Source organism: Notechis scutatus, chromosome 1 (assembly GCF_049901735.1).
Source record: "Notechis scutatus isolate UNSWTSFEM ecotype Mainland chromosome 1, rNotScu1.2, whole genome shotgun sequence".
NCBI classification, from domain to species: domain Eukaryota; kingdom Metazoa; phylum Chordata; class Lepidosauria; order Squamata; family Elapidae; genus Notechis; species Notechis scutatus.
In genome coordinates, this window is record NC_142009.1 from 171,286,294 (window position 1) to 171,430,472 (window position 144,179).

The 144,179-nt window shown below is 37.5% G+C and overlaps 4 protein-coding genes and 1 long non-coding RNA gene across 22 annotated transcripts in view; 2 read left to right on the forward strand and 3 right to left on the reverse strand.

The window, feature by feature from the left end:
• Nucleotides 1-4,234: 4,234 nt before the first annotated feature.
• Nucleotides 4,235-23,891, forward strand: STRADB (STE20 related adaptor beta). Of its 5 annotated transcripts, none has more exons than XM_087949504.1 (12): nt 4,235-4,809; nt 7,043-7,098; nt 8,158-8,238; nt 11,594-11,693; nt 12,986-13,107; nt 13,583-13,691; nt 14,084-14,207; nt 15,765-15,936; nt 17,492-17,596; nt 18,599-18,825; nt 19,681-19,723; nt 21,794-23,891. In XM_087949504.1, exons 2-12 carry the CDS (start codon nt 7,087-7,089, stop codon nt 21,944-21,946), a joined length of 1,248 nt encoding a protein of 415 aa, XP_087805630.1. In that variant the 5' UTR covers nt 4,235-4,809; nt 7,043-7,086; the 3' UTR covers nt 21,947-23,891. The 5 variants fall into 5 exon arrangements, with proteins under 5 accessions (XP_087805630.1, XP_087805631.1, XP_087805632.1 ...); XM_087949505.1 differs by having other exon boundaries at nt 4,235-4,794; XM_087949506.1 differs by having other exon boundaries at nt 4,240-4,930.
• A 3,044-nt stretch (nt 23,892-26,935) lies between these two features.
• On the reverse strand, nt 26,936-67,996 carry CATSPERT (catsper channel auxiliary subunit tau). 2 transcript variants are annotated; one of them, XM_087949486.1, is made up of 11 exons: nt 67,946-67,974; nt 65,977-66,045; nt 58,999-59,151; nt 56,482-56,593; nt 43,815-43,908; nt 42,015-42,055; nt 40,137-40,535; nt 38,495-38,555; nt 34,199-34,245; nt 28,369-31,035; nt 26,936-27,585 (listed from the first exon to the last, which is right to left on the reverse strand). In XM_087949486.1, exons 2-11 carry the CDS (start codon nt 66,006-66,008, stop codon nt 27,250-27,252), a joined length of 3,942 nt encoding a protein of 1,313 aa, XP_087805612.1. In that variant the 5' UTR covers nt 66,009-66,045; nt 67,946-67,974; the 3' UTR covers nt 26,936-27,249. The 2 variants fall into 2 exon arrangements, with proteins under 2 accessions (XP_087805612.1, XP_087805613.1); XM_087949487.1 differs by lacking the exon at nt 65,977-66,045 and having other exon boundaries at nt 67,946-67,996.
• Nucleotides 37,468-41,008, forward strand: LOC148133097 (uncharacterized). The gene is made up of 2 exons (XR_015746453.1): nt 37,468-37,832; nt 40,214-41,008. It is a non-coding gene; the product is annotated as an uncharacterized LOC148133097 (long non-coding RNA).
• Nucleotides 67,997-84,609: 16,613 nt separating the features above from the next.
• On the reverse strand, nt 84,610-109,567 carry TMEM237 (transmembrane protein 237). 5 transcript variants are annotated; one of them, XM_026681290.2, is made up of 13 exons: nt 109,466-109,567; nt 106,743-106,774; nt 106,507-106,517; nt 103,508-103,561; nt 102,482-102,586; nt 100,069-100,162; nt 99,051-99,205; nt 90,724-90,847; nt 89,346-89,537; nt 88,783-88,856; nt 87,624-87,717; nt 87,377-87,498; nt 84,610-84,811 (listed from the first exon to the last, which is right to left on the reverse strand). In XM_026681290.2, exons 1-13 carry the CDS (start codon nt 109,481-109,483, stop codon nt 84,744-84,746), a joined length of 1,143 nt encoding a protein of 380 aa, XP_026537075.1. In that variant the 5' UTR covers nt 109,484-109,567; the 3' UTR covers nt 84,610-84,743. The 5 variants fall into 5 exon arrangements, with proteins under 5 accessions (XP_026537075.1, XP_087805636.1, XP_087805637.1 ...); XM_087949510.1 differs by lacking the exon at nt 109,466-109,567 and adding an exon at nt 107,421-107,522; XM_087949511.1 differs by lacking the exon at nt 106,507-106,517.
• Nucleotides 109,568-110,572: 1,005 nt separating this feature from the next.
• MPP4 (MAGUK p55 scaffold protein 4) overlaps nt 110,573-144,179 on the reverse strand; it is a 50,624-nt gene continuing 17,017 nt past the window's right edge. For 4 of the 9 annotated variants that reach the window (XM_087949501.1, XM_087949496.1, XM_087949498.1 and 1 more), the window contains 9 exons: nt 143,492-143,512; nt 132,729-132,743; nt 131,436-131,474; nt 120,342-120,512; nt 119,959-120,039; nt 119,040-119,133; nt 117,791-117,899; nt 114,831-114,965; nt 110,573-112,495 (listed from right to left, as the gene is read on the reverse strand). In XM_087949501.1, coding sequence (XP_087805627.1) covers nt 112,304-112,495; nt 114,831-114,965; nt 117,791-117,899; nt 119,040-119,133; nt 119,959-120,039; nt 120,342-120,512; nt 131,436-131,474; nt 132,729-132,743; nt 143,492-143,512 — 857 coding nt within the window. In that variant the 3' untranslated portion in view covers nt 110,573-112,303. Of the gene's footprint in view, nt 112,496-114,395; nt 114,483-114,830; nt 114,966-117,790; nt 117,953-119,039; nt 119,134-119,958; nt 120,040-120,341; nt 120,513-131,435; nt 131,475-132,728; nt 132,744-143,491; nt 143,513-144,179 lie in introns of those variants that run through there. The other 5 variants (XM_087949500.1, XM_087949502.1, XR_015746446.1 and 2 more) reach the window with 4 other exon arrangements.

The window sequence follows — 144,179 nt, forward strand, 5'->3', positions numbered from 1 at the left end:
TCTCAAACTGGAGGAAAACCTGAATTTAGCATGAATACATAACTTTTGAATCTGACCTCGGATTTCAAAATTAAGCTCATTTTCAAGTTCTTTGGGGTGGAATACATTTTAAAAACCACATGATTTTCGTGTGCGAGCTTTTCCTGTGGAGTTATCCCAAGGCATATCTCAAAAAGGGAAAGAACTCAATTTATAGGAAAGAACTCAATTGATAGGAATACATAACTTTTGAATCTGACCTCGGATTTCAAAATTAAGCTCATTTTCAAGTTCTTCGGGTTGGAATACATTCAAAAAGCACATGATTTTCATGGGCGAGCTTTTCCTGTGGAATTATCCCAAGGCATATCTCAACATGGCGAAAGAACTGAATGTATAGGAAAGAACTCAATTTATAGGAATACATAACTTTTGAATCTGACCTCGGATTTCAAAATTAAGCTCATTTTCATGTTCTTCGGGGTGGAATACATTCAAAAAACGACATGGTTTTCGAGACTTGAAATTTAGTGTGTGTGTAGAGATAGAGAGGAAGAGAGAACAACTGACACTATCAGTATTCAGAATTTTTTTTTAGAATTAGAATTCTTTATTGGCCAAGTGTGATTGGATACACAAGGAATTTGTCTTGGTGCAAATGCTCTCAGTATACATAAAAGAAAAGATACATTCATCTTTTTTTTAAAGACTGGACTTGAACAGCCAAGGTTAAACAGCAGAATTTGGTATATAAGCAGTATAATATACATGTTAGAATATGAAACGAACACTTTCTACCAAAAGTTTCAAGAAAACCAGTGACACTTTTTCAGCAGTGGTGAGCCTGACACACACCACTCAGGATAGTGCCACTAAATTGCAATAAAGAGTTAAGGACTATTTATACCTCCCTGCTGCTGTTTAGTGGTCATCCAGAATTTTGTAGCCCTAATTCCACAGGCAGGATGTCCTAAAGATGCTTTTTCAAGAGACAACTGGAATTTCTTGTCCACAGACATCTACATGCTGGCATTTCAGAAAGGCAATACAAGTAGTCCTTGACTTACAGCAGTTCATTTAGTAACTGTTTGAAGTTACAATATCACTTAAAAAGTGACTTATGACTGTTTTCACCCTTACAACTGTTGCAGCATCCCCATGATCATGTGATCAAAATTCAGACACTTGGCAACTTATATTTATGATTATTTCAATGTCCTGGGGTCATGTGACTACCTTTGTGACCTCCTTACAAGCAAAGTCAATGGGGAAGCCAAATTCACTTAACAATCATTATCAGCTTAACAACTGCAGTGATTCACTTAACAACTATGGCAAGAAATATCATAAAATGAGGCAAAATTCACTTAACTGTCTTGCTTAACAACAGAAATTTTGGACTCAAATGTGGTTGCAAATTAAATACCTGTAAATCCTTGCCAGTCTTACTCTTCTTACAGATATTACCCATATTTGCTTTCTTATACCAATTTTACAATGGAAGAAGTTTGCTCCACCTGAATGACATTGAGTAACATCTGCTTTAACTCAGAGGTCGCCAACCATGGTCTGTGAGAAAATTTTGGTGGTTTGCAGTACATCCGTGTCTGAAATAGGTGTGATACTGGCGGTGGATAGACTGATGTGTGTGGAAAGGGAGGTAGGTGCGCAGGAGATTGTGGCATCGGAGCCCTTCCCGGGTGTTCCCTGGCCTGCAAAGGGAGGCCGTGATCTCCTGTCCCCCTTCCCTCAGGAGCTGCAAAGCACTTGCTGCCCTTCTGGCAGCTCCCAAGCCTCCTCCCACCGTGCTTCTCTTCCTCCTCGCCAGAAGCACGCACATGCCCAGTGGGAAGGAGGCTTGGCGGGTGCCAGAGGGGCGGTGAGCACTTTGCGGCTCCTGAGGGGAGGGGTCGAGCCTCCCACTCGCAACATCTTCACCTGAGGGCATTGTTGGCAGCCACTTCCTGTGGCTCGGAGGTCTGTGCTCTTCCCGCTGCTGCTCCGCCTCCTCAATGTACAGAGGCAGGAGGCACGGATTTGCTAGGGAGCCTGCAGGATTGCCCCATCTGGTCTTCAGCACGTGGCTCGTTGGCCTCCGAGCATCAGATTCTCATCATCCAGCACCAGTTCAGAGATTCCTTTCTCCCCACCCCTGGGGACAGAGGGAAGGGGGAAGAGAGAGAGAGAGACAGAAAGAGAGAGACAAGACACAGAGAGAGACAGTGAAGAGAGAGGGAAAGAGAGAGAGAGACAAGACACAGAGAGAGAAAGAGAGAGAGAAGGAGGGAGGGAGGGAGAGAGAGAGGGAGGGAGGAGAGATCCCGGTGTTTTGTTTTCTGTGGGAGACAGGTCCAAATGACTCTGAGTATTGAAGGTTGCAGAAACAGGCAGCTAAGCTAAGTGCCTGAAGGACCCCATCCCATCAATGGGAGTCCAGGCACTTCAGCAAGCAGGATGCTGGATTCATATTTATGGTCCGCGGGATCTAAAATTATGAATTTGGTGGTCCCTGAGGTTCAAAAGGTTGGAGACCCCTGCTTTAACTGACTTTTCAGAAAGTCCATCTTTAGTCTAATCTAATGCTAATTTTCAAATGAAAAATTTAGCGCTTTGTTATAATTGTTTGATTCACATATAATATTAAGTCATAAAGTAGTTGGTTTTGGTGTTGTGTAGTATATGAATTAACTTCTATGGATTATTTCTTGGGATGGATTTGCATGTCATACTATCTCAAAAACAAATAAACCACATTGTAAAGTCGCCTTACGCAAAACCAGGCACAAACTATCATTGAAGACTGTCATTAGAAACATAGAAAACTGACAACAGAAAAAGACCTAGTGGTCCATCAACATTTTTGTTTTCTTATTTACTTATGTATTTTTAAAAATACTATTATTATTATTATTGTTAGTAGATTGACTCCCACTAGAATTCAGATTGGCCCGTTTTAGCTTTCATTTTTGTAGTCTTTGAAAGATGAATTAACATCACTCACTTAATCTTTACTTTTATTTTATACTTCTAAGTTTATATTATGGTAACTATATGTATTTGTATTGTAATTCATTGAATTGTTGATCAAAATATGTCTACTATTAAATGCCAAGAGACTGCAGTGAGGAGTGGTTATAAAACTAAACACTCAGTATATATGTTTTAATAAGTGCCTTGCTGATACTTAAAATCAATCTGATTATAGTAATCCACAGACATGGCTACCCTCTTTGATTGCCCATCCCAATAGGCAACGGTACCAGCTTCTGAGCTCATAATGATTTCTCTTTATTTCTTGACTACTGATTCAAGCGAGCTAATCCCGAAAAAGAGAAAGAGCCGATTGTTATAATTTCCTTAAAGAACGGTGGGAGGGAGAAACAGGCACGGAGTAATCTCGACTGTCCTAGGCAAGACGTCAATGACAAAAAATATCAACATCAGCAGCTGCTTCGTGCTTGGGATGGATTTATATGAGGCACTCATACAAAATGTGCAAACCGCAGTTGCGCACGGAACAGCCACCTCTTTTTCCAACTTCGCTTTTGATTCTTTAAAAAAAACATTCCTCTTCCCCCTTCGCCTTTGAACATTTTTTGTTACGGCTACAAGAAGAAAGAGAAGAGCCTGTTCAAGAGATGGAATAGCCTGCAGGTGAAATAGGAGAGGCGCGCGGGGGGAATCAGGAGACCTTTTGCAAAAAGGAGGCGAGGATCTGGCAATACTGGAGGAAGGGAAGGAGGGAAGAGTGTGAGAATGCAATCGTTGTCATGCTCGACACTCTCCAGCCCTAATAATGGACACAGGTCAGATTTTCTAATCCCTTGGAAGGAAAACATCTCGCGGTCGTTTTTGGAGTCCAGATCAAATGCTGAAAGACCCATCACAGTACTAAATTCTTGGTCCAGTCAGTGCTTCTTCTTAAGGTATATCCATCTAACATGGAATTGGGGGAAAGGGACGAGGGAACCGACTGTACAGATGGAAGAAAAAGAGAAGGACAGAAGACAGCAATGGGCGGGTGCATAAAACCAGGGAAAACGCGGAGCCATGATCTCGGCTCCCGTCCCTTGCTCCTTACCGCTTCCCGGGTTTGACTTTTTTCGACCTGGGCGCTTCCACCTCACTTCATTCAAGCTACGCGCTGCAGCAGCCGCTCTTACCGCAAGAGCCTCCCCGGCTCCTCTCTCGGAGCACCGGACGGAGTGAGGCAACATGGGAGGAGTAGGGATAGAGGAGGCGGTCACGCTGGACTACAAGATGGCGGCCCCCGAAAGGAGGTCGAGTTGCCCCGCCTCCTCCCGCTTTGCGAGATAACTATCCCGTAAGGAGCTCGCCAAACTGCTTCTGCCACCCGTTGGCTTTGGAACTACGATTCCCATCGTGCAACAGTGGGGCGGGAACAGCTCCTTTCATTCCTCCTCCCCGCTTTGGACCACCCCCCATGCAAATATGAATCGCAGAGCACTATGGAGCTCGTAGTCCCTTAGGTGAGAGGCGCTTTTTCTCCGCCGGTTTGGACTTCTTCGCAGTTGTTCTAGAGGGCGGGACCTGAAGTTTGAGGGGCCTGAGGACCATCGTCGGTCGCTGTGTCTTTAAAAAAGAGCTGGCGGAGGGAGGGCGGCTCTCGGTCTTCCTCACGGTACTGGGGGGCCTTTGCCCCCCCCCCACCTGTGTCTCCGACGGTTCCCGCCGTTGCTCAGTGAGAAGCGGACAAGCAAGGCACACGCGACCCGGATCAACCTAATCCCCTCGGGGGTGATTCTGCTCTGGACTGGAGGAAGCCCAGCGAGGCGCGATGGGGCAGAGTTCCTGGTAACTTTGGGGAAGGTAACACACACGCAAGTTAAAGTCGGGTGTGAAAGAAAAAAGTTGGTGTAAAGTGGGAAGAAACGAGAAAATGTGGAATATAAAGGTGGGACGCCCAAAGTCACCTTCCTGCACAGTTCCTGTAAGAGGGAAAAGATGAAAACTTTCCTAGTTACTTATTCCGGCTGAATTAGTTTTGACTCAGTTGGATGATTAAAGTTGTTGCGACAGAACTTTGGAGATGGAGTCTCGCAATGTTTATGTTGCTTCTTCTCCAGGAGAAAGAAAGGGCTGCCTACGCAAGCAAGCATCAAATATTTAAGGGCTTTGAGTGGATTTTGAAGGTTCTACGTTCATAGTCCTTACTGGAAGGTTAGCGCTTGTATTTGTTAACGTTAAGATGCCTAGCATGACATATCCCTGATCCTATATGCAGCTTGATTGCAAGTATTTTTATCATACAGTAATTCACCTGGCTGCATTTAGCCCAACATATAGTTCAAACGTTTAAGCAGGACTGATAGTTTATCTCTGTGTTATGGAATCCTGCATCTTCCTAATCAGTTTCCACTGATTTGAATATTGATCTTAAGTATCTAGCTTACTTCTGCTGCGTTCCTTCGTCCCTATTTTCTGGTAGGTTGTATTTGTAATGAATTTTTATTTCTGGGGATGGTCAATTGTTCATGATTAATTTTCCCATGGTCTTCTTTTGTTGTACTTGTGTTTTGGTCTGTGACCACAAATAAAGTATTATTTTGGGGGGGATATCTATCAGTGTTTGTTAAAGTTAGAATCTTTTGATGGCTATAATTCCTGACTATTGCTTTTGTTAGCTAAGATGGATGATGTAGTACAGATTGGGAAAAACTTGTAAAATTAACATTTTCATCTTTAAGGCATAAATATTTCTTTTTTTCTGTTCAGTCATGTCTGATTCTCAGACTAGTCCCTGCAATTTTGTTTGCAAGATTTTTTGGAAGTAGTTTACCATTGCCTTTTTCCTAGGTTTGAGTGAATATGATAGCCCAAAGTCAGCTAAGGCGGATCTCCTGATTTCTAGCCTGATGCCTTAACCATTTCACCAAGCTGGCTCTCAAGGCATATGTACACAACTCTTTTTTAATGGAAGAATCTGTGATCTTACAAAGGGGACAATATGGATAAGTTGTAGTCAAAAAGCATGTCAAGATTAAAAACCATGCTTTCTAATACCCTCTCAATTTTTTATACATTGATGGTTTCCAACTACCAGTATTCATTTACTCCCATCTTAGCTAATATTAAAACAATAACTTACAAAAAATCTTTGGCATTTGAGATGATGACTTTGGCATATGTGTGCAAACTGAAGTTTAAAATCTTTCATAATTTTAAAGTCTTAGCATACTCTTATCGTTGTTTAAAGGGAAACCCATTAAAAGAATTGCAGGTCTCTTTGAGAAGAATATTACTGTGTTGTTTGTGATGAAAACAAGTCAATTGATGTAAAAAAAATACAAAATGATTTTCCTAGAATTCATTTCTAGACATGTTTTATAAAATATGTGTCTAGAAAGAAATAATACATTTTTTTAAAAAAATGGTTACTCAATATGTTTGCATGACATGTTAATTTGATGTGCAATCATGAATATACAGTAATTATTCATTCAGTATGTCAAATCACAACCAATTGTACTTCATTTGTTAAGGTTGACAGAGCGTTACATTTTAATAAAAAGAAATGTAATACCAGATCATTATCAGCACTAGAATTAGAAGGGGTGGTGACCAGCTCTCTTGGTGGTGTTAATTTCCCTATTCCCAAAATGTACTTATTTCCAGTTTCTGTCTCATATTCAAAAGTAGCAGAAGAAAGAAACCTTTCTCAATTTAGTTCAGACAAGTGGTGCTATGGTTAAGTTTTGTAAACATTATAAATTATGGGTACCAATTGTGGTTAAGTCACATGGACTGATTTCAGAAATGTGATAGATCAATCTTAATACAGATCATGTAAAGAAATCAAAACCCAATATTCTTCGTTTATGTCAATGTCCTGAAAAGTTTTCTGATATAGCTCTAATAATGCTTGAATATAATTTCAAATATTTTTGATGAATTGTGCTAGGGACCATTAATTTTATTCAGAGCACTATATGTTAGAGGGTTTCTGTGGAGGTTTATAGTCGAAGAGGTAAAGAGACATCTTTGGTTGATACCTGGATGTTGAATGTACTGTAATATTTAATATCTTAATGTTCTATTTCAGAGTAAATGGATTAGCATGATATTTTCCATGAACTAAACAGTTCCATGTCTTGTTTGGTAAGCACATATTTGTTTTAATTTTTGAAATCTACCAGGTGTTAATACACACACATATTGTATTGTATTGTGTTTATTATATTATATTATATTATAATATATTATTGTATTGTATTATATTATATTATATTATATTATATTATATTATATTATATTATATTATTATATTATATTATATTATATTATATTATATTATATTTATTATATTATATTTATTATATTATATTATATTATATTATATTATATTATATTTATTATATTATATTATATTATTATATTATATTTATTATATTATATTTATTTATTATATTATATTATATTATATTATATTATATTATATTATATTATATTTATTATATTATATTATATTATATTATATTATTATATTATATTATATTATATTATATTATATTATATTATATTATATTATATTATATTATATTATTATATATTATTATATTATATGCATGTTGAAAATAGAATAAAATTATTTTGTCCATTTATGGAGCTTTGCAGAAAGAGAGTTATAATTCTGATTCATTTTCCAGAGTGAAAGCTTTTAAATAGAATGTTCTTTGAACTGTAAAATATAGCCCAAAATCGTGGTTTAATGCCTCTTCTTACATCTTAATATACATTAAAATTTATAATATATCTTAATATAATGTTCAGGTTCAGGCTCCACAAGCAAGTTGATATCCCCAACTAAAGATTATAGGGATAAAATTAAGAATTGGAAGAGCCAATTTTTACAGGGTCATAAAAAGGGGTTACTTGGATGACTAAGTCTAGCATCTGTCTTATTTATGTAGCTTTGATTTCAGAGAACTATACTGTACTTAAGTTTTGAAAAAGTGAATTTAATCATGATTTTTCAGAACGGACTCTTAGATGTCCCTAAACCCACCGAGATGATCACATTTCTTACTGTGTACAGTATCGGCATTAATTAAGTATTACTATGAACTGAGGTTGCAGTTTCATATCATAACAGATGAGTATAGATTAGTGAGTTACATTTTAAAGGCTTTATTTCTCTACTTTCAAATATTTTTGTAGGACTGTTCCTGTATTCTACGGACACGAGTTGAATCCATTAGAGTAGAAAAGCAATTGGAAAGCATCAGTAGTCAAGACTTGGTAAGAGAAAAGTCACCTTCCCTTAGCAGAACCAGTATTATGTTTCCTATCACAATCAAGTTTTATACCAGTGGTTCCCAAAGTGGGCAGTACCGTCCCCTGGGGGGGGGTGCTTTAGGGGGTTGCTAAGAGGCAAGGGGGGGGTGCTAAGAGGTGGCAGGGGGCGCTCGAGGTGGACCCCTCTTGGCGCAATTCAGGGGTGGTATTTTGCAGGTAGCTTGGCCGAACTCCTGCCCCTGGGAGTCAAAGCACTGAAGCGCGAGTGGCACGGGAAACTTTGGCCGGGCTCTCAAGAGATGAGAGTGACTCTGGCTGCTTCTCTCCACTAACAGATGGCCACGATATCTGCAAACTGTCAAGCGCTCCTCAAGAGAAATGATTTTGCAGATAGCTTGGCCGAACTCCTGTGCAAAGGGGAGCACAACGTTGTTGCACCTCGCTAACACAGGGGGTGGAGGGAGGTGGCTCATCCCCGAAGCGCCAGAATTGCTCCAGCAGCACAGCCCCGAGGACGCTACTTTGCCTGTACCTGTCACCAAAGAGCGGCAGCCAGAGAAGCACTCCATCCACAGGCTGGAGGCAGCGCTGGAAGGAAAGAGGCGGCACCCAAAGGGGCTTCCACAAAGGGGGAAGAAAACTCTCCCTCTGCTGCTGCCGCTGCTTTTGTCCCTCTCATAAACCCTGCCAGCTCCAGGGTATCCTGTTTGCAGTCCCGCCCAAGGATGCGTCCCCTGCCCCCCATTACGTGTCTATCGGGATCAACCAAGCCCAGCTTCTGGAGTCCTTTGGGGCACCGGGTGTAAAACCGCATCCAGCTGGCCGGCCACTCTTTTGTCTGAAGGGGAGATTCCTGGTTCCTTGTGTTGCCATGTTTTTTTTCTCCCATGGACAGTGGAGGAATCAAGAGTTTCATGTATTTGTGGTGTGGGTCCCTGTCACAAAATCGGAGCCTTTTGGCAAGGCTCTTGTATTTTATGTTACTGGCCCATTGCAGGCTGATAAATATAATAGTTGTGGTAGAGAGAGGTTGTTGAGAGAAAGAGAAATTGTAATATAATGGTAAAATAGTCCATTTTATTATATTGGTTGGAGAGGGGCTTCTGATAATCAAGAAATGCAAAACAGTAAGTGTTTTCCCCTCCTAATCAAGGTGACAGTATTTAATACCTGGGGCAATAAGCAGTAGAAATTCAACAATACAGAATGAACCATTTTATGTGACACCTCACTGTTGATACTTAGAGACAATTTTGCCTGTTAGCGGAGAGAAGCAGCCGGAGTCACTCTCATCTCTTGAGAGCCCGGCCAAAGTTTCCTGCGTCACCGTCAGTCAAAATTCATATTAGTGGTCCACGGGATTTAAAATTATGAGTTTGGTGGTCCCTGAGGTCCAAAAGGTTGGCAACCCTTGGATTAGGCCACACCTTCCTGGGCAGAAAGTAGGTAGATAGGTTAAGGAAGGGATAGAGAGAGAAAAAGAGAGAGAGGGAAAGAGAGAAAGAGGGAATAAGAGAAAGAAAGAAAGGGAGGGAGGGAGAGAGAGAAAGAGGGAAAGAAAGAAGGAAGAGACAAAGAAAAGAAACAGAAAAGGAAAAGAGAAAGAGAAAGAGAAAGGAAGAAAAAGGATAGACAAAGAAAGGGCCGGATGGAAGGAAGGGACAGAAAGAAAGAGAAAGAAAGAAAGAAAAAAGAAAGAGAGGGAGGGAGGAGAAAGTGAGTGAGATATCTATTCCAACCACCTGCTCCAGCAGGGTTAGAAGGGAGAGAGAGAGAGAGTGTGTGTGCGTGTGCGTGCGTGCACATGTGTGCGTGCGCGTGTAAATGGCTGTCAAAACTCCCAAAACAGGGCAAGTAGCTCTGGGGAGGTCAGTCATAAATTAGAACATCTACTAAGCAACCGGCCATTAAACGAGGACCACTTATATTTGGTTTGCCAGTCACATGGCCACCTGGCCACACCCATCCAGTCACATGACCACTAAGCCATGCCCACAAATTAGGCCATACCCACAGAACCAGTTGGTAAGAAATTTGAATCCCACCCCTGGTGGCGGGGCACCGACGGTGAGTTTGTAGCACCAAGGGGCAGTGGACTGACAAAGTTTGGGAACCACAGTTTTATACTGTAATAAAATGTATACTGCCTATTTTCTGTTCATTTTCAGCGATATATGACAAAATATTACTTTCTCCATTTTTGCAAGGAATTGCCTATTTTATTGTAAAAAAAGGAGCAGATCCTTTAAGAATGTGTGAAGCCATTAAACATCTATCCAGTGCAGCTGTATAAATTAATTCAGAGGCTCTCATTCTCATCCCTTTTGCTGAATTAGTTGGTCCTTGCTTAACAATAGTAATCAGGACCGGAATTTCCATTGCTAAGCAATTTTATAACATGACATCATGTGACCACATCACTTGGCAATCCTGACGGTCCCCATTGCTGTTCTTAAGTGAGAATTGCAGGCCATTATGAAAAGACCTCCTCGCAACTTGCTGCTGGCTTCCAAAAACCTAAATCACTGGGGAACCCAGCAGGAAGATGCAAGTCCAAGGCGATTCGCAAGCAGACTGTCAGGCAGGTAAGTCGCTGTTGCCAGGCAGAAGAGGATATGTGGGTGATAGCAGCAGCATACTCAAATAATTTGGGGCCTGGGATTGGTTGTTACAGGATGGGTAAGACTTACTCGAGTGACTTGTGACCTTTTCTCCTGACTTCCCCATTGATTTTGCTTGTGGGAAGCCAGCAGGGAAGGTCATAAATAGTGATCTCATGACTGCTGGGCACTGCAACAACACTGCAAGTGCAAGCAGGTTGCTAGATTTCAATCCTATGACTGTGTGGATGGTATGGCCGCTATAACTTTGAGAACCAGTTGTAAATGCCGCGTATTTAGCACCGTTGCAACTTCAAACAATCACTGAATGAGTGGTCAGTATGTGAGAACTATCTGTATATATTAGAGAATTGGAATTAATACATTTTTTGTCTTCTAGAGTATATAGTAGCACTTTAGATAGGATATATTTGTTAGTATTTTGGTTTTAATGCACTTACATTATATAATATTTTGAGTGAAAATGAATGCCTGGCTTTTTCATGGATTAATTGATGGAGAGAAAGGTGTACCTTAATCTGATCTAGGGTTCTTTAGAAATTAAATACATTGAACTCAATAAAAAAAAATCACACCCCAATTAAAGAAGTTCTTGCCATCAAAAACCAGGCAAAATTAAAAACTAGTTGGTGCTTTTGGAATGATAACTTAGACAGGAATGTTGGGAGATTTTCAAAATTTATGTGAAATGACACCATTTTAAACAATAAAACTTAATAGATATTTTTGCTATTCAGACAGATGAACTTGCTGTATGTTGGGGACAATCAACTCAAAGAGATGAACAGATACCATTGTCCTCTGATGTATCACACTATGATCTCCAGGTGGAGATAGGTAATTGTTTTGTGATGGAAAGACGTTCCTATTTTGTCTTAAGTGAGAGATCTTTAGTCTTTACTTGAACCGAAGATATGGACTAGAAATTTTATCCTTTGCCATATCCTGCCTGAAATATATATTAGTTCTATCTTTATTAATATTTGCTTGTATTTTACAACCTATTTCCATTTAACTTGTCTTGCCTTTGATTTAGTAAGTCTTTATATTGGTCTTTTTTTAAATTTATGGTAGCTTCGTAGTATAAGGATATTATCAAATTGTGCACGAATAATTGTTTTTCATTTGCAATATCTATCACTTCTTTTTTAACCAGAAGAAAATACATGTTTGCATTCTTCTCTGTTGCCTCAGATCCTACATCAGTGAATAAGATGGGAATACTGTCTGTTCATGATGGTATTACACAAGCATCTTTGTATGTAACTAGCACATGGTGCTGGTAATTGGTGTGAAGATATTTATTATGCAAATGAGCTGCTTAAGATTTATTTTAAATGAACTTCAACTGGTAATCCCTATTAAAATACCAGTTTCAATTCTTATTTCATTTTTTGTACACTATTGACTTAAACATTTAGCATGCTATACCAATATTCATTGATCTGTTCTGAATATTTTGTAAATTTGTAAATTGATAGTCTATCATTTGATAGTCACCAGAGCATAATACAGGTTGTCCTTGGTTAAGAACAGCTTTGTTCAGTGACCATTGAAACTTATAAAGGTGCTGGAAAAAGTGGATTTTTGATTGGCCCTCAAACTTATGCCCATCATAGTATCTCCACAGTCACATGATCACAGTTTGGGTGCTTCACAATTGGCTTGCATTTATAACATCCCATGAGCTTCAAAGCTGGTTTCTGGGAAGCAGACTCAATGGGAAAGCCAGCAGTAAGTTGCAATTTGCATTCACATGACACTGTGTTTAATTACTGGGGATGATTCACTTAACAATTGCAGTGGAATTAACATAGTAACTCTTATGTGGCCATGTGAAGTTTCACTTAATGACTTGCTTAGCAACAGTTGCCAGTCCCAATTATGATAATTAAATGAGGACTACCTGTAATCCTCTTTTTAAAACAAAAAAAATGTTTCAACTAGGAAATAGCTTTCAGAATCAGATTGTTGTCTTCTAGTTCAAGTCAGATATTTATGCTTGTTTTGAAAGGTGTCCTTTTTCACAATTGTCCTAAGAATATTTTATTTATTTATATATCATCCATTATTGTATTATTTTATAAATTAATTTGAATGTTAAGTGGTATATGCCTGTTTCTTTGTAGGAAAAGGATGCAACAGCTTAACCTCAATCTACCTCGCCCGTCATATCCCAACAGGAACACTAGTGGCTGTAAGAATTACAGATCTGGAAAGATGTTCTGAAGAACTCTTAAAAGCTTTACAAGTAAACATAATTTTAAATTTGATATATAATGCTTGCAAGGTTATATAAGCTCTATGTAAGGTGATATATAATATCCCCATATTTGTAGTAATTCTAGATATGCAAAGAAATTCGGAAATATGCTCACGCAGAATTAGTTATAGCTTTCTCAAGTAATTTCAGTTTTATATTTCTGACATTATAATGAGCCATCTATTTTTTTTTCCTGATTCAGGGATTGTTTTCAGAACATGAGTGCCTTATGATGAGCTAGGCTAAGAAGAAAGCTAACTGGGTGACCTTGGGCCAGTCACTCTCAGCCCTAGGAAACAGGCAAGATTAAACCACTTTCAAAAAACCTTGCCAAGTAACGTCAGGGACTAGTCCAGGCAGTCATCAGGAGTCAACTGACTTGAAGGCACACACACCTATGGCTAAAACAGTATGGAATATTTCCCGTCTTTTAGATTATTAAAACATTTATTTATTTCTCTAGAATGAGGTGATATTATCCCACTTTTTCCGACATCCACATATCTTGACTTTTTGGGCAGTGTTTACTGCTGGAAGATGGCTTTGGGTTATTTCTCCTTTTATGGCTTACAGTAAGTAACTCTGTTTACAAAAATATATCCTTATTTATTAAATTCCTTCTGCCCATACAGAGCAATTCAGCTTATTGGTACCTAGTTTGTGGAATAGTTATACTTCCAAGTGAGATAATTACTTAAAGAGGACTATTGGGAGTATTTTTTAAAAACAGGGAATTGCTTCAGTTGTGGGCTTTAGAGGCCAGTGCTAATATGATCATGTACATCTGTAATTTTTGTCCAGGAGCTCCTGAGCTTTTTTTGAAACATTGCAAAAGATCAATTAATTTGATCATTCTGATTATGGTAGAAAATATCTGGGCCAGCCCTGACCTTCCTATATTTATAAGGATATTATGAGGAGTTACTACTAAACCTTGGACTCTTTTTTTTTTTTTTTTTTTTAGATTCAGCCAGTTGTCTCTTGAGGACTTACTTCCCTGAAGGCATGAGTGAAGCTTTGATAGGAAATATCCTCTTTGGTGCAATTAGTGGATTGAACTATATGCATCAACATGGTTATATTCACAGGTAATATGAAAGAACTTCATTGGAATCCATCCAATAATTTCAGCTGAAGCTTAAAAAGTTATGTGATTATTTTATTTTATTTATTTTCTTTTAGTAGCATTCTCTGATTAAGATGTATATTGTTACCAAGTATAACAATATATATTTTCATTTCTCATTCTCAGATGGAATTCCAAAATGCTTTAATATATATTAAACTTCCACAAATATTCCAATTATTTTAATATATTGTGTTGAGTATATTAAAATATGAATCTTGAATTGCTAGTCCATGGAATTTTCTGATGAGATGCATGAGTTCCTTCCCTTGGCCTCTAATTGTTAACTCTTAAATTTTAAAAAATATTTGAAGTTTCTAAATATATTTTGAAGAAATGGTACAACAAAAGATAGGACAAAAGGAAAACTTGAGCCATCTGTAAGAGCAATAGCCATAGCACGTAGACTTATGTACTGTTTCACAGTCCTTTACAGCCCTCTCTAAGCTACTTACAGAGTTGGAGTATAGCTAAATGATCTCTTTGAATTGTACAGTTGTTTACAGTGAAGTAATTTGGACGTGTTAAAATATGTAACTTCTGCTTTATAAGGTCTTACATTACCTTACATTATAGAGTTCTAGTAGGTACCCTCAGATGTAAAATGAATATGTTGAGAAGCGAGATCCCTATATGTGGAAAACAAATGTACAAATAAAAAGCATATAATACAATTCTTATAGCCTTATTAAAATTAGAACTCATGCAATACTGTTTAAACTTGCATTTTTTTTAAAAAGGGAGGATCACCAAACTCATTTTGCTATCAAATATTTAGACTCAAAATCTGATTTGCGGGGGGAGAGAAGAGAAGTAGGAAAAAATGTGAAAAAATGGATCACATTAAATTGGAACAATTCCCTTATGTTGCACTGACCAAGGGATAACTCATACACATTTCACATTGTGGGCTTTTTAAAAATCTTCCTCAGTCCTAGAAACATTGAGGGCTATAAGCTGGCTACCATACAGTAACTCACGAACCTTTTCTATTTCACTCTAGCCTAGCCCATCTAGTCTCTCTCCATTTTCTCTCTATGCATGTAACTGTAAGTTGAATCTTTGGGTGTTTAGTTAGGAAGGCTTTGTGGGATGAATTCAGCCCCCAAGCCACTTCATAACCCCAGGCTTGCGGAGAAGTAGAATGAGAAAGAGTTGGTACCTTCTTGGGCTGAGGCCTATTTCATGGATCATTTGAAATTGTCACTTCAAATCAAGGCATCTTTTATATTGTCAGCATTTTTTTCTAGATATATCTTCACAGACTGAAATCTGCTATTTATTAATCAAGAGTAATTCTTAACTAAATTCAAGAATAACAAGAACATAAGCAGTATGCCTCAATTCTCTTTCTGATGCAATAAAGAACAGTATAACCTTTAAGCTATCAAAAATATTATAGCTATTGAAAAGAAACAAACCAACGTATGTGATATATCGGAATCTTAATATGTATTTAATAGGATAGTCTTTCTAGCAAGACAATTGGGTTTTATTAATTTGTTTGTTTGCATTTCAGAAGTATTAAAGCTAGCCACATATTGATTTCAGGGGATGGCCTAGTTTATTTGTCGGGCTTAAATCACCTCTATAGTTTAGTCAACAGTGGACAACAGTTAAAAGCTGTGTATGACTTCCCCCAGTTCAGTACATCTATGCTTCCTTGGCTGAGTCCTGAACTACTAAGGCAGGTCAGTATATATTAGATTGCATTGTCAATGTGCTTTCCTGCTATATATACTGCCTCAGAAATTCATTAAGTATTCTGCACCCTAAAAATAATCTTAATTACGTTGTTTACATTCTTTATAATTTTTTAAACATTAGCATTTAATGTTTTATCTAAAACTATGTATGCACTACAGATATATTGTGATTCCAAGATGTATATTCCATATTGTTTAGAATGGTATCTCTGAATCCGTATATTCCCATGTATCGCTGAAAATTAGGAAGCCTATTGTTATATGTACATAGTAAAATAGTTGTTTTTAATTCCTCTATTTCTGTTGACAAATATATTTTTAGCATTTATTTCCAGCAGAATTTAATTTCCAGTATTCTGGAAAACAAATAAATTTATTGTAGTAATTGAGATGGTCATAAAACCCTTAACACTATCATTATCATATTAAGATTCTTCTATCCAAAGACTTAAAATCTATTTCCTTTATTTCTTTTTCCTTTTCATCATATATATGGAAGAAATTTCCATTTAAAATAGGTGCTTTCCATAGGATCTGTCTATATTCATTTATACATTTTAAATACCTAATATAAGATCCATATATATTGTATGGGCACAATCATGTACACACACATCTAAATGTAAAATACTCTGTCTGAATCAATTCACTTCTGGATGAAGTCCTCTTCACTGAAAGTTTTACATTGCAATATAGTATATCAGTCCAGTTATGGATCAATATTTTTACTTCTCAATCTATATATAATTGTATTATTAAGAGATATTTTAAAATATTTTCCTATTTATGGAAATACTTCATTTTCATTTTCCTAATTGTAGCCCAACACACATTGTCAACATTTGTTCCAGATTTGGGAGAAAGACTATTATTTGGAAAGACCAAATAAAACCAAAAAATATTAAAAAGTTATGATATTTATGTAGTTACTTACCAAGCACATCTAAATTAAAGTAACCGAAATATCTTTACAGTCCCCAAGGCACGTCACAATTTTGGAGCATTGCTAATGATTGGAACTGAATGTTGAAAAATTTGACACTCCCTTTCTGTGTTAAGAATTCTTTTTTAAAAAATTAATGTTCAATTGTTTTATTTGATTCATCTTGAGAAAGCAGTATAAAACTAATTTTATTTTTTTATATCTAGAATGTAAAGTATTCAAAAACACAGTTTTTCCATCTGTATTGATATCAAATATTTTGATGGAAATACAAGAACAAATACATGAATATTTTTTAATTAAAATGGCTTTAATGATAATTTGATTTATTGTGGTATTGATATAGTTTACATCTGAAATCATGAATTCCTTGAACACGAAGATAACTTTTGTGAAATTGTATGTCATTGATATTTAAAATAGTTGAATAGTGTACAGCCTAATTGTATACTGTTTTATTTAAGTTAGACTAACTTATTCTATATGTACAAATAATAGAATTGTACAGGACATGTTTAAATATTTCTCATCCATTTCCTATATGCATTGACAACCTTTGAACAATTGAATTTGCCTGATAAGTGTTTTCTTCTATAGGATACGCATGGATATAATGTGAAATCTGACATCTATAGTGTGGGCATTACAGCTTGTGAACTAGCTAATGGGCATGTACCTTTTCAGGAAATGCCTCGCACACAGGTAAAGCACAAAATCCCTAGATTAGGTTCTTAAGAACCAATTGAATAACTGTTACTGTCAAGAGCATAAGACAGTGATGGCTAACTTTTTTAGCACTGAGTGCCCAAAGCATGTGAGCACAAACCTCCAAAATGCAATGTGCGTGCGTCCCCCCCACATGCGCCCCCCCACATGTGCACGCATCCCCATGTATTCCCCCTGCTCCCATGTATGCGCCCCTGCACATGCGTGCTCCCCCACTTGCACCCCCTGCATGCGCAGTAGAGACCCGAAGACCAGCTGGCCAATGGGAGGCACATGCGCATGCCCGGCAGAGCTGAGCTGGGGCAACAGTTCGCATGCCCGCAGAGAGGGCTCTGTGTGCCACTTCTGGCATGCGTGCCATAGGTTCACCATTACAGGCATAAGGCATCTCTTAATTTTGAAATTTTATGTCCCTAAAGTTTAAATTCTCTCTTAAGAAGTTTAATTCTGAGTAAATTTGGTTTGGTTGTAATGATTTCTCATTTAAGTTGACTGTTTACTTGGTTCGTGCAAAGACGAGTCCATTAAGCATTGGTCTTGAGCATTTGTTAAACTGCCCTTCCTTGGCAGCAAAGTAGTAGGTCATCTACCAATGGAATACCAGTGGAACAGTCTGCCTTCAGAAGTTGTGGGTGCTTCATGACTGGAGGTCTAAGAAGAGACTGGGCATCCACTTGTCTGAAATGGTATAGGGTCTGCTGCTTGAGCAGGGGGTTCGACTAGAAGACCTCCAAGGTCCCTTCTATTCTGACTGACTGGAGTTTAATTCCCAATGAATGCTAAATTGTAGGAAAGGATAAAGTGGCATGTTTTATAACTTTCTGATAAATACTTTTGCAAAACCTTATTATTTAATGCAGCCACAATGTACTATTTTTATGTAAACTAAGACATTGGACATTTTGCATTCATTTAGTCATGGTATTTCTCTGCCACTGTTGCAAAATGACTCCAGTATTTTCTATCTCTTTCTATCAGATGCTGCTGCAAAAACTTAAAGGTCCATCTTACTGTCCTTGGGCTATAAACACTTTTTCATGTGGAGAATCTAGGATAAAAAATTCTCAGTCGGGAATTGATTCTGGAATTGGGGAAAGCATGACACGCACGATGACAAGTGAGAGACTACAGACTCCATCTAAAACTTTCTCTCCTGCTTTCCATAATTTGATAGAATTGTGTTTGCATCAGGACCCAGAACAAAGGTAATGCTTTAAAATAATGTGCAAATTTGAGTTTAATTATTTTAAACTGAAATTAGAGCTGTTTTGAAAGCCTAATTTATATATGAATATCATACAGTATTACCAAATTATAATTGTCAACAGGACATCCATGATTATCCATAATTATCAGATGACCCATAGTATCTCCAGATGGCAACCAAATAATAATAATTATAATAATTATAATTATAATAATAATATTTAAAACAAGAATTTAAAATGTCTGAAATTTCATGAAATTATCAATTTTTGAAATATTTTACTATTCTCATGTAAGTGTTCAGACATTTTAAAAGTCATTTTTACATATGTAGTCTCAGGTTGTTTTTTATGCTAAGATTGCTGAGCCCTTAAGGAGTAATATATGAAAAAATATATGAGTAGATGATTTAACCTACATCTTTCATTCTCCATGCTGAGAGGAATTAATGAGAGCTGGAAAAAATAGATGAACATTTAGAGAGGAACATTTTTTTCTACCCATGACATATGTAGCACCTTAAGTATTTTAAACTATCTTTTATTGAGACAGTAATATTTATGTTTTAGTATGTACTGCTGTGTCAGTTAAAAGGTGTTGATAAAACTATTCATTTTTAATTAGTGTTACAAATTTGAAACTTCATATTTAAAGACCTTGAAAAATATATTTGTAGTATTTTATTTTTAAACTATTAATCATTGTAACAAAGATATGTGGGTGGAATAATTAAAATGGGGAAAATACTGATTCTTCTTTCAATCAACTGATTTTGTAAAAATTGCAAGAGAGTGGAAGTAATTACCAGCTGTTTTGCAAAAGTTAAAAATCTGTTTTTTCCTTCTGGGATATAGGCCATCAGCAAGAGGCCTTCTGTCACATGCTTTTTTCAAGCAGGTGAGTTTTGTTAGATATGCTAGCTGCATAAAATCACTAAGGCTTTGGGTCTAGAAAACAGGTCGGGTGCTGGAAGCTGCAACATCTTTGACTTGAACAGGAGATATTGGTGTGGAGCAGTTTGAGTTTAATATAAAAATTTATACACTGGTGAAACAACGTATTATGCCAAGTGTGATTTGTGTAATAGGCGGTGTCCACTTGTAAGTCCTGTTTAAAATTAAGGTGTTGGCTTTCTGATTTTGATTGGTGAGTTTGATTGGTTATAGAATTGCAATTTAGAGTCTGCAACTTATTTGTTCCAGCTCTTAGTTTTATTTTAAAGAATCATATCCGTGGTAGTTATACTTATATTTGCTTGCCTTGCCCCATCCGCAGAACTGAGAAAGCTGTTGGCATAAACACAGCTATTCTATAGAAACCAGCAATGCTTCTTTCTTTTGAAACACATACCGTAGTTAGGTACAGAGGTGGGTTTGGACCAGGTTGGGCCAACCAGATGTTAAATTTATATCTGGTTCGCCGAACCGGTAGTTAAACCGTCTGGCCCTGCCTACCTCACCCCTCTCCTCCCATGAGTCTCCATATACCTCGTTTTGGATGCAGGTAAGTGCAGGATCTGTGAGGAGGCTCTGGGAGAGCAAAAAACTAGCCTTCTGGAAGTCCAGAAACAGGCCTCTTTTTTTGGCTTCTGGAGGGTCTCTGGACCCAGGGGGAGGCCATTTTCGCCCTCCCAGAGGCCCGAGGGAAGCTTCCGGACCCTGGGGAAGGTGAAAAACAGCCTTCCCAGGTCCGGAAACGGGTCTGTTTCTGGCTTCTGAGCCTCTGGACCCTGGGGGAGATCGTTTTCCCCCTCCCAGAGGCCCGAGGGAAGCCTCCAGATCCTGGGGGAAGGTAATAAAAAACAGCTGTCCCAGACGTTTCAGTAGGCCATGCCCACCATGGCCATGCCCACTCAACAACCAGGCAGCGAACCGGTTGCTGGGATTTTTGAATCCCACCCCTTGTTGGGATTATACAGAATGTTAATGACAAGTATGCCTATTTTATAAAATGTGTTTACGTTGGAATTCCACTACCATAAAATGATTCTTCATTACAAATATGCAATTATTCTGGGAAAGGGGAAAGGAGAGGGCTTATAGCCTAATTCTGGACATACACAATATTACTATATTGCTAATTATAAAAACGCAAGCACCATGGATAATATTCAGTATCACAAGAGCTCAACTGTGATTGTGCAACATAGTATTTAAATTCCTTTTTCTTGCCTAGTCCTCACCCCATCCCCATTATGTAAGGGGTCATTCACATATCTACTGTTAGGATGTTACTCCATACATTTTGTTCAACATAAGAGTTTCCTTTTCACCTCAACCTTTGTTAGCAATTAAGGACAATATAGTTTGCATATATTCTGCAGTATGGATTTTTTGTATCTTTTTGCATAAATGAATTATAATTAATATTCTGTCTTTCACTCCAGGGATCAAGGTAGCCTATGTAACACTCTTACCTCTATTTTTCATTAAATGCAATTATTTACATTCAGGGGAAGGGAGGTAAGCATAAACGTTGGCTAAAGCAGTGGTTCTTAAATTATTTGATCCAATTACTGATTTTTCTTGTCTTAAATGTCATTATCTCCACAAAAAATGCCATACCCCATGGTTTTACACAAGAATCTTGGCAGTGGCAGCCCAAGATTCATCCTTGATTCAAAAAAAGTAATTACAAATTTCCTTATTGAGGATATATACAAATTATCCCCCAGTTTAAGAACCACTGAATTAAAGAATGGCCATTCTTTAATTGAATTTATTTGAATTTATAATGAAATTGCCATCTTTAATAGGGCCTATTGAATGACCTATCTGTAAGAAGCCCTTGATTTTCATAGTCTTTATTAGGAATCACTGTTTCTATGAGCTTAGTTATTAGCAATAACATTTGGGCAACAAGAACTTGAATTATATTTCCATAAACCTCTGAGAAGGTATTCATAATTGTTTTAATAGATGTGTAATGTAAAGTCATTATTCTAATGACTGCCTTCTCAATTTTCAGGTGAAAGAAGAAACAAAGGGTTCATTACTTTCACTCTTGCCTCCTACCATCCAACATAGTCAGTCACAAATACCAATGGTGCATTCAGCTGCTATCTGGAATAAATCTGAATGTAGGTTGCCAAATGAGAAAAAGATATACTGGGAATTTTAGGAATACTAAGACCACATACAGGTGGTCCTTAATTTAAAACCATTCATTCAATGACCATTCAAAATTACAACAGAACTGAAAAAAATGACTTATGGTCCTTGCACTTGCAATTGTTGCATCCGCCTCCTGGTCATGTGATTGCCATTTGTGACCTTCCCAATGAGCTTCTGACAAACAAAGTCAGTGGGGGAAGCCAGATAACTATAGTTGTTCATTTAACAACCATAGCAAAAAAAAAAAAAAAAGTCATTAAATTGGGCATTTGACTTAACAACTGCCTTGCTTAGCAGTGAAAATTCTGGTCCTAATTGTGGTCAAGGATTCCTATACTTCTTTGGAAGATAATGTGATTTACCTGCTGCTTTTGTTCAAAGTTTTTGTTTTGGTATACTTGAAAATGCTAAAGGTTTATACAGATGATGTTATACAGAGGTTTTTTTTCAAAGTGGTATGAGAATCTACTAACTGAATTGCAAAAATATCTATACAATTCTTTATATCTTTTTTATATCTGAACTGTAATAGTAAAACTTTGCTTGCAGTGGCATATGCTATTACAGTACTTACATGCTATTACTACCTTTCCAATATTAATCTGAAATATTGTTTCCATTCTTTATTTAATACATTGTGTTAATCATCTCTTTATCATCAAGTTTATATCAACTATATAGCTTCTTTAAAATATAGTGTCTTTTCCTAGTTGCAAAAGTATCAATGTGGAAATCTCTGAGACTGCTGGATATCTACTACATAATTTTCGGTGGTTGTTGAAGTAGCCAACACTGTAACTTGAAAAAAAAAAGCTGTTTTTAACAGAACATATGTCTTTGAGAGATCAAATTAAGGAAAAAATAATTTGCCAAATAAAAGCTTGAAATTACTTGACTATATACTTAAGAATATTGTTTAATTTTCATAGCTTTAATTGTGGTCTGCTGTTCAGGAAATATATTCATCCTTTGAATAGAAGTAGCCAAAATTTGAACCAAAATTTGTAGGACTGATATAAAAGAGATCTCTATTATTTAGGCAAAGTGACTATTAGCACACTATGACAACCTATATTGTGGAAGGCTTTGAGTTGTGTTCAGTGGTGTCATTCCACTGAAATACAAGTATCTATCAATGGATTGTGATTCATAGCCCATTTCCTTTCCAGTTCTTAGCTCCAGGGTCAGTGAAAGAAAGAGAGGCCTGGTTAATATTACTTATAGCTGTGATGGCGAACCTATGGCACATGTGCCAGAGGTGGCACACAGAGCCCTCTCTGCAGGCATGCAAGCTGTCTCCCCAGCTCAGCTCCGCTACGCATGTGCGTGTGCCTCCCGCCGGCCAGCTGGTCTTTGGGTCTCTGCTGTGCATGCGGGGGGGGGCAGAGTGCAAGTGGCACGGGGCACATGTGTGGTGGGCACGGGGGTAGGGTGCATGTGTGGGGAATGCGTGCACATTCGTGGGGTGGGGAGCGTGCGTGGGAGACGCACGTGCATTGCACTTTGGGGGTTTGTGCACGCTTTGGGCACTCAGTACTGAAAAGCTTAGCCGTCACTGGCTCAGACATTTGGTGGGGGAAAGGTGACTTCTAACTCATCATTTTGTCTTCGTAGCTTTTCTCTTCTGGAGAAGTTCAGTCCTAATTACAATATAAATGAACGGGGAAAAAGGCTGCTTTCTGTGAATAGTACTGTGAATAATTGAATAAAGTAAAACTAAATTCTTATTACCTGTACAGCATACTTTTGGAGATTAATATTATTTTATTAATGATTTTTCAATCATGTACATTCTATTTACTCGTGTAAAAATAGAAATTAGTTTTAAGTATACAACCTTATTTAGCATCGCAGTTGACCTTTTAACTAGGAAACTACTGAAGGAAAATTATGTATTGTCAACCTAATTCTGACAAATTTAATTGTAATAAAATATTATTTAACAAAGATAATTTGAGTGAATGGCACCTTATTTCATGCTCATCAATAGGAGAATATACAATACCTAGCACTGTAATTTGGAAGCCCTATTGTGCTTCTGGAGAAAACTGTGTTGTATTTGTCAGGGAGTTCTAAAACAAAGAATACATATAGAATTTAGTGAAAAAAATTACCAATGTTTTGCTCTATCAAGAAATGTTTATCTTTGTGAGGAATAATCATGATAATTTGTACCATAAGGATACTTTGAAACTTTGAACTTTATGCTAAATCATGTATTTTGTATGGGTGGTCCTTGATTTATGACTAGTCACTTAGCAATTGTTTGCAGTTACAAGAATGCCTGCAAAGCTGCTTACAATCCAATTTTGAGGTTATGATGGTACAACTCACACACACTCATATATCCACAGAGTCATGTGATAGCATTTTGGGTGCTTAGCAATTGGTTCATCTTTACTGCCATTACTGACAGTATCTTGCTGTCACACGACTAGGATTTTTGATGGTTTTTGCCAATTTCCAGTGTTTATTTCAAATTCCAGCAAAAAAGCCCACTAGGGAAAAAACAAGGCTTCAAAAGCAGGGTTTACAGTTGTAGTATTTGCTTAACAATTGCCAAAGAAAATGCTGAAAAATCAGGTTCAATGCTTCAATTTACAACTACCATTTTACAATTCTGCACTCAGTTATGCTTGTAAATTGAGTAGATATTTTTGTCTTAAATGGTTACATTTAATTAATTAAATGAGCTTACAGCAAAAAATTTAAATCTGTTTCCAACTTCAAAATTGGAATTAGTACATTATTTCTTATTTCTTCATTCATGATCAATCTGGATCGATCAGCATTCTTAACAATTTTCCCCCTACGTTCAATACTTTGTATTAAAATACTTTTTTGTGAAAAACAGGTTTGCTCCTAAAAGTACACTATCTTGTCAATTTGTAAATACATCATAAAAGTCACCGTTTTCATTTATCACTTCAACATGATACACAAATTCCTCCTTGAAGTCATAAATAACTGAAAACTAGTTTTGTTCTAAATCTAACCATATATTTCAGTCACAAGCAACTATTTTAGGAGTAACTAAATTGATTTTTTTGATGACCCCTTTGCAGAATAGGAAACAAATTTGGTGTTCACTTTTGGGACATAAAGAGTGTCTAAAACCTTTCCTGGTAGTTTCTTTTCTTGTGACATTTAGTTTGACTTATAGGTCATTTTAATTCTTTTATGTAGTTTAAAGTCTTTTTAATGGTGTGAATTGTTATGGATTAACTTCCATTTCATTATAGATCTTTAAAGAATATGCATACAATTTAATCAAGATGAGGGAAGAGGAAAGGGGAGTCAGCGAGAAATTACATGCAATAAAGAAACTGCCAATTATATAGAACCACACAGGAAAAGTCATTTCAGTGAACATTAACAACTTGTTAATCTTAACTGAGTAGTCATTCAAACATTCAGCACATAGGCTTTGAGTCTATAGATTAACCTTCAAAAACTTTGGTGAGCTCCCCACCACCACCTTTCTATTCAGGCATAGCAATAGCACTTATATAGTTTCTTGGTGCTGTACAGCCCCTAAGCAGTTTACAATGTCAGTATACTGACAATCTGGGTTCTCATTTTAATCTCGGAAGAATGGAAGGCTGCGTCAACCTCATGCCTCATCAAGATTAAACTCCTGGCTGAGTTAGCTCGCAACATTACATTCTAACCACTGCGTAACCACAGCATGTTCCTACTGAACACAACTGTCAATCCTTGATTCTCAGGCCACATTGTGACTTATTAAGAGTAGTGAGAAGGTGTTGTGGCAGAGAGAAAGAAGTAATGCACAACAAAAACCATCTGAAGAATCAGATGATACATGTGCTGTCCTGTGTGATTGGGGATGGCATATATTATATGATGCTTTCCCATCAGTCTTGATTACTGGTGAATACAAGTACATACATTTTTCTGGGCAATATTTTGCACAACTGGTTTGCCTTACCTTCTTTCCAGGGCTGAGAGTGACTGGCCCCAAGTCATCCACTTGGTTTTTTATTTAAGCCAGGAGTAGAACAGTCTTCTACTGGTAGTGTCTATCCCAATGCTTTTAACCATTATATGAAATAAACTCTCGAATGACAAATACGCTCCAGCAAATAAGTAAATAAGCAGCTTCTGTTTTTTTATTATAGTTTCTGTCCATCGGACTTAAGAGGACAACAGCAAATTTAGCTGCTGGAGATAAAATTTAAGAATTGCCACTCTTAGGAAGGTATCTCCTTTAGTTCACATATTTTTATTTATTAGATTTTTACCCTGCTTTCATTATTTTATAAATAACTCAAGGAAACAAATATACCTAATACTCCTCCCTCCTCTTTTCCCCCCACAACAATTCCTCACAGGATTCTTCTGGAGAAAAAGGAGGAAGGAATATTGGGTATGCTCACCACTTTGATTATAAAAGCAGGGGAGAGGGGAGCATTCATTACCATGGAGTCAGATATAATCAGTATTTTAATATTAAACATTTTACAACTTGGGCTGAATAGGTGATGTGAAAGTCCTAGAAGTTTTTAGAATCTGAATGAGGAGGAATAAGTTTAGATGGTAATCCTAGTCAGATGGTTTTGAACTAATTTTGTTTTGGAAGACATCCAATTCTAAGAATATTCCATCTTTGCTTCTGGCCATCAGGAGGTTATGCTTTCGCATACTAAGCTACCTCATAGTGCAAACTTGCAGTTTCTACTCAGACAGTAGGTGTGGATGTGGCCAAGGGGGGGGGGGGGTGATGTATACATCCATCTGATATGCCATATAGACACATTTATAGACGGTGCTTATGTAATTTCCTTAGTGCCAGCAACAATTGGAATGGCATGTTATAAGGCAAATATTGCAGAATTAAAAACCTATTATCTTGATTCAAACAATAACTGAGCAAATAAAATTTGATTAAAGACCATAATATAGGAGTTCCATGTTGGAATCTTAAAACAATAATGTCTTAGCATCCTGAATCAATGAAAAGATTCATAAAAGTTACTCTTTCACTAAATTCTGGACTGTTTAATTCAACTGCATTCAGCAGAGCAAGAAATCATGTTTCAGTCCAGTCATTGATTAGTATGAGTATTGTAGTCCAATAAGTTTCAAAGGCATCAGGCTGGGACAAAAAGGAGAATGGCCTTTTTATTTAAAAAAAGAATAAAAACATGGTTGCTTTAGTAATAATTCAAATAAGTTTTCAAGCTTTCTGAACTAAAATGTACTAAGAGCGTTTTATTTTTTATTATGACCAGGGGAAAATAATAACCCAAAAGCACACTCATAGCTGGTTGAGGATCAGAAGGCTAAGATTCATCCATTATTTGGGGGTCTGGAGTTCTGTCTCAATATTTTGTGGAGAATCTTAAGAACAACTTCCAACTGCTCAGGTGTCATTTTTAAGATTTGATCCTGGTTGTTGAGCATGTCAAATATCATGCCTGCTTGATTTCTTGGAGTCTCCAGTGCAGAAGGAAACGGTCGAGGTGCATCTTTAGACACGAGACCAGCAACATTTGGAGCAGAATTTGATCTTGCTTGGCTGCAGCTCCCTTCTTCAACACCTTGTAAATCAACAAGTGCTCTTTCAATTGCTTTTTCCAGATGCTTATAAGCTTCCAAATCTAAATCTTCAATGGCAATGGAATTCTAAACATTGAAATAAAAATATATATGCATGTATCATCATGATGATAAATCATACAAAGCCCTTTACATAAACTAGGAAGTATCCTTATTGTATCACCAAATTGTGCTATTTTTGCCTTTTCATGTACCATTATCTATCAAACTCATCATATACTAAATATTTGCCTTAGATTAGCTAGGAAAAGCATAATCTTGCATCCTATCTGTGGCAGTACAGTTTCTAGTCTGACAATTTCTAATTCTGAAAGTTTGTCTCCGTGGCATTCTTTCAAAAGTCTGCTACAGAGAGATTTAGATTTTGCAGTTCTTCAGATTATAAATTTAATAAACAGAATTGTTTTGACTAGAACAATTATAAAAAGCACCCATTCTGTAAGAAAACATACTGTCAATTTGCTTGAGAAAACCTTATACAAGTTTTCCTTGTACAAGGAAGTGCTTCCCAACTTGTATTGGAAGAATTTCCAGAATTCCTATCAAGGATCCTTAAATTATAGTAGTTCTAACACAACTAGCAGGACCAAGTGTGTTTTTAAAAGTTAAAACTCCAATATTATGGAGATATTCTAGAACACTAGAAATGATCAGTTGTTATTTTTTGAGAACAAGAATTCTGATCTCACAAGCCAAAAGTTCTGTTCAAATTTTGTTTTTAAATAGTGGCCTGCAGGCCTCACTTACTCTGATACAATGTCTTACACAATGTATAATCTTATAATCTTATACAATGCATTAAAGAATATAATTAATCATCTTCAAGAACAAAATTGATTATGTTCTTACCAATGAATTTGCTTTTGTATGTCCAGTAGTAGGAAATTTAATTGTAGATTTTTCTTGAACAGTTTTTGCTAGTTGTGAATCAGATAAGGCAGCTGTCTTGCTAAATGATTTTTTTTGCTTGATGTCATTATCACGTTTCTTCTCAGGCTTCGGTTTCATGCTTTCCTTTTTTACACCACCCCCAGATAATAGAGTTTTTGAATCCTTCCTGGTTTCTGTCGTGCTCGATTTTTTAGAAGACAACTCACCATGTTTTTTTCCATGTTTTTCTTTTAAAACATCCTTAGATGATCGGCGATGTGCTTTTTCCTTTTTGGCTGAAGGGTTCATCCCTCCTTGCTGTGAGTGATGTAATGCAGCATCCTTCTTTCTGTCAGTCTTCTTGGTTTTGGTTTTGTGATGATACTTGCAAGTTGGCTTTGCTTCTTCCTCAGACTCTGGGTGTAAAAAGAGAAACGTCTGAGGGTTCACTGGAAAGGGAGGCTTGGAAGGATAATTAGGAGATTTGGAAAGATAATTTTTAATTTCAGTTTGGGCTCCAATGTCATGTGCACTCAAAAAAGAGGAAAAGGCAAATGGTTCAGATATTTTCCTCAAGGATTCTTTCTGAGGCTTATTTTGTGATATTTCTTCATAGGACCGTCTCTTCAAATCTGATATCTCTAGATTATCAGGGTAACCTGGCAATCTGTAACGTTCTTTTTTACAAGTGTGTTTCACTTTTTTGCAACCAGATGTTTGGGTTTCTTGGTTTTTTGTTTGTACTTCAAAAATACTGTTTATAAGACCACCTAGATTTTCCTTTTTAAATTTTTCACTTGCAGTTGATGTATGAGGAAGGTTTTCATATGAAGAATGTTTTGCTTTGTCGGATAAATCGACATCACTAACTTTTGAAATGCTTTCAATACTTGAAACAGATGCATCATGATCCATATCCTTATCTATTTCTTTGCTAGTTTTGGGATTGATTGGTACAGGAAGCTCTTCAAAGCTTTTTTGCAAAACAGATGCTAAACCTTTTACTTCTAGTTCCGAAAGTTGTTCTCTTTGGCCTTCTTTCAAGAGTCTGCTGCAGAGAGACTTTAAATTTTGCAATTCTTCTTCAGAAAACCGATCTTGTAGAGCATGAGTTATATGAGATACTTGCTGTACACTTTGTTCTTCTTTAGCTAAATCTGGTCCTTTCTCTGCCCTGAGTGCTGTTTCTTTGGCTACAACTGGAAATACCATTTCGAGTATTTTTTTTAACTCTTCCTGTGTGATCAGTCCAATTTCTGAAATTCTTTCCAAGAGATGGTTTTGGATTTTCCTGTTCAATGCAGACTTTAAATTGGAAATTTCATTCTCTGAAAGGGCCTCAAAAAGATTTTGAATACTTTTGCTTAACACACTGTCATCAAAGCCCTCATTAGATTTCTCCTTCAAGTTCAAGGACAACTTCTGACACACAGTTTCCAGGTCTTCTTTGCTTAATCCAGTTTCTGAAAGTTTATCCTTAAGGTGGTCCTGAATACTTTTGCTTAAAAATGATTTTAAACTTTTTATTTCTGCTTTTAAAATATTTTGAAGGAGAGTATCATGGAGGGAAACATGTTTTTTTATATTAGCTGTTTCGATGCTGAACGGTAACTTTACTCTAATGATTTCTAATGATGTATTTGAGGGTAAGTTTTTTAAATCAAATTTTGGTTCGTTCTCTGGACTAGTTTGGCTTTCAAGAGGAAATAAAATAGGCTCGTGATCATCTTTTCTGCTTTCATATAAATCTGCTTCTGTAGATACTGGCTTGCTTTTGTGACTTTCTTTATTATCTAAGGATTCAGATTTGGAAAGTTCTCTTATATCACTCTCACTTAATGGTTTTATGGTTATTATTTCAGTTTGTGAAGTTACTTCTTTTGATAAAGCTTTCCTGAGCAAATCACTAGAACTCTGGAGAGATACCTGGGTCTCTGCTATCACCATATCTGGAATTATCCCTTTTTCAGACAATTTTCCAATAAGTTGAGCCTGCAAATGTTGACTTACAACATCTTTCAGTTCACTAATGTCTGGTTCTGAAAATGCATCTGTAGTACTAGTTGTTATTTCCTTCAGAGAACATTTCTCTCTGTCATCTAATGGGCTGCTGTCTTCTAATTCTTGGGGTAACTCTGGTCCTGAAAATCTCTCTGCAACTAGGTCTTCAATGTTTTTGCTCAAAAGTGATTTAAGTGCTACCACTTTTACAACTTTATCAACAAGAAAAGTTTCGAGAGAGTTTTTGAAGTAAACATTAACCTGTTTTATTTCTGCTTCTGATAGTTTATCTCCTTGTGGCTTTGATTCAGAAGTTATAATTGATGGATTTGTTTCTCTTTCAGTTTCCACCGCAATTTTTTTATCTTCCTGTTGCAAATCAATTTTTTTTTCAAGGAGTCTTAATATTGACAATTGCTCACCACTTCTGATTAATTTGGGATCTAAGCCATTATCTAATTTTGTCAAAGGCAGACCTGGAGGTGGATCCTGGTCTTCTTGTTCTTTGAAATCAACAGTTGTGTATGCTTTTTCTAAAAGAACAGAATAGTCTATTGTGCCTTTACGAAGCTCCGGTGGTTGTACTTTACAAACACGTCTCAAGAAGGGTTCAAACTTGTTTCTACTAAAAAATGCATCTTGGAACTGCAATTTAAAGACAGAATGGTAGAACTAAGATGCTTTGAAATGTTGATTATAAATAATGGGATATATAAAATATTCTTCTATGCCATAATTTAAAATACATTTACAAATAACTTTGTACCATATGGTATCAACCTTGTTAACTCTCAATACCCTTTTTTCTGCTATGTTCAAGATGGACTGTGATTAACATATGTGTGATATCTCAGTGTATAGTATATGTGATATCTCAGTGTACTGAACTAGAAAATGAGAGTGGGTTCTGTATTCATAGACCACCATTTGAAGAACCACAGGTCCAGGTAAGTCTTGTCTTCATCAAGATTTTTGTGATCCGTACACTGATGGAGGAAAGAACCGATTTCTCAAATACTACATCCCTCTGGACATGAAGGTCCAACAAATAGTATTGAATGAAAGAGGAGGATGTGACCATGGAGCTTCTCTACCAAGTTGTGGCAATTGGATGTGCTGAAAGAAAACAGTGGTGGTTGGATATCATGATGGTAGGATATTATTTAGATGGGAAGCAGAAGTATTGCTTTAAAAATCAAAGCAATCTTATAGTGGCCACAGTCCACTTTGAAAAGTATTATAAAAATACTCCAAGCCTGCTTTCTTGCTCTTGGAATCAGAAAAACAGATGTGAATCTCTGAAGAAGACCATGAATGATGTTAGGTAAATCAACTGAGCAAATCAAGCCCTTTGTGCAACAACAATTGAACAGTAGCATTTTGCTATATGAAACTGAGAAAGATTTTACACACACACACAGAGAGAGAGAGAGAGAGAGAGAGAGAGAGAAACTTCCTGAAGTGGAATAGGCCCTGTTTCTTCTTTATCAAGCTACATACATATCCTCCACCGAATAGTTGTTCCATAATTTGTTCAGTGATGATTAGTTCAAAATTTAATGTAGGTTGCCCTTCCTGATAAGTGAAAATAGCCATGTATCTGTAATCATGGAGAAATAAGTACACTGAAAATGGACCAAATAGCATAAGTGGGAGAAAGAGAATGGCACTGAAGTAAAAGTGGGCAGCTGGATCTCTGGAATTATTCTCTGCAGTGATATGTTAGTTTGAAATCCGAGAATACATTTCCTATTCTCAAGATTGTCAGGCTCTTTGCCAGCTGCCTGAAGATGGCAGTGAATCTTTCCAAGCATAATTTTCATAGAACTCAAAATGGTTGAAAGAACTGATATTACATCATGAGTTATTAAATTAAAGCAAATATTTTGAAAAATTGCTCATCTTCTGTAGGATAAGACTAGTGAGCTTCAAGGCCTAAGACACCAGTCATGTGTAAGAGCTGCTCATCATACAGTCTATTTTCTCTGACAGGGCGGTGAACTGGTTATCCCTGCTGGGTCTAGAGAAAGAGGAATTCCTCAACAATCAAAATTTCATTTATGGTCATGGATCACAATTCTGCACTAAATGTTAAATGAATTTTTTAAAATTTAATACATAAAGGAGGAATGCATACTAGTTGCTTTTTATGGAAACAGGAAAACTTAATTATACCCAGTTTCCTTGCAAGAACCATGGTTGAACAATATTTTGCTTTTTTTGAGGATATATTCAGTGACACAGAACAGTGATTTACAGGAACTGATTTACAGAAACGGATGATATTCAAAGCATCAGGAATGGTAAAAATTGAGTGCTGAGGAAAGAGGTTGATGTTTACAATGTAATGATGCCGAAGTCAAGTAAAAATCCTCATTGTCTTAGAGACCAGAACTACAGCAAGGAACTAATGCCAGACTATATTTCAAAGTAGTCTTGCCAGGAGTGGCATCCCAGGACATTAAGACTTCCACAGAAATTAAGAAAACCACAGGAAATGAAGCAAATGTAAATCCTGTTGTAGTCAAGATAGCAGTTAATGGTGCTGCATGAGGACATGTTGATATGGAAGGCATCATGCATGGGGTATTTAGAGGGATGGCATCCGGTGGAAAGCAGCAGCAGTAAAAGAGGATGTATTGATCGGCTCAATGAACATGTGTGATGGGTCCTGCCTACAGTCAGGGCACAATAGGTAACACAAAGACTTTGATATTGAATAAGTGCTGAAGAAAAATTCCCAGTACCAAGGTAGATGTCAAGGAGGGCAACAATAGCAAGAAACTTTATTGAAAGAGAAATTGTAAAGATTCTGCTAACGTCCTGGCAGAGACAAGATGTGAGCTTACTGGGTGCTAAGCAGCTAGCCTAAGGAATGTCAGAAAGGTGTACTATCTAATTCCTTCTCCCTCTCTGTTATACTCCCACCCATCCACACACTCACGCTTATAACTGCTAAATGCCAGGTGGACCGGCGTCAAGCCTATTTCTCGGGCTGGCATAGGAAATTGGTAGGATATCACTAACTGGCTGTAGTTCATGAGAAGAAGGGTGAACAGAGGAAATGGAAGGCAGATGGATGATGCGAGTTCCAACTTGCACTAAAAGTTCTGGTCCTTCTAGGGAAATAATTGGAAGAAGAACGGTGTTTGAACTCTTCTTCCACTTCTTTTTTGAGCAATGGAACCTTTTCAAATAATGCTACTTGTCCGCTTGGTTTAGTGTCCAAAGCAGTGACTATATGCCTATTTTGTTAACTTTTGACAATGAAGGCAGATTCGAAAGCAAGACATATGAAATAAAGGCAGTGACCATATGTTGGCAATAGCTCGCTCTTATAATCCAAATATGTGTGAAATAAAGCCTGCCAGTTTATAGGCATAAAATCCTACTAGGATTGCTAGTCCAGATTTAGCAACCAAACTACTCTCCTCTAGAAAGAATAAATATTTTTTATGCAAACTTATTTTGAGATTTCTATAAAGTGTGAAGTATCATTATAAGAATCATAAGAACAGGGTAGAAATGAAGCCAAAGACTACTGTACTGTCCACCTAAAAACTTCCTTCACATACAAGTACCCAGAGATCCATGAAGGCCTCTATAAAGGTGCCTTAATCCTATGTAGGATGACCAGAAAAACTGAAAAGTTTTGTAGTTCTATGGTTTCTTTAATGGTATGTATTAATAATAATGCAGTGACAAGGTACCTTCTAAGTGAACTTTATTTATCCTTTAGTATGTAATTTTAGACTTTTATTTTACTTTATTACTCAGTTTTAATACTGCAAAACTAATTATTTCTTACCGTAACCTCTTTCCATGGCCATTGCTGTTCTGGTTCAACAACTGAATCTGGAAATGATTAATTAGAATATTTAAAATATAAGCGCAATTAAATATGCATTTTATAGCTACAGTATAAGGTTCTATTCAATGTCTGTGAAATTAACTCACATAGAAAAGGAAGTGGCTTATCAGAAAACTATATCCCTAAGAAATGGAATCAATTTTGAGACTGGCTTCCTCAAATTTAAGCCACAAAGACTGGCTTAATGTGGAAGTATTAGTTAAAGTTCTGAAGGTGTCTTGAATTAGCTGCTCCACTAATTGAGTTTGGAGATGGCATGCATGCATGAGTGTATTTGTGAATAACATTTGTGTGATAGGGGAAATGAATATAGTAGTATATGTACTCCAGAATTATTCAGAGTAATATAGTCTTGGGCAACCCCTTGCCCCCCAAACCTACAGAAGGCACATAGCAAACTGTTTTGGGTTAGAGGAAATATTTGGAATTTTGGGAGTATGTTGTGGATGCTCCTTCAAAAAGGAAACTAAAGTCACCCTCTCAGTTGCTCTCTGTTTGACCCTTTACATCCTACTCTTAGGAAACAGGAACTTCAGCCTTGTAATGGCAGTGAAGTTCCTTAAGGGATGGCAGAGTTGCATATTCAGGGCGTTTCTTCCATTGCTTGTACAGAATATATACATACCCACTGAACTTTGAGCTTTCAGATTCCTCAAACAAACAAAGCACTCCAGCTGTTGGCAGGACAGAAGCACACACGGAGAGAGAGATACGCTGCAAAAGGGCCTCTTCTTATTACAGGCTCTAAAACACCTCGCTGACTTATTCCCAGCATTACATCATTGTAGCAGCAGGTCAGCTGTTAAATCATTACCCTGACACTCCTCCCATTTAAAGCTGAACAGCTGTTAATCAAAATGCTTTAACATATTCCGAATGTCTACATTTACAGGCTTCGTTAATATATCAGCTATATTATGGTCAGTGGAACATTGCTGTTATCTTCTCAATATATCCTCTACAGCCTCCCTAACATTATAATATTTGATGTCTATATGTTTGCTCCTGCTTCCGATGCATTCTCCTGTTGCCATCTTTATACATGCAACATTGTCTTCAAATACTGGTACTGCTTCCTTTACATTTGTCCTGTTCTGCCTTAGGCAATGATAACATCTCTTGGTAATTATGGGGTTCATACTGAACACTATGTACTCTAATCCTACTTGCAGTGAACTGATCATGATGTATATCTTTATTACTTCTTTCAGATCTCCTTGGTATCATCTGTTCCTGAGTTTCTCTGCCTTCTCTTTTTATCTCAGATCTATCCTCTTCTATGTCTACTTCTAACCTGCTTCCTGTCTCTCCCTCATCGGACTTTGCATAGCTTCTCCTTCCGGAAAACTCATGCTATGCGTTGGATGAACACCTCAGAATTATTGTGAAACCTGTTCCAATTATTTTGTTCTGCAAAACTAGCAGAGCATGAAATCACCACCTTTCTGATTCCATCTGTGAACCTGGCTCATAACCAACAAACCTAAGCTTCCTGGCCTTTTTCTGTCCTTTTCTCCTGGTGGACATAACTACCAAATGTTATTAGGTAAGCCAATGAAGGTTTTCTTCCATATAATAGAAAATATGGAGTTTCATTTATAGCAACACTCCATATTCTGTTTCATTACTATATTCGCTTATGTTCATGTCTTTCCCCCCTGCATGTGCTAGCATTGAGTCTTTCATTGTTTGCAATACATAGCCATTCCATCTTTCAGCCACTCAATTTTCAGCTGGCGAGTACAGATTCGTACGTCTATGCTTTATGCCTAAACTCCTTAACCATCTTTGGAAATTATCAAACATGAACTCTGTTCTCTTTACAGCCATACCTGCACTCTACAAGTCTTACCCATTGCTTGAACTGTTGCAATATCTCTGTCCTGCTTTTCAGCAGATAACAAAACCCATATCTCATGTAGTCATCCACTATGACTAGGGTATACTTAGCTCCTCCTAGAGAGGGTGCTATAAGGCCAATCAAGTTAGCGTTAACTGCATGACTCTGTTTGCCTTGAACTTTTCTTACTTACAGGATGCACCCTGGATTTTGACTCTTTACAAATAATGCAATCTAAGTATAACTTGCATTGGTTTAGTTTAAGTCCCTCAGCTAGATCTGGTATCTTCTGCAGTACTCTAAAACTTTGCAATCTCCTGTGCAATAAATGTACACAATTGTCATATGTGGAGTGTTTGTAAGTGTTCATACACAACCATTCTCTTGCTTTCCTAATATGTATAGATTATCCTGCTTAACACCTCGTGCACGAATTCTTCCACCTTTCCTTATGGTGTATTGTCCTTTAGCAAACAGTATTTCATACCCATGGCTATCTAAACTGGAAATACTCAACAGATTATGATCTAATTCAGGTACATACAATACATTGTCTAATGTTTCCCCTATCTCAGGTACATAGACTTTACCTTCCCCTTTAACAGCAGACTATTGTCCATTAGCCAAACTAACTAATCTTTGCTTAGCTGGTCTAAAGCAAGAAAACATTTGTCGATCATTTGCAATATGCTGACTCGCCCCACTGTCCAACAACCAGGTGTTTCTAGTGTTTTCAGATGCTGTTGCTGCCAGGGAAAAAGATGACGATGAAGAACCACTCCTCATGTGTTGAGTAGCTAAGTAGCCCTACGCCCTTGTCTTGTTGATCCTGTTTCTCCTCTCAGGGCAGTCTGGAGATGCTCTGTAGAACCACATGTGAAGCAATGTTTCACTGTATAAATAGTCTCAGCTGCTCTACTTGCATCTTGGGATTTTGCACATGTTGGCCTATGCAGAGCATTGTTTCCTTCCTTTTCTAGTTGCCTTTCAAGCTGTTTCTGTACTTCCTCCAACAATTGGCCAGTCAAACATACCATAGTTAAGTCCCTCTCTTGCATAGACTCTAGAAGCTAGTCACGAGGAGAAGTGTCCCATGAGAGTGTCTAATGAGACTGAGCACCACATATACCTTGTGTGCCTCAGTAAGAATGTAATTCCTCTTTCCTCTAACTCCAGGAATGTCTTTCTCATAGCCTGCAGATGTTTAGACATGCTCTCCTCCGGCTTCAGTTGTGCTTTACTGCCTGCAGTCTCTCTAACATACACACTGTGCAACGCCTCCCAGCACTCTTTCATAGACTGGAGACCCCTAATGTGTATCCGCTGACTACTCTCTAAAGCCAGAATTATGTTGGCTAATGCCTTTTCATTTCTTCTCTGGTCCCCATCATGCAGGACTGCTGGTAACTATTAGTAACTATTGTCCACAACTCCTCCCTTCGCAGGTACATCTCCATCTTTACACTCCACAAGAGGTAGTTTGTCTTATTTAGCCGAGACACCACGAAACCTCCTCCTATTACGCTGATGGAAGCCATGTTGCTTGTTTCAGTTACAAGCACTTATCACTAACAAACCACGATGCACGACTCCTCTGGCTCTGGTGCAAGCTCTTACTGAGTTTCTCTTCTCTCTGGTCTCTCTAGTTACTCTGGCCTTCTCTCTGGTCTGGAGTGCACACAATGTGACTGTGTGAGACAACCCAGGACAGAGCAAATACAATAAACAGAGGTTTGTATTTAAATAGTGGTTTTATCTACAAAATATACATGTACATACTTTTAGTCAGACCTCAAACAAACAGCACTCAGCTATTACAGCATGGAAGCACACACACAGAGGGAGAAATACGCCCCAACAGGGCCTCTTCTTATTACAGTGTCTTAAAGTGATATCAGACCAAAAATTTTGCTGACTCATTCCCAGCATTACATCATTGTAGCAGCTGGTCAGATGTTAAATCATTATCCTGACACCTATACCAAGAGATTCATTGCCTCCTCTATTCTCCTTCCCACATTATGGTTTCTGGATTAAAATTGCTGCCCCAGTAAAACGTCTGAGCAACTTTTTTTGGCCTGGAGCTCCACCTTGTTCATTCCTTGTCTGGAAGCCACATTTCATAATACTTTGATATAACCCAAAGGGCGGATTAAAATTTGGGTCTATTTTTTAACTCTACCCAGATAATCTGGTAGGGAAAAAATAACAGCATCATACCGATTACATCTTTACCATTTTTTTAAATTCCAAGCACCATTGCTCTGAGTTAAAAAAAAAAAAAAGTTCTACGTAAATTCTTCTGGAATACTGAACATATTGTGATCTGCTTGGAAAGACATGATTGTTATACATATATTTCTTTCATTAAGAATTTAGGTACATAGCCTTACCTGAGATTCTCACAGGAATTTCAGAAACAGAAAATGATTCCTTTGAAGTCTTAGAAAGCAACTTATCAAGAAGAAAGGAATAGTTATTTTCATTTTTTAATAATATACTACATAAATGTATACAAGAAGAAAATCAGTATGCAAAATATACCAAAGGGAGAAATATATTTAGTGAAGTTTTTCTTTTCATAGATCCAACTTGCAAGTGATTTGTCTACATAACACTAGAGTTGTCACATACAAGGATGTGTCTTTTCACTTTCTGCAAAGAGAAAACTACATTTTCTCAGCTATTGCATTAAACCTCTATCCATCCTGAGGATTACTCAGGATGAGGTCTGACCCCACTGACCCATTCTGGAGAACTGCATTTCTGGCACTACATTTGCTATACCTTGCTTTAACCAGTTTCTACTACTACTTTCGTGTTGGAAGCACAAAAGTGCTTCCATGGTGAAAGGATTTGCCGGTGATATCACCGTTGCTTGGCGAGAATGTTCAGTTATGAACTCCAGTGAAACTCACCAAAGTCAACCCAGGTCTTGCCTGAGCTTTTCCTCACAATATGAGATAATAGGTGCCAGTAACAGACACAGCCAATAGTGAGCAGTGTTTGGGATAATGCTACATGAAGTTTGATTTTCCTAACCTTCACATCTAGAATAAAGTCCTGTGGTCTGATCCCACTGTAGGATGCTTTGTTGCCTACAGGTCCCCTATAGAAACCAAAGGTGCAAATGAATGTTCTTCTTAGCAGCCTGTTTTAATTTCTCTAACATGTCTACATTTAGCTATGAAACCCAACAAACTGGGAGCAGAGGGAGACAAAGTTGTTTTTACCAGTCCTGGTTGATACACTAAAAATGGAACAAGTATTGTTTTAAGCTCATCCATTTGGTAATCCAGAAGTAACAGAAGAGGACAAACTTCTTAGTTTTGTTGAAAGAGGAGATAAAATGTCCTATATAATTTTTCTTCCTTGCTCTTTAAAAGTGTAATGGGTTAACCAGCAGAAAAGCCTCTTATAGGCAGCAAACCTATTTGTCTGGATGAAATTCCAGTGATCAGATGATGTCAATGCTGATCAAAAACTGGTTAATAGGAGCACGGTGGCTCACAGGATTAGAACGCTGGCTAACAATTGGCAGGCTTGTGTTTGAGATCTATTGCTGCTGAAGGGCAGGTTGAGCTCTTGTCACAGGCTCCAGCTCCTGCTGACCCAGCAGTTTGAAAATGGGTGACCACGAGTAGATAAATGGGTATTACTTCAGTGGGCAACTTCATGGGAACACGAAAGTAGTCCATAACTGAACATTCCCCCCAAGCAATGGTGATATCACCGGCAAATCCTTTCCCCATGGAAGCACTTTTGTGCTTCCAACACGATAATAGTAGTAGAAACTGGTTAAAGCAATGCTGGTACAGCTGTTTTAAAAATATATCTGCTCTTGCTTTTTAATTCCTTATGGAAGGACACTTTGCATGTTCCCAGTGAGGTGACTGGGAACTAGTTTAAGTTCATAATGTAGACATGTTGTTTGAATAATGCATGAATTTCAAAACAGAAAGGACAGGAATATAAAACTCCTATGTACAGAAAGAGAGAGAATGTACATCATAATTACATGTTAGCAACAACTACCTCTATTGGTTTTGGTAAATAGTCTAAGGCAGGTGCTTCTGCTACAGATCTTTCTTTAAGCAGTATTTTGCTTCTAGGACCAAGAAAAGGAGGGGGTTCAGAATCACCGCTCTCTGAAAACTCGGCTACGATTCCTCCAGAACTAGATAGAGATGTTTCAGACACATGAGAAAATTGTCGTCTTGTAATCTTCTGTTCCAGATTCTCTCTGTCAGATGAAGATCCTGATGAAAGGGGCCTACTAGATACTACTGTCAGTGCTGGAAGTTCAATTTGTTCAACAGGTGTATAAATTTCACTTTTCTCCGATTCTTCTGAGTCACTTCCCACACGGGATGGTACAGGTGCAGGAATTTGTAAATGCATATTAGATAAGTCAGGTGGAATACCTGGAAATTTCTAAAATAAATAATTTCAGTAATAAATCATCATGATACTCATCAGTCTATAATCATTATCATCATGATAATCATAAGAAAAACTGCAATTTATTTAATGAAATATATGCATTGTTTGGCAAATGAATAGCCTTGCCTATGCATTCTTTCATTTCATAATAAACCCAGTAATTTTTATCATTGAAGAATTTAGAAAATCAGCCTGAAAATGGTCATAGTAATTCAGAATTCATCTACCTATCAAATATGGTAAAATTCTTCAGAAAAATTATTTTTACCTACTTGCATGTAGAAAAGCATAATATCAGGAAGTGGAATACAGAATGCCTTAATAAATTAGCATTGAGACAATTAAGATTGAAATCTCTTATTTCCCTTTGAGATAGGAAGCTTCTCTGGAATGTATCTTTGCTGTTGCATAGGTTTGTTTAGCCTCAAAAGAGGACCAAGTTAGAAAATACTACACATTATGGGGGGAAAAAACCACCACTATAGCAATAATAAAAACCTCATTGAGTTTAATGGAGATTGACTGTAATTTAGTTTTTGTATTAGAGGAGTCAGAAGAGTTAATCTGCTTTGTTCCTCACTAAAAGTTTGCCTACACAGGTGGGTTAATGCAAGTTCTTCCTTTGTGAGGAGGGGAGATCAACTGAAAACCCATTATTCTCTTAGCCTATCTTTTACCGAGTCTCAGGTTTGAGGCTGCTGTTGTAGTTGAGCTGCCCTTATAGAAAGTAATGTGGATAACTTTAAGGACAGGGACTAGTTTTTCTCTTCCAAGCCTGGGTTAGAAAAATGTAGTTCCATGAATGCACAGGTTTTCCTTATTAGCCAACCCTGAACTATAATTGCTTATTATTACCTATATACTACTAACGCTCTCATTTCTGTAGCCTTTAATTGGGCAAAACGGTACGTCTTAAGGCAACAATTTTTGAAGCAAGGTAGCTCAAATGGACTAACATACAAAATGCATCCAAAGTCCAGGACCTTTGACTCCTATGGAATTGAAAGTTGGCAAATTTTATAAAATATTTTATGACATAACCTTATCATAAAACCATTTATGACATAATACATTATGTCATAAAACATTTCCTGTGCTGTTGCTTTGACTGTATTATTCTTTGGAACATGGGCTATATTCAAGACAATTATATCCTGTATCTGGATTTATCTCAACTTTTCCAGTGACAATAGTATATTGGAAGCTCTGTCACTGTTGAAGGCATTCATGAATCTGGGAAAGAAATATCTCCAAAAGGATGGCCCAATGGGTCATGGGTTATCTAGTTGTTTATTGTTTATTGTTTATTATTATTATTATTATTATTATTATTATTATTATTATTAGTAGTAGTAGTAGTAGTAGTAGTAGTAGTATTATTTATTATTATTATTGTTGTTGTTGTTGTTGTTGTTGTTATTGTTGTTGTTGCAATCTCATTTTATCACGATTTAACTATGAACCTCATACCTGAAAATCAGATACTTGTTTTACTGCCTTAACTTCTTGTTCTACAGAAACAGGGGGGAAAAAGGGTGGTTACATTTTGACACATGAGGGGAAAAATCCTGGTCACCAAATTCACAACGCTATATAATTTTACTTCTGATTTTGATGGTACATAAGTTTAAATCACATTCCTGCTGATTGCATTGTGGATTTTTTTTTACAAAAAAACCCACATTGAAATCATGAACAATTATTCAGTTTGAAATTTTGAAACAGTCAGTTACCTTAAATGATAAAGAGTAAATAAATTAGTATTCTAAACCCTCTGCTTTAACATTTTAACATAACAGACATAGCACGTTTACAGATGTTGAAGTATAATTAAACTCCAAAACTACAGTCGATAGGACATCCACCGGTATACCTCTCCTATCCATTGAATCATAAAATGGCACTTGTGGACCCCTACTTTAAATTAAAAAAATAATTTGAGATGTTGCAATCTTGTGAATTCATAAAAATTGTTCAGGATGCCTGAATTTGAAAATTATATAACTTGTTAAATTGTAAATTTTGATTTCACAAGCGGGACACTTGCAGAAAGAACCCTTTAAAATGCTATGAACAAGGCTGGAAGACAAAGAGAGAAAGGGTGAAACACTTCCAACTCAACTAAGAAAGAGAAAATAATAAAGGAAAAGGAAAAAAATAGAGAAATGAGATAGAATAATAATGCGCTATGCAGTATCTACAGTGATTAACAACCAACAGGGAACTCAGCTTGAGTTTCATGTAGTTGTGGGTGTGATGTATGGAGAATTCTTTAGGTTTTAAGGTTCTACACAGGACTGTACCAGGGGTACCGCCATCTGTGTGAACGGACACCCAGATGAAGAACAAAATGTATCTTCAATGTCAGAATTTTCTATTGAAAAGCCGGTTTTTGATAAATACATTTACATTTTTATAGAGATGTGAATATTAATCTATTTTCAAAGACTGAACTTATACATCACACGCATTAGAACAAAGCCTCAAAGTTGCTTCTGTAAGGGCAAAGCAACATTGAGTCCAGGCACCTTGGATAACTTTCTTAAAAAGTTGTTTGTCTTGGCTTCTTTCAGCTTTCCTTCTAAAAAATAGGAATACTATTATATCCAGCAAAATACTTCCTTTGGCACTAAGGAAAAGACAGTCAATGTGTTGTATTTAAGTTGGTAAAAAAGGAATGTGTTAGAATAGGATTACATGATAGACACTTTGCAGTGAAGATTAAGACAATTATACACCAGAAAGATTGGGATAACCTCCTTTCATTTGATAAATTGTTTAAAACAAGCAGCACTGTTGTTAGAGTAGCTAACATCTTGTCAACTAACTGAAAAATTTAAGCTGTAAATTTCCATGCTGCAACTGGAAACTGCAAACAAACAAAATATATTGTCATTTTACTTAGGCCAATTTCTCTTCCTGTTTTCATTCAGAATAATATTCGATTTTAATGGTGCAAATATCAGTATATGGTATTTGCTAAGAGCCACGGTGCAATACTGCAGGCTACTTCTGCTGACCTCTGGCTGATTGCAATTGGGCAGTTCGAATCTTACCAGACTCAGTTGACTCAGGCCTACATCCTTCCGAGATCAGTAAAATGAGGACCCAGATTGTTGGGGGTACTATGCTGACTCTGTAAAACTGCTTAGAAAGGGCTGTGAAGTGGTATATAAGTCTAAGCACTATTGCTATATGCAGCTATACTATATATGTGGATTCTAATATCTACTTAAGAAATTAATACAAAAATAAAAATATTTACTAAACCTGAAGGAGGGTAAAATGCTGATTCTTGAGGGATAGGGGCTTCTTGAGGAACAGGGGTGTGAATCTTCCCAACAATTTCTTTGAAGCGAGAGAGCTTGGGAGGAAAAAGCAATTACAATTAATTTTGATTCATAGTATTTGCAAGAATAACTTGCATTAATAATAATTTGTATTGGAACTGCATACTAAATGTTTTTTTTTCTTTTTCTGGGAATTGTTATAGCTTTTAATGATTAGATAGAATGTACCATCTCATGCTAGGGTAACTCAAAAGGACTGAAAGCATTGCTCCAAGTGTGCAAAAGGAGAGTGGAGACATACTAATTTCTCATTAAATGTTTACTTTTACTTCTACAAATATAAAGTTGTTTATTCCATTATTCTGCTAACTAACAATGTGTATAGTAGCCAATGGATTTATACTATACAACTGAAACAAAATAAAAAAAGAATATGAATAGAATAGAATAGAATAGAATTCTTTATTGGCCAGGTGTGATTGGACACACAAGGAATTTGTCTTGGTGCAAATGCTCTCAGTGTACCTAAAAGAAAAGATACATTCATCAAGAGACAAGAATCATCAGGTACAACACTTAATAATAGTCACAGGGTACAATAAGCAATCAAATCATACTAGGAAACAGTCAATAAAAATTGTTAAGATACAAGCAACAAGGTTACATACAGTCATAAGTGGGAGGAGAAGGGTAAAAGAAAGGATGGGAGGATAAATATTAATACTAATAGTAATATTTATTCTTTATACATAGGCATTAGTGCAGATGTCACATTATCAAATCCCTGGTTTTGACAGTAACAAGTCTAAGTCTCATAGGCAGTTGCACAGTTGGAAAAGAATGATAAATACAAGTAAGGTCTTATTAGTGGTAGCCATTCTATGCCCCTTCATGGATTACTGCCTTGTCGCGGCAAAGGGGCTTCCATAGCTCAATGAAGCTATGAACTATGCTGTGCAGGACCACCCAAGATGGACAGGTCATAGTAGAGAATTCTGACAAAATGTGATCCACTGGAGAAGGAAATGGCAACCCACTCCAGTATCTTTGCCATGAAAACTCCATGGACAAAAGGCAAAAAGATATGATGCTGGAAGATGAACCCCTGAGATCGGAAGGTGTCCAATATGCTACTTCCCCAGACTAGTAGCGCCAGAAAGAGTGAAGCAACTGGGCCAAAGCTGAAAGGATGCTCAGCTGTGGATGCATCTGGTGGTGAAAGGAAAGTCCGATGCTGTAAAGATCTATTCTCCATAGGAACCTGGAATGTAAGATCCATGAATCAAGGCAAGCTGGATGTGCTCAAACAAGAGATGACAAGACTGAACATCGACTTCTTAGGAATCAGCGAACTAAAATGGACAGGAATGGGTGAATTTAATTCAGATGACCATCAGGTATACTACTGCAGGCAAGAATCCCTCAGAAGAAATGGAGTAGCCTTCATAGACAATAAAAGAGTAGGAAAATGAATACTGGGATACAATCCCCAAAATGACAGAATGATCTCAGTTTGAATCCAAGGCAAACCATTCAATATCACAAGTCTATGCCCCAATCACTGGTGCTGAAGAGGATGAAATTGACTGATTCTATGAAGCCCTACAGCATCTTATAGAATTAACACCAAAAAATATGATGGTCATAACACTCTTTTCCAACAAACCAAGAGACCGCTCTACACATGGACATCACCAGACGGTCAACACAGAAATCAGATTGACTATGTGGTCTGCAGCCAAATATGAAGAAGCTCTATATAGTCAGTAAAAACAAGACCAGAAACTGACTGTGATCATGAGCTTCTCATTGCATAATTTAGACTTAAATTGAAGAAAGTAGGGAAAAGCACTAGGCCACTCAGGTATGAACTAAATCATATCCCTGATGAATATACCGTAGAGGTGACAAATAGATTTAAGGAATTAGATCTGATAGACAGAGTGCCTGAACAATTATGGATAGAGGTTTGCAACATTGCACAAGAGGTAGCAATTAAAACCATCCCAAATAAAAATAAATGCAAGAAAGCAAAATGGCTGTCTGAGGAAGCTTTGCAAATACCTGAGGAAAGAAGGGAAGCGAAAGGTAAGGGAGAAAGAGAAAGACACCCAATTGAATGCAGAATTCCAGAGAATAGCTAGAAGAGATAAGAATGCCTTCTTAAATGAACAGTGCAAAGAAATAGAAGAAAACAATAGAATAGGGAGGACCAGAGATCTCTTCAAGAAAATTGGAGATATGAAGGGTAGAATGTTTCATGCAAAGATGGGCATGATAAAGGACCAAAATGACAGGGACCTAACAGAGGCAGAATCGATTCAGAAGAGGTGGCAAAATTACAAAGAAGAACTATACAAGAACGAGCTTAACATCCCTGATAACCACTATGGGGTGGTCACTGACCTTGAGCCAGACATCCTAGAATGTGAAGTGAGATGGGCCTTAGGAAATCTGAGCAACAACAAAGCTAGTGGAGGTGACAGTATTCCAGCTGAGCTATTCAAAATCTTAAAAGACGATGCAGTAAAAATGCTACACTCAATTTGCCAGCAAATTTGGAAAACTCAATAGTGGCCACAGGATTGGAAAAGGTCAGTTTACATTCCAATTCCAAAGAATGGCAATGCCAAAGAATGTTCAAACTGTTGCACCATTGCACTCATTTCACATGCTAGTAAAGTTATGCTTAAAAACCTACAAGCTAAGCTCCAGCAGTATGTGGATCAAGAACTATCAGAAGTACAGGCAGGGTTTCGAAGAGGCAGGGGAACTAGAGATCAAATTGCCAGTATACACTGGATCATGGAGAAAGCTAGGGAGTTCCAGAAAAATATCTATTTCTGCTTCATTGATTATGCTAAAGCCTTTGATTATGTGGATCACAACAAATTGTGGCAAGTTCTTAAAGACATGGGAGTACCAGACCATCTTATTTGTTTCTTAAGAAACTTATATGCGGGTCAAGAAGAAAAGTGAAAACTGAACACAGAACCATTGATTGGTTCAAAATTGGGAAAGGAATCCGGCAAAGCTGTATACTGTCGTCCTGCCGATTTAACTTATATGCAGAGCACATCATGAGAAAGACAGGGCTAGATGAATCAAAAGTTGGAATTAAGATTGCCAGGAGAAATATCAACAACCACAGATATGCAGATGATACCACTCTAATAGCAGAATGTGAAGAGGAACTAAATAGCCTCTTGGTGCGGGTGAAGGAGAGTGCAAAAGTTGGCTTGAGACTCAACATTAAGAAAACTAAGATCATGGCAGCCAGCCCTCTCAATTCCTGGCAAATAGATGAGGAAGAAATGGAGGTAGTGATAGATTTTCTTTTCCTTGGCTCCAAGATCACTGCAGATGGGGACTGCAGCCAAGAAATTAAAAGACGCTTGCTCCTGGGGAGGAAAGCTATGGCAAATATAGACAGCATACTAAAAAGCAGAGACATCATCCTGCCAACAAAAGTGTGTATAGTCAAGGTTATGGTTTTCCCAGTTGCAATGTATGGCTGTTAAAGTTGGACCATAAGGCTGAGCACCAAAGAATTGAGGCCTATGGTGCTGGAGAAGACTCTTGCACTGCACTCCCTTGAACTGCAAGGTGATCAAACCAGTCAGTCCTACATGAGATCAACCCTGACTGCTCTTTAGAAGGCCAGATTCTGAAGATGAAGCTCAAATACTTTGGCCACCTAATGAGAAGGAAGGACTCACTGGAAAAGAGCCTAATGCTGGGAAAGATTGAGGGCAATAAAAGAAGGGGACGACAGAGAATGAGGGGGCTGGATGGAGTCACTGAATCAGTAGGCGTGAGCTTAAATGATCTGCGGAGGATGGTAGAGGACAGGAAGGCCTGGAGGAACGTTGTCCATGCGGTCGCGATGGATTGGACATGACTTCGCAACTAACAACAACAACAACAATCTATGCCAGTGCTTTGCAATTTGGAAACATACAGGCAGTCCTCAAGAAATGATAGACCATTTAATAATGGTTCAAAGTTATGACCGACACCCAAAACTACATATGACTTTCTTTCAAACTCATAACAGCTGTCATTCCTCTTTACAATAAACCATGCAGTGCCCCTGCCTCTTCCCCTCCCCATCCCCTCCAGAAGGGATCACAATACACCCTCACTGTGTATTGGACATTATTTCATGAGAAGAGAACTCCACTCCTCTACTCACAATAGAATTCCCTATACCTCCAGGCTTGAAATTTTGGGCTTGAACAATTTTGAACTGTGCTGCCTGCAGTCCAATCTAAGCTTAGTACACAAAATTGTCTGCTACAATGTCTTGCCTGTCAACAACTTCTTCAGCTTCAACCAAAATAATACACAGGCAAACAACTGATACAAACTCAAGGTAAACTGCTCCAAATTCAATTGCAGAAAATCCGACTTCAGCAACAGAGTGGTCAACACCTGGAATGCTCTACCGGCTACCCGACTCCATTGTTACAGCCTCAAACCCTCAGAGTTCAACCTCAAACTGTCTAACGTGGACCTCACCCCATTTTTAAGAGGTCCTTAAAGTGAGCATGCATAAGTGCACCTGCATGCCTACCATCCCTTTCTTGCTGCCCCCATTTACCTGTATTTACTTCCTTTGTTCATATTTATGTTCATACCTACACTTGTTATCTTGTACATATTTGACAAACAAATAAAATAAATAAATAAATACTTGAGCCTGCTCCTCATGCCTCTTGGAAACAGCTATCATTTTCAAGGTCCCACAATTCCTCATACAAATGGCAGCTATTTTCACACCTTTCTGACCAATCAGTTGGCCACTAGCAGGTTGTAAAGCTCTCCTGTCTCTTGCTGGGCTTCGGCTTCAGCCTTTTCTCCTGAACTAAAGAAAATAAAAATCATTTCCAAAAGTTAGCCAACTAGAGGCTTGTACAACAGAATGGAGGACTTTGCGTCTTTGCAAGCTTTAGCTGTCTGACCAACTACCTGTAGAGCCCAGCTAGGACTTAAAAGGCACTAGACAGTAGACTGCCTCTACAGGCAGTTAGACAAACAGCTAAAGCTTGCAAAGACTCAATGTCCTCCATTTTGCTGCAGAAGTCAGCTAACTTTTTGAGGTAATTTTTTTTCTGCAAGGGGAAAAAACTGAAGAAAATTTTTCTTTCCTTCTTGCTTCCCTCCACTGACTCTTCAGCCTGGAGTCACAGTAAGTTTTTTTTTTAAAGGGACAGAGATTGAGGAGCAGACGTGAAATTTTGGCACCTAATATTTTATTTTTATTTATTTATTTATTTATTTATTTATTTTGTCAAACAATTATTAGATAACAGGTATAAGTATAAACATGGTTATAAACATGGTTATGAATACATGAAATGGATACGTATAAGAAAACAACAACAACAACAATAGGACAGGGAGGCACATTGGTGCGCTTATGCATGCCCCCTACAGACCTCTTAGGAAAGGGGTGAGGTCAATAGTAGACAGTCTAAGGTTAAAGCGTTTGGGGAAGAAACCACAAAGTCAGGTAGATTATTCCAAACATTGATCACTCTGTTGCTGAAGTTGTATTTCCTGCAATCAAGTTTGGTGCGATTAACCTTTTTTTTTTAAAATGAAGTTTTATTTGGGTTTTCACACATACAAAATACAAGTAAAACATCTTTTTTGAAAATAGCATGGTCCCGGGTTGAACTTTTTTATACAGACACAAAACTCAACTTCATGCTCCTTTTTGTGTTCTATTCCATATCTTATACTATTCTACAGTTTCTATATAGTTTTTCCCCTCTTTTAATTTTCTCAATTTTATTTTGATTATCTCATCTCAATTCAAATCATTATATTTATATTTTTGTCTGTTCTGTTTCAATTTCATATTATCTTTTCTCATTAAACAAATTTTCTCCTGTAGTTACTAATTGGAGTATGACCCCTTTATATCTTTTAATTACATCCATTCAACTCTTATTTAAACTTCAATATATACCTTAAGGTTATGACCTTCAATATAATACATAATACATAATTTCCAATTGAATTCTGCTTGGTACATTCTTATAATACACACTATATTCTTTTTTAAAAAAGATTATAAATATATGTAATTATAAACCCTCATTCCATTCCAATTCAGTTCTATCATTAACAATCATTAAAATCTTAACATCTTTAACACTTCTTTTCAATTAAATATCATACTTCCTTAAAGACACATATAATCTCCATAATTAATTTTTCCCTTATTTCTCTTCACATGTTTTGTAAATCATTAAATATTCATTTTGTTACATTTATTTATTGACCAGCATTCCAGTGAATTATGATAGGTATTTTATCAAACATTTTAATCATACATTGTTTCATATTTTCTAAAATTATTTCTGTTTCTATCTTATGTACCTTTCTTATGTACCTTTGCAGAATCCCTTTTTCCATTAAATTTTCACGCATTATCTCTAAATAGGCCCTGTTTCTCTATATTTTGTTTCTGTCCTTTATAACTTATTTTCCTTTCTTTCTTCCCTCTCATCTTCTCCCTCCCCTTTTTACCCCCTTGTCTCTCTAGTTCTAATTCTCTCTTCTGCATTTCCCTCTTCTGTTGCTTTCTGATTTTATACTTATTTTTCACTCTAATTTTTTTGGAGTTGTTTTTCCCAATCTTAAACTTTCCATTCTCTTTCCCCCCTTTCCTTTTTTTCCCCCACCTAAGATTACTTGTTCATTAAAGATGGCTTCTTCTTTGTTGCAATCTTCTTGTTCTGCAGGCACTTCTTGTTGTTTCTCATAATTTCAAATCTCCATTTCTAAAAACTGAAATATGAAGCCAAAAGAACCTCTCCCTTCTTGTGCATCTTCTTTGTACTTTTTAAGTTCCATTTTCAGTTCTTCTAAAAGTGGAGCCATTTTAAACAGTTTTAAACAACCACCCTGTTAAGCCTGGATTTCCCAACGGGTGTTAAGGAAAACAAACTAAACAGAACATGCAGCGAAGTCAGATAGGAAGACAGGTAAATGTGTGAGATAAGTTTTCTAGTTAACACGCAGTAAAAATACAGATACGCTTGTGCTATCAAAAATATTGTTTATTCCATTTAAGAATTATAGCATAGTCATAATAACGGTCCATTAGTCATATATCAATTTCAGTCAAGTCTTGTCGGGGATACTCTATTTGCAAAATCCGTGTTGAATAGCCAATGTCAGTTCACTTACAATAAATCAGTCCAATCTTCTCTCCGTTGAGAAAATAAACACTCCTTTATCTCTCCCCGTTCCAGCAAGAACGCAGTCATCAATCCATTCAGTAATTAGGGATCAGTAAGCCAGAGAGAGCGAGCTGCAATTGCCTCGCATCTGATATAGTGCTTTTACAACCACACCCTTAATTACATTCTTGCAGTTAAAGTTACACACACTTTAACTAACAAACCATGATACCTTATTTATTATTTTTACCCAAACCAGTTAGGGTAAACAATGTTATCCCTAACACACCCGATTGATTTTAGTCATTCAAATACAATAACCAAAAATCCAGAAATCATCAAGTAATCCAAATAGTCCCAAGTTATTTCTTCTTATTTCTTTTTCCACTTTCTCTTCCTGGGGTTTTTGTTGCGATATTTCAGTTAAAATGTATCTTTTTGGAAGACTTGTTGAGATTTTGTTCTTTTTAATTCCAGGCAGTCTCCTCCCTTCCAGATCCTGCCCTTTTATTCTTTTTCTCTCCTTTCCTGTTTTCAAAAGCTTTTGATTATCCAGAAATCTTTATTATCCCTTTGACTTTTTATTTTCATCATTAAATGCCTATTAATGTCAAAGTGGATTTTTTCCCCAATTTCTTGCTTAAGTCTCTTAGCTGTCAGTATAGGAAAAGGAGGAAAAAAAACCAAATCTTTTCTCTTTTCTCTCTCCTTTGCAGCTTAAAAATCTTCTTAGGGAACAATGTTATTGGTTTTTTTTTAATAGTTTCAATTCCAAGGTAGCTTATTTGTTGCTTTTGCTGTTTGACCCGGTCAACCAAAACTTTCTCTTCTTATCTTCCTCCTGCACATTCTTTTCTGGTCGAGTTCTTCTTTGTGGTGGCCATTTCTGACCACCGCTACAACCGCCTTCGGGAAAGGGAGCAATGGCCAGCTGGGAAGGAGAGGTGCGGCTCTCCTCAATCCTGCAGGCAGTTTCCCCCTTCTTCACCACCTCTACGGGGTGGCTTAGCCCTGAAACCAGCCGGCTCGGGGCACACCAGCGGCGAGCACGGATCGAAGCCTCGCAGAGATGAGGTTTCGGTCTGTCGCCGAAGAAGCTCAAACCGGAAGTCCAAGTTTGGTGCGATTAACCTTGAGTTTGTATCTATTGTGTGCTCTAGTGTTGTTATGGTTGAAGCTGAAGTATTCACTGACAGGTAGGACATTGCAATATATAATTTTATGTACTATACTTAGATTGGACTGAAGGCGGCATAGTTCTAGGTTGTCTAGGGCTAACATTTCAAGTCTGGTGGCATAAGGTATTCTGCAACAAGTAGAGGAGTGGAGAACTCTTCTTGTGAAGTATTTCTGGACTTTCTCAACTGTATTAATATCAGATATGTAATGCAGGTTTCAGACTGATGAGCTGTATTCAAGTATTGGTCTAGCAAATGTTTTGATGATCTAGTTAATAGTGTGATATTACAGGAAAAAAAGCTACACAGGATTAGGTTAAGAACTCTTAATGCCTTTTTGGCTATGTAGTTACAGTGGGCTCTTAGATCATTAGAGATCAGTACTCCAAGGTCCTTGACAGAGTTTGGATCATCAACAAGGTCTTGACTATTCAGTTTGTATTTTATTTTCTAATTTATTTTTTTTGCCAATATGTAAGACAGACCATTTATTTGTTGAGATTTGAAGTTGCCATTTGTTTGACCATTCTGATACATAGTCGAGGTCTTTTTGAAGGGTAGCAGTATTGTCTGTGGTGTTGAATAGCTTTACATAATCAGCGAAGAGAACGCAGTTGCACTTAATATGATCACAGAGGACATTTATGTATGAGTATGAAGAGAGTTGGTCCCTTGGGGGACACCACTGTTGACAGGTACAGGATTTGATAGGACACTCCCAATTTTGACCATTTGTTGTCTGTTCACCAGGAAAGCTTCTATCCAATTATGCAGGTGTCCAGAGATACCATACGATTTTAGTTTTAGTAGTAGTTTGTCGTGTACCACTGAATCAAAGGCTTTACAGAAGTCTATGTAAATTGTGTCTATTGCTTTGCCCTGATTGAGTCCATATGTTTTGCACTGTAAGAGTTGCAGATTCCAGGATAGTTTTTTTTCTGAAACCAAATTGTTTGTTAGAGAGTAGTTTGTTTGTCTCTGTGCTGTCCAGACAGTAAATAGGTAATGGAAATTGAGATAGTTAAGTTAGAATTGGGAGCTGTCCCCTTAAGGGAATGCCTCATGGTAAATGTAGTTAATGCATCCTGGGAAACGTAGTCCATGTCATGTGGTCACATCTGTAATCCTGATTGGTCACTGAATTGACCATTGGTTGGGTTAGGGGAGGTCCCTTCACTCTTGCTTTGTCCCAGCAGTGTGCCTCACCCCCTTGCTCCTTCGTTATGGGATGAAAAGATCACTATTCACCATTCAAGGGAAAATCCTACTGTGCTCTCCCAAACGCTCTCCCAAAACACCAAAGATTGGGATGAACTGCTCCCACTAGAACAGAAGCAAGAATGGGAGACATGGTGCAACTCTCTATGCTGTCTCCAAGATGTTCACCTACAGCACACATATATTCCTATCTCGCCCATGTTTTTTCAGATGCATCAACAAAGGCAGTTGTAGCCGTGGCATACCTCAGGGTCTATGGTGGGAAGAGCAACATTTATGTCAGATTTGTCATGGGAAAAGCAAAACTAGTACCACAACAAGGTCATACTATACCACAGCTGGAACTTTGCAGAGCTGCGCTGGTCGCAGAACTAGCAGACACAATAACGAAGATAGACCAGTGATGGCAAACCATTTTTGGCTTCGTGCGCTCGCGTGCCAATACCCAGAAGGCAATGCGTTCTGGGCTCCACCCCCACACCTCCTGTGCATGTGTGCACAATCCCCTTGCCATGTGCCGCATGTCTGCGCATGCGTGCACGATTCCCCCGCTGTGCGCCATGTGTCTCTGTGCATGCACCCGCGATCCCCAGTGCACTCTGTGCATCTCTGCACATGCACACGTGTTTCCTGTGCCCCCCTGCCTCTCCATGCATGCGTGCCAGATAGCCAACAATCAGCTGTCAGGCAGTGGTGGCGCATGCGCATGCGCAGTGGAGCTCTTCCAGGCGAGCTCTCGCATGCTGGGGGAAATGGCTCTGCATGCCACTTCCGGCACACGTGCCATAGGTTTGCCATCACGGTGATAGATCTTGACTAAGAACCCACCAAGGTGGTACTGGGTTACATCCACAATGAGAGCAGGTGCTTCTATGTCTACGTGAGCAACAGAGTAGAGCGGATTAGGAGATCTTCTAAATCCGAGCAGTGGTAGTGTGTACCAACAGACCAGAACCCTGCAGACAAGGTCTATTCCTGCATCCCATTTAGGAGAATCTACCTGGCTCAAAGGCCCTGAGTTCTTGTTGCATACAGATACCCTGGAGCCTGGGGTACCTGAATTTTATAATCTCTTAGATCCAGACCAGGATACTGACATTCGACCTCTACTCAAGAAGGCGAATGAACAGGCCGTTTGCATGGCAACGATGGTCAAACACAAGAAGGAAGGCCCCTTAGAACCTGCTCACTTTGAGTGCTTCTCCCAATGGAAATCTCTCATACTGGGTGTGACTGTGATCGTTCACGTGATCGTTCGCGTGATCGTCCGTTTCCAAAGTCACCAGAAAAGTTTCCAGTCAACCTTCCCAGACAGTTATATCCAGGCAGAGAAATGAATACTGAGAAGTGCACAACAAGATGCATATCCATTGGAATTCGGGAAATCCATACCACAATCTAGCCCACTTCTGAGATTGAACCCATACCTCGACAGCCTGTGTATGACCTGTGTATTTGTTTAACAAATGCACCGGGGAAGAGAAGGGATGGTTGGTCATTATTTGAAGTTATGCCATTTAATGCTGTCCCAACTTCTGATCCTAATGGGCAGGCTTCATAAGGTCATAACTCAAGGATTACCTGTATTTTCTAAACCTATATTTGTGGATAGATGAATCAGCATATATATTCCATTTTCAAATAACCTGAAGCTTGATTTATTTCCTTATATTCAATTGTGCAAATTTATTTGTATTTATTTTTTATTATAACTGCCCATATAAGTTGGTATGGTCACATTACAACTATGTCACTTAGCAGTGAAGTTCCAACTGCCATCAGTGAAGACTATCTGTATATCTCATAGTTAAATTATCTATAAAAATAATTTCTCTAATACTGAAAAAAGCTCTACCATCTCTATACAATTTTAATCTATAGAACATATTGCAAAATTGTAAACAGATCATGACTGGGACAAGATCAGACTCTCAAGATCAAGATGAATGCTTATTGGATAGAATAAAGTGATAGCAACCTAATTTTAACTCTTTATTCTCTGCGTTTATCCCATATTTTATGAGGATGGTGTCGTAGCTAGCGTATTAACTCTTGAATGGTTCTGTGTTTATTTCTCCAATTATAACCTGTAACATCTCGGCAGAGGCTTTTTCACTGAAAGACAAGCACAGGAGTCTAAACTTTAATATCTTTGGACAGAATCTAAGTCCAGAAAGCCTTGAATACTGAGAAACCTGAACCCTCACAAGATGTTGATCAGAATCTCCATGGGCCTCAGGTTCCTAGTATGAATTAAAAGACAAGGCCAAAGAAACACCCTCAAACAGTGATGGAATTCAAATTTCTTCACTACCGGTTCTGTGGGCGTGGCAGGGGAAGAATACTGTAAAATCTCCAGAGGTGGCATTTGCCAGTTCTCCGAACTACTCAAAATTTCTGTTACCAGTTCTCCAGAACTGGTCAGAACCTGCTGAATACCACCTCTGTCTCCAAGGAATACAGGTTATTAAGTTCTATATCAAGACATAAATAGAATCCCTTGGCAGTTAAGAGCTAACTCAGAAGCAGATTCTACTTAATGCAAAGATTATGTCCTACATTATTTACAGCTTTCTGGCTATGGATTTAGGGACTGTAATTTAAACACATTCCATATCCAACAAATTCTGATCTCAGTAGGGTTAGATGATTGGGCATTTCTCCTTGAATTTAGGTATGTTTATCAGATCACGAAAGCATCTTTTCCATGAACACCACTGGACATAATTAAACTGATGCATTTAAAAATCTTGCTACAAGAGGATTATATTTCATATCTTCTGAGCCATCACACAACCAGGATGTAAAGGACATGATATTTGGAAGAGAAAGATGTTATCTGGACATGATATTTGGAAGAGAAAGATGAGAAAAACTCTTGGATTCTGAGAAGACAAATAATGGGAGGGAAAGGAGTAACTGGTCTTGCATGTTCAGTTTTCAGTTGCCTTTTTTCACTTTTTGTAAATATCAGAGATCAAAGAATTGTCATTCACAGGTACTTTGGCCTTTAATCAATTGCACACTATTTGCCTATTTTATAATATAAAATTACCTTTGTGAAAGGTTTTGATTTTGGTCCTCTTTTTAAAATCAGCTGGTCCAAATACTCAGCCTTTTCACGCCATGTTCTTAAGGTCCGGTATTCTTTTTTCATTTTTTCCAATCTAAAAAGCAACATACATACATATATACAAATAGGATTAACATTTTTTGCTATCAGATAGAGAAAGACAAGGTTGAATTCTGATTCAGTCAAGGATAATATTAGGCTGCAATATCAGGGATCAACTCAAAATTATATAAGTCCAATCTGCAATTGTTATTAGCTAAATCAGTTTTTCTGAAGCAAACAGAATTAACAACCACCCAAGACCACCACATTGGGAAACTTCATATTAGAGCTGATTCCTAATTTCTATATTTTTTTTCTGTTCATTTACTGAATTGCTTAAATTACATTTAATATTAAATTAGTAAGTGGTCTTAATGGTCTTTATATGATGCGCAATAGAATATTCTTAATTGGAATCATATATTCTTTTATGTTGGTCAAGGAATTTGCTTCTGGTGCCTAAGCTGTCAGTGTACATACAAGCAACAAAGTGTATTAATAAGATACCAATAGGAATATAGGTAATAGGATCGATGAGAAGGATAACAGCAATACAGCCCTACTACATGGTTAGATAACCTTAGGCATAAGACAGTGCTGTTGGAATTGGGTGTTCAGCAGAGTTTTTGCAATTGGGGGAGGGGGAACTGTCTTTGTGTCTAGTTGTTTTGATATGCAATGCCTTATAGTGGCATCCCAAGGGGAGGAGATGAAACAATTTATGTCTATGATGTGAGTGGTCTGTAGATATTTTCTCAGCCCTCTTTCTAATCTATGCAGTATACAGATTCTCAATGGTTGTTGCAATTGTTTTTCCTGCAGTCCTATCAGTTGAAGTCTGTACCTGTCCTGTTTAGTTGCTGTGCTAAACCAGACAGTTATAGAAGTATAGATGACAGACCCAATAATTTATCTGAAGCAGCATATCAGCAGTTCCTTGGGCAGTCTGAGCGTCCTGGTTTGGCGCAAGAAGAAAAAAATTTGTTGTTACTTTTTAATGGCGGTTCTAATATTGAGTGTCTATTTCAAGCTCTAGATTATGGACACCCAGAAACCTGAAGGTCTCTACTGCTGATAATATGTATCTAATATTATAAGAGTGGTAGAACAAGAGAGCTCCTCCTAAAATCTACTGCCATCTCTTAAGTGCGTTCAGTTCTAGATTGTTCTGGCTGCACCATGGGATCAGTTGTTCAACCTCCTATCTCTATGCAGATTCATCACCATCTTGAATGAGATCAATGACTATTGTATCTACAAAGTTCCATACTTTAACAGAGAGATCTTTTGAGATACACCCATTGGTATAGAGAGAATCAGATAAAAATCAAATAAACAATCAGAAAAGTAACAATCAGATAAGAATACATAAAACCCCATGTACACTTCTAATTAGCATAGAGATATAACTTAATTGTAAAGATGCCTAACTCTTCTGGGTGCCTCTTGGAAGCTGGTATACATCTGCTGATTCTCCCCTGCTACATAGACTGTAATTAAACTGTGTGAAAAAATGAATTTTATAACATGCAATCTAAAATGAAGTAAAATGGACAGTTCATATCACGTTTCATTTTGCATGTAATTGGCATAAAGTTCTCTTTTTTCTTAATATCAAATAGTTATGGTGCTAGACTATCCTTTTGATGCCTAAAAAAAAGATGTTAAGAACAGACTTGAGAATAAATGATGTTAAAATGATATAGTCAACCATTCCTCAGCATCACAAAACACGTTAAAGCCTTGGAAAGTTTCTATGTACCCATATTGTTCTAGGTTTGTTGATGGGTAATTTATTTTAGCAAATAATACTTGGAATCCAAACTTACCACACAGGATCAAGCCTGGAATCCCTTCTGCAGGCTCTTCATCTGTCCCCAACCATAGTATCAGATGTCCTAGCAACAGTTGTTTTCTTGCCATGTTTCCATGTCATAGCTTTCATCATCGCCAGCTCATAAAAGATAGGTTTAAGTCATCCTAAGCTATACTAAAGCTATATTAAAGTAGCATTTGCTTTCTCACTGGGCTCCTAAGGGCAGCCTCAAAGTGTTAGGCTTTGTCACCCATTAATTACTGCATCCAGGAGAAAGTCAGGCAACAATCTTGATACAGAGGGAAGCTAGGGAGAAACAACGGGACAGGGAATTTAATGCCAGTACAGTTTTATGCTGATTCAAAGAAGGATGGAAAGAAAACATCAGATGGAGGTGATGTCTTTTATTCTGAGAAGGAAAAGGCACATAACCTTGACTGGATATTGCCACATACAGATTTTCAAAGCCCAAGCCACTCCCGCAAAAAAGGACACTTTCAAATTCAACCTGTTTCCTCACAGTCAGCTGATTTTTTTTTATAAACAAAAAAGGAAGTCTATATTGAATGCATGACTGAATTTAGAGAACATAAGAAGAGCTAACATATAAAAGAAAAATGTGTTTTCATCAGTTTTCTTACCTTGCTCGGGCTGGCTCTTTCAAAGCTTTCTGAAGAGTTTTGTACTGTTCTGCACTTTCTCTAGGAATTTCCAATTCAGAGCTTCCAAGTGTGACCTTCAGATCTGGGGATAAGAAAGCGGGGTAATCCATGTGTCGTGGTTTGATGACATTGCTGCAAAATAAACAAACAAAAGCAGTGCCTTCAAAGTTTGTTCCTGGTAGAAGTAATCACAAAAGAACCCTTCCCTTCTCTATTATCCTTCTCTATTGGATACCATTTTTAATCAAGGGAAAGCAGTCTATACATCTTCAATGAAAAAATACTTTCAGAAGCAAATAATGTTTAAAATAAAATTAATTTAAGCACAAGGACTCACTATACTTAAACAGATAATTTCAGTTTTAAAAAACCAACCAACATGATCATGTTTTCTCAGCTAAAGTAAGTACCTTATAAAGATTACATTTAAATGTTCAGGAAAACTAGAGACATCAGTTATAGTGAGTTTTGCAGGTATAAATATCCTGATAATCTAGCAGCCATGGCAATGGGTCAAAGTTTACAAGAGCTTGCCTAAAAATATTTGCAGCAATGTTTAGACATTCTAGATCAGTGTTATATAGATGCTGCTTGTACTTCTATCAGCCAGATACATAAAAGTTTCTCACACATTTCTATAAATTAGGTCAAAAATATTTCATGTTAAATAGTCCAGACAATGAAATTTGCTCTCCCACTGTTCATTTCCCAATGAGTTTTAACGGGAAAGAAGTGGAACTTTGTTGTGAAATTTGACATCTGAAATTTGATACTCCTTACTGTTTACTTCTTTACAAACTGAAGCTGAGCAAGAACACAGGAAGCATTCCCTTTGAGCATTAATATATCAATATGGAGAATGGCATGCACGCCAAAATTCTAGCTTAGCCATCACTAATCTGTATCTTCTAATCTTCAGCTAGTTCCAGAATTCTCCAGCCACTGTGACCATGAAATCACAATACCATAATTTTGAACCCATTTAGCCTAGAAAGAATTCTGTATATACTCAGAACTCATACGTTGGACTCCACAAGAACCATAAACAACCATTAATGAAAGCTGGAAATAATAAACAAATTCACCCTGAAGAACAGAAAATTTGCTGGTAAAAAGTTGTTGACTTAACCCAATTTAGGAGATCCAATATCCATGCAGGCTATCGTTACATTAGATATTTAAGAAATGAATCGTGTCTTCATATAGAAATGTCCAAGCAAAATTCAAGGGTAACAACTGTCTTTAATGCATTCTTTGAAAAGAAGCAACTAATAAAAGTATCTACCTTTGATCATCAAGATGGTGCCATTGATAGCAGCTGCAGTGAAATGCTTGCTAGTGTATTTGACATTCTTTTTTATTTTTTGTAACTCATTGCAGATTACATTAAGTATCTAATTTTAATTAAGTATTTATGGTCTTCTGTAATTGGCTGAATAGTTGCAACTTATCTACATGGAATAAGAGCTGAGCTGGTATTTTTGTAGCATAACTAATAAAAATATTTGAGGCATTTAATTTGTTAAATATGAGGGCATATGAGAATAATGCTTCATGTGAATGCTACATTCTAAAATCACTATGTTCTGGGAAGATAGAACAACGTTATAATATAATTCTGAGACAGGTTTTAATATTTTGAGATGCTGATATTATTCTGAATTACACAGCTACCACATGGAAAATGAAATCTGGACAACAGAAATGGATGGATTCTTTGTATCTGTCTGGTCACTAAGAAATTTGTTCTTCAACCAATGACATCTGTGGGATATAAGGAGGGTCAAACTGACAAAAGTATCATGACCTCATAACCCAAGCTCTAGCCCTTTTCTATATCCACCCATTTAAAAAGGACAGAGCTTCCAAAGATATATCAATTTCATCATTCTGATAAATGCAGCAAAATTGCACAAATTCTACTAAATAAATAAAATTAAATTAATATTAGAAAAATAAATTTATGGGCGAGTTACTCAATAGACTGAAATTTGATGTTATTTACAGCTTACTTACACACAGAGATATGTATGGACAATTATAGCAAAATATTGTCATATTTTCTTGAACTTCTTTACACTTATATACATGCATGAGATATCTTACATTGATGTACACTGATATATGTGTGCGCCCCATCTAAGTATCTGTAACTTTTCTTTTTTCTTTGTTCCATTTAATTAAATTGGAAATTGCAAAAGAAAAAAAATGATAAACTTTCATATTAAAAAGAAAATACAATTCTCCAGTATGCTGAGGAGAATCCAAGAATGGGTTAACTGCCTTTCTGCTCTGAGACTGAGTCCTATCAAACTTCTGTAGCCACGCCTCCCTTGACTGGGTCCCAGTTTTGACTCAGTCTTGGCTCAAGAGAAATGTTTGGAAGATAGCTCCTCAGAGACTCAGACCTTAGAGCAAACAGAGTGAGTTCATTTCTTGGATTCTCGCTCTTCTTTACAGTAAGGATATTTGGACTTGCATAACTGTTTACAAGGAAAGAGAACAATTTGTCTGGCTCCCCGGTCCATCCGGCATAGCGCCTCGACACAGCTGGCTCCCTGGTCCGTCTGGCATAGCTGCCATGATCCAACTCATCCAGATAGAGTCAAGGTCTCTGGCATCTATCCACAACCAGTGGAGGGGACTGGAGTCACTGCCCGGTTAACTCCAGGTGTATACTCTGTTGTGGCAAAACAGAAAAAGCTGCAGCAGCAATGTTCTGATTCGGAATGAGCCTGCCTGTCAAAAGGGCCAAGAAATTCAAAATGGAGGATTCCGTGGCATCAGGGAACCGCAACGTGACAGAAGTGAGTGGGGAAGACCACCAGCTACCCAGGTTTTACTCCAGGTTTGCAGCACTGGGGGCGGAAGGGGTCAATGCACTCCGCAGTCCGTAGCCCCGAGGGCTACAATGTATTTCCTCCTCTTCCTGATTCCAGGGGTAATCAGGAAGGTGTTGGCGGAGAGGGCAGAGGTCCTACTCCTGGCTCCCCACTGGCCCAGATGGCCATGGTTCGCAGATCTGGTCAGCCTGTTGATATCCTAGCCCTGGAGGATTCCTCAAGATAGAATCTCCCTCAGTCATGGGGCCCTAGTCCATCCAGAACCATAGTGGTTCCAACTGACCGTCTGGCATTTGAGTGGAGAGTTCTGAGACAGGGCAAATTTTCCAGCAAAGTAATAAAGACAATCCAGGCCTCTAGGAGGCCATCTACTAACAGAATTTATGACTCAACTTGGAAAGCATTTTGTGGCTGGTGCTCCAAAGGTCACATTGATTCCATCTCTGTATTGGTGGTCCAGATCCTGGAATTCCTTCAGAAAGGGCTGGACAAGTGGCAGCTCTGTCCTTAGTGTTATCATGCGGGGATCTGGAGTCCCTCGCTCAACACCCTATTGTGCACAGTTTCATTAGAGGCATAACTAACTTAAAGCCTCCGGTGGTACATAGGTATCCCACCTGGAACCTGCCCAAAGTCCTGCAAGCTTTCTCTTCTATGCTCTTCGAGCCGTTATGGTCAGAGAGCCTGCATTTCCTCACCTGCAAGGTAGCCTTCCTTGTGGCCATTACCTCAGCCAGACGAGTATCTGAACTGGCAGCCCTCTCCATAAGGGAGGACCTGTGCGTATTTCATTCAAACAGGGTAATTCTGCGCTTGGATCCCTCCTTTCTTCCCAAGTTAAATTCCTTATTCTATAGAACACAGGAGATAATCTTGCCAGACTTCTGTCTGAGTCCGACCCATGCCCTAGAAAAGAAGTGGCACACCTTGGACATTAGGAGGGCCCTCCACATCTACATCAAGAGAACAGCTTCTCTTAGGAAGACAGAGTCTCTGTATCCTTCCAGCCCTCTACACTGGGTAACAAGGTTACAGCATCAACCGTAGGCCAGTGGATACGGGCATGCATCGCCAAAGTCTATGAACTTCATGCTCTCCCGTTGCCTTGGCAAGTGACAGTCCACTCCAGCAGAAACGCAGCCACGATGGCTGCGTGGGCATCACAGGCCTCTATCGATGAAATCTGTAGGGCAGCAACATGGTTCTCTCCATCCCCATTCATAAGACGCTACAAACTGGACACCTTCGCTTTGGCTGAAGCGGCCTTCGTCAGGCGAATTCTCCAGAGAGTGCACATGGACCAGGGGATTCGGGATCAGACCACTGCCCACCCTTAGGACAAGCTGGCTTTGGTATGGCCCATTCTTGGATTCTCCTCAGCACACTGGAGAAGAGGTGTTGGTCTTACCTGATACACTTCTTCTAGTGTGCTGAGAGAGAATCCAATCCCACCCTGGCGACTGTCTGGTCCAGAGTCCAGGAGTGGACAAATCAGAACAAAAGTATGTCAAGTCAATTGCTACGCCTTCATCAAAACTGGGACACAGTCAAGAGAGGCGTGGCTATAGAAGTTTGACAGGACTCAGTCTCAGAGCAGAGTTAACCCATTACTTGGATTCTCTCTCAGCACACCGAGAAGAAGCATATCAGGTAAGACCAGCACCCCTTCTGAATTTCATTCATGCGTTGCTGACCAATAACTGAAATAAAAACAGATTTTAGGGAAGATTTTATATTGCCAAAAATTAGGATCTTCAACGAGGTAAGATTTACATGTGTTCTAACACATAATTGAAGTTTATATAAGACAATTTTTGATATAATTATGCATCTATAAATATACAATTTCACACACACACACACACACACACACACACTCAAAGTCTATGAGTGTATATATCCACAGTCCAATTGGGAGAAAAGCCTTTGTATAAATCAGGTTCTGTTGTATTTTTAGTAAAAATTATAACCTAGGTGCCTAAATAATAGTCTCAAACTTTGAATTGACAAATCCAAGATTTGCAAAACCTGTTTTAATGCCAATTTCTGATAATTTTTTTTTAAAGATTTTGAATTCTCATGACACAGTATATGTTAACACCGGGTTATCTAATACTGGAATGAGAGACAAAATCATTCTCTCCCAATTCTTCATATATCTTTTCCCAAGAATAGGAAAAGACAGAGAATATATTTGTAACTGGAATAAAAAATTTATTTCCTAGGCAAGAGGCACTCATGGATGAGAGTTCTCATTTTAATCTCTACAGTTCTAATTCATTTAAAAATAATTTATTTCTAAAACTACATGACATACTGTATGTATGCTAATAATTAAATTATCAGAACAATTTAATGTCTGGTTTAAGTGCCTTGAATAATCTTTTCTATCTTCTGGTGGTGGAACCCGTAGAAACATGGAATATGCCACAGCCTGGGCAGGATCTGCTCCTGGCAGTTTCAACTGCAAAAAAACCACCATGTTATAAAATAAATAACAATATAATTTTGGTTTATTAATATACATTTTATGAAATAGCATAAAGAATAAAGCCCCAAACTAGCTGAAGTTTTAGAGATTATGTACCACAATCTTATTAGTCTTTTACTACAGAATCCATGGGAGAGCAAACTGGTAAGGTATTACTATATTTGTTTTTCTTACTCCAAATACTATCTGTAATTCTATTTCTATTTCCAATCTGGAATTATTTGGATATGATCTGGCTACTTCTACTAAAATACTTTCCAGACCTATCATTGCCTAATTGGAAGATATGAATTGTAGCTCAAAACAACTAAATTGTTGTGGTATTATGTACTTAGCTGACTCTTCTGTTTTATGGATTGACTTATAAATCTATAGAATCTTCATGGATTATTCATTTGGATATCTATGTATGTCTTGATTAGAACAATCCATTAACATTTTTCTTGCTCTGGTTTAGAGCTTGATTTTTGGTTTTGCTAAAGCATTTTATAATATTTTCACTTTCCTATTCCTTGTCCTGTCAGTGTGACAGATCCTTCTTGTCCTCTATCATGCATATTTGCACCTGTTTTCATTTCTTCTGCTCATGACAGCAAATAATATTGATACCTGTGGTTTTCAGGTGTCCCCTTTCTGAATATTTCTTGGGATAAAGGGAGAATTGAGAAAGAGATTTTTGTTCTTTTTTGCTTTTCCTGCAAAATCATTTTAGATTTTACAAGGTTCTGAGTGGAAATTTTGATATTATTCAAGAAGCTATAAAACCAGATTCAGTTTGGTTCATTTTCATGTTCATTTTCCCTGGTCTGAATATATTGACTGGAGGACCTATCTCAGTGCAAGTTGCTTTTATTTCTTCTGTCTCTGCAGGGGAAACCACATACTATAATGCAGATAACTAAGGCCACAGAGTTAACGTCATTGCCCAGAAGATCATTGGTTGCCCTCTCCCCTCTTTGGAAGAGCTTTATAGCTCCCGCTGCCTTAAGAAAGTTCAAAACGTTTTTAAACATCCATCTCATCCTGGGCACCTTTTTTTTTGAATTATTACCATCTGGCAGATGGTACAGAATAATAAAAACAAGCACAAATAGGCTGAAAAACAGCTTCTATCCCAGAACATTAGCTCTGTTGAATTCTACTGTACAGTGCAGTGTTGGTGTGGTGTTGGGGTTTTCAATTCAATGTGTGGAGTGTGAAGGATGTGTGTTTGTGTTTATTTTCATGGTCATGATGTGCACTGAAAATGGTGTTTGATTTCGTTGTACGAGGTGCAATGACAATAAAGTAAACTAACTAACATACTGTAGGTCAGCACACGCTTCACTGGATTGCAATTTCTCCTGTTTATGTCTGCATGTTTCATCTTTATCCAAAAACCCCAGTTAGTTAGTCGGAAAAACTACTTCATTTCCTGCTTTGGGTTATGGAAGGCTGTTCTATTATATATGTGGATAAGAGATTTAGCATAAGATTAAAGCCCTGCCTTAAACTGCATATCACATAATTCATCTGGTCCATTCATCTTCCTTTAACAATTCATTACATGGTGAGTGTGAATCATCTCTCCCTTCAATATCTGATTAAAATTCAAATAATCTACTTTAAGAAGGAGATAGCAACCTGATGTGAATATCCATATCCAAGACATCCATAACAGAACATAAATTGCACCTCTGCTGTGCAGAAAATCTGAAAAGTGTAAACATACTGCTTTTAGTTTGCAATGTATATTATATATTCTAAAAATCTAATAAAATCCTTTTAATCCTTTTAAGTATGAGATGCAACAATTTTTCTGAGTATATGTATGATGTATAAATAAAAAAGGCTACCTAAGCAATAATAAAAAAAACTTCTGCATTTCATAACTGGCTTCCAAAGAAAACATTTACATGACAGAAGAAAACATACTCATGATGTTTCTTAACTGAAGGTAGGCCTGCAACCAAATCCTGATGGGAGTAATAATCCTTTGTATACAGCTATTGCTTAGAAAAGAAAAGTACTTATTGGCTAGTATCTATCTTTTTTGCAAGTTCCTAATCATGTTCTTATGATGTTGCGAGAGGTAAAGGATGGTAAAGGAGAGGTAAAGGAGAAATTTCCTGTCAGTGAGCTTAAACTATGGGATGGTTTGCCTTAGAAGTTGTAGGTGTTCCTTCACTGGACATTTAAAAGAAGAGGTTGGGTAGCCATTTGTCTGGGAAAGTATTGGGTCTCCTGTTTGAGCAGAAAGTTGAACTAGAAGGCCTTCAGGTCCCTTCCAACTCCGTTATTCTGTATTCTATAACTTGCCATGATAAGGCTGGTGAACTGTTCTCATTTCTCATTATTACATGACAGATAACTGCCCAGTGGCCCTATTTCAGATGACCAGAAGGAGCCAGGGTTTCTTCTACAGGACTGCTGTGAAAATTGTTCTCAACATCTGATCAACAAAGTTGCTTGATTTGACTCAGAACTGGACTAGCTGGGCAACTCCATTGGAAGCAACTGAGAGACATCTGAGCTCTATTATTTGGGAGGAGTTTGAGTCGATTGGTCTAAGGAACTAGATAGGGTCTTTGTGGCTGTGATTTCAGCCACCTGTGTTCTGGACTCATGCCCCTCTTGGTTAAGGATTCCTTGGAGGTGATATTTCAAGGAGGTAACAGTTTTAGAAGATGACAGTTCAAGCTGTGGTTAATGCCTTTTTGAAGGAAGGAGTATACCATATGCCTTGAAGAAGGCAGTGGTTTACCCCCTTCTCAAGAGGTCACTGGACCCAACAATTCTTGACAACTTTTGTCCAGACTCCAATCTGCCTTTCTTAGGAAAGATTGTTGGGAGGGTGGTTGGTGCTCAGCAATAGTGGCCCTTGGTATTCAATAGGCCCCTATCTGTCTATCCTTCTGGACAGCACTTAAATCTTGAGTCTTCCCCCAACATTGAGATAATGTAAGGTCAGAGTTGGGTGAGAATGTGGGTGCATTAAGCAATGTGGTTACGGAACAGGTTTTTCTATTCTTTTTCTATTATTGCTATTGATTGTTTAATTGTAAGCTGTCCAGGGTTGTTTAAATAAATAAATAAATCAGATCGATCAATCTTAGAAATGTTTTACACTAGAATCAAAAAGTTTGTGAGGTGGTCATTTGGTAGTGGAAATCACCATATGATTGAACAATTTACAAGAAAAAGCTTTCTAAATATATATGGGTGTGATATCAGTCTTTATTTATTGAAAAATCGCTTCCACTGGGTCTTTGTTACTATCTACACATCTGTACTAAAGAAAGCATAAGAATTCATTACTAACTCTGTTATTTTATACCAATTTCATTTGCAGAAAAAAGAAAGAAAAGTGAATATTTCCTTAGGATTGAAATAAACTTTCTTGACAAGAATATGATCATTTTTACCTTCTGTTGATATATTCCTGAATGTATTGGAATTTATTGTATTTATAAACTATAGTTCATAAACTATCCTTTGTTATGCCAACAACACAGATGGAGTTTACAAAATTTAGATGTATGCAATGACAATAAAAAGTACTGTTTACATATAAATTTAATATTATTTTTTAAAAATTTTTTTAAAGTCTTACCATGTTTCTAATCCTCATAGGACATGTTTCAATGAAGGACTGCTTCTAAATATGGGGGCCAAAACAAAAATTTAAGTTGCTTTTCTGTGTTTACTTCATCAAAGCAATAAAAGCTTTTCTGTTTACTTCATAAAAGCAATAAAAGCTTCAGTCCAACACAAAAATTTCAAAAACTTTAGAAAATGCATGAAATTACAACAATAAATTTGATTCATCCACCACATTAAATAAAAACCAAAGCCTCTTGCAGCTAAATGGGAATTTTTAACCCATCTGATATAAGTAAACACCAGATTTGATTTTGATCCTTAGCTTTTGTTGATTATGAATTAGTATGAGTTACAGAAAGGCTTTGAAGCCTTGAGGATGGAATGGATCCTTCCTGTAGTTAATTTGGTTTGTTATTATACCAGGACTAAGATTTTTTTGTTCTTATCAACCCTAATCCTAACTTCTTTAGCAATTAATGATTGGCCTTAAAAGGGACTTCCACTATCCATACTACAAAAGCTCAGCCAGACATCAGTGGAGGAAGATATCCAATCACGCATGGAAGAGTTGAAATTAAAACAGTTTGCTGGAGTGAACAATAAAACTGAAGCTACTAAAGCTAAATAAGGAGTAGCAGAGCTTTACAGCCTCACAAGCAGTGGTGGGATTCAAATGATTTTACTACCGGTTCTGTGGGCGTGGCTTGGTGGTCATGTGAGTGGGTGGGCACGGTCAACTCAATGTCACTCCTATCCAGTCACATGATACACACCCCCAGCCACACCTCTCCAGGTTTTGTGGCTCCCGGTGTTTTCTGTGGGAAATGGGTCATGCGATTGAGTGGGCATGGCCAACTTGATTGGTCTCACCCTTAGGAAATTTCTCCTTAATCCAACTCACAATAAAATAAGCACTGTTCCAATATTTAGAATAGAATAGAATAACAGAGTTGGAACGGACCTTGGAGGTCTTCTAGTCCAACCTCCTGCTTAGGCAGGAAACCCTACACCACTTGAGACAAATGATTATCCAATCTCTTATTAAAAACGTCCAGTGTTAGAACATTTACACCTTCTGGAGGCAAGTTGTTCCACTGATTAATTGTTCTGTCAGGAAATTTGAGGGGCTCCTACAAAATGAGGGAGTCAACCTATTTTCCAAAGCACCAAAAGGCACAACAAGAAACAATGGGTGGAAACTAACCAAAGAGAGAAGCAACTTAGGACTAAGGAGAAATTTCCTAAGGGTGAGACCAATCAACCAATGGAATAGCTTGCCTTCAGAAGTTGTGGGTGCTCCATCACTAGAGGCTTTCAAAAAGAGTGAGGGAAGTACACCCCAAACAGACAGTGCAAGGAACCACTAAACCAATGCAGAAAACTTAAAATAGCCATTCCCTTTTTTAAAAAAAAAGTCAACCCCAAAGCAAACGCAGCAGCTGAGAGGGAAACTAAGAGCAGCTGCTCAGGCTAATTGAAAGCCTGGGCATGCTGCCAAAAGTCATTAACCCTTCCAACTTTATTGTTCTATGTTCTCTATATTCAAAATTGAGTGCTTCACCGCAGAAGTAATACAGCTGGCTGGACAACACATGCATTAAATTCACGACCTGTATGATCAAGCTGCATCATTTTCCCCTCCTGTATCTTTTCCCCCCAGGAAAAAAACAAAAAGTAGCCAACACTGCAGCAGCTATAAAAGCTCTTGGGGAATTCCAGGGAGTATCAGCTGATCACAGAAGTGTTACTTAATACTCTTTATAATGAAAATGTTTGTAATCGTGTCCTTCTTCCTGAAGGGAAGAGGTTAATCCCATCCTTAGATGGGTGGTTTCCCTGCCCTAATCCTGTCAGTTTCTGTTGTTTATTGACTTGATTCGGTGTGTATCAGCTGCATCCCAGCTGCAACTGTTAAGTGGTTCTTGGCTATCTGTCTGGAGTTATTAACTGATTAACTGAAGTGCAAGAGAGGGGAAAAAACCTCTCTTGCACTTTATTTTTAACTGGTTCTCTGAACTGCATAAGCAATTAACTAATGGTTCGGGTGGACCAGTGAGATACGACTGAATCCCACCTGTGCTCACAAACCTTCCAAAAACCTGGCCAGGTCTTTAATATTTAATAACCTATCTTCCTTTATTTACAGATGGATTAAATCACCTTCATTGATATGTAGGAAATTAGTTTACTATATTATTCCTACAAGGGGATATGAGTTACAGTATAAGATAGTAATAAGAAATTACTAAAAATTTTAACAAAGAATTTTCTTGTTTTCCTTAATAGCATAAACATTCATGTAAATTTTTCTCCAAAAATCCCAACGTGAGAAATGATACATCTACTTACTTATGAAGCAGGCAAACTTTAAAAAGGCAAAGTGAGGTCTCAATTGTTTGAGACTTTCAAGGTGAACAGACTGACACAATAATTTTCTGAACACTTGTGGTAATAGAGTTACTATTGGCAATTTACCTTAAGCCTATAAAAAGCAAAAACGGAACTTTGGAATCATGAAAGACAGCTGAATTTATGGGCATATAATGGTGCACTTAAGCAAATACTGGTTAGTTCCACAATATAAGTACTGTAAAGGTGTAATTAGGAGAACTGTTAGAAAGGTTACAATAAATAGCTGGAGATAATTTTGTGGAAAATTTCTGTGGGCACATTACTCAGTTTACAGAAAGACAGAATTTGAGTGAAATTAGAAAAATAACATATTCAACCTGATACTAGATGATTGATCTTTATGCTTCACTAATAAAGCTGAACTTTGGCAGATGCTTTCTGGCTTTAACAGTCCATAAAAATGTTCAGAAAGTTTTAGGTAAGGCCAAATCCCATTTTCAAGCTCCCTTGCATGATAAATTATTGGGAAAATAATTGTCTTGAATGTGGATTTTTCTGTGTGGTAAATGAAACAATGTAATGTTTGTGAACTGGAAGAAACAGCCATGTTCCTTGGAACTGTTTACTATTAGACCTCTAACCTGTCTCTTGATTCTGCTCTATGTGTGTTCCTTTTATAGATAGTTCTCAACTGTCACAAACCATTGCACCATCACTCTAGTCATATGATCACAATTTGGGTGCTTAGTAACTGGCTCACATTGATTGGATGGAGTGTCATGCAGTCACATGATTGTGTTTTGCTATGTTTTTTTGTCAGCTTCTGGTAAAAATTGTCCATTGAAGAAGATGGATTTACTTAACAACCATGTGGTTTGTTTAATGAATATGATTTGTCTAACAACTGCAGTAACTCATGACAATCATACAAATAGTCATAAAACTGGGTCTGGTCACATGGTGACCCAACTTACCACTACACCAACTTATCATCATCAATTGCAAGTTAATTTCTCCAAAGCCACTTATTATGATATATGTTTTACAACTCTTTGTCTTGCAGCATAATTATATAGAACAGCTTTTATATTAAACCTACCTGAATAACTTCATAAAGGTGCATAGTTACATTCCCAAACAGCCTTGGAAAGTCTTTTGGACCTTCAAAGCCCACCAACTCTAAAACGATCCTGTTCCTAGGATCACTTTTCTGTTTTGGAACCTGAAAATCAAAATATGTAGCAAACATATTTACTATGAAAAAAAAGAAAACATCAATCAATATTGCCAACTGGCAGCAGTTGATTGCAACAGATATCAGTTCATTAATTTGATTGACAACCACCTGTTCTTGGAGCTCTCTTTGGGCTCTGCTTAAAATATATTAATATATTAACCCCTGGTGTTATTTCTCCAGGTAGCTGGTTTTGGATCAGGAAAGCAATGTGCTGTGACACTTCAGGGAACTGTTTTCTCCCTAACCCATTCTCCCTAAAAAGGGGTAGAAGTAAGGGTGTGCAGCATTTTGGAGAATTTCTGTTGTCCACAACTCTAGTAAGTCCTGATTTATCAGGTGTAGAGAAACTATTGCTGATTGTTCTCAAGGAGTCAGTTCAACTTTGTCCAGACAGGAGCTAAAGAATAAGATAAGGCTGTGCTTCTGAACCCCCAAATTTTAGGTTTGTCTCCAAAGAAAAGAATGAATGAAAATCTGCAAATGGAAGACTTAAATAGTAATAAATACAGTCAAAATGGCAATATTACTGCAAATTATATGCTACTCATATTTTTTTCTAGCACATTATATTACTATAGTTCAGATATTACTTCTTTACTATTAGCTAAAGGCAAATTTATTTTTTTCATATAGGCATTTAATAGAGCATTGTAGTAGCCAACAAGATCCTCCTGTAATTATTCAATAGAAATCCAATTTAGTAAACTGCCTAGCAACATTATTTCTTTCCTGCAGTTGAGGGCATTTCATTAATTCATGATAAGTATGGATTCATAGAAGAATTAGATGAACAGATTATCTAGACCAAGTGTGAACAGACTCACAGTTGCTCACCAACTCTTCTCCTTTATTTCTATAATGAAATTTCACTATAGTCTCATATCCACTAGATATTTCTGCAATAGTCCCCAATCTCTTACCATTACCCAAACTGGCCAAAACTAGTCCAAATTAAAATCCAGTGAATATAAGGGGGAGAAGATAATAAGTGACTAATAGATGTTATGATGCCACAAAGTAATATCTATGACTGATAAGCTTGTGTATGACACTGGACTGCAAATAGGAAAGAGTCAATTTGGCATCTTGTCATCACGCTGCAATTTCATTGTATTATTATTATTATTATTATTATTATTATTATTATTATTATTATTATTATTATTATTATTATTATTGTTGCAATTAGTAAAGTCCATATGCAGGGCATGAGGGTGTCTGTTCCTGTTAGCATTAAAAAGAAAGAAAACAGGAACAATAACTTCACTTACAGGAACACAAATTTGTAGTGGAGCAATTGAAAAATATCTGTTCAAATAATACTTAATGGGTTAATTCAAACGATTACATCTGCTATGAAAAAAATGCACATCACCAGATTGCTACCAAAGTAAATGTAGAAGATTTTCATATAAAGTATTTTATGGCCATGATGTAAAAGATAATTGTATAAGAAAAGAATAAACATACAAATATAAAAGAAAAGAACAAACAAACATACCTTTACAGAAAAATATCTCACATCTCCGAAATAGATTGTATTCATCTTTCTGGTCCTGAAGTGTGCTCTGTACAATTGGGGATTTGTGCATTTCATGATTTTATCAATACTAATACGAATCAATAAGTAGGTGTCACGTTTAACATTGACTGTGAGAGTTCTATGTTAAGGAAGCCTAGATCTTTCTGGTCAGAAAATTACAATAAAGCAAGTTGACTGCATAAGAGTCTTCGAAGATTTCAGAGCATGCTATAAAACATAATTAGATTTCTATACATTCAATTCTGACTTACAGGAATGTAAAATACAGTCTAAAAAGAAAACAAATAAAGAGATTTGTAGTGTTATGTGGCGCAGCATGTAAGGAGTAATCCCAAATTTGGTTGAAACAATAGCTGTATTCACTGATCATACTAAGTACTAAGCCATGATTTACTGAACAAGTGGGAAACCTAGGACTGTCATGTATCTGGGTTGTAAAAATCCACTTTGCTGCCATCTAATGGTTGTCTGCATTGATTGTCTGCTGCCTTAAACAAACTATTGTCAGTATTCTCACATAAGAAAGCTGAATGAAGTAAATTCCTGGTTTTGTTGCATTGCACATTTTGGATTAACAAGAAGTTTTGACAACATGCTAAATAATCCAGGAAACCACAGAAACCACAATCAGAATCAGCCACAGTTGTGATTAACGAGCAACAAACATCAAAACTAAACCATGGTTACTTAATGTATTTTCAGCAATTAAATTACTGATGTTTGAAAATACTGATATTTTTAAATACTGTCAGAAGAATAATTTGGGGTTCCAACTCAAGCCGGAGTTGCTCAAGAATAAATAAAAATGAGATCCAGATAGTTGTGAAGAAAAAATAAATATTTATTCCTAAAAAGCAAAAAAATTGCCTTTGGGGCAGCTGCAGAGAAATGGGGTACAGCGACATAGTTAAACAGGGAAGCTTGTCCTGGGTGTGGAAGTATCTATGTGCTGATTCTAGGGTGACTTTTATGGTGCATGGTGTGTAGGTATGTGTCATCTATGATGCTTATTCTTGTGAAAATGCAATTCCCTGGGAGTCCTAATTTAATTAACTCTATTCCTGCTTTTAGACCTTATCTTTTGATATGTGGATTAGGTCTGCATAACTTATTTTGGGATTTGAGGAAGTCTGAGTAAAAGATTTCCCCCTATTTACTTAATTTAGTTTCAGACTATCAATTATCTATTGGAAACACTGATTCTTAATCCATTGTGAATTTTGTCATGTTTCAAGGGAAGATGGAAACTGTGTAAAGTATAAAATATATTTTATATAAAATTTCTCACAGTATATTAAACAATAAGGCTATGTAGTATCTTACGAAGACAGGAAAAAGTGTGAATTGTGCAGGAAAATACAGTATGTGCATGTGTGTTTATCAAAGCTGCTTTTAAAAATGCCTCATGGATACTCTATATTCACCACAATGCTGTGAGCTTGTCAACAATGATATGTATAACTTATAGTCTAATCTTGACTGCCTTTCAAGTATCCTGCTGCTTCTATTGCACCATATTTGTCTAGAACTACAGCAACATTGATACCAAATTCATGAACTTCTTACATCATATCTTATTCTATTCTAAGAAAGTGTAGTTTGTTAATCAGCTACTATACAACCACCAGGGGTAAAAAGATACATTTGGAGGTAAAATCTTTGCACTGTTTCACATTAATTGCCAGCAAGCCTGCCTGTTGAAATAGGAAATATATTCATTTCATTATAAAATCACATACAAATCTGAAAAGTGTATTTAGCTGTCAACACTTTGAGTTAGGAAATTGCTATTGTAGTTAGTACTGTACTAATAAAATATCAGCATAGGTTTTGAACCTATTTAGCATAGATTAGAATATTTTGACTTAGAATCATAGGGTTGGACATCTCCTTGTCTAACCCTCTGTGGGGCAAGAATCCTCATAACATCCCAGACAGATAGCTGTCCAATGTTTTCTCGAAAACCTCGCAGCTTCAGCTATTCATTCCTTAATAGTTCTTATAGCCAGAAACCCCTCCTTATTTCCAGACTTGCTGTACCAGAAAGCACAGATCATAATGGAATACTAAGACTGCAGTACATACAGTAATATCTCCAGCATAGGCAAATATGCTAAGCTAGTATATGGAACAATACAACTTCGTTTGGGTTGGCTTAACACCTGGGGATTTTGAACATATCATGTAGTTTTCTTGGCAACTTTGCAGAAGTGGTTGGCCACTGCCACCTTCAGGGATCTGTTTTAGACTTCACACTCTGGCATCCAACTATGATATTTCCATATTTAGGAAACCTGACTGTGCAGAATTTTTTATAGAACTCATAGTCTCCTGGCTTCTAGCCTGGTGCCTTAACCAAACTGGCTTTTTGGAACCCAAATAACATTAGCTGAGTGCTGCTAGTTGCTGAGATCCAATGCACAGGCCACCAATGTTTGTAATCAATTCTATCACAAAATAAGTTTTAAAATTTTAAGATAAGAATAGGTTCATACAACAGATATTTGCAATCTTAAAGCATCTGATTAGCAATAAAATACAATGCATGACCAAGAATAAATATTTAATTACATACCACATCACCACAAGGAATTAAATTATGGATGTCAGTAGACATGTGAAGTGTTGAATCTTCATTTACCTTCTGATTTCTCATTAACATCTATGAAAAAGGGTAAATTAGGCTATGTAAGCTGAACAAATCATAGCTACTAGAACCTGAAAACAAAACATAAAAAGGAAAAGTGCTAAAAATCAGGCTGAAAAGCCATGACTTGTAAGGAAACTCTTTGCAGCTTGTCTGTCATTATGCATCTGAATTTTCATGCTGAATGTGATTCTCGAAAGAAAAAGACAATGCAATTTGCTTTGATGAAACGTTTTATAAATGTGCAGTGTCTTTGTCCTTCCTTCCCCCAAACTGTGAAAGCTATAGTACAGTGCTGTTGCAGGAATAGTACATTATTAACTATTAAGAGATTCCTTAATAATTCCGTCAAAGCATAAAGATTCTTCATTGCCTTCTCAGCAGAACAAAATCCAGAAGTGCTTTGAATAACATCTCTGGATTTTGTTCTGCTGGGAATAATTTGCTTCGTAGAGGCCAATCACATTTCCTATTTGCTTCCACAAAAAGAATCAGATGAGATCCATGGTGCATATCTCTTGTTTGAGGTGAATCGAAGTCATCTTACATAGGCCTGGTAGATAATTCAGTAAAAATATCAGCCAAGTATACTGCAGGAAAAAAGAAAGATCAATTTCATGTTTGGGACCACAAGGAAGTAGCCCTCCTCAAAAACTACTAATCCACAATTCTCTACAAAATATATGGAATAATCACAGTTCTAATACTGGAAACTTTTTAATTATTGCACTTTAAAAATAATTTTAAAAAGATGTGCAATCAGAACATGGAATGTAAGAAGTATGAACTAAGGAAAACTTCAACTTGTCAAAGTGCATTAGGAAAATAGGAAAAGTACATTAAATGGAATGTTTTAGGAATGAACAAATTAAGTAGATTAGGCTGGACCATATAATTACATGCTTAAATTGGAATATAGTTGACTATATGATTCAGGCATGAGACCATAAAAAGGAAGGGAATATAATGATATCTCAAAGGGCACAGCTGAATATATGCCTTGCTAAACCCAGTAAATAATAGAATCATACCTATTAGAATGAATGAATATACAGTGAATATGCATTCTCTGTATAATCTAGTTTCCCTTAGATCAGGAGTGTCAAACTTGCAGCGTCATGGCAGAGTCATGTGATGTATCAAGACTTTTTCCCCCTTCTCTAAACCAGGTGTGGCTGTGGCCAGTGTGTGATGCATCTGGCCCGTGGGCCATGAGTTTGACAGCCCTGCCTTAGATGGCTCATCTTCTAACACACACACACACACACACACACACACACACACACACACACACGGAGGAAGGGAGGGAGAGATTTTCAATATCTATTCCAATTTTAATGCTTTCTGCAATGGTGAAAAACTAGAATCAATGCTTGCCATAATTTTCAATTAGCTGAGTTTTAAATGAGAGCCATAAGGAACATGGCTTATTTCCAGATTGTAAATTGCCCAAATGCAGAAGTTGATTTTACTATTTTCATCATAATTTCTCCAAAATCCAAACTAAAGTGCATTTTAAATAGAACTGCAGCTTTATGGTCTGACATATTTGTACTTTAAGTATAGGGTATTATTAATGGAGAAAACTACTACATGAGAGAAGCAAAGATATGATTGGTAATATGTTGTGCTGAGCAATTTTCATGTTATTAAAACGTTCAACCTGTATGCTAAGCCAGATTTTATTGGCAATTTGCACTTGCAATATATTATAAAAGCTATTTAATAATGGTTTTAAAGAAATAAATTACATTGGTCAATCAGATGAATTAAATGGCCTCAGGAAGTACTCTGAGAAGGAATAAAGATTAATTTAAATGAACCAAATAAAGGACACTTTCCTCCCCACTAAATCTATCATAATAACACATAAAAAGAATAAATTCTCCTCATAAACGCTCTTAACCTTTAGGCTAAATCTATAGAAATGAGTGACTTTAATATAAATCAAATTGGAACTCCTAATTCTAGGGATGAATACATCTAAAGCAACAGATTCACACAACAAAATCACTTACAAATAAAAAAAAGCAGAAGATAATCTGACCATGAATACGCAAATGTTCATTCAGTAGCACAGAATCAGTTTTGGCATTTGTACTGAGAACAGCAGAATATTAAATGCAACCTCAGAAAAACAATTTGCCTGTACTTACAAAGTATGTAGAGTTAGATAACAACAGTTCATACCATAAACTGGCGCTCAACTGGATTTAAAATGTAATGGAAATTAGATTTATTAATCTTTTTCCAGAAATAGGGACATGATGAAGTATAGTCATCATGGTGCAGTACTAGGAAATCCAGATTCATCTCTACCTGTAGTCATGGAAACTCACAGGATGAAATTGGGGTAGATACCATCTCTTAATTTAATCTACCTCGTAGAACAGCGAGTATAATAACTGGAGTAATGGGTACTACATGTGTTGCCTTGAGCTTCTGGAAGGATACTAATTGAATAGATGGATGAATAAAAAAGGTACTTCTAGATCATCCCCTAACTTGGAACTTGGCACATTTGTAATCCAAGGTACAGTTATAATTGGAAAAGCTGGGAATTAGATATTTTGTGCCTACCAGTCAAATCCTGGAGAGGAAAGGTTACCTCATAATAGAAGCCAGCATTCTAGCTGAGGGAAAACCAAGTCTCAGCTAGTATGGAATGCTGGACTGTGGAAATTCTGCTTCCATTTAACACAGCCCTAATCTCACCTTCTTAAGCATGTTGGCTGAATGCAAGAAGGGAGCAGGTTTGTGTCCTTCAGTTAGTCCTTAATTGGAGTGTGGGAAATAACAACTGTACAATGGGAATGCTGTACATTGGCAGCCCTCCCCCCCCTTGAATAGGACAGTTTCTCTATTGATATATACATCTTGATGAAGCAATTAGAATAGGTTCATACCTGCTCATTTTTTATTTATTTTATCTTATAAAGGATGTGAGCAAGTAACCCAGAATTCATCGAACTTACCTATCAAAGGCAAAAGCATGTTGATGTACATTTAAATTGTATTAGGATCTGAGAAAGGGGATTCTCTTTGCTATCCAAGAGTATTCATCTATGCTTGTAGAGTCTACATTTCAGGTACTAGAAAAATTAATCCAGAATAGAATTACTGGAGATGGTTTTGAATGGAATGTGAAATTTTGGGAAGATCGTAATTAGAAATTCATTTTGTCATCTACTTATTGAATTGGTACTAGACTGTATTTACTCTAAAAAGGCACGAGGGAACAATGCATAGCCAAGCACCTCACAAAAAAACTATGAAACAATGCTTACTTTATTTTGATTAAGAAACCACATAGAATTGTCCTTTCATTAACCCAGGCTTCTTCACTATGGTGCCCTGAAGTTTGACAAGACTACAGCTCCCAGAATTCCAGTGTTCTCTGACCTGGAATTCTGGGAGTTGTATTCTCATCCATTCATCAGCTCTCCAGTGGGGGAAGATTCAACTACAGGTAGTCCTTGACTTAGAACCATTCATTTAGTGACCATTCAAAATCACAATGGCATTGAAAAAAATTACTTATGACTGTTTTTCATACTTAAAACTGTTGCAGCATCCCCATCATGTTCATGTGATCAAAATTTGGATGCTTGGCAACTGGCATGTATTTATAATGTTTGTAGTATCTTGGGGTCATATGATCGATCACCTTTTGCAACCTTTTGACAAGCAAAGTCAATGGTAGCCAGATTCATTAACAACCATGTTACTAACTTAACTGTTAACAAAAAAGGTCTTAAAATGGGGCAAAACTCACTTAAGAACTGTCTTGCTTAGCAATGGAAATTTTGGGATCAATTGTGGTTGTAAGTCAAGAACTACCTATATTCCCTGATGTGTGTGTCTTTCAGAAGATTGACAGGTATGTAGTGCCCTAAGGCTTGTTGGCATTTAATGTACCATGATCTCTTATTTGGATGTGCCCAGTTCCCAAGGCAAACCTGGCTATCGAAGCCTTGGATATGTTCTAGAGAAATTGTCTAGAATGTATACATGCAGTTCCAGTTCATGCTGTAAATGTGAACAAAGAAGGGGCATTTTATCATGCTTGGTGGTCATGTGAAAAAGCTAGAAAATTTTGGACAAATACATACATTTATTGATGTACAGCAGGGGAGTCAAACTGGTGGCCCGCGAGCCAGATGTGTCAAGTGTACACCACGTCCACCCCATCTCCACAAAGGGAAAAAAAAATCACAAAATGTCACATGACAGCAACATGACACCCGTGATGTATAAGATTTTAAAGATTAATATAAAATTAGGACCAGTGATCTTTCTTTTGGGACTGATGGACAAACAGCTGAAAAATAGTATTGGAACTTTGATTTTTCTGATTAGAGAAAAGACAATATCTATGTTTATTGTTGTCTGGAAATGCCTAATGGACATTTTGTGGAAAACAGAAAAAAATGAACTTTATGGATTTGATGATTAGACAGAGTAGATTATACAGGTAGTCCTCGATTTACAACAGTTCATTTAGTGACCATTCAGTTACAAAGGCACTAAAAAAGTGATTTTTGACTGTTTTTCACCACTTATAACCAACCGTTGCAGCATCCCCATGGTCACATGATCAAAATTCAGACGCTTTTGGCAATTGACTCATATTTATGACAGTTGGTGTCCCGGGGTCATGTGATCACTTTTTGTAACCTTCTTACAAGCAAAGTCAATGGAGAAGCCAGATTCACTTGACTATTATGTTATTAACTTAACTACAGTGATTCACTTAACAACTGTGGCAAGCGGTTCTAAAAGGGGGCAAAATTAATTTAATAAATGTTTCACTTAGCACAGGGCCATCTAACATTATGGGCCCTGGGCAAAGCAGTATACTGGGGCCCCCAAGACAACTGAGCCATATAGTTGCTGTATTTATATGATACAAGGTGCACTGAAGGGTTAACATACATTAGCATGGGGCCCTTATGCTTGTGGGGCCCATCATGGACAAGTGCCCATCAGGCCCATGCGTTAAGACAGCCCTGATTTAGCAAAGAAACCTTGGGCTCAGCTGTGGTTGTAAATTGAGGATTATCTGTAGAATGAAGTTTCAACTTTAGAGAAAAAGATTAATTTATAATTGTAGTTATAACTGTTATAACGAAGAGGTTGGAAACCTTTTTTCCTCTTTCCTCTTTTTTCCTTTGTTCAGTTTTTTTCCCCCTGATTCTTTCTTACTTTATAGTAGTTTGCATTGATTTTTAAATTCCCTTTTTAAAACTTTCAGTAAAATTATTTTGAAAAGGTGAACTCTTGTGTTCAGAGGGTGAGCGAAGGTAAAACCCGGTGCCAAAAAAAGACAAGTCTCCGGCTTCAGCCCCGATCCGGGAAGCCTCGCATCGAGTACTGCACCTTGAGGAGGGAGCGAGCCTTTTCCCCTTTGAGTTTGTTCGTCGTGGCGGCAGGGACGTTGAGGGTGGAGGAGGAGCTGATGCCCCGCAGACCGAGGATAGTCGACACCGAGAATTGCGAGATGCCCGAGTCTCCTTCTATCGAGCCACGGGTGGTCGTGCTGGTGGAGCTGACGCTGCGGGCGTGTGAGGAAGTGGTAGAAGTGGCACCCTCGTCCGTCGAGTCCAGCAGCTGCGGCAACTGGGCGTTGGGCCGCAGTGGCGGCAGCTCCACGGGGGTACTCATCTTGCGGCGCCCAGGCATGGCCATGGCGAGGGCGGCTGGAGTTGCGGCTGCGACTGCGGGGGCTCAGGCTCAGACGTCGGCTGTTCGGGAGGCTTCCGAGCGCGTACTTTTCACATCTCCCGCCTCACCGGGAGCCTTCCTACGAGAGGCGGAGAATTTCTGGCGAGCCGCCTGCTCCTCCCTCTCGGCTTTCTTGCCCTCCCCTTTCCCGCTCAGGCATCGTCACAATTTGGATCCCTGATGGCGGCGGGCGGCGGCTACCCGAAGTTATTATTAAAACCCACATCTCTGCTCAGCCTGGAGACGCGGATCTTTCGCGTCTGTCGTCTCCTCTGCAGACCGACGCGCGACGGTGTTCGAAAGTGACATAGACGCAACTTGGTAAGATGATTTTACTGAAACCAAATGTGATGTTCCACTCAGAAAATCATAGTGGCTAACCAGATAACCAAGACACTCAAATCGGAACCTTCCTTAAGTTGCCCTTTTGCAAGTTGGAGTAGACTCGATGCTCATTTGACGTTCATGGCTAATAAGCTATTTACTGATAGATCCATCGTTGTATCAAACGCCTTTAAAAATATTTTGAATTCACCTCAATCTACAGGGCTGGCCTCATTCACATAGCATACTAAACCAGAATCAAACTAACCACATTAAGACTCAAGCAGAAAGAGTTAAGATCCACTTATCATAGTGAAGCATGGTGTCATGAATCGTTTCCTTACTTGTCAAGTATATTGTCCTATATTGTAAGAATTGCACTATGATCCTATGGATAATGTACACTTCAGTATATTAAAAATATTTTTATATTTGTTACTTTGGATTCATTTAGTTCCCCTGTATTCAAGTACCTTCCATAATAAAAAAAATAGGTTCCAATGCAAGCCAATCTACCAACATGTCTATTCCAATTGTTTATACAATTTAGTATATTAAAAATATTTTTGTATTTTACTTTGTCACTTAGCTAAGCCTATTACCTCAGATTCATTTGGTTATTCATGTACCTCCTTCAATAATAAAAAAATTATTCCAATGCAAGATGTCTTGTGAGTGTTCATATCATTTACTTCAAATTAATTCATGAATTTTATACCACATTGAATACCAAATACTAGTATGTTATTCAGTTTATAAAAGTATATCATCAAAGTATATTAAGACATTTGTGTACAGTTTCCTGTAAAAAAACACCCCAAACACTGCATTCTTCCTTAAATATAGCAAAAGCTGATTTAACACAGTATTTAAATTATTAGACAAAGATATGAACCTTGTTTTGCTTTTAATTCTTAAATATATAAAACATAAAAAACCCAGCATTTTTAATTTGATGTTTTTAACAATCTGTATAATTTACAGAGCACTTTCATGTATGCACATAAATTATCCAAATCTGATAGGTTCACATCAGAACAAATCCTAGCAGAAAATTACTCTTTAGAAGTCATTCCATTTTGGACGGATAGGTTCACAAACTTTCATAATTTAGAACATCTGTGGAAGTATTTTTCAGAAGTTTCTATATGGGGATCATGTGTAATGAATGGACTGTCCTTAAATTAGTGAAATGTGCAAAAATTATTTATTAAATCTTCAACCTGTAGTTTCTGAATTTTCTTTTTGTGGCACTTGAAGCTAATTTACCTGCCAAAAACCAAAAGCAGTTTCCTACTATTCCAAAGTTGAAATTCAATAGAAACAGTAATATAATAATTCTGCAAAATGCTTCAAAAGTTTTACAAAAATCTATAGTCTGAGCAAAAATATAAAATTCTAGCCTAAGCTAGGTACATAGCACAATCCAGGCTGTTTTGCATTATGTCCCATATTAACTCCTTTTTTAACACTAGATTGTTTATTCCTATTTTAGGAGGTAAAATGAACTATATTTTAGCATGCTTTCTGAAAAGTTGGTTTAATATTTAAAGTTAATATTGTCTGTCCATAATTGAAGAAAAGCAATCCAAATCCTAAAATTAATACTATATATATGCAGTTCACACATATCCTTTAAAAAATGGGGATATTACGGAAAACTGCTTTTTAAAAATCCAGAAAATTTTTAAAATTCATACTTTTAAATGAATTTGAATTTTTAAAATAATTTCATAGTCTAACCACAATATTGAAAGCATAAGACTTCTTATAAAATGTCCATAATGTTTTTATGCCTCTGATGTAATCTAGTCTGTACTACTAAAACTCTTGTTCCTGTAACCTTTAACTGGGTGAAATGTGCATCACAGAGTACAATTTTTGAATCAGATATCTCAAATCAACTACCTTAGGGAAAGTGATCAAAATCTCTAATCCATGACTCCTGTAGAATTGAAATTTGGCAAATGTTATAAAATATTTTATGAAATAAAAATTAACATAAAACAGTTTATGACATAGGACAAAATGTCATAAAACATTTCCTGTGTTGATGTTTGTACTATGTTCATCAAGGAAGATACATTTCTGAATATATTCCAACTTTTCCAGTGAAGGCAGTACATTAACAATTATTCACTGTTGAAGTTACTGAGGAATCTGGTGAAGAAATATTTCTGAAAGGATGAGCCAATGGGTCATAGGTTGTCTAGTTTCCAATAAAAGTTTTACAGACACATTATATCGCAAAAAACCTACACAACAAGCATCCTCATACAGAATACTAGCCTTTCACTACGTATTACATGGTACACCAGACTGTTGTCCTAGCAAAAGAACAAGATAGCTAATGAATCAAAATTGATGTAATCTCCCTGCATGTCTATTACAAAGGATTCAAGGATATTTCTGCAAAGACAGGGAAGAAAATTATACTAGACGAATAAAAGGATAAATTCTTGTTGGACAAATCACTTTTGTAACAGTGGATGTAAGTGCACCATTACATGCATACTACATGAGTTTAAATACTATATGAATTTGTGAATACATGAAACCTTAATATGACACAATGAAACAGCAAAAATTGATAAATTTATCGAACTAAATTTTACAAAGTTCAATTAGGTGTTTCTACAAAAACTTTTAGCAGTTTATTTTTTTAAAAAACCCTGAATTTAATTATTCAAAGAGAAATTAGCCTCTGACAAGTATCCAAGCCATTCAATTACTTTTGAATATCAAAATATAGACAATCAGGAATGAACAAATACAATGTTTTTTCTTTTTATCTTCTTCACTGAAAGTTGCATAAAATTCATAGAAAATAACTTGATGATTGAGAAAAATGATTTTATATTGTATTATTGTAACATATAAATAGCACAATTACAAAATTCATTCAAATTAAATGTTTAAAAAGTGTAAAAAATATTACATGCAAGTATAAATGACTTATGAAATTGAAGAAGTTGCCTATACTAAGATGACACTTTAGCTTCTTTGTCCGGGAGGGGATATTCTTCCACTTCACCATTAAACATCAGCTCTACAAGAAAACAACGAAGTATCATAGGATATTAAAATATGAAAATATATTTACAATAAAGTCCATAAAAATAATTCCTCCATTTCTTCCTTCCACCCGGACACAGGGAGTCCTTGACTTACAACTGTTCATTTCGTGACAGTTCAAAGTTACACCATTGAAAAACGTGACTTAAAGTCACTTTTTCAAACTTATAACCATTGCAGCATCCCTAGGGTCACATGATCAAAATTCAGATGCTTTGGAACTGACTCATATTTATGATGGTAGCAGTGTCCTAGGGTCACGTGATCACCTTTTGCAATTTTCTGACAAGCAAAGTCAATGGGGAGGGCAGATTCACTTAATAACCATGTTACTAACTTAATAACTGCAATGATTTACTTAATAACTGTGACAAAAAAATCATAAATTCACTTAGCATCAGAAATGTTGGGCTCTATTGTCATAAGTGGAGGACTATCTACATCAGTGGTTCCCAAACTTTTTAAGTCCACCGCCCCCTTGGTGCTACAAACTCATCCTTGGTGCCCCCCACCCAGGGCTGGGATTCAAATTTCTGTGGCAGTGGCCTAATTTGAGGGTGTGGCTTGCTGGTCATGTGACTGGGTGGGCATGGCTTGCTGGTCAAGTGACTGGGTGGGCGTGGCCACGTGACTGGCAAACCAAATACAAGTGGTCCTCACTTAATGGCTGGTTGTTTAGCAAGTGTTCTAATTTATGACTGGCCTCCCCAGAGCTACTTGACCTGTTTTTGGAGTTTTGACAGCTTTAGATCAGGGGTCTAAATCCCATCCCTGCCTGTGTGTGTGAGAGAGATCTGATCCAACCTCTCTCTCTCCCACCAACGCCAGAAAGCCACTGTCAGTCAAAATTCATATCAGTGGTCTCCAAGATTTAAAATTATGAGTTTGGTGGTCCCTGAGGTCCAAAAGTTTGGCAAACCCTGATCTAAAGGGGTGAGCCTGAGAGAGGGAAAGAGAGAGAGAAAAGAGAGAGAAAGAGAGGAAGAAAATAAAGAGAAAAGGGAAAGAAAAACGGACAGACAAGGAAGGGGGGACGGAAGGAAGGGACAGAAAGAAAAAGAAATAAAGGAGGGAGGGAGGGAGGGAGAAGAAAGAAAATGAGATATCTATTCTAGTCCAATCACCTGCTCCAGCAGGGTTAGAAGGGAGTGTGTATGTGTGTTCTTGTAATTTACCAGTACATTTTGGTTTTGCCTTCTTCAGAATTGGCACTGTAATACATTGGGGAAAAGTAATTTTAGGGTGGAGATCTGGTCCAATGGATCCTGTTTAAAGCCTCAACAAAATGTGAGAGTTTCCTGATAGTCTTGACCGTGTTTCGTCCACAAAACCTTTAATAGAAGCCAAAGAGGTTTCAATGTGCTGGCAAAGATGTTTCAATGTGGATGTTTAATTGGAGGCTCCAGCTCCGGCGTGTTACTACAGTCAATGGGTGAACCTGCAGGGCTGGCGCCTCGAATGCCCCCTGCCGACTCTTAGCGTCCCCAAAGGGGCCAGCAGAGGGACGCTAAGAGGCGTCAGGGGCGTTGCGTCGTAACGTGCCACCGCTTCTGCATTGGAGGGGCCGGCTCTAGAGCGGTGCTAGTCAATGGGTGAACCTGTAGGGCTGGCCGGCACCTCAAACACTCCCCTGCCTCCTCTTAGCATCCCCTTAAGGCAGGGTCCCCAACTGCCCCCCGGACGTGGGGGAACAAGCCTTACCGGGCCGCTGGTTGCTGGCGCCGCCATCTTTTTGGTAAAAAAGCAATTTTTAACAAAAGATGGCGGCGCCCCAGGTGAGCTTTTCGGGTGAAAGCCATTTCTACCGAAAAAGCTCACCAAACGAAAATCACTCGTGAGACCACGAAGTGATTTTCGTCAAAGATACTGAAGCAAAAGGTTGGGGGAGGCATCCACCCCCAGGGGTTGCCCAAGAACCACTAATCTACAGCTGGGGAATAGGTTGCAAGCTTGTGGGAAGCAGGAAAGAAACCCTTAGCATCAGGATTCCCTATTTGTAACTCCTTCAGATTATTGACATATAAAATTTTCTTCTGCAAGCTGATAAAGATATCATTCAGCATTCTAAGGTTCCTTAAAATTATTAACGTTTTACTCTCAATATATCTGCCAGTACTATTAACAAGGGAATGACATGTTAAATGTTTTAAGTGTCAGAAGCATCACAATTAAAATATGTTTACAACATAAAATTTAAAATACCAGATTAAAGTATATACTTGCTAAATACATTTATCAGAACAGTCATGCTGAGATATTGAATTCTATTTATTGCTGGACAATCCCTTAATTTCTCTAGTCATTTTGCAATATTGCTGTCTCTTTAAATATATTCCCTTATTCTTCTCTAAACACTGTTATCTGCTGTTCCTTTCCGTGTGACTAATTATTAAAATTACAGCCATACTATCTCCCTTTCCTTACTAACTTCCTTGATCTAAAATTGTTTATGAAAGAATCAGTAATTTGCCATTTAGATAACCTATTAAGGAGATGCCCGTATTCTAATGGAATACAATCAATCTACTTCGGTCTATACCTTCATTATGATCCAATTGTGGCCAGTATGACAAAAAGAACCAGGAGATCCCAACAAGAATAGCTATCACAAGATTAACCACAATCCAAGGCTGAAGAATCTGTTTTTCTTCATCTGAAACCCTGGGTGGGGATGGGTAGTGGGAGAGAGGAGAATCATATGTATTTGTTAGTTATAAACATATATAGTAAAGATATGCTTAAATCTTAAATATTCTTTTAAAAAGAAAAAAGTCCATAATTCTTACCAAAGGCTACCATTTTCTAAAGGTGATATGTACAGGTTGATCCTGTCACTTGTCATTTGTTGGCTCAGAGACAAGATAAGAGCAGCAAAATACACTGGAAGAAAACAATAATGTTTATTACTGAGATACTCCAGATTTTGGGAATAGAGTTAACAACACATTAACCTGTCTGATCCTTATGTTTCTTCCATGAATTTTATTGATCAGAGAACAGGTAGTCCTCAACTTACAACCACAATTGAGCTCATTTATGTTGTTAAGTGAGACATTTGTTGAATGAGTTTTGCCCCATTTTCCTTTCTTGTCATAATTGTTTAAGTGAATCACTGCAGTTGGTAAGTTGTTAAGTGATCTGGCTTCCCATTGACTTTGCTTGTCAAAAGTTGCAACAGATAAATCTTGGGACACAGCAATGGTCATATGTATGAGTGCCAAGCATCTGAATTTTGATCACATGATCAAAAGGTTATAAATGTGAAAAATGGTCATAAGTCACTTTTTTCAGTGCCATTGTAATTTTTAACAGTCATTAAATGAACTGTCTACCTATAGTAATAGCTAATTACATATCATTAATTTACATTAATGCCAGTACTTCAAATTCCTTACTTTTCCAGCACAGAAAATATCCCAGCCAACTTTCTTTAAATATTCAGGCAGAAGAAGCAGTAAATCCACACAAGTTAGCATTGCTGAAGGAACCAAGTTTTTTAAAACTTTAAAAACGATTACATTATTGTCACAATCTCCCAAATTCACTGCCTAGATTTTCCCTTTCAGGAATTCCAAAAAAGCAAAACATTTTGATAGCATTCAGTCTGTTTTTTTCTGTATATGTCAGAAAATAAGCTTGCTGCTATTTAGTCTCTTCAGAGCACAGACACAGAAGAGAAGTGTGAGATACAAATCTGCAGAATTAGTTTATCACTTATCAAATTATTGATAAATTACCTATATAACCAGCTTAGAACCTCCTAGCATTTCTTTTATTTATTGTGGTAGTCTTTAATGGAAACGGTTGCCTTTTTACATTACACAATAAGAACAGTTATATGAAAACCAAAGAACAAGGCCGTAAGATCATGAATGAAAATATAATTAAGACATAAACTTGAGCAATTAGCTAATGCTTATTGGTCAGCTAATGCTGCTTACTCACTGAAAGAGGCAATTGCTGCTGGGTCCAATCTAAGAAAACTGCGTACTGCCGCTGCTGCTTTAGCCAAATCGATTCTGAACAATGAGTATGAAATGGATTTAATTAAAAATAGCCAATAAATGGTTGACTTTGCTCTGCTATATCTAGTAAGAAATTATGCACGGATGTTAAGGAAATAAGATGTCCTCTAAAACCTTGATCTAGTGGGCCAATTATTTCATCAGATTAATTAACCTGCATTGGTATCATTGGTTAAGCTAATGTCTCCAGTTCAGAAATATTGATAATAAAAGTTTATAATAAAAGAATAAAGAATTTCAAAAGTAAGAGGTATAAGTAACTAACAGAACACAATGCAAATCTTTCTGGCTTGAGAGTAGTTTTCATACTTACCATCTTAAAATTCATCAGAAAAACATCTGATGGGCCAACTTAAACTGCACTACTACAATTATAAATATCAAGACTTTAAGCTATTAATCATTTTTTTCCAATTAGTAGAATAACTTCACAATGAATCATAGCACTGTCACCAAGGCAGTGGAATGCACAAATACTTATACCTGTCAAAAGCTGAAATGGTACTAAGTGTAAGTAGAAAATAAAGGAGGCATTGAGCAGGATATGCCAAAGTCTTGTACTGTTGTAGTAAGTTTGAAAGGGTTGAAAACTGATTTCCTGCCAGAACATAAATCACTATGATGTTCCACACAGCATAGCCAGCGAGAAAGCCATGAGTAAAAAATCCAATTACCCTAATAAAAGAAAGCATATTCATAAAAAATTAAACTTGTACAAATCTTACAGTTAAATGTTCAGAATGTCAGATTTACAGGAACTTTTATGTCCACCATCTTAAATTCAGTTTCTACTTAATCAGAAAGTCAGAATTCCCTAAATTCGGAATTTAGTGAATTAAATTCAAATTCTAGCCTCTGAATTTGCCAAGTCAGTAGGTCAGTAGTTATCTATGCAATAGGGACTTTTGAATTCAGGTTCCTAGTTATTAATCTGTATTCAAGTTATTCAAGTAATAGAGGGGAATGCTCAAAATCAAAAGATTTTAGTTAATAATCTTTATTCAAATATTTTTTGTGGGTGGCAAATAACATTTATAAGAATGTTATATTTCTAATTAAAAGTGGAGGCCAATCATAACAATTACTGTCATTCTCCGAAAGAATTACCAGGAAGTTAATTGTTGAGGAAGTCCATTTATTTGATGTGACTGAACTCACTATGCAGAATATTACAGTGATTATGCAAGCATCACACATTAAAACTTTCAGACAAATATCCCAAGATGGACAAATGGGAATAATTAAGATGCAATGGAAGTGTGCTTCTTATGGAGGGATTCTATTAATATATCCTGAAACAGAGCTTCTTATAAATAATCTTAAACTTATCAGATACTTCGGTTCACTAAAGGCTATATTGGCCAAGAGTCATTAGGCACATTCCCCATAGTAGTTTGAAACACTGTATTCTACAGTATATGAATAAAAAAAGCTTTGTGGTGAAGTGCTGAGTTGCAAACTTCACGTATATCTCTATGTTTTAAACCTTAGAACAGAGCTTTTATTACCAAGTCAAAACAATAAACTTAAACTAAAAACTGTCTGCAGCATCTTACCTTGGGCTATAATGATAGAGGGGGACTTTCAGGGAAATCTATTTTCTCCACACAGCTCTAAAGCAAGGTTAATTGATTGCCAAGCAGATGCTCACCTGCATTATCGAGTGAAATCTTAGGGAGTTTGGTAAACAATTGCATCTTAGTGAACCAACATTTCACGTATGCATGAGACCAAGACAGAGAGTGAGATGGTGGAAAGGAAGAGAATCTGATTCTAAAGTCAGGAGTAGGCAGAAATGGACATTTTATTCATTTTAATCACTTGTTCATTTTTAATGTCATTAGTGGAAATAATTTCATACCTAAAACCACGATGGACTGAAAGTGCAACATCCTTAGTAGTCCAGGAAGCCTTTACATCCATAAACACTTGAACATGTTCAGTAGTTTTAATCAAATCCTTGCGGTCTGCAGCCTGAAAACGCCCTTAGGAAAAAAAACACAAATGTAAGCGCTTGTAAGAAAAATATTTTTTCAGCTTCCTATTACTATACTTGTTCATAAAAAATCATGATAATTTTAGTGAGAGTGTAAGTTGAGACTGCATACATAATATTACATATGCATATTTTTCTATTACAAACTCATTGCTGCTCTTACTGTATATCAGGAATGTCATCTGAAAGCAAATCCCACTGATTTCAGTGAAACAAGACTATTTACAAGATGACTATTTAATGGTAGAGTATTTAATTTGCTACAGTCACCAGAAGCCCCCTTTTCAGCCTAATAGCCAAATTTTTAACACTTTGATTCTTCTGATCTCAGCCAAATAGATCTGAATGGAGTGTGAAAATTACTGTATCAACTTCTGAGACAAATGGAAGTTCAAACACCTTTCCCCCATTTGAGAAAATTAGGATTCTTTGGTTAAGGCACAAAGAATATCAAGAAATGTTAGAAAGCTTTTAATTAGCAGCTCTACATGATTATTTTTACTTATTATATTACATTTCTACACCATCTATCTCATTTATGGAAGAATCCTAAATATAAGATATTATTTCTCTATATAAATAAAAATAAGCAGCTCTGAGTGGTTTACAAAAACCACTGGCGTCGCGACGATACAGCATGCGATCTTGGAGGTCTGAGATCACTGCCAATATTTTTGTTCCTGGACGGTCCTATTGGATCTAAACCGTCCCAAAGAGACAGTGAAAGTGAAGAGCGCATCCTGTCGATCCCAGGGATACCGCAAAGTCCCTGGTAGATCCAGGAGAAGCTCTTCTTGCCAGCGGCAAAGAGGCAGCCATTAAAGCTGCTGAAGTTGGGACAGCTCTGAAACGGAAGTGAGCAGAAAGAGAGAGTGTGCCGGTTTGGTGAGAACTTTTTCTTTATTCTAAGATCTGAAAGGACACCCTAAAAGTAAAAGTTTTGACAGAAGTGATTAAGCGGCGATTTTAAACAGGAATGTCAAAATAATGTTTTGGGGTTTTTTTTCTCATTGCTGGATTTTCTATATATGATCTTGTATTTTGAAACTGGACTGGGTTTTTTTGTTTATATCTATTTTTTTTCTTCTCCTTTTTGATTTTGTAATATTTTAGGCCAGAGGCTCCCTTTAGTTATTTCTTTTTTTTAAAATATCTTTTTTTTAAATTAATTCTTATTATATCCTGCTCGGAAAAGGAGGGGGAAAGTGAGAGCAAAGAAACTCCGTAACACTGCCAACTAGAGCAGGGGTCCCCAACCGCCGGTCCGCGGACCGGCAGCGGAACAAGCCTTACCGGGCCGCTGGTTGCTGGCGCCGCCATCTTTTGGTAAAAAGCAATTTTTGTCAAAAAATAGCGCTCTGAGCTTTCCGGGTTGCGCCATTTTTGACGAAAATCGCCCGGTGATGTCACGGAAGTGATTTTTTAAAAAAGGGCGCCCAGCTGACCGGAACCAGGCGCGGCGCCAGCTGCGCCGGAACCGGCGCGCGCAAAAGGTTGGGGATCCCTGAACTAGAGGCTTGAAAATATTCTATTTCCCTGTGACCAGACAAAGCTGAGAAAGAAAGAACTGAGACATTGCTATTTGACAAGATAGAGGGAAGAGCATGGGAGAGTATTATTGCAGGTGCTCTTCTGGGTTTCTATCAACAGCTGGAGTCTGGTGTTGAAACGTAGGGGGGGGGGGAAAGGTGATACGTTTTTGGAGAAGAGAGTTATAATAAGAGCCTTGGATAATCAAACAAAGTGCAGTGTGCCCTTTTTACTTTTCCTAAGTTGTGCTATCCCTCCTCACCAGCTTTATTGTATTTTTTAATCTTTTTTTTTTTTGTAATAACTATTTGGGTTTTTGGCTTTGTTGGAGCTTGTCTTTGTTTTTCTTTGTTTTTCTTTTTTGGAAGTCCAATCTCTACGTTTGCTTTTTATTTTAAAGGGAAAGCCTTAAAAGCCTTTTTTTCCCTTTCCTGGTAGTTTTGTTTTTTCATCTACCTTTCTGGTTTATTTTTATGCACTTTTTTCTATTTGAGACCTTTCAATTGGATTAAGGTGTTGAAGAACCTGAAGAATTTTTCCTTTTCCTTTTTTTTCTTTTTTTTCTTAAGTCTTTTTCTTTATCTAACTATTGATTGGATTAAGGTATACAAGAACCTGAAGAAATTTTGTCCTCCCTTTTTTTCCCCTTTTTTAAAATTATTATTATTGGGCTTCTTTTTTCTACTATTTTTATTTTGAACTATAATTGGTTACTTCACAATTGGATTAAGGTTTAGAAGAACCTGAAGATTTTGAATTGCTTAAAATGAGTAGGAAATTTATAGCTCCTGGTTCTTCAACTTCTTCCTCTCCACCATCTGGAGGACAACGTTCAATACAGACAATGTTAAAGCAAAAAAAAAAGAACAAGAAAAAGTGACTCTGCACATGATTATGCAAGGAATTCAAAATATTCAAGCAAGATCAGAGAATATTGAAGAGAATAGAGAACATCGAACAAAGAACAGGGAACATTGAACAAAGAACAGAGAACATTGAACAAAGAACAAAGAACAGGGACAACCGATGAAAAAGTGGAGAACATCCAACAAATGATGTTGAAGTATGATGAAAGATTCCAAAAAATTGAAGAAGAAGATAAACAAAGAGACAAGAAGATTGGAGATATTGATAATAGATTAATGGTGGTTGAACAAGATAATAGTGGTATGTTGAGATGGGAGATGGATAGATCAGAATTCTATCTTAGATTCCAAAACTTAGAGGAAGAAAAAGGACAAAACCTAGCTGAGATAATGATAGAAATACTGGCTGAAGCTTTGGAAATAACTCAAGAGAAGATGATGGATGGAATAGATGAGGTTTATCGAGTTTTCACAAGATATGCGATGAGAAATAGCTTACCAAGAGAAGTTCACATTAGATTTACAAAGAAAGCCATTAAAACGCAAATATTGCAAGTGGCAAAAGAGAAAACATTGAAATAGAAAGACAAGGAGATTGTGGTCTTGAAACAAATACCCAGAGGAGTGAGAGAGATGAGAAGAGAATACCGATTCCTGACTAAAATGCTACTGAAAAAAGAGGTGAATTATAGATGGCTGATTCCAGAATGTTTAATGTTCACATGGCAAGAACAGAGACATAGAATTGACTCAATTGAGAAAGCGGAATTATTTTATACAAAATTTTTTGGAAGGAAAGAGGAAGAGGCAGAAAAAGAGATCTCACTAATTGAATTCCAAGAGGACTGCCAAATGGCGACTGAAAAAGAAGAAGGCACAGTAGGTGGAAAGGTGGAAGCCAAAGAACAACGTGAACTAAGATCTACGAGAGCTGCTAAACTTAACTATAAAATATAACCATGGAAGAGAAAAAATTGATTACAATTAATATAAATGGACTTAACTCAGCCGTTAAAAGGAAAACCTTTCATAAATTAGAGAAATTAAAATTTGATATAATTTGTCTACAAGAAGTACCTATTAAAAAACAATATGAACAATTGTTGGTACAGCCAAAATTAGGGAAAATATTTACTTCCTTGACCCAATATAAGAAAAGAGGAGTGGTTTTATATATTAAAGAGACCACCCCAGCAAAATTGATCTATACCGATGATGATGGAAGAATACTAATGGTGGAAATAATGGACAATAATATGGAAACACTCCTGATTGCAATTTATGCTCCGAATGACAAACAAGAAGAATTCTACAAAAAATTACATATGAAAATAATTGAACTGGACTATGCTAATATAGTTATGACGGGAGGTTTTAATGGAATTGTAGACAATAAATTGGACTATACAGCACAGAAAACAATAAAGCAAAACAGAAGGACTCTCCCTAAATCTTTTTTTAAATTGGTAGATGAAATAAACTTAAAAGATACATGGAGAGAAAGAAATGCTAAAACTAAACAATACACCTTCTATTCAAATAGACACTTATCATGGTACAGAATAGATATGATATGGGTGTCAACAGAATTAATATCTAACATTCAAGAAATAAATATTGAAACAAGTACTTGGGCAGATCACAATCCAATGACAATTAAATGGAAAGGACAAAAAAAAAAGATCTAGATGGACGTTAAATAATACTATTTTAAAGGAAAAAGACTTCATACAGTGGATGGAGAAAGAATTGGCTTTTTTCTTTAGAGAAAACAAAAAAGAAGATACATCAATTCAGAATGTATGGGATACAATGAAGACATATGTTAGAGGCTTGATAATAGACTATACAAGGAAAAAGAATACTATGAAAAGGCCAGCCTCTAAGGCATTAGAGGATGAGTATAAAGGACTTGAAAAAAAGCTACAGAAAATACCACAGAAAAAGGACATCAAGCTAAAAATGGATATAATTAAACACAAAATGGGTCAAATAGAAAAAGAAGAATTAGCACAGAAAATTAGAGGTGCTAAACAGAACTACTTTGAAGACGCAAACAAACCAAGTAGATGGTTAGCATACAAATTGAGAAAGGAGAAAGAATCAAGGAAAATATTGCAATTAATAGATGACCAAGGCCAAGTTTGCCATGGTAGCAAAGAGAAGAAGGAAATCATTCGAGACTTCCATGGGAAATTATATATGCAAGAGAATATTGATGAGGAAAGAGTTAAGCAGTACTTACAGAATGCTAATTTACCTCAGATACCTAAAGAGACTGAAAAAATGTTAGAAAGCAATATAACGATGATGGAGTTAACTGAAGCACTCAAGAAGCAAAATAATGGAAAGGCACCAGGCCCAGATGGACTTCCAGCAGAATTTTATAAAACATTACAAGAATTGTTGAATCTTCCATTGCTAGAAGTTATGAATGAAGTTATGTTAAAGAAGATACCTAAATCATGGTCAGAAGCCTATATTACACTTATTCCAAAAGAAGAGGCTGACCCATTACAAATTAAGAACTATAGACCCATTTCTCTACTAAATGCAGCTTATAAAATCTTTGCTTCAATATTGGCAGAAAGACTTAAAAAATATTTAAATAATTTTATCCATCCTGATCAAAATGGATTTCTGCCAAAGAGACAAATTAAAGACAATATGAGAGTAATCTTGGATACTTTGAATACTACGAGGCACATCCTGAAAAACAAATGGCTCTGATATTTTTAGATGCACAGAAGGCATTTGATAATGTGAATTGGCGATTCATGTTATTACTGTTGGAACAGATGGGTTTTGCTAGAAAATTTATTCAAGCAATAGAAGCTATATACTATAAGCAAACGGCAAAGGTAATGATAGAGGGAGAACTGACAGACTCTATCAATATAAGAAAAGGAACAAGACTATTACCTTTGTTGTTTGTGTTAACTTTGGAAGTGTTAAACAGAAATATTAGAGATGAAAAGAATATAAAAGGAATGAAAATCAAAAAGGAAGAATTTCAGCTGAAAGCATTTGCGGATAATCTGGTTTTCATCTTAGAAGACCCTTTAGAAACAGCATCAAAATTGATAGAAAAGATAGAGACATATGGGAAGGTGACTGGTTTGAAAATAAATAAAGATAAGACAAAGATTTTGACAAAGAATATGCTATTAAGACAAAAGGAAGAACTGGCAGATCTATTGAAAATTCAGGTCACGAATAAGATCAAGTACTTGGGGATATATTTGACAGCAAGATGTAGTACATTAAAAGAGAATAATTATATTAAACTTAAACAGCAGATAGCGCTAGATTTGGCGAAATGGGAAAACTTACAACTGTCACTAATAGGGAGAATTTCAACAATTAAGATGAATATATTACCCAGAATTTTATATTTGTTTCAAACAATTCCAATTAGGCTTGGAAAAGACTACTTTGAAGATTTAAATAAAATTGTGTTGAAATATATATGGCAAGGTAAGAAAGCGAGAATAAAGTTAAAACTTTTGCAAGATGCTAGAATTAGAGGAGGATTTGGTTTGCCTAATTGGGAGTTGTACTACCAAGCTACAAATTTGATGTGGGTTAAGGAATGGATAACACTAAGAAATACTAGACTGTTGACATTAGAAGGATTAGAAGATTTGTTGTTGGGGTGGCATGCTTTTTTATGGTACAAAGGAACTAAAACACAGGGGTATTTTAGAAGACATTATATATGGGAGTCTCTGTGGTTAAACTGGGAGAAGATTAAAAGACAATGTTATTTGAAAATTCCAGTCTGGTTATCGACTATTGAAGCATTTTCGTATCCTATAATATACAAAAAGGAACAAACAGTTAGATATGGTGAAATATTGAATGAAAAGGGTGAACTTAAATCTATGCAAAAACTAGAGGAACAAGGTATAAAGATGAATTGGTTTTCATATGCGCAAATACATTCAAGGTATGATAAAGATTCTAAAACAGAAGGTTTCTATGATAAACTGACTGACTTAGATAAGATTTTGACAGGTACTGATGAAAAGGTGATTAAAAAATTGTATGGATATTTATTAGAAATTAAACTAGAAGAAGAACAAGTTAAAGAAACTATGATTGCTTGGGGGGAGAATTTTGGATATGGGATTGATTTAGAGAAATGGCAAAAATTGTGGTCTCAAAATTATTAAATGACAATGTCAACAGCATATAAAGAAAATTTGTATAAGATGTTTTACAGGTGGCATTTCCCCCCGACAAGAATAGCAAAAATGTTCAAGAATAAATCCGAAAAATGTTGGAAATGTCATCAGATACCTGGCTCATATTACCATATGTGGTGGACTTGTGTGGATGCTAAAAAAAACTGGACTAAAATCCACATGTGGTTGGAAAAAATGACAAAAAAACATATAGACTTGAAACCAGAGATATTTTTATTGGGAATTTTACCTGAAATATATAGTAAAGATTTGAAATACCTGATTGTAAATGTATTAACAGCAGCTAGGATTGTATTTGCTAAAAACTGGAAAAATTAGAAAATACCATCACAGGAGGAAATCATTAAGAAAATATTGGAATGTGCTGAAATGAGTAGATTGACATTTGAAATTAGAGAACAAGAGGATAAACAATTTTATAAAATTTGGGATCTTTTCTATCAATGGTTAGACAATAAAGTACAGTAATGAATTATGTAGACTTTTAGAAAATAATAAATATATAAAGATGTACTTCTTTCTTATTATATCTACAAAATGATTTTAGGATAGATTTGGGATGATAATATGAACTGTTATAAAATAAACTAAATAAATTATGGTTATCTTGTAAAACATGAATGAATAAAAGTATAGTCAAATGATTGATTAATAATGATACTAAGGTATTTAATTTTTGATTGACAATATGAGATTATATGTAATGTAATTGTAATTGAAGACTACAAAATGGAAGCACAAAACAATTTGTAAACCAACCGGCACACTGTATGTACACCAATGGAAGATAGCTTGATGTTTTTATGCTTTTATGTTTTGTTTGTTTATGTTTGGGTTTTTTTAAAAATAAAATAAAAAAAACAAAAAACAATGTATTCTTCAATTTTTCTTAGAGCTTCATGTCAGACTATACTATTTCTAAGAGCAGCAACATTATAATGCATTAGGTGGAAAAGGATATGCCTCAAGAATTCTGCGAATTTCTTCAAAAGAAAATGAAATGGCACAAAAGCACATTCTTGAAATCAGATTTTTAAACTTTCTTTCCACAATGACTTTTAGGATGAGTTCCTGCATTTTAAAATCAAGTGATGCTGAGGGTTGTCTGATGGCACAGATACCTCATGTAAACTTTGTATGAGTTTAAATACGATATGTTTTTGATCAGCCAATTGACCATATCAAAGCATGAGCGTCAGCCACAATAAAATACAATAAAATGAAATAAAACACAGTGAAGTGACATGAGTTTCAAATCAGTGATTCTTAGTATGATGTGCTTGCACATTTTGAAGTACTATAAATTCAACTTAAAGGATGTAATTCATGTAATCCCCATATGATGTTCTAGAAATTACTAAAAATCACTAAGCATTGCTTAGTTTTATTCTTGTGGTCGGCCATGCTCTCTTTTATATATTTTTTTTAAATTATAGATGCCAGAGTTACTAAGTGGCCTTGAAATTGATAAAATAAATAAACAGGTATAATCTGGATAAAGTAAGTAATTCCTACAAGGTTAGATGGGAGTCGTCATCATTTATTTGTTCAAATATACAAACATTTTGCTGTAAAACAAATTACTTACGATTTTTTTCAACGAACATTTTGCTAATAGGTTGGCTAACCCCAGTTGGAACAGAAAACACAGAACGTTGTTCTGTGCCTTTTACTTGCTCATCCTCAATTATATCTTCATCCTCCACACACAATTCACCAGAACTTTCTGCAGGCCGGGCTTTTCTAGCATTATAGTAGCAAAGAAAAAGGACAGTCATTTTCTTTTTTAATGTTAGTGTCTCAGGGTATATCTGTGCGATATATTTGCTAGGATTGTTGCACAATCTGCATTCAAAGAGAAGGTGAATACATTACATCTTCTGGCACCCGCTTAAATCAAGTGCATCTTTTCCTAAATTTGCAAACTGCTGATTCAGAAAAAGATGCAGTAGTTTTAAGGAACTGTTGAATCCTTCAAATCTTTCCCCCTTCAAATCCACAGAGCTATTATGTTTCTCAAAGAATAATCTGTGCTCTTCTACTGTAATGGAATAGAGTAAGAAGGTGGATCCATAGAACGGAAGAGGGTGCATTCCAGAGAAGTAAAAAGCAACTTAGACGAGATTGGTGTGAGAGGAAGAAGGTTCACTTTTTAGATGCAAGTAATAGAGTGCTTAATCTGGCAAGAAACAATAAAGAAAGCTTGGAAGAATCATGTGACATTCTTGGTTTTGGGCCTGGCAACTACAGTGAACTAGAAGTTGATCCAAAGTATATGCTCCCAGATCAGAAACTTATAGGAATCAGTGTAAACATTGTTTACATTGTTAAGTATGGCATATTGCATTTCACCCTGGCACCGTAAAAGAAAGAATGAAAAATTATGGTTAACAATAGAGACAGGGCTTGGCTACTTGAACAGGCCTGTCTTAGCATCTGCCTGGCCAATTTCATCTTGCAGAGTTGGCATGCTTTGAATGAATCTGTCAGGTTCCCCCAAAAGCAAATGTAGGTAACTGAGATAAAAGATCACCAGCTTACTGTCAAACAACATAAATTGCTTGTTACTTCAGAAGTAATATAGAAGTCAAAATGGAATGTCTCACTTTACTCTTTTCCATTGTTTACGAGTTACTGTTTCTTCCACTGGTGAAGGATCCATGTCATTTCCATTCTGTTCAGTAAATGATGTTTCAGATTCTGAAAATTTCAAATGGAAAACCAGGAAATTTGTACTGAATAAAAATATTATTTGTACCCTTAGTTACAGAAGAGATGGCTAAGAGAGCAAGCACTTCCTTTGCCAATAAGGTTTTATATAAATGGAGCGCCTTTTCTTCTTCAAAAGAATAACCATGTAAAGAAGATATACATGTAGAATCCTTAAATCAAAGGCAGGAAATAAATATACTAAACATGTGTCTGGAATTCTAGAAACCACATAAAAAGTATTTGGTATATTTATTTCCTACTTTTCTATTAAGGAGCAGTACATGCATCTCTTTCTGAAGAAATGTTGTCATGAATAAATCCGGCAGGAACCCCACATGTATCACCTTGAGTTCCAAATGAAATGTGAGGTATAATATAAATAACTCTGTAAGGTAGATTGTGCTAAGAGGTAACGATAAACAAAGTCATGTTTACAAAACAGTATGTTTTATGAGTGAATTTGGATTGGAGAGGTATCTTCCTAGTCATAACTCAACTGGGAAAACACAATGGCAGTCTTGCTGTATTAAAAATTATTTCCAAAATACTACAGCTGTAGTGAATTTCATAATAAAAATCATAAAACAATTTTGCTATAAACCAGGATCTTTATTTTCATTGTCATAAGATCAGGCACTTCAAGAGTGCCCAGCAACTAAAAATGTATTATTGCTGATTTTATTATTTTTTACTATGAGATACAGTATTGTAAGAAACTATGAGAAACCATAAAGTATTGTGAGTACTTCCAGAACCAGGTCATGCAAAAATTGGCAAGGAAGCCATATAGTTGTACCTGTTTTGTTGGTTACCTTTCCTTTTATTTTTAACATTCAATGAAAACCAATAACACTGGTTATGTAAGCATGGGCATCTCATCAGCAATGAGCTGCAATCACCATCATGTGCTTCTCTTCTAGTAGTCAGAACATTCAGCTTTATAATTCTTTAAGCCAAGAGAGCCTGAGATGCTGACTTGTACCAAATTATATTACGCCTGAGCAGAGAAGTGACTGTTACATTAAATTTGTTCTTCTAATCACTGCACTCTAATGGACATGACCAATGTCCATTACAGGCTGGTTTGTATCTCATATGAGTCTGAAAGATGATCAGCAGAACAGCAGCATCTCAATTTCTCAACTGCTGCAAGGAGCCCTCCCTAGTTTAAGCAGATTATTTTGACTGGTTTCAGGGGAAGCTGCAGGTTTAAGTCTGCTTGGTAAACAAAACAATCTTTGGTTGGGGAAGAGAGCCCCAAATTTATTATCCTTGACTTCTCATCAACTTTCACTACCATCAACCATGACTTCCTTCAAAATTACTTTAAAGGTATTATTTATTCAAATAATTTTCTATGATTTCATTCCTGTCTAACATGCGCTTAAAACAATGTTGCTTTGGACATAGTTGCACCATGAAAACTAGAATTCATGATGTTCCTTGGGTTTCATATTATCTCCAGTGCTTTCAGTGTCTACACAATGAAAGATCATTAAGCATTTTAGATCAGTATATCCAATTTATTTCATTGCAACATCTTCAGCTAAGGGTGGAACACACCTGAATGATTGCCTACAGTCAATAATAGGCTGTAAGGCAGGGGTATCAAATTCACAGCCCACTGGCCGGATGTGTCACGTGTTGGCTCCGCCCAGTTTAGTGAAGGGGAAAAAAGTCCCAATATGTCACATGATGTGACGACACCATGACAACGCAAGTTTGACACCTCTGCTGTAAAGGATAACAAACTGAAACAAGATAACCAGAATTCCTCAGTATAAATGAGTCACAGTTTATGCTTTTAGATGTGCTTCACATTTCTAGAAGATGATCTTTTGTCAGAGTGCTTCTGAATCTGGAGTGTATTTTATCAACTTTGGCTGATCCTTCAATTTTAATTTTACTTAGGGAAAATTTACGTAAGAAGGTATTGCAGACATTGATATTGTTCAGTCTTTACTATGGACAAGCTCTGGACACTTCAGTTAATATAGAAGTCAAGGACATAAAATTTAGATCATATTGTATCTATGTGGAAAGTTTTATATTGGCTGCTATTTCATTTCCAGATGTGTTACAAAGTGTTGGTTATTATCTTTCAAGCCTTCTATGATTTTTAGTTTTCTAAATCTAAAAGCATCTCTTTGAAAAGACCACATTTTAATATTCTTAGACTGAAATTTCATTTTTATGATAAACCATTTAAAAACATTTTTAACTAGCAGCATATGCAGCCTAATTAATAACAAATATGCATTGGCTTGTATTCTCTGCTGAAATTATTGTTCAAAATTCTTTACTTACCTAGAGGCACCTTCTTTTTCCTACGCTTCTTCTGAGGTGGAACATCCTGTACTTCAGAAGTCAGAGGCTCATTGCTTTCAGACACAGCAACTTGACCCATGCCATCTAAAATGGATTATATGCCATCAAGTCAGTGTTGACTGGTAGTAACCATAAAGACAGACAGAAGTTATCTAAGAAGCACTGCTGAAAGGTACTTTCAGTGCATCACAAGATGCTTCCAAGCCTTTGAAGGCCTGCACGAAAAATCTTTGATCCTAGTTAGCTCTTGCTTTTATTGGAACATTTTATATTTCACAAAGTATTTAGCAGCAAGTACAAACTGTATTTAAAGTTAGGCTGTTGTCAATTGCCGGTTAGTTCTACGGTTATGATGGTAATTGGGACTGCAACTGCTATTGCTAAGTGACATGGTTGTAAAGTATGACATAACACAACTGCTTTGCTAAGTCATTAAGCAAGGAACATGCAGGTTGTTACGAGACCACAACTTGGGACCTCATGCCAATCTATCCATTGATTTTATTTGTTGGAAGCTTGCAGGGAATGTCAGAAATCACAAGCATGTGATCCAGTAATCATTAGAATTTACTTTTGTACTACCTTTAGCTGATTGTATGCTAACTGCCTACAGATGGATCCTGACAGGCACCAAAATTGACTTAGCTTTCCATCCTTCCAAGGTTAGTAAAATAAGGACCCAGATTGTTGGGGGCAATATGCAAACAATGCTTGTACATTGTAAAGTGCCCAGAGAGTGCTATAAAGAGGGCAGTATATTTCTAAGTGCTATTGCTGTAATATAAACTGTCTCAGTAAACATAAAATTACTACTATTTATGAAACAATATTTGAAGATGTGAAGCATCTTTCATAGAGTACCTGGAGCTCAAGTAATAGCTATAATCCAGAATTACGAAGTCAACAGGTATAATGTCATTCACAAATTACACCTTTACATTCTCTATGATCTCTTCATCTAAACTTGCCTGCATGGTTGGTAACTTTTATTGGAACTTTTCTTACCTAATGAATTTTTCTTGATTTTTTTCTTCTTGGGCCGACTAAGAGGAATTTCATCTGTAAAAGCAAAAGCAAAGAATTAGTTGGTCCCATAATAGTAAGCATACGTTTTTATTATATGTATAAATGCTTTAAGTACATTATTCAAACTATTTCATGTGCATTATCTAGTTGAGTATTTACAACAGTCCAATCACCTTAATGCTCACTCCCAGTCTGGAGATATGATTTGGGAATTCCATGCTGCCTCTTTTCATTTCAGCCACCCAAATATTTTATAATCTTGGCTAACTCACTATCTTAAACTCTAAGTTATTTATGAATAAGTTAAAAGCATTAAGTCCCAATGCAGTCCCTTGTGGAATGTCACTAGTTACATTACTCTTATTCTGTTACCTTATCTTTATTCCTAGGCAGCTTCCAGATTTAGGGTTGAACTGTAGAGTCCTTGGAGCTATCTGTGCTTGCAGATGCTTCATTAGCTGACTAGGTAACACCATTATAGGTAGTCCTCACAATTGGGACCAGGACATCCATTTCTAAGCAAAGCAGTTGTTAAGTGAGTGACATCCAATTTTATTACTGTTTTGTTCTGGTCATTAATTGAATCATATGGTCATTAAGCAAATCTTTGACTTTGGCTGGGTCATAAATGATGATCCCATGACCCCAGGATGGTGCAACTATCATACCTGTTAATTGCCTAGTTTTTGAAGTATGTGATGGCTGGTTATCACTTTTTTCAGCACTGTTGTAACTTTGAATGGTTATTACATGAATGGTTGTAAATCTAGGACTTACCTGTGAGGGTAAGGTTTGTTCCCTGTTTATATATAGTAGCTTTCCCTGCCAGGGTTGGTAAGGTATGGTTTTCTCTTGGTAGTTCCTTGAATAGGTATTGCTTTCTGGTTGATTGTCTGATATTTATCATTACTTATCTGGGTGTAGGCTGCTGTAGACAATGTGTTCTGGTCTTTTTGTTTCCTTCTTAACTTTTTTACTGTCCTCTTTGAATGGTGTATAAATATAGTTCACCTGTATATGCCTACTGATTGCTGCTTTGTCTCAATGCCAAGCTTCCAGGAATTCCTTAGTGTTTCCGAATTCAGCTTTGCCTAGGATGCTAATAGTTTCCTAGTTGAAACTATGGTTGAATGAGTCTCTCAATTTTTCTGAGAGTAAATTGTTTTCATTGTGTCTTCTGACACAATTGGTATTCATGGATGCACTGTGCTAGTCTTCTGCTTACTGATCCTACATCGTAACGTACAGTTCTCACACTTTCTACTTGGGCTACTGGGACTATGGTTTTCTTAAGATGTTTTAGAGGCTTTTATTTGTTTGTGTGCTAGAGTGATGCCATGTGGTTGTCACAGTCTGTTGCTTGTTTCTGAGATGGTTTTAGTGTATGACAGTGTTATCATTTTCATAGCTTGTGTTGATTGCTATAGTGGGTTGAGTGGTCAAGACACTCTTTGATAAAACACTAGAGTATTCCTGGAAGCTTGACATTCAGACAACATATCCAATATATATATATATATATAAAGATTAACCATATTTACATACCATTCAAAAGAGACAATAAGAAAGCTAAGAAGGTGTGCGGGAGGCTCTTCTTCATAGAAGCTAATGAAACAGTGGAACTTGGAATGTCTGGGCAGGTTGGACCCTCCCTAGCAATTCATGCAGTATATTTATAGTTATTACATATAATTGCTTGAGTCTGGCAAGATTCTGTTTGTAGGAAAGTAACAATAAGGGAAAACAAAATTCTTGACTTATGACCACAATTGAGCCCCAAATTTTTGTTGCTAAATGAGACAGTTGTTAAGTGAGTTTTGCCCCATTTTATGATCTTTCTTTTCACAGTTGTTAAGTGAATAATGCAGTTGTTAAATTAGTAACAAGGTTAAGTGAATCTGACTTCCCCATTGACTGTCAGAAGGTCACAAAAGGAGATCACATGACCCCAGGATACTGCAACTGCCATAAATATGAGTCAGTTGCCAAGTATCTAATGGGGGGGGGGGGGGGGGGGGGGGGGGGGGGGGGGGGGGGGGGGGGGGGGGGGGGGGGGGGGGGGGGGGGGGGGGGGGGGGGGGGGGGGGGGGGAAAAGATAAAAAGGGAAAAGGAAACAGAGAAGGGAAGCCAGAGGGTAGAAAAAAGGAAGAAAGAGGGGGTGGGGGAAGAAAGAAAGGGAAGAGGGGGAAAAAGAAAAAAAGTTTTGAAAAAAAAAAAAAAAAAAAATTTTTAGGATAAGGAAAAGTGGGGTGTGTTTAGTAAATTAAATTCTAATCACGTGTTAAACAGTGGGGATGCTGCAGTGGTCTTAAGTGTGAAAAACTGTCATAATTCACTTTCTTCAGCTTTGTTGTAACTTCGAACAGTTACTAAACTGTTGTAAGTTGAAGACTACCTGTACTGATAAATAACTCCTTGTGTTGTTCTTGGTAGTTTGGTTCTGACAGAAAGTAAACAAAAAGACCAGAACACATCCTCTTCAGCAGCCAACGTCCTGATAAACAGGGATTAACAACAGATAAACAATCAAGCAGAAAATAATACCTTAATCAAAGCACTATTAAGGAGAAAACCATTCTCCCACCAACATTGGCAGGGCAAGTTACTGTATATAATCAAGGGGCACACCCCACACTCACTAGCACTGATGATATTTTACATAGTTAATGAAATATCTGCAAATAAAGTACTAAAGACTCTACAAACAAATACTCTACAAGTATAAGTAATTATAAATTCTGTATATACATCTAAAAGTCTATTTTAAAAGTACAATCAAGTTGCAATAATAAAGACAACCATTTTTGTTTGAAAACTATACTACTTTTAGTCACTGAAAACCAACTATATTGGATGACTTAATTTCATTAAATTCTTATAGTTGCCCATCTCATGTCACTCTGGAACACTCACAAATTATAACAGCAAACTAATCAATGAATACATTAAAAAAATGGGGAAAATAAATAGTACTCACCTTGTTCTCCACTTTGGATTAATATTTTCCAAATCAAGGTTACGTGAAATTAGAAATATAAAATAAAATAATTGATATTAATATTGAAATATACAATCCAATACATAATACTAAATTTGGAAAACATAATAAAATCCACTCACATAATAATAACAGGTACAAAAAAAGTTAACTAAAAGCTTCCTTGAAATTTCTTAATCTGCCCATTGTATTTTTGCAGAAAATTGTAATTTTACCTTGGTACTGGAGGAAGAATCCGGGGTGGACGCTGCAATATAAAAAAATATGCAAAATATATATATATATATATTCAAATATTATATAATTATATATATATAATTTTCAAATATTGGCAGATGTATATAACACTGTAAAACCTTGTTTAAAGTGAGTCACTAAACATTTATTTAAACTGATGTATAGATTTCATTATATTGCTGGAAGAATACCAAAATGATTACTTTTAACTTTCTGCAACTAATCTAGCGAAGTATATAAGATAATGCATAGTAACCAAAACCAGCAAAGTAATTAAAAAAAAACTACAAACATCAATTTTAGAGCAGTAGCACTATTCATAACTAAGGTAGTCTTTTAGAAAAGCCTACCTAATCACAATAATTTTCTTTGCTCCACTGAAATAAGCAATACAATTGAATCAATGTGTAACTATCATAGATATCTTACAAGATTTTAAAAAGAAGTAAAAAATTCATTCCTTTTCCTATTGTTAAATGAACTGTGTTCTCTACTCATGAAAACAATGAGACAATTCTGAAATCTGATCTTTCATGGTGTAAACGAAATCAAAAGATGAATGAACCAAAAATGAAGCTAGAGACTCAGGCATAGTTTTTATGTTAATTTCTTTTAAAAACAAAAACAAATGTATGACCATTCAAAACAGGACTCACCACTTGCTTCTTCACCATATCCCTTAGTGAGGTTACATATGAACTAAGGCAACCAGTACATATACCTATGACTCCTGTTAATTCTGTACTGTGCTAAAAATAAACTGCAGTACCCAGGATTAACTAGAAATGAACTTTTGCCCCACCTAGTTTAAAGCTGGAGGGTGCACTCATTAAAAAACATTATTTTATTATAGATTGCCCTACAGAAGTTGTTTAAAATTAATGGCACCTGCTACACAAACCTATCATTCTCTGAAAAGTAAAGGATCTGTTATTCTACTCTTAGTGAAAGATAGGGAATAAGTATGTAAAAATTGAGTTTTAACATATCTCTTCAGATGTCTTTTGGTAAAAAAAAGTATTAATTCTGAAATGAAGTTTCATGGGGGTTAGTTTGTACTAACATGGAATTCTGTACACTACACTGAACTTGCTATCAGATTTATACATGCTCTGTTGAATTATCTGATAGCCAAAGGTAATTAGCAATTCCACTTAAGTAGTAATTCCTAAAAGACAGCGAGAGAAATTAAAGCCTAAAGCGGATGAGTACTAAAACTCCTATGGGGCAACCTTCTTCAAGGTAAAGAAAGGAGAAAGCACAAGAATAAAATCTGCCCGCCAACCTTTTGGACCTCAGGGACCACCACATTCATAATTTAAACCCCACAGACCAGAGACCCTGGGAAAATCCCTCAAAAAGTCTGCAGAAAAATTCCCCATCCCATTTTTCTACCAATTGATCATTCTTTATTTGGGATTGCAGGATACTGTCTCCAGCTCTGTTCTCAGGGAGCAGGGAGAGAGACTTTTGGCTTCATGCAAAGGGAGCAGCAGAAGCAGCAAAAGTCTGTCTTTCTCTCCTCCAAATTCCGCCAGAAATGAGTCTTTGCCAGCGCAGCCTCTTGGAGCAGGATGCCTTGCAGGGTCCCAAAGACTCATTTCTTGCAGAGTTTGGGGGAGAGAAAGAAAGACTTTTGCTGCTTTCCTTGCATGCAGTCAAAAGCAGAAGAAACAAGTGGAAAGAAGCAGCCCGGTGGCCAGGCCCGATGCGTGGGGGTGAGTTCCCCCCCTCCGCCCTTTCCACCCTCCCCTCACTACCTCATCTTGTTCGCAATGCAAGCTACGCAAGCCTTGTGTTCCCGCGCAGCCTGGATTAATTGCTTTGGTGGTGACATTTCTGAGGACCACCAAAATTTTCTTGGTTGGTGACCACTGCTTTAGAACAGCAATTTTAAGGATGCCTTCTGAAGCAAGCTGCCTTCCTACTTTAGTAAGATTTAGAAGAATCCTAAAAACTCAGGATTCCAAATTTCTTGATGAGATCACACCCCAGTTCTAAATACTTGTGGAGAGTGATGGAAGTTTTCTCCTTCCAAAGGTGATATGACACTAAATGGCCCCGATGTGAGGTGCACCCTGAATTCAGGGTGTATCTTCGGATTACATAGGCACAGAATTGGATTTCTGGAGGCCCAAAGGAGAAACTCAAGATAGGGTAACTAAAGAAACTGAAGGAGAACAAAGGATGCTTTAAGGTGTGCACAATTTTTCCCTCCCGGCTCCCTTGTAACAAATTCGAATTATTTTAAAAACACCGTAAAATGGGCTATTGGGGGATTACAAGTATGAACCTTTAACAGCCATGTGCGGATTATCCAGGGTGGATTTCTTCATCGAACAACGAACGTTTCAAAACGAATCCTACGTTGGAAAAAATAATTCCCAGTCGAGAACAACAACGGGCGGCCAGCTTGGCAATACCAAAAACTTTACGATGGAAACGCTGCCGTGCATTTATTTCGAAGAGGACCTAAACAGGGACTATTGTGAGCATCAGCAACAACTTAAAAGGCGGCGGCGGGGGGGGTTGCCATGAAACTGCCAGTTTAAGAAAACCACAAATCTGAGCGATGCTAAAATCACTTTCTGCCAAGCCCGATTTTAACAGGAATGCATCTTCAGGAACTACACCGCGAACAGCACGATCGCCATAGCGCTCGGGACTCCGACGGCAAACAAGTCTCCCTTCCCTCCCTCACCGGGCGGACCCCTTCCATCCTCTCCCGTAGCCTAGGCGTCCGGGGCAACCTCCTCACAGCAACCGAAAGCGCGCCCTTCTCCCACAGGCTCCTGCTGCAGACGCCCAGGGAAGAGGAGGGGAGCCGGTGGCGCCATTTCCGGGTGGAGAGGCCGCGTTTGTCTCCTCGTTCCCGCTGCTGACCTCTTCGTGTTCCCGGCTTTCTGATACTCTTCAGAGCATTGCGGTGGTTGATGAGCTGTATAGTAGGCTGGCGAGGAAAATTAATTGTTTTCTTTTCACTAGGATTTATATACTGTATCGAACTGATGATCCCAGTCCTTACCTTGCATCTTGTGAGATTACCTGATTTTGTGCAAACTGTCCCCTCTGACAAAATGAAGCTGTTGTAGGCCACACAGTGAACCTGACTAGCTGTGTCTATATGTGCGATAATATAATTATATCGAATTTCAATAGGTTTACACGCAATAAGCTTATTTTTTTAAAAAAAGTATTGGTTTTAACTAATCTTACAGAACTTTGGATTTGCTGATGTCTTATATTTAGAATGTCAGCCACTCGAAGACCATTGTGAGTAGGCTTCATTAAGAAGAATACAAATATTTTGTTAGGTGAAATATTTGCAAACTGGATGGGAGGCACTCTTCCTGGCAGAATGTGCACTGGACAAAGAAATTTGAAGTTACATATTTCTTTATGTCCTTTACACATCGCTACAAAAATTGAATGTTAAATCAGTTTTATATGGATGTTTCTCTTTTGTAAATTTTATTGTTTATGTGCCTTTCTCAGCTTGACCCAAGGGCAGTATATGCACAAGCTTATAAGCAGTAATTTCTAAAATAAATTAAACCGGTGATTAATGCAAATCTATTTCCACTTGAGTTCAGGACACCTCTAAGTATGGAGACTACAATTTGTACAGCTGAGAAGCGGACTCACTGAATGTAGTGAAACTGCATTCTAGATAGAGATAGTATTTACCATAAATTCTGAGTCTATACAGCAATTATCCCAATTTAAGAGAATGACAGGGAATTTAAATGTGGACTATTTGACACAATCATATATGTTTATGAAAATAATAGATAACCTGACTTCCAAATGGAGTCTTTCCAAGGTGGCTAGTAAGCAATTTAATTCAAATCAATGTAATTACAATACAATAATTTTTTTTCTGAAAAGAAAATTCTAAAAAGCTTATAGGCTGGGCACTGAGCAGACAAACACTTGCTTACTTTTTATTTATCTTCCATTACTAGTATATTACCAGGGTTGACATTTCTAGTTCACAAACCTACAAAAATCAGTAAAAACATCATAACTCTCATTATAAACTATAAAATCTAAGATGGCAGGCAAAGTGAATATTAATCCCCAAGACTTGTTGAAAAGTCATATTTTAACAGTTTTCAAGATGATTTAAACTTCCTGATCGATATTTTTTGTTCAAGTTTTATTTATACAGTTTTTAGCTTTGGAGGTTTATTTAAAACTAATAACAAAATGAAACAAATTACCAAAACAATATTAACAATCCATTAAATTATAAGAAATTAAATATAACTAATAGTTTAATGTTTTGTCACTAAGGGTCATTGGTTTACTGACAACCTCTATATATGTTAAACACTTAATGGTATAATAAATCAAGTTTGAAGCCCTAATTATAGACTAAATTTGAGAAGTGATATATTCCCCAAATCTTCATCCTTCATAATATAAAGTTAATTATATTAATTATAATTAATTATATTAATTTTAAACAGTTCTGTCTTAATCATTTTGAACAAGCACACTTTTCCTGACATTTAAAGGACAAGGTGCACTTTCAAATCTTTTTTGAATGGTGCCTTTTGCTATCAAAGATAGAGAGTGCTGGAGGAATTTTTAAATAATATCACAGTAATTATGATATGATTGCTGCTAGAAGTGTGCTGTTTGCTAATTGGAAAGTTCAGTGGAAGATAAAAACAATTATTTTCTCCAGATTTCATTCTTGTTGGAGGAATGTGCTATAAATCAAAAAGTAGGTCAAAAACTGCCACAATTCCCTCAACACCTCCTGCGCTTAAGAAGGAAAAAAAATCCAAAATTTCATTTCCGATTATACCATCAGAATGATATTTTTGATCTAGAATTACTTAATAAATAATAGTGAAAAATATCACATAAGTGTGGCTGCATTTATGATACAGTAAACCGTGTATTTTGATTTAACAAATTAATATTAACCAAGAATTGATGCTGGTTCATAAATCCTAGCTCTTTGGGATCATAACGAATCATAATCCTGGTTTATTTGCTTTATTTGCTCACATGAATTAGCAAGGAATTAAAATAAATTATGTGCTCTGTGATTTATTAAACAACTGTTCATAGCTTAATTCAGGAGAGACCTATTCTTAGCTTTTTAAAGTTTTCTGCAGGCAAGTTTACGTTAAGGATGTTGTAACGTTCCCTGGAGTGTCTGTTCTAGATGGAAAAATGGGAAAGAAATGATCTTACCATTTTAATATCTGGCCTGCTCCCAGAATTGGGTACCCCCATAAAATTATTCTTTAAAACAATAATATAGCCTATGCCCTAGTTTAGGTGACAGGCAAATGCAACCAATATACTTGCACCTTGTAATAGCTTTTGTTAATCTTCTATTGATATCTTCAGCAACCCCAGCCTTAAAACCCAATGAAAGTTCCAAAAGATTATTGCCAGTTCCAAAAGATTATTGCCACCCCTAGGATGGCTGGATTGATCCCTCTGGAAGAAAAGCAGGATCTTCCCCAGAATGCTGGATTTTGCACACAATTACCCTGCTGTCATCCCATGAAACGGGCTAGTCCTGGGAGCCTGAGCATATCCATGTGGCTGGAACCCACTGTGGCTCATTCTGGGCTTGGTGCACTGCAGAGACTAGCTGCAGACAAGCTTCCTGTAAATTGTCATTCACAATCAATTGATCAAAGAATTGTCCAAACTGAGTTTCCATTTTTTTAGCTGACTCTTCCATTTCCTGCAGATCTTCTTCCTGGAGGGAGATCACAATAAATAATGAGCTGGCATAATTGTACCTACTGCTTCATTTCTCCATCTTGTATTTTCTTGCTAGCAGGCATGAAAGAAGACAATTTGAGCCCGTTTGTTTACATATCATGAAAGAACTCCAGTTTGCTGCTGCTTTTTTTTTATAAGCCATGCTCTGCAGCTATTAAAGAAGTCATAATTAATTTATTGTTGAGCACTACCTAGAAAACTGCTAATTCCTGATTTTGACTCCCCTAAAAGAGAACGAAAGACTTGAAAAACATCAATGGAATTGGAATCAAAATACTCTTAAGTGGATGAAGAAAAGGATTACCGTGTTTCTCCAACAATACGGCCTCCACCAATAGGAAGCCCCCCATGTTTTATTGGCATAAAATCAAATTAAGCCCCTCCCCCCAAATTAAGGCCCATATTGAACATGCGAAATGGGGGGGGAATGGCGGGGGGGCCTTGCCGTTAGGAAGTACTTTTGTTGCATTCCCGGATATGGTGCTGCCTGCATTGGTGGGGCACTTCATATCGGGAGACCTTCCGCCACCATTGCTTTCCCTTCTCCCTTGCTGCCGCGGTGTTAGAGCAACGCAAAGGGGGAGAATTAAGTCACCCTGAAAAGACGGCCTAGCCGTTTTTTCGGGGGTCAAAAAAAAATAAGGCCCAGCCTTATTTTGTGAGAAACACGGTATTTATACTTAATAACAAAGATCTGTTGTTCTTTGACTTTAGAGATGAATTCTCAATTCATTCTCAAAGAGATATAGGCTTCTTCCTCATGGTTAGTTAAAAGACTACTGCAAGCTCATGAGGGAACAGAAAAATCTCATTGATAATACCAATCCTTTTACAGACACAATACTGGTAAATAATGCTGTCATTTATTTATTTGGAATGCATATATAGGAAACAGGTCATGTTAAGGGTAGGGATTGGTGGATCCTATATTTCCCCCCCTCCCATTCTATTGAAAGTTACCAGCTAGTAAAAAAACATTTACCAATCATTCCCCTAAATGGGGGCTGGTGTTTGGGGCAGGAGACAAGCATTGACAAATGCTTTTACTGGCAGGCTGTTAAAATTACTCTGGTTTTGCAGAAATGTCAATATGTTCGAAAAGAGCCTAATTATCAACTGATTGAGTTTCTTTGGGACCTGGATTTTATGCTATTGTGGGGGAGTGCTAAACTTGTGTTGCAAAACAGCCTTGACAACTGATGGGTATGAAGAAAGTTAAGCAGTGAAGCAGTCAGGTAGGAGATAGCTCCATGTAGCTCCCATCCTATAATCCGTAGTTGGATGCTGCTCAGGCTAGTCCAGATTTCAAGCTGTAGATTGATCCAGAGATGTGGCATGTGCAAGAAATAGTAAAAGTAGGCTATTTTGCTGCTTGAAGCTAAATAGCCCTGGTTCTCAGAGACTGGAGGTGAAGTTGTATGGCTGCACCACCTAAAGTAGCCAATAAAGATAGGCTTCATTCATTACAACCATTCAGCAACTATCTGAAGTTAAAACGGCTGAATGAAGGCGACCCTTGACAGATACTCATTGTTCAGCCATTGTAATGTCCCGATTATTATCATGGATCACAATTCAGGTACTTGGCAATTGGCTTGCTATTAAAACAGTCACAGCATCCTTGTTTACATGATTACCATTTGTGACCTTCACTGTTGGCTTCCAACAAGTGAAGTCTATGGGGAAGCTGGCAGTGGTCACAATGGTGATCAAATGACCGTGAACCTCTATGACTCCAGGATTCACCTAATGGTGGCAACTGGTATTGCTTCAGCTACCACTGTAAATTGGTCCAGTCATATATCACCCTTTATGACCCCATTACTTAGCAAAGGAATTGCTGGTCTTAAATACCAATGTAAAGAAAGGAGTACCTGAAAGCACTGGTAATCTCATTTCCTAAGAGTCATCTTACTGGACCAATGGTTGGTGAAGCATGTCAGATTGATACAAAATTGTCACTAAGGGAAAACATGAATGCACTTTGGAATATCAGGAGGACGTAGCAGAGAAAATAGTTACAGGTAATAGTTGTGCTGCAGTTAGATGCAAAAGAGAAGGGCTCATAGGCTGATTTTGATATGTTATACAACTAAATCAGGTCAAAATTAGCTCTTAAAATTAGTGCATTATTCTGAATCCACGCTTACTTATTAAAGTATTAATTCAATGTTGCAATTACTTTCCCTTCATAACAGTGAAATGACAGTATTTACTCCCAGAAATAGGATGAAGAAATCAAAGTAGTGAGTATAGCTAACCTAAAGTCATGTAAATCTCACTGCTAATTTCCTCCTCTCAAATCTTACCTTAAATTTCATGTTCACATAATAGTCAGTGATTATCCTAGCATTTTTCCGAGTCTGCTTCATGCAGCTCACACTTGGTGGTTTAATAAATATCATGTAGGGTTTCAGATCATGAGTACGAACAAACTGAATACTCTGCAAGATAAAATAAAAAATAAAAACAATTGTACAAATTATATTTATTCTGCCCTGTTTTTGCATCAAAAATAAAAAAATGATTAAAAGGTAACATCTATAATTCAGAAATACCTTAGTGTATCAACTTACCGTATATACTCGAGTATAAGTCGACCCGAATATAAGCCGAGGCACCTAATTTTACCACAAAAAACTGGGAAAACTTATTGACTCGAGTATAAGCCGAGGGTGGGAAATGCAGCAGCTACTGGTAAATTTCAAAAATAAAAATAGATACCAATAAAAACTTTCACTAGGACAGTTGAGAATAAGTTTGATGTTCACAATTTCCTCTTTGAAAGAGACCAGTAAATAGGGAACAAGAAGATGAAGAAAAAGAAGTGTGTTTTTTCACACTTTTCACACTGCAGTGAACAAAAATGGCATCGTAGGAACAGGCTTATTCTCAGTCCAAAGTTTTTTTTGTGATTTCTTCCCTGATTTAAGGGAAATTTGGGAAACGATATCACTATCATGAAAGGTTTAATTGATTCACTAACCCAAAAGAAGATGATGATGACAGTGGGAGGCAGGAGTCACTCTCTCCCTTGCAAGAAAAAGCAAGAGCCGTTCTTATGATCTTCTCTCTCTCTCTCTCCCCGTAATACAGTCAAGCCCTTTCCAGCACGCGCGATCTGCCGCCGCAGCTTTGTACCTTGCAAACACAAAATCCCGGGGTTTTGCATTTGCAAGGTGCAAAAGCGGGGAGTGGATCGCACATGCTGAAAAGGGCTTGACTGTATTACGGGAGAGAGAGAGATTATAGAACGGCTCTTGCTTTTTCGTGCAAGGGAGAGTGACCCTGCCTCCCACTGTCATCAACATCTTCTTCTTTGGGTTAGTGAATCAATTAATTTGAAATGATCTCACTATCATGAAAGTCAGTGTTCTCTGCCCGTGGGGCGTTTGGAAGAAAACGCCCCGTGGCATATCCACGCGCGTATAAGGGGAATTAGAAATCCCCGCGTTCAATGCCTAGCACGCAGCTGTGAGCAAATACTGGGAAAACCTGATTGATCAGAAGGAAGGAGGCAAAAGAGGGAGGGGTGGTGGTGGATGGAGGTCCCACTGGTATTTGTGAAATACTTGGTCGGCAGCGCTTAAAGTCAACGTCCTGGCTCCCACCCACCCACCCAAAGCCACGAAGTCCCCCAATTGCGCAGCCCAGAATCGCCCTCCTCGGGCAGCAACGATGCCCGGTGTTTCCCGAGACAAGAAGCTCCGCCGTGCAATGAAAGCGCCCTGGCTCTAGGCTCGCGGGCTCAGAAAACAACGCGAGCCGAGGTCGCTTTGGCTCCGCTCAGCTTCGTTTCCTCAGCCCCAGCTGCTTTCAGTCCACTCGGGAGGAGGGGAGGAGGTGGTGGTGGTGGCTCGCGTTGTTTTCTGAGCTCTAGGCTCTAGGCTCAGAAAACAACGCGAGCCGAGGTCGCTCGGCTCCGCTCAACCGTTTCCTCAGCCCCAGCTGCTTTAAGTCCGCTCGGGGAGGGGAGGAGGTGGTGGCGGCGGCTCGCGTTGTTTTCTGAGCTCTAGGCTCACGGGCTCAGAAAACAACGCGCGCGAGGTCGCTCGGCTCTGCTCAGCTTCGTTTCCTCAGCCCCAGCTGCTTTCAGTCCGCTCGGGAGGAGGAGGAGGAACGAAGCTGAGCGGAGCCGCGACTCTGCTCGCGTTGTTTTCTGAGCCTAGAGCTCAGAAAACAACGCGAGCCGCCCACCACCTCCTCCCCCTCCCGAGCGACTGGCAGCTGGGGCTGAACGAACTGAGCGGAGCGGCGACCTCGGCTCGCGTTGTTTTCTGAGCCGCGAGCCTAGAGTCAGGGCGCTTTCATTGCATGGCGGAGCTTCTTGTCTCGGGAAACACCGGGCGTCCTTGCTGCCCCCTGAGGGGAGGGCGATTCTGGGCTGCGCGATTGGGGGACTTCGTGGCTTTGGGTGGGTGGGTGGGTGGGTGGGTGGGAGCGAGGACGGACGGAGTCCGTGAAGTGGGGCTTGCCTGCCCTTGCTGGCTGCCTCTGCTTCCTTAGGGGCGGGGAAGGGGGCTCATCTGGACCAAGGGTGAGTCTCCCCCTCAGTTTCCCCTGAAGGATCTTCCGTCGCTTTTGCCTTCTCCCTACATCTTCCCTCTGTTAAAAATCCCACACACACACACACACTTATTTTCGGGCGGATAGATTTCGTGTCTGAGCATTCCCACATGGCGGTGGGTCTTTCCCCCCCCCCTAAAAACAGTTTAAAAAAGAAAAAACAATATATCCTCATGCAAGAACTTTTCTGCTTCCGATTACCCCCATGCTTAAAAGTTGCAAAGGAAACACGGAAGCAGGGAAGCGGCTGCCCAGCTCCGGAGCTCCACACCATTTTTTTTTCAGAGGGGAATCTGACTCGAGTATAAGCCGAGGGGTTTTTTTTCAGTACAAAAAATGGGCTGAAAAACTCGGCTTATACTCGAGTATATACGGTAGTAGGGCTAGTTTTAGAATTTATAATAATTCCAGAATATCTAGGATAAAATGGTATCACTAATAATTTTTAGCTCATATTTTGTTGGGAAACTATTCTAATTATGTTAGAAATATTGTATACATTGAAATATTTAAATAAATTATTATTTCTATTCCTGACATATTGACAGTAAACATTTATTTACCCAACCATGTAAATAAATGTACTTAGAAAAACTATCAAGCAAACAAACAATTGCCAGAAAAAAAGAACAAAGAACTTTTTAAGGATAGAGTCAAGATTGATTGCTAAAACCTTCAATGTTAGGGGTTTTCTGTGACTCACGTAAGGCTCTAAATCCATTATGCAGATCTTCCCTTCATCAAGCACCGCATGTACTGCATCAATACTTGTCCCGTAGAGGTGTCCCTTGTACTCTCCATACTCCAACATTCTGCAAATGTGGTAAGTAGAGAGGGAGATGAGCATATTTCAAAGTAAGGACTTCTAAAAGAGATTGCACAATGAATATCTTTCTAATAATGCAGGAGAAACTATGCACCTCAATTCAAGCAGAATATGAAGGGGCAGCAGTCTTGTTTACGTATTTAGGGAGACAAGAAAAGTCCTGCCATACTCTTACTTGGAATCAGTGCTGTCACTTTTTTTCTACCTCTTATTGCAGCAACGTCTGCATATATGTATGTGGGATAGATGTAAGATAACAGCTCTGTCTACTGCAAACATACACTATTTTTGCTTGCTTTTTAATGTAGATTGGAGGTTTATTTAATGACTGAAGGAGATTATGAATATGCAAATTGCTGTGTTTTCAACAAGGTGAGATAAAGAGTAAATTCCTATCCAATGAACCTTGTAGCAACTTCTTGGGTTTCTACTGTGAAACACTGAATATATATATAAGGGAAGGTGATTTATTTGTTTAGGGAAGAAACAGACAATCCTCAGATTACTTAAATTCTAGCAATAATGAGATTTTCAACTCCAAACTGGAAGATTATTATAGCATTGTTTCAATATTTGAGGGGCTCCTACAAAGATGTGGGGGTCAAACTATTTTCCAAAGCACCGTAGGGCAAGACAAAAAACAATGGGTGGAAACTAGCCAAGGAGAGAAGCAACCTAGAACTAAGGAGAAATTTCCTAACAGTGAGAGCAATCAACCAGTGGAATAGCTTGCCTTCAGAAGTTGTGGGTGCTCCATCCAAGCTTTCAAAAAGAGACTGGACAACCATTTGTCTAAAATGGCACAGGGTCTTCTGCTCGAGAGGGTTGGATTAGAAGACCTCTGAGGAACCTTCCAACTCTATTATTCGATATTCTATGTTTTCAAATTCCTAGCATGTTCACGGCTCAACTTTGTCTTTCTCATTACATATTTACCACAGTGAATGCTAGTACAACATTAATTAAATAAATAATATTTCATGTATAAAAGGACATTTTTATTTGTAAAATAAGAAAACAGTGGCAGAAATAAATTCTGAATTCTGCTGACTGGCTATCCTGCTATCTGGGCACAGAATTTTGAAATTTGATGAAAGAAAAAAATGTGAATCTAAATACAAATTACCTGTAATTATACACCATATTTTCAAATGTTTCCTTTGGTACATAATGATATTCTCGACCATTCTCTTCATAGCTCTTTTGAGCACGGGTTGTATCTGTTTTTAAAAAGGACACGTTATGGTTATTGCAATACTTTTAAATAGTTACTGGAACATACTTTTAGTGTCAAGCTAAGTACTTAACGTTATATTGGGCTGTTTATTTGGTATATGCATAGATAAAAAACATTCCTTTCCAGAGGGTCCTCTTTTTGTAAAATCCAAATCCATGAATCCTGATGTGCATACCTGAGAAAGCTGTCCCCCAGAATCAGAATCTCCAGAAGTTACACTAGATACAACCACCAAGGAAAAAAAATGATGAAGACTCCTTTTAAGCTAATTTATTTATTAAATTATAACTATGACAGATCAGTATTCACATTTGTCCTGTTTTAAGTGTAAGACAGTGAACATGTTGTTGTGCTTGTAACTGATTCCACCCGAGCAATTCTTAAAGATGTACCGATTGTATTTGCTTCCAATTTTGAAAGTGTAATAAGAAGTAATTACATCATGCTATTGTAGAATTAATAGTACTGGTAGGGAAAATTGCAAGACCATTAGTTTCCTTTTTATTTAGGTAGCAATCATAACTATCTAATCTCGTAATGAGAAAGATTTTGACTTTAGGGTGTATTAAGAAACTTCTTTTACACAAAAATCTTATTTAAACTGGTTGGGGTACTGAGAACGATGGTATGTGAAAGTGTCCTTAGATTTCCAAATCTGTCTTAAAGTGAGAGATACACCCTTCTCAATCCTCTCTTAATTTGTGAAAAAGTCTGGTAACTATAAATAATGAAAGGCTAATACAAAGACCACAATTAGTGAAATTCCATGTCCTTCCATGTATGCTTTAAGATTTAAAGTATCACATACGTGGCACTGCATTTCGAAACAAGTGAGGATTTATACCAATAAGTTGTCTCCGTAGTTCATTCACTCCAACACCTGAAGGACCTAAGTATGAAAGAAATGATTGAATAAAAATGCACCGAATAAAAATTCTATACCACAATTACATACAATAGAATAATGACATTTTCCATAGAAGAAATTTAGACAAAGATTACAAATCAAAGTCACTAAATTATGACCCAGTTGTGCAAAGATGTGATACACTTGCATTTTAAAAAAATAACTGTACTATGATGAGATTATTTTTCCTTGAACTAATGCAAGTTTTCTCTCTTTTATGCATTCTTTTTTTGGCCACAGTAATCACTTTTTAAACAAGGAACAGTTTAATTGTTGCTACTTACCTATTAGTACAATTAATCTGTTTCGATCACCTGGTTGCCTTTGATATCTCACCACCTCTTCATAAGGTACTGTCGCAGCACAGTAGCAACTGTTAAGACAATGTGTGTGACATGCCAGGTGTCTGTAGTTGCATTTCCTACGGCACAGACGCATACTTCTTCGGAACCCAGCTGAAAAATAGAAACAAATACAGATCTTTAGAAACTGATCACTGAACTATATGGCTAGCCTGCAGTGTTTGGGGCATTTCAGATGTTCCCTTTCAGAGTTCATTCCAAATTTTTGGATTTCTAATCCTCCCTAAAACCCCAAAATTCCCTTATTCTGTCCACTTGGTTAACAGCAAAAAAAACCAAAAAAAACAGATTCTCTGGAGGAGATAAGGAACACAAGTACCATGTTTGCTACTTGGGCGTATTAAGTAGAATAAGTTTATTTATTTTTATTTATTTATTTATTTATTTTGTCAAACAATTATTAGATAGCAGGTATAAGTATAAACATGGTTATAAATACATGAAATGGATACGAATAAGAAAAAAAAGAAACAATAGGACAGGGACAGTAGGCACGTTTTGGTGTGCTTATGCATGCCCCCTACAGACCTCTTAGAAAAGGGGTGAGGTCAATAGTAGACTGTTGAAAATTTTGGGGTTTGGGGAAGAAACCAAAGAGTCAGGTAGAGTATTCCAGACATTGACTTCTCTGTTGCTGAAGTCGTATTTCCTGCAATCAAGTTTGGTGTGGTTTATTTTTAGTTTGTATCTATTTTGTGCTCTTGTATTGTTTTGGTTGAAGCTGAAGTATTCATTGATAGGTAGGACATTGCAATGTATAATTTTATATACTATACTTAGATCGAACCGAAGGTGGCGTAGTTCTAGGTTGTCTAGGTCTAAAATTTCAAGTCTGGTGGCATAAGGTATTCTGCTACAACTACAGGAGTGGAGGATTCTTCTCGTAAAATATTTCTGGGCTTTCTCAATTGTATTAATATCAGATATGTAATGCGGGTTCGAAACTGATGAGCTGTATTCAAGCATTGGTCTAGCAAATGTTTTATATGCTTTAGTTAATAGAGTGATATTACCGGAGAAAAAGCTACGCAGGGTTAAGTTAACAACTCTTAATGCCTTTTTGGCTATGTAGTTACAGTGGGCTCTAGCACTTAGATCATTAGAGATGAGTACTCCAAGATCCTTGACAGAGTTTGGATCATCAACAAGGTCTTGACTATTCAGCTTGTATTTTATTTTTTGATATTTTTTTTTGCCAATATGTAAGACAGAGCATTTATTTGTTAAGATTTGAAGTTGCCATTTGTTTGACCATTCTGACACATAGTCGAGGTCTTTTTGAAGAGTAGCAGCATTGTCAGTGGTGTTGAATAGCTTTACATCGTCAGCGAAAAGAACGCAGTTGCTCTTAATATAATCACAGAGGTCATTAATATAGAGTATGAAGAGAGTTGGTCCTAGAACACTGCCTTGGGGGACACCACTGTTGACAGGTACAAGATTTGATAGGACGCTCCCAATTTTGACCATTTGTTGTCTGTTTGACAGGAATGCTTCTATCCAGTTATGCAGGTATCCAGAGATACCATAAGACCTTAGTTTTAGGAGTAGTTTGTCGTGTACCACTGAATCAAAGGCTTTACAGAAGTCTATGTAAATTGCGTCTATTGCTTTGCCCTGATCGAGTTGTGTAGTCCATATGTTTTGCAGTGCAAGAGTTGCAGGTTACAGGACAGTTTCCTTCTGAAACCAAACTGTTTGTTAGAGAGTAGGTTGTTTGTCTCTAAGTGGAGGATAATGGATTGGTTAATAATTGATTCCATAACTTTACAGGTGACGCAGCATAAAGAGATTGGTCTGTAATTTTCAACTAGGCTGGGGTCTCCCTTTTTAAAGATGGGAATGACTGTGGCTAGTGACCATAGATTTGGCAAGGAGCTGGTCCTGAAAGATTTTTCAAAGATTATGCTTAGAGGTTCAGCTATGGCAGTGAATAGCTTTTTAAAGAAGTAGGCACAAACTCCGTCTGGTCCAATAGATAAAGATGGTTTTAGATTGCATAGTGCTTTTTCAACATTGTCTTCTGTAAAATCGATACGTATTAGATCATTGTAGTTGGCTGTGGTTCGACTAGGAAATATTGGGCATGATCCATTGCTGTTTACAAATACTGAGCCAAAGAATGTGTTAAAGAGGCTTTAATGGTGTCATCTTTGCAGTCTTTACCATTTGGTTCTTTTAGGGGTGGGATGGACCTTGAGTCTTTTAGTTTGTTGTTTACAAAATTGTAGAAAGCGTGGGTGGAATTGGTGCGTAGAAGGTTTTCCTCTTGTTTAGTGTGATAATTGGTACATTCAGTCTTTTATCTGGTAGCATAAATTTTTGTATTGGCTTTTAAAGTTGACAACGTGACCAGGTTTGTTTTTCCCCCAAAGGGATTTTTTTTTGTATTGGAGCTTCCTTATTGTTGTGGGTAATATGTTTTTCCTGGTTTTGGGAGTTGTTATTGCTACATATAGTTTGATGACTCTTTTGACTTCAAGTAAAAATATGTTGTAGTGGTCTTCAACAGTATTGCATCCAGTGAATAGAATTTGCCAATCAAGAGATGAGAGATCGTTGTCTATAAGATCATAGTTGCCTTTTTTGAAGTTATAATTGGGGATCCTGTCGTTATGGTGATTTTTGTGAGGACATATGTTGAGACTAAAGTCAATCATGCTCTGGTCACTGTTGGAAAAGGGTTCATTAATTTGTATTCCATAAATTGTGTTAGGGATATACACCCTAGCAGAACCTGCACGGCAGTCAGGCAGGCAGGCAAATATGTGATATAAACGTTTTTGTAGTTTACACTCAGTAAAACAGATACACTGTGCTAGTTAAATAGTTTATTCCAGTAATAGTATTTAGCATAGTCAATCAGTCCATATATTATACACTAGTTCAGTCCGTCCGGGGATTATTCAGTTGCAAAGTCCAGTGTCGAAAAAGAGGTCATTAAACTTACAAATATCAGTCCAGTAATATATCTCTTCGCAGTAGAGATATGAAGAAGTAAAACCTCCTTTCTTCCTTCAGCAACAGCAAAGAACACGCAGTTAACAATCCATCATCATCAGCAAGCAATCCAGTAAGCCAGCAATCAATCCAGTTCTCTTGCTCCCTCTTATGGCGATTTACAGCCGCACCCAAAATTACAAGCTTTGCAATTAAAGTGACACACACTTAAATTCACTATCATAGTCTATATATATTATTTTACCCAAACTACGTTAGGTAACCTATGTTATTCCTAACATACTCCCCTTTTGGGTGATATAATAATATATATATCTATTTACATCTTTAAACCATAGTTATCACAACATTCTTTGTGTTTGACTGAACCTTGGGCTTTTGTAAACTGATCAACAATATTTTCTTCAGTCATGCAATATTCCAATCTTATTAAACCATTTTTTACAGATTGTCTTACATTCAGATATCTTAGATCTGTATGCTTAGATCTCGTTTTCACAGCAATATTCGTAGCCAACCGTATGGCTGCTTGATTGTCCTCATAAACTACAATAGAATCATTAACAGTTATTCCCATATCTAATAACAACTGTTTATACAGAATTAAATCAGTACATAATAAAGATAGACATGAAAATTCTGCTTCCATTGTGGACATACTTATGTGTTGCTGTCTAATTGACCTCCAACCAATCAGTGCTTTTCCTAACAGTATAGCCGGTACCTGAAGTTGATTTCCTAGTGTTTATGTCTTTTGCAAAACTTGCATCAGCATATGCACTTAAAATCAGATCATCTTTTGGCTCCAAATACAATGCATAGTGCATTGTCCTTTTAAGATATCTTAATATACGTTTTTCTGCTTGCCAGTGTTGTTCAGTGGGTTCAGCGTTGAATCTTGCCAATTGATTAACGCTATAGGCAATGTCTGGCCTTGACCAATTACTAATATACGATAAACTACCAATTAGTGATTGATAGATATTCTTATTGAATTTTGGACTTTGAGCATCAGTGTGGCCAAATTCCTGACTCATTGGAGTTTTAGCCGGTTTACAAAGTTCCATCTTGTATGTTTTTAGTAATTGATAAATCTTATCCTCTTGAGATATCTTATAGCCACCTTTGGTTTTATTTATTGTCAATCCTAGATACTGTTTTATCTCTCCTAATTGCTTTAATTTTATCCTCTTACCTAATAATGATGTTATTTCAGTAGCTTCATTATTAGTTTTTGTAATTAAAGCAATATCATCTGTAAACAACAATAATAATGACACTATTCCATTTGTCTCTCTCTTAAATACACATGGATCAGCTAAACCTGCTTTAAACCCTATATTGTTTAACTCCTTAACAATATATTGGTTCCATTCGTAACCAGATTGTTTTAATCCATAGAGACTCTTTTTCAGCTTCCAACAGTCATTATTCTTTTTATCATCATTAATTCCTATAGGTTTCTTTAAGTATATAGTGTGCTGCAATGGTGCATGCAGATAGGCAGTTTCTACATCTAAGTGATATAGTTATTCTTAGCTGCCCACACTAAAGCTGCTCTCAAGGTTGTTGCTTTTAGACTCGGTGCAAATACTTCATCATAATCACATGCAGTTTGATTAAATCCTTGAGCTACCAACCTAGCCTTATGGGTAACAGTCCCATTTTTACCTGTTTTTAATTTAAATACCCATTTACAGCCAATGGACTTTTCACCTGGAGGTAATTTAACATTTTCATAAACTTCCATTTGTTTTAATGAATTTAATTCTTTCTCCATTGCTCTTTGCCAATTTTCCTGTTCCTTTACTGGATACATTCTAAGTTCTTCAACAGTAGTTGGAACTTTACTAACTTGGCAAACTACACTTGCTTGGTACCTATCAGGTGGTCTGGTTTCACGTGTTGATCGTCTAGGTATTACAGGGCTTACAGGTGGACTTTCATGTACTACCTGTTCCTGGTTATCTATTTCTTCCTGTTCTGGTCCTATTTCTTCCTCTTCTGGTCCTATGTGCTCTTCCTGTACTTCCTCTTTAATTGTACTCTTCTTATTACTGATATGTGATTTTGGTCTTTTGTAGGTTTCTATGATTACTTCCTTACTTGAATCTTGTTCCAGTTTTTCCCATCCTACATGTTCTAGGAATTGTGCACTAGCACTACAGTAAACTCTAGGTGTACTTTTCCCCCAGAATCTGTATGATTTGTGATTAGATTCATAACCTACAAAGAATAACTTTTTAGCCCTATGCTGACCCTTGTGTCTCAATTGTGTAGGAATATGCACCCATGCTGGTGCTCCAAATGTGTGCATGTAGCTTAGGTCAGGTTTTCTACCATGCCACCATGTGAATGGTAATTCACCTGTTGTTGAGTTAACAACATTATTCAATATATGATTACCACACATTATTGCTTCTCCCCACAAAGTTTCAGGTAATCCTGAATCCGACAACATAGTACGAACCATTGCCTGTATTGTTTGGCCTCGTCTTTCTATAAAGGAATTATATTGTGGCCTATATGGTGCAGACTTTTTATGTTCAACACCTGCCATCTTCAGTCTATTTTGGAATTTATTGTTTATAAATTCCGTACCATTATCAGTTACAAGAGTTACTAGTTTCCTTTTAGTTTTTCTTTCTGCAAACTTCAACCAATTAAAGAAATTCTGATATGTTTCCGTTTTACTCTTCATTAAATAACAGAAACCATATCTGGAATAATGATCCATTATACTTAATATATAATGAGCACCTCCCACACTTGGTTTTTTAGGACCTATAATATCAGCAATACGACCTCTAGAGGTTCCTTTGTCTTAAATCCATTTATTCTATTTGCTGGTATTACCTTGCTTTTTTCTTGACTACAAGCATTGCAGTGCAAATACTTACTGCAAGGCTTCAGTTTTATACCTTCAGACAGTTCAACTGTTTGTTTGAGCATTTTAAAATTTATATGCCCTAAACGTCTGTGTAACAAATGTATGCATTCATCATGAGGTTTAACGTTATTATACACTGTGTTAACTACCTCTAATGAATTATCATTTAACACATACAATTCACCTTTTAAAGTTGCAGTCACTTTTTTACCTTCCTTTTCTATTATGCAGTTTTCTCCCCTAAAGGTAACTACATAACCTAGTTTAACCAAAACTCTAACTGAAAGCAAATTAAACTTAAGTTGTGGTACATATAACATTTTTACATTTTCTTTTATGCAAGAACAATGTGCAGTACCTTCACCTTTTGCTTTCATTTTCCAGCCATTAGCTAACGATATCTGCTGTGAACTTGTGGACATCTTAACAAATCTTTTCTTATCTTTCGTTATGCAGTGCGATGCTCCACTATCTACAACCCATAAATTATTATTCACAGTTTCGTTGCTGTACATGGCTAACTCTATGCATTTTTCATCCTTTTGATGCTTTTTAGCATTCTGGCTGGCATTGTGGCGTTTTCCTTTCTTGCAGAATCTAGCCAAATGTCCTTTTCCTCCACAATTAAAACATTTTCTAATTGTATAGGCTGTCGTAGATTCTTTATCTTGTGTTGGTTGCTCCCTTCTGAGTTGCTCCCTTTCAAGCCTTCTCCTGGCTTCTTCAATTAATCTGCCAGTAATGTCAGTTAATGTGAGGTTATCTTTTGGCAGTACTTCCAGCGAAGTTACATAGTCGTCATAGCTCTCATCTAATGAAGACAAAATTATATAAACCTGATGGAGTTCTGTGAAGATAAGTTCTTTTTCATGCAGTTCTTGAAAAATTCTCTTCATTGTGTTTATATGAGCCAACATGTCTCCATTCTTTTGAAAATGTGTTCTGAACAGTTTCCGTGTAAGATTTATATGTGCTCCTACACTGTCTCGAACATAAATCTTCTTTAAATTCTCCCAACATTTCACAGCTGTTTCTTCTCCACGAATATGGACAAGCTGCTGGTCACAGAGTGTCAGTCCTATTATACAGAGAGCTTGCTCATTCTTCAGTTTATATTCTTGTATTTTCTGGGCATCATCCTCATCTTCCGGATCCCAAGCATCTACCTCTGGTGGGTTTTGAATTATACTCCACAAACCTTCTCTGCATAGTAGTAGGCTACATTTCATAGACCATGAAACATAGTTTGTTCCATCCAGTTTGGATATTAGAGACAAACTTTGTAAATTGACTTGTGCCATCTTTTTCTGGATATTAAACTATAATTAATAAAACACAGCTGTCTGTTTACAGTATTGTGTAACTACACAAACTCTCACTTTATATAAGCCTGTTATATCCTGGTTAGTCTGACTGTGCAGCTGGGCCCATAACCAGTGTTAGGGATATACACCCTAGCAGAACCTGCACGGCAGTCAGGCAGGCAGGCAAATATGTGATATAAACGTTTTTGTAGTTTACACTCAGTAAAACAGATACACTGTGCTAGTTAAATAGTTTATTCCAGTAATAGTATTTAGCATAGTCAATCAGTCCATATATCATACACTAGTTCAGTCCGTCCGGGGATTATTCAGTTGCAAAGTCCAGTGTCGAAAAAGAGGTCATTAAACTTACAAATATCAGTCCAGTAATATATCTCTTCGCAGTAGAGATATGAAGAAGTAAAACCTCCTTTCTTTCTTCAGCAACAGCAAAGAACACGCAGTTAACAATCCATCATCATCAGCAAGCAATCCAGTAAGCCAGCAATCAATCCAGTTCTCTTGCTCCCTCTTATGGCGATTTACAGCCGCACCCAAAATTACAAGCTTTGCAGTTAAAGTGACACACACTTAAATTCACTATCATAGTCTATATATATTATTTTACCCAAACTACGTTAGGTAACCTATGTTATTCCTAACAAATTGAATTCAAACTGTTGCAGAAGATGAGATCGAGGCAGTTGTCAAGTCTAGTGTTGTTGGTTACTAGTTGTTCCAGTCCTAGTGTGGTAACGGCATTGTACAGGGTTGTATGAATGGGTTCAGATGTACATTCATTTAGTGTCCAATTTATACGAGGTAAGTTGAGGTCACCAAGAAAAATGAGAGGGTGTGGGCAGGAGGCAGCCCATGTCAGTAGTGAAGTTAGCTTGTTTGCATGAATTATATCATAGTCAGGGGCACGATAGCAAAGTAAGAAGCGGATTGAGATGTTTAAGGACAGTTCACAGATGATGGTCTCGGGAAGAGCAAGCTCTTGTATAATTTGGATCTCTTTTAGAGTTAGAGACTTTTTACAGAATATAGCAACTCTACCACCTCTACGGATTTTATGATCTGACCGAAAAACTTGATATTCTCTTGTAGTGGTAATGGAGTCTGGGAAAGATGCATTTAACCATGTCTCACAGACAAATATAATGTCAAATGTGGTTGAGCTTAGAAGGATGAGGAATTCATGCATTTTATTTGCGAGGCTTCTTGCATTAAGTAGTTTGCATTTAAGATATGAAGCAGTGGGTCTGGAGGAAGTAAGGGGCATGCATCCCTAACGTTGGATGTTTGGGTGATGGATATTGTGACGTGGGTTGAGGCTCTTGCTTTTGATATAGTCAGCACGGTAATCAATGTATAGATTTGTATTACCTAATTCATGTAATCTTTTGAGCTCAGAACGTAGCTCCTGGGATCGTACACGTTGCTGTAAGGTTAGATCAGGGCAAGAACGAAGGTGGTTGTTGTTCTTTGCGAGTGAATTTATTGAGAAAATGAATTTGTGTTTGCTTGTTTCGTTTTTGCAAACAACCCTGCAGAGGCATGGGATCAACAAGCTGTCTTTGTTTTTAAGCTCAGGACCAACACGGGTAATATCAAGTATTTCTTCAGGGGAGATGGTTGATGCTTGATTTTCTCTGATGATGTTTCGAACATTAGAGATGTCATCATTGTCATTGACCTCTAGACCAAATAAGATGGCATTTGGTCGCTTCCGTTCATGCTCAACGGCTTCTTTGATAAGGATGGGGATATCAATATTTGTAGGATTTGGGGTTTTTTTGTGGATTGGGTTTTGGTTGCGGTTGCTGAGTAGAGATATGGTCTGTAGATGTTTGATGTTCATTTTTTAGTGCTGTCTCTTTTTCTTCAAAGTTTGCAAATCTACTTTGTAAAGTGTCCAGGGATGCTACAATGGTATTAAGGGATGTTATACGTGTTTCAATGGTATCGACTCTTTCAAACAGGGTAATGTATTTTTCTAGTTTGGGTCTGCATGGCAAACAGAAATATGGAAAAGCATTGGCAGATGTTTTTAGGAATAGAGCCATTTGCTTGGGTAATCCTAAGCAATTATGGTGAGTGTAATTGTTACAAAGAGAACATTTGATGTAATCTTCATTCTCCTTTAAAGATTCCTTACAAATAAGGCAAGAGCAAGAGTCTTGTGGTTCTTTAGTAGGTGTTTCTTTCTTTTTAGGTTGAGGTTTGACATTGGATTGTTTTCCTGGCATTGTGGGTTTGTTGAGATGGTTTGTTGATTAGGTTGTTCAATCAAAAAAGGTATTGTGGTAATTAATAAAGTAATATCGTGCCAAACAGTCTATTATACTAATCACACTAGTCAATTAATGTAACTAATCAATAATCACCCTAATAATTAATTACACTAATCAATAAACACACTAGTCAATTAATTGTCCTAATCATTAATTTGAACTAAACTTACTAATCATACTACTGGTAATATTCAAAATAGTTAACCAAACTAATCAATAACCACTAGTCTATGATAATCTATAATAATATATTACTCACTAATGATAAATAATTGTAAAAATTAATCATTTAGTAAGATCAGTTAATCAATTAAACAGAGTTATATTGGGAAAAATTAGGGCAGGAAGAGAATAATGGGAGGAAGAGGAGAAGATTTGGTTTGGATGGTCCTGGGGGGTTGGTGGCAGATTAAGGCAGCAGCTTTTTGGTTCCATGAATGGGTTGCAAAATGTTATATGTTAAATATTTTTATTGTTGGAAAGAAGCCAGATATACTTGTGAGTTGTATTTTGCAATCGATTGGGTTTTTCTGAACTAATAAACCTTTCTGTGGGGGAAGGTTTATGCACGATCATTCAATCATGGAAGTTTCCACTTGCTTTGTTGTGAGTGGATGTTTTTGGATTTTATTGCTTATTTCAACAAGTGTAATGGAATTATACTGCTATGAAAATACAGAATCCCAACATCATAAAAATTACATATCATTAAGTAAGCACAGTTGATCCAGATAAAAAACCTCATGTGCAGAAGCCTAATTTTAGTTCTGTGTTAGCACCAAGTGACTCAGTTTAGGAAATCCCCTATGGGGAAAGGGCAGCAAAAGATTACCATTTCAGTCAGGTCAAGGCCATAGTTCAAACAATTGTCTGTAAGTCTGTCTAAGCCACTACATTTAGTAAATCTATCCCTCATCCTCAATCCTTCGTTTGGACATTCTGTCTATTGCCCAATTTTTTTTCGCTGCTAAAGCTGTCCTTTCTTCCTTTTGTTTTGGAACAGAAATATACAACACAAGCAAGGGATTTTGTTACATCTGTCCATGGCTATTACCAACCACTTCACTTCATAAGGAATGACTTATTTTTGGACCATTTGATACTAACTAAAAGACTGAAGTTGTAAAACGAGATACAGAATGTATTTGTCTGATTCTTACGGTTTTTCAGAATCCCTGGCCTCTATTAAATTTATCTAACTAAGATCTAGCAATTCAGCTAATGTATTTTGCAACAGCTCTAACTTGACAGTTTTCACATGTCCATTGTTTTTATTTTAGAAACCAACCAGTAATAAAATTCTCTTGATTTATCAGTGGCTTCCCTTGAACTCATATGTCTTTCTAACTAAGCTGTTAGACACAAATGTTTTAGTGGATATGTAGGACTTCAAAAGAGTACTTCATTTGGCTTTTTTGAAGCCTACATAACAATAACAAAGCAGAAGTAAGTAAAGGAATACAGTAGTCAAGAAGAAAGCACCAATACAATGCATTAGATATAAACTATTTAGTAGCTCGGTGTCCCTGAACACAATTCTCCAATTGCAAAACTGGCTACGTACTAATGAACACTGGCTGACCAGATCCAATGAATTCTTCTTCTGAAATGAGAGATAGAGATACAAAATAAAAAATAAGAAATGGAGCAATATCCTTAAGACTTTCATATACAAGAAATATAATTTTAATTTGTAATATTACCAGCAAAAGGAAAATACTAATTTATGAACTCTGTGTTCAAAACAGGCCTTTAAAAAAAGGTGAAAGCAACAGAAGTCCTTCAATTATAAAACTTAAGCATTTGATTTTTAAAATATTGTCAAATTATTCAGTGATATCAAATAAAGATAACACCCTCTTTTGATTTTTCTTTAGGTTTGTTATTCATAGTGAACAATAGTTTTCTAAAGTATACATTGGATCAACATATATGAAACACAATATATAGGATCCATTTGCAGTAAGCATGTCTATAGACATCCTCAATCATCAGGTCATGGTTGTCCTAAAGGTGCTTTTCCAAAAGGCAATATTATTATTATAATATTTTCCCCAGAAAATAAAGAATTGAACTGAAGAAGCTTCTTGAATGAGACTGATTTCCAAAGCCATAAACGTGCCAGTTCCATAAGGGTTAACACTGCCTGGTGGTTCACTAATTTTCACCCTGTGTAATTTGTTATTATATAGAGCTTTATTTATTAATATTTTCCCTATAGGGACTCAAACTCCATAGCTTGGCCTGAATGAAAGCCAGAAATGACCTGGAGGAAAGCAGGCATGTCAAGAAAGTCAATTAATCATATGATTATATCTGTTCTGGGCAGTGGAGAGATTTAATCTATTACGTATAGTTCCTGCTTCATGACCATGATTGGAACTGCTACTCTGCTTTATGATCTTACTTCAGTTTTCCTTTGTTTTACAGACCTTCAAAGGTAATCAATATTGTATTGATTATCTTTGCAGGTGTGTAAAACAAAAGCTGAAATAAGAGCATAAGTACAGTCCTCACTCTATAATTAATGGACAAAGCAAGAAATCTTTCTGATATATTAAAAGAAGTGCAGCATCTCAGCACATATGAAGAATATTACATTCAGTTTATAAATAAACTAGAATAGAATTCTTTATAAATGATCAAATAGGGTTTCATTTCCAAACATGCCTTAATGTCCACACTATAATTTAAGTTATTTGCATACATTCATCTGTCTTTGCTTGGAGGAGCATATTAATTAATGTACACAAACCCTGAATATTTTTAGCAGGATGTGATAATTAAGGATATCACTTTTTCATGAAGTAATCAGTTGCCTCTAATTTAAAGTCTATAAAATAAAAAGCTAAACTACCTTCTTTAAGTTCCTCTGTTATGTTGCGTAAAATGAAACAATAGGAAACATCAAGTTAAAATAGTTCAGTCCACTCATGATATAAAGCAGAAAAGCATGCAAATTATTCAGTATGATCAGACCAGCATAACATTGGCAATTTGTACAAAAAGCACACACAAATAAGTAGCAGCAGCAAGAAGCATGAGAACATAAAATCTATATAGATAAAACCCTTATTGGGGGAATTGCACAAAATCAGTGTCAGGTTTTGAGTAGCAGAGGAAAAGAGAGCCCAAGAGGGGAAATCTCTAATTATGCAGCAGCCATGTCTACTATACTGTACAGTTTACGTGTTACTTCTAAGAATAGAATATTTTCACACATGCAATCCTTGCCAAGGTCCCCATTTACAGGTTTGAAGGTCTCTGTCACATCAGTCTATTGCAGACATGGCTCTACAATCAATCACTCAAAAAACTTCCCTATTGTCAGGCTACAGAACTTTTTCCCATTCAATTAACAAGAATGAACTTCTGAAAACCAAACATATCAAAAGGAAACCTTTATTGACATGAGACAATTCCTGTAGGAGTTCAAAGCAGCGTCAGAGGTCCCTCGGGCATACAGGGATAGATAAGGGAGTTTAGAACCCTTCCCCTTATCTCGATGTGTATTTAGTGCAGGGGTGGGCAAACTACGGCCCGCGGGACACATCCGGCCCGTTGGTCATTTTAATACGGCCCGCCTCTGAAAAAAAAATATTCCCCTCTGAAAAAAAAATTGGGGCCGGCCAAAGAGACCCGCGCGCGCGCCAAAAATTGCACACACAACACGGAGCTGGGCAGCCGCTTCCCTGGTAGCGGGGCCAAGGCCACCGCCCGGGGAACGCCCACTGCTTTCCCTCGCCAGGGCTGGGTGGTGGCGTGTTGCCCTGCGCTGCGTGGCCCCCACCTGGCAGCGTGCTTCTCAGCTGGTCTCCTCCTCGGCCATACAGAACAAACAGGCAGAGAAGGAGGAGACCAGCCGGCTGGTTGGGGGAAGCTTTCTGCGCCGAAAGAGGCAGCTACTAATCTCCGGCTTTGCTCCGCTTCTCCAATGGTCCGGCACCACCCTGTTCTTGTGCTGCGAAAGAGGCGGCTAATGATCTCGGCTCCGCTCTGCTTCTCCAACATCCGGCGCCGCCCTGTTCTGTGTCAGGCCCAGCAAGTCCGAGCAGCCGGCGCACAGAACAGGGCGGTGCCAGATGTTGGAGAAGCAGAGCGGAGCCGAGATCATTAGCTGCCTCTTTGGCAGCACAAGAAGCCTCCCTCAACTGGCCAGCTGCTCTCCTCCTTCTCTGTCTGTTTGTTCTGTATGGCCGAGGAGGAGGAGACCAGCCGGCTGGTTGGGGGAAGCTTTCTGAGCCGAAAGAGGCAGCTACTAATCTCCGGCTTTGCTCCGCTTCTCCAATGGTCCGGCACCACCCTGTTCTATGCGCCGGCTGCTCGGACTTGCTGGGCCTGACACCTAGAACAGGGCGGCGCCAGATGTTGGAGAAGCAGAGCGGAGCCGGAGATCATTAGCCGCCTCTTTTGCAGCACAAGAAGCCTCCCCCAACTGACCAGCTGCTCTCCTCCTTCTCTGCCTGTTTGTTCTGTATGGCCGAGGAGGAGGAAACCAGCCGGCTGGTTGGGGGAAGCTTTCTGAGCCGAAAGAGGCAGCTACTAATCTCCGGCTTTGCTCCGCTTCTCCAATGGTCCGGCACCACCCTGTTCTTCTTGTGCTGCGAAAGAGGCGGCTAATGATCTCCGGCTCCGCTCTGCTTCTCCAACATCCGGCGCCACCCTGTTCTGTGTTAGGCCCAGCAAGTCCGAGCAGCCGGCGCACAGAACAGGGCCGCGCCGGATGTTGGAGAAGCAGAGTGGAGCCAGAGATCATTAGCCGCCTCTTCGCAGCACAAGAAGCCTCCCCCAACTGGCCAGGTGCTCTCCTCCTTCTCTGCCTCCTTCTCTGCCTCTCCCCTCTTGCTCCTCACAGTTGCCCTGAGCTGGTGCGGTTCTTTACTTGGGCAGCCAGACGCCCACAGCAGCGCCCGCAGCAGCAACAGGCAGTTCTGCCGGGCTCTGCTCAGGTGTCCGGCTGGGGCTGTCAGGAGTTGCTACCGCCGGCGCAGCTCGCGCGGCTCCAGTCCCGCGTTGCCTTGGGAAGGGAAAGGCAAAACCAGGAGCCGCTGAGCCTGAACCTCTGGTGCCGCTGCTGCCGTTGCAAAGCACCGCCGCGGCTCTTCCTTTTTGCCTTTCCCTTCCCGAGGCAACGTGGGACTGGAGTCGCGTGGAGCCGTGCCGGCAGTAGCAACTCCTGACTCAGGGGCCTCCGAGGGGAGGGGAAGGAGGAGAAGAAGGGGGAAGGGGGCGATTCCCAAAAATCTTGTGCTGACCCGGCCCGTCTGTCAAATTTTAAAAGTGAATGCGCCCCCCGAGCCAAAAAGTTTGCCCACCCCTGATTTAGTGAAACAAAAGCCAGTATGTTAATTCCCCCCCACCCCTTTTGTAAAGAATGATCTTTTTCACAGTTTCCCAGGGCATACCTAATTTCCCCCCCACCCCCTTTAGAACAAACTTTTCTAGAGTTTCCTAGGAGTTGTTGAATTTTTATGGTCTTCTCATCTCCTGGCTGTGCCTCTCAGAGGTGATAGGTTCAGGCCATCTCGGTTTCCTCCCTCCATTGAATCATGTGTGGGTTATACAAATTCAATATAAGATTAAATATATTCAGGTTACATCAAGAAAGGATTTCTTTGGACTTCCGGTTTGCCAGGTTTCGGTGGCGGCAGGGATTCGCAATCCAGCGCGATCCCTGTTGCGCTAGCCGTCTTGGTGCCTCCGATCCCGACGGGTCTGGAGGATAAGGCTGCCCCGTAGAGGCAGCCGAAGACAGGGGGGATCCGGATAGAGGTTCGGGGGTGTCGCAGACCCCCTCCCCACCCGGCAAAACCCCCTTTTCTCAAGGCGGTGGAGCGGCGGTCAGTAATGGCCGCCACAAAGAAGCCGGCAACTGGATAAGAATGCGCAGGAGGAAGAAGGAGAAAGTTTTGAAAGTTTTGATGTGAAAGTTCTTTGGCTACCGGGACTTTAAGATACATTTAACATCCTGAAAATCACGATTTTTTGAATGATACATTGTTTCCAGAAGAGATTTTAAAAGCGGTGAAGGGAAGTGCTGAAAGGGAAAGTTTACTCTCCTTCCCTACGGACTTAGCAAATGGACATTGAAAAACCTGTTTTTCTAAAGAAGGTAAAATTTTAAGCTCTTTGTTACAAGTGGGAAGGGAGAGGACAAAAAAAAACCTATATCAAGATTTTGTTGGAGGAGATGCCTTGAAGACTTTGAGACTAGAAGTTAACTGCAATAAGGCTTTAAAGTACAGACTGGGTTTTTTTCCCTTTCTTAACTGATAATACCCCAGGAAGAGAAAGTGTAAAGGGAAGAACTTTCTGCTCTGTTTGGATGCTTGATGACTCTGGGACTTTGGGGAACTGTCTTTTAAGTTTTGAAACATCTTGGTTGTTCTAAGAAGAAGAATGGCTTTATCTATTGATGAACTAAGAAAGGAATATGGAAAAATAAAGAAAGAAGGCAAGGACTCTGGGAGATATCTTTCACTTTTTAGAAATGGTGCTTGCTACTTATCAGCAAATACAACAACAAATGGAGGAAGCAGAAGCAGAAGAAGAAGAAGAAGAAGAAGAAGAAGAAGAAGAAGAAGAAGAAGAAGAAGAAGAAGAAGAAGCCATCTTTAATGAATTAAAAAATCTGACTAAGAAAGAAAAGAGAAAGAGAGGAAGGAAAATGAAGGACTTAAGACTTAAAAAAACACCCAAGAAAGAGAAAAATGAGATGCAAAATCAATACAATGCCAGAAAGCAAAAGAAAAGAGGAATACAACAGAGAGGGGAAGCTAAAAAGGTGGGGGTTAGGAGAGGGGGGGGGGTAAAAAGACTAGGTGGGATAAGAAAGGAAGGGAAAAGGGGGTAAAAAGCCACAAAGGTATAAAACAAGATGGGAAAAAGAAATTTTTTTTAGGGACAAAGGGTAATGTATAATTTATAGAAAGGCATCATACTTCAATTAGTGATTCCAGGAGAAATCTTTTTTATATATATATATTAAAGAGAATGAGATAAATGGATAATTGGAAAAGAATGGACAAAAGATACAAGTATAATGATTTAAAGTAAGATGAAATTAATAAAATAGAATTAAGAAGAGTGAAAAGCGGGGAGAAGTTATATAGAAGATATAGAATGGTAAATAAGATAAGTAATGGTATATAAGATGAGCATGAATTTAATTGAAGTCCGTACAAAGAGAGGTAATCTGGGGCCAAGCCACTTTCTAAAAAGAAGTTTTATGTTTTTGTGTTTTGTGTGTTTATGTTTGATTAAGAATTAATAAAACCTTGGAGGAATGTCAGACGAGAATATTTGTAATCAAGTCGGATGAAAATATAAATATGATGGCTATAAAATAGATAAATATAGAAAAGAAATGTAATTGAATAAAAGTAAAGAGAAATAATGAGAAATTTGCTAAAAGATATTTATGTGTCTATAAGGAAACGGGATAAATTAGAATTATGCTGTATAAAATAATCTTTTATCTGCCGTGTAAAAATTTACAATGGAAAGAGGTTTTATGTTTGCAATGTTTAATGATGTTTTGTTTGTCTTTAAAATTAATAAAATTTGTTTCAAAAAAAAAAGAAAAGAAAGGATTTCTTTATCAGTCTCCCCCCCCCCCCTTTTCTTCTTCCACCAAAGAAATGACAGATACATGGATCTGACATCCTGCCCTCCTTAAAAAACAGATAGGTCTACCTGGAAAAAACAAAAATCATGCATTACATTTGCAATTCAGGATGGTTTATCAGGGTATTTTAGGTGGAACTTTTGTAGTAATGTGGGTGCTTTTACATGTTGTTTGGCTACCCACTCATTTTCTGAGGAAGGAAGGTGTTTCCAAGCTACTAAGTATTATGTGGATCCACAGTGAGTGCGTGAATCAAGGATATCTTTAATTTCAAAATATTGTTCCCCATGTAACATGATGGGGGTTGGAGGTGTGGGAAGGGGGGGTCTGAGGTTTGAAGTGATCTCCGGTTTGAGCAAGCTACAGTGAAATACTGGATGAATCTGCCTAAGTATTTTTGGAAGTTGAAGCTCTACCATCATGGGGTTAATAATTCTGGAGATGGGAATGGGCCAATTCGCGGAATAACACTGGGGCAGCTATTTTTGGTCGGGTGGGTTCGATGAAGCCCCTTTTAAAATTTTTATCGATAAATGCTCTGAGTTCTTTCAGTTCTCTGGGAGACATGCAGTACATTTGTGGTTTTGGGAGTTTAGCTCCTGGTAGGATTTCGATAGCGCAGTCTGTGGCTCAGTGGGGTGGGAGTTCATCACAAGCTTCCTCACTAAATGCTTGGGCCAGGTCCTGGTACTCATTGGGGATGTTAATGGGTTCAGCCGACTGTCCGGTCATGGCTGATTCTCTGTTCTCTTTTCCTTTCTTTATCCTTTCCTCTGAGCTTTTTGCAAATACTATGTCTCTCTGGAATTGTATAGTTCCTCTCCTCCAATTTATTTTTGGATTCCATTTCCGCAGCCATGTGAGACCTAGGACCAGCGGCTCTTCCATTCCTGGGGTTACAATGAATGTGAGCTTCTCACTATGGTTCCCTAGTCTTATTTTCAATGGTTCTGTGGTAAACCTGACTGGCTCCCCCCCTCCCACTATAGTTCCATCTGATTGGCAGAAAACGATGGGATTTTCCATTTCTTTCAGTTGGATTCCCAATTTATCTGTAAGGGAGGGTTTTATTAGGCATTGGGTGCATCCCGAATCCAGCAACACTGCAACTTCTTCCCCCTTCCCTCGGCTGGGGATAAACAGTCTCAGGGGTAGGGTGATTGGTTCAATTGGATTGCTTACCAGCGAGTCTTCCAGATCGCTTTCAGACTGGCTCAGGTCCCCTCGGAGCATTTGGGATTCTTCCTCAGAGTTGGGGGGGGGATCGGAATCCTACAGCTACTTGGCCCCTCAGGCCAGTCTCCTTTCCTTGAGGGCTGGAGGTTCCAGGTTTCCCCCCTGATGGGTGGTCTAGCTTTCTGGCAGGGGTCTTTGAATGGCATTCTGCTGCACGGTGTCCCTCCTTTCCACACTTAAAGCAATCAGTTGTTCTTGGAGTCATGGTGGATTGGGTTTGAAGATTTCCCATTTCCCCTGGGGTGGGGATCTTTTCCAAAACTTGCCAGTGCTGTACCGGTTTCAAGTCATGTCTATGTCCGCCTCCTCTGCCATCATGTACCATTCATGCAGGAGGTTTGGGGCCCCATGGGCCAGGCAGGCAGCGTATAGGTCATCATTTAGATCATATTTGAACCAACAGACTAGGATATCCTCTGCCCAGTCTACCCGGACGGCCAGGTCACGAAATTCCTCGGTGTATTCCGCTACCGGGCGACGGCCTTGTTTTATGACTAATGCGGTCGCGGGCTTTTGTATCGGCGAGGGGGTCCTCAAAGTGGTGGCGTAAGGCCATCATGAAGCGATCGAGGTTCCTTAATTCTGGGGCATTGATGTTGTGGAGCGTCACCATCCATCTGGCTGCTGCCCCTTCAAGGGCCAGGTTGACGATTCATACTTGGGACCCCTGGGTTGGGAAATCCCGCCCATATTCTTGCATGTAGGTGAGCACTTGTGCCAGGAAAAATCCCAGTTTCTGGGGGTCTCCATCAAATTTTACCCCCAAGGGGCGTTTAAGGGTCGGGTACCTGGTATGGCTGCTGGTTCTTCGGCTTGTCCCTCTGCCCGATCAATCTCCACTGGATCCGGGGTGGCGGCTTGGGTTCTCTCATTTTCTGGTTTCTTCACTCTCCTGCATTGTCATCTTGGTGCATCCCTCACCTGGAGGTTCTTCCTTCATGAGGCAATATTTATGTACCGTCTCATTCGGTCGTTGGCCGGTGGCTCCTCGCCCCATTCTTCCTGAGCCGATAGGGCCTCCAGCTCCAATTTCCACCCGGGTTTACAATTACCCCGGGTGAGGGTTACTCCTCTGGTTCTTCCATCCCAGCTGTCTCTTTTTCCTACACCTATAGACCACTGGGGCTTGGTGGAGTTTTTGCAGGCAGCCTCGCTGTCTTCGATGGAGTGCACCGAGTCAGTATCTGGCTGGGTAAGTGTTGACGTTTCTCCCCAGCATTCGGCTTCCCCTTGGTCCTTGCTGTACTCAGACATTTTCCTTTCTTGCAGGGTCCCCTCAGTAGAGGGAAGGGTTTTGTTTTTTTCTTTAATTTCGTTTCTGAGCTGACCTCTATTGCAGACGCTGTTTTATGTCAGGCTACAGAATTTTTTCCCATTCAATTAACAAGAATGAACTTCTGAAATCCAAACGTATCAAAATGAATCCTTTATTGAGATGAGACAATTCATGTAGGAGTTCAAAGCAGCGTCTAAAGTCTCTCAGGCATACAGGGATAGATAAGGGAGTTTAGAACCCCTCCCCTTATCTTGATGTGTATTTAGTGAAACAAAAGCCAGTATGTTAATTCTCCCCCACCCCTTTTGTAAGGAATGATCTTTTTCAGAGTTTCCCAGGGCATACCTAATCCCCCCCCGCCCCCTTTCAGAACGGACTTTTCCAGAGGTTCCCAGGACACATCTCACTGTGGAATTTTTATGGTCTTCTCATCTGGCTGTGCCTCTCAGAGGTGATAGGCTCAGGCTATCTGGGTTTCCGCCCTCCATTGTATCATGTGTAGATTATACAAATTCGATATAAGAATAAATGTATTCAGGTTACATCAAGAAATGATTTCTTTTTTTTTTTTTAAAACAAGTTTTATTAAAAATTTCAACAACAAACAAATCATTACATATTTAAATCTTTTCCTGTCTTTCTACAAAAATTCCCCCAATATTCTCATAAAACACAAACAAACACAAACAAACATAAAAAAATCTTTTAGTAAAGTACCTTGGCCCCAGTTACCTCTCTTTGCATGGGCAGCGCATATCACTCTTCACAATTCTATCTTATTTAATCCATCTTAATTAAATCATTAAATTTATATCTTTTGCCCATTCATTATCCCTCTATCTCTTCTTATAATAAAAAGAATAAAAAGAGTTTCCGGTTTGTCGGCTTCGCGAGCGGTAGGGATTCGCGAAGCTGCGCGATCCCTGCCGCGCTAGCCGTTTTGGGGCTCCGACCCGGACGGGTGCGGAGCAAGGCTGCCCTGCAGGGGTAGCTGAAGGTAAGGGGATCCGGAGGAAGGGTCTGGGGTGTTGCAGACCCCTCCCTGGCTGGCAGAACCCCCTTTTACCAGGACGGTGCAGCGGCGGTCCGTAATGGCCGCCACAAAGAAGTCGGCAGCCGGGCAAGTATGCGCAGGAGGAAGAAGAGAAAGTTATTGAAAGTGAAAGTTCTTCTTGGTCGACCCAGGGCTTTGAGATTTATCTAATTTAATTCCTGGAAAAGATGGTTTTTTGATGATTTTTTCCACAAGAGAAAAAAAGCGGCTATTTTGAGGTGCTGAAAGGAAAGTTTACTCTCCCTCCCGACGGAATTAAGCCGGAAGGGAGAGGATAAAGAAAATATATAAATTTGGATCTTGTTGGAGGAGATGCCTTGAAGATTTGAGGACAGAAATATAATTTTAATAAGGCTTTAAAATATAGATTTGGACTCTTTTTTTATTTGTTTGATACCACCCCTGGAAGAGGAAGGGGGAATTTTGGCTTGCTTGGATTTATTGAGGATTGTGGATTTTGGGATTGTTTTACCTTTCTCTTGGAATATTTGGTTGGTGTAAGAAGAAAGAGGAATAAAGAAAAGAAAAGATTTATTTATAATGGCTTTCCCTTTTGAAGACCTGAGGGATGAATATGAGCAAACAAAAGCAGCCTGCAAAGATGGTATGGAAAAAGCTTTTCTATTTCTAGAAATGGCGCTGGTCAATTACCAACAGACAATGGAACAGATGGAAATAGAAGTTGTTCCAGAAGAACAACAACAAGGAAAAGACGAAGACGCCATCTTTATCGAATCCCAAAACTTATCTAAGGAAGAAGGAAGGAAGAGAGCAAGGAAAATGAAGGACTTTACATCTAAAAAAACATTTGAGAAAGAGAAAAATATGATGCAAAGTAAATATAATGATAGCAAACAAGAGAAAAAGGGAACACAACAGAGAAGGGATCCCAGCAAGGCAGAGGTTAGAAGAAGGGGGGTAGTAAGATTTGGTGGGGGAAGAAAGAAAGGGGAAAGGCGGAGAAAAGCCTCAAAGTTTTAAAATTGGATGGGAGAAGAGGAATTTTTTTTAGGGACAAAGGATGAAATATAAACTTCTGTAAGAAAGATTCTGCTAGGTACAGAAGATGGTATTGTAACATTTATATTTGAAATAGTAAATTAGAATGGTTTAAGATTTAATAAGAAATTAAAATGTTGAAGTTTTTAATAATGATTGATTTTTAAAATGTAATAAAATATTGAAGGAAAGGAGGATACAATGTATTTAAACATTTTTGGTGGATAGAATGTACCAAGCAGAACCGAATTGGGTATTTGTTATGTTGAATGTTAATTTTACTAACTTAGGGGGAGGATAGAAAGGCATCATACTCTGATTAGTGATTTCAGGAGAAATTCTTTTTATTATAAGAAAGGATTTCTTTATCAGTCTCCCCCTCCCCCTTTTCTTCTTCCGCCAAAGAAATTACAGATACACGGATCTGACACCTATTTCTTTTTCTAATCAATTTGATGAAGGGTTTCTGAAACTCAAAAGCTTGCAATATTTTCAGTAGAGCCTTCAACACATGTTTATAAGTGCCTGCAAAACTAGTGCATGCGTCCATCTTTGGTTTCCCTATGACTTCAACTTAGCTTCAGCATAAGCCCAAACAGACCTTCTCAACTTACATTCCTTTTGTTCCAGATTTCACTTCATTCTTTGCCCATGGTCTGCTCATTTAAAAAATAACTTCATTACCAAGAGTCAGACTTTCCCCACAAGTCCTTTAAAATTGGAACAGGTTAATCATTTCCCAGGCCAGCTAGAGCAATTTTAATCTTCTGGCATTTCAAAGCTGGTATGAAATTTAGATTTTCTTTCGTGCTAGCCCTTTGGAGGTTTTTGTACACAAACTCTGGAAACCCACAAGAATGACTGAAATACATCACTTCAATCTACCTGCACAATGAAGGGGGGAAAAACCTTCAAGAGATGCTTCACAACAGAAAGACAGTTGCTTTTTAAAGAATGTATTAGAAAAGGTAATTATTGCTGATATTTCAAACCATTTTAAGGCTAATTTCTCAGTGTGCAGACAGATATGCTTCTGGTCTGTACTATTTCGGATTTTAACCTACAAAAATACCTTGGTAAGGAAGCATCAACATGCATATTCCTTCATCATCAAGAATAATAAAGTAGATTAGCTGCTCAATTACGCTTATGCAATGTAATCTCATTAGCTGCTAGATGTCTTCTCTATCTCTTGCATAGCACTACAATTTTTATTGTAATTCAAATTTGAATGATTATTTGGGAAAAAGAAGCCAATTTGTTTCACATTTTCTAGACCTGGTTATAAAAATACCCAGACAGGCTGAGAAAATATCTATCATAAACACACACCTATCATATAGACACAAAAATGGAGCATTTATTTAATCCCTATGTTACATAATTCTGATATTCTTATCATTAGCAGATGACATTGCAGGAACTTACCAGACTCAAAAGTCTCCTCATCTTTTAAGATCATCCAGGCAGCAAAAATAGCAAATGAATTTTATTTTAGTGCTACCTTTGTAAAACATAATCACAACCCAACACACCAGAAACAATTTCCCATTGCGGCAGCAATAGGAAGGTACAGTGAGATCCTCTTATAATCTTTTGTGAAATCAAATTACACATCCATGGGGCAAATCCATGATTGGTTTTGGTATTTATTTAAAAACATTTGTACTATGGAATAAGTTCCAAAGTGGATGATGGGAGAGGCATCTGATACAAGGGGAGACGTAATTCACTTCCTCCACATTTCTTATTTCAAATTTTTATTGCAACATGAAAAATAGGATTGTATTTACAAGCGTGGCTTTAATATTAGCTAAAGAGCATACTTTGTGCAACAAAAGTATCACAACATCACAATACTAGATTTTAAATGTTTTTATTTATATCTTATTGTAGCCTTTCCATTATAAAATCCTAACGCCAAACAATAAAATAGTTCAAAATTACAAAAGTAAAAACCATAAATCATGATCAAAAAAACCAGAAGAAAAGCTGCAAGATATGACCTCATGAATTAGGTCAAAATATGACAAATAGTGAGCTCTCTAAATTCAGCATCAAATGTGTCTAAAGAAGGAACTGCATAACTAGGCTACACAAATACAGATTTCTACAC

Excerpts from the sequence above, each read along its gene's own strand:
- STRADB (XM_087949504.1), top strand. Across the intron at positions 14,208-15,764 it reads CAACATGGTTATATTCACAG|AAGTATTAAAGCTAGCCACA; the intron begins GTAATATGAAAG and ends TTTGCATTTCAG. Across the intron at positions 18,826-19,680 it reads CATCAGGACCCAGAACAAAG|GCCATCAGCAAGAGGCCTTC; the intron begins GTAATGCTTTAA and ends TCTGGGATATAG.
- CATSPERT (XM_087949486.1), bottom strand. The coding sequence starts at position 66,008 with ATGGATGTCTTGGATATGGATATTCACATCAG. Across the intron at positions 59,152-65,976 it reads GATATGGATATTCACATCAG|CAATGTCATCAAACCACGAC; the intron begins GTTGCTATCTCC and ends TTTATTTTGCAG. Across the intron at positions 43,909-56,481 it reads AATCAAAACCTTTCACAAAG|CTCTCTCGCTTCAAAGAAAT; the intron begins GTAATTTTATAT and ends TTTCCTCCCAAG.
- TMEM237 (XM_087949509.1), bottom strand. The coding sequence starts at position 106,003 with ATGTGTTCTGGTCTTTTTGTTTACTTTCTGTCAGAACCAAACTACCAA. Across the intron at positions 99,206-100,068 it reads AAACAATGGAAAAGAGTAAA|AAAAGCCCGGCCTGCAGAAA; the intron begins GTGAGACATTCC and ends CTATAATGCTAG. Across the intron at positions 87,499-87,623 it reads TTAGAAAATGGTAGCCTTTG|GGTTTCAGATGAAGAAAAAC; the intron begins GTAAGAATTATG and ends ATCCCCACCCAG.